Below are 144179 nucleotides of genomic sequence, written 5' to 3' on the forward strand. Positions count from 1 at the left end.
ATATGGATGCCGTTTTTTTTGAAAAATTTTACAACTGAAAATGAAAAATGTCTTTTTTTTTGCAAAAAAATTCGTTAAATTTCGATTAATAACAAAAAAAGTAAAAATGCCAGCAGCAATGAAATACCACCAAATGAGAAGAAAAGTTAGTGAGAAGAAAAGGAGGTAAAATTCATTTGGGTGATAAGTTGCATGACCGAGCAATAAACGGTGAAAGTAGTGTAGTGCAGAAGTGTAAAAAGTTGTCTGGTCATTAAGGGTGTTTCAGCTAGGGGAGCTGAGGTGGTTAAGCCCTCTGCAGTCGGCCCCTGGGACCTAGAAAGTACAAGATTGTAAGTTCAGTAATCCTGCTGTTAAGGCGCACTAGTGTCACCCTAACCACAGCCTGTGCCATAGAGACACTGAGCATAATTTATTATATAAGTATAAAATCATTTTGTAAGGCAGTAATTTCTTAATAGAATTATAAGAAAATGTAAAATATTAAATGAACAAAAAAACTTGCAAAAATAGTAATAAAAAAGTAATTATTTTACATATAATACATTTTATTTTGCATACTTTATGTAAAAGAAAAAAACACACAAATAAATTACACTTATTAAGTATCCATAGGACTGAAATAGCAGGTTATTCAGAGTAAAGTATATACAGTATAAATAATACAATTAAAAAGCAATGTGTAAGGATGAGCAAAATGTTTCTAAACAAATCAGATTTTCATAAAAATGTGGACTAAATACGTAAAAACAACATGCAGCACAATTTTACTGTTCACGATGGTGAAACATGTGGGGAAGCTCTGGTTGCAATTTCACAGTATGTGTGCAGACTCTACCGACACCTTGTTCTCGCACTTAGATACCCGTTCACTTGAGTGGATTTTGAAGGATATCAATCTTAGCAGATGGCGAGATCGGGGTTTCGAGAGAATCTCTCAGCTTATTGGGCCTAAGGGTGTCCTCTCGTTTAACAAAGCTCAACAGTTGTTCCAACTTTCAGCTGGAGAGGTGTTTAACTACCTTAGGATAAAGCACTTACTGGAGTCTGTCACATCTAAGCCTCCCTCTGTACATGTGGGGATTGTTCAGCTTTATCAATCCCGAAACTTATTAAAGAAGGGGGCAACAGGAAGGATATATGATTGTATGGGAGCTAAATCTGAGTTTGTTAAATCCAGGTCGTTCCTGAACTGGGAGCGTGACTTGGGTTGTACGTTCTCTGGAGTGGATTGGACCTATGCAATAGGTTTCTTGACCTCTAACTTTAAATGTGTTACACATTATGAAGCTGGGGTTAAGACACTTCTAAGTTGGTACTTTACACCCAAGAGGCTACATGTCATTTACCCTACCTCTTCTCCTCTGTGCTGGAGGGGATGTGGAGTTGTGGGCTCATTGCTCCATGTTTTGTGGGCATGCCCAGTTATTACAGGGTTTTGGAAACAGGTGTTCGAGCTGCTGAGGGAATTATCTGACCATGACATTCCCCCTTCTCCGGAGCTCGCTCTTCTATTTTTGGGTATTCAACATGTTCATCCATCATATAGACTAGGGATGAGCGAACTCGAACTGTATAGTTCGGGTTCGTACCGAATTTTGGGGTGTCCGTGACACGGACCCGAACCCGGACATTTTCGTAAAAGTCCGGGTTCGGGTTCGGTGTTCGTCGCTTTCTTGGCGCTTTTGTGACGCTTTCTTGGCGCTTTTTGAAAGGCTGCAAAGCAGCCAATCAACAAGCGTCATACTACTTGCCCCAAGAGGCCGTCACAGCCATGCCTACTATTGGCATGGCTGTGATTGGCCAGAGCACCATGTGACCCAGCCTCTATTTAAGCTGGAGTCACATAGCGCCGCCCGTCACTCTGCTCTGATTAGCGTAGGGAGAGGTTGCGGCTGCGACAGTAGGGCGAGATTAGGCAGATTAACTCCTCCAAAGGACTTGATTAACTGATCGATCTGCAGCTGTGGATCATTGAGCTGCTGAAATTCAAATGCTCACTCACTGTTTTTAGGCTGCCCAGACCGTTTGTCAGTCACTTTTTTCTGGGGTGATCGGCGGCCATTTTGTGTCTTGTGCGGTGCTGCGACCAAGTGCATCCAAGCTGCGACCAAGTGCATTTAACCCTCAATGGTGTGGTTGTTTTTTGGCTAAAGCCTACATCAGGGTGAAGCTGTCACACCAAGTGCATTTAACCAGCAATAGTCTGTTCATTTTTTGGCCATATACTAAATCAGGGGCAAGCTGCGCCTGTCACCAAGTGTATTTAACCCTCAATGGTGTGGTTGTTTTTTGGCTAAAGCCTACATCAGGGTGAAGCTGTCACACCAAGTGCATTTAACCAGCAATAGTCTGTTTATTTTTTGGCCATATACTACATCAGGGGCAAGCTGCAACGTCACCAAGTGCATTTAACCCTCAGTAGTGTGGTTGGTCAAGCTGTGACACCAAGTGCATTTAACCAGCAATAGTCTGTTCATTTTTTGGCCATATACTACATCAGGGGCAAGCTGCGCCCGTCACCAAGTGCATTTAACCCTCAGTAGTGTGGTTGGTCAAGCTCTCACACCAAGTGCATTTAACCAGCAATAGTCTGTTCATTTTTTGGCCATATACTAAATCAGGGGCAAGCTGCGCCCGTCACCAAGTGCATTTAACCAGCAATAGTCTGTTCATTTTTTGGCCATATACTACATCAGGGGCAAGCTGCGCCCGTCACCAAGTGCATTTAACCCTCAGTAGTGTGGTTCGTCAAGCTGTGACACCAAGTGCATTTAACCAGCAATAGTCTGTTCATTTTTTGGCCATATACTACATCAGGGGCAAGCTGCGCCCGTCACCAAGTGCATTTAACCAGCAATAGTGTGGTTATTTTTTGGCCATATCCCAGTCTAATTCTGTCACTAAATCCATACCGGTCACCCAGCGCCTAAATACTAGGCCTCAAATTTATATCCCGCTAAATCTCTCGTTACCGCTGTCCTGTTGTGGCTGGGAAAGTTATTTAGTGTCCGTCAAAGCACATTTTTTGTTCTGGGTTGAAGTACAATTCCCAATTTAGCAATTTCATAATTTAGTGGTTCCTGCTATATCAGAGCTATTTGAAATCTATCCCTAAAAGGGTATATAATATTCAAGGTGCACATTGGGTCATTCAGAATAACTTCACACACACCCGCTACTGTGTATTTCCAAGTCTAATTCTGTCACTAAACCCATACCTGTCACCCAGCGCCTAAATACTAGGCCTCAAATTTATATCCTGCTAAATCTCTCGTTACCGCTGTCCTGTTGTGGCTGGGAAAGTTATTTAGTGTCCGTCAAAGCACATTTTTTGTTCTGGGTTGAAGTACAATTCCCAATTTAGCAATTTCATAATTTAGTGGTTTCTGCTATATCAGAGCTATTTGAAATCTATCCCTAAAAGGGTATATAATATTCAAGGTGCACATTGGGTCATTCAGAATAACTTCACACACACCCGCTACTGTGTATTTCCAAGTCTAATTCTGTCACTAAACCCATACCTGTCACCCAGCGCCTAAATACTAGGCCTCAAATTTATATCCTGCTAAATCTCTCGTTACCGCTGTCCTGTTGTGGCTGGGAAAGTTATTTAGTGTCCGTCAAAGCACATTTTTTGTTCTGGGTTGAAATACAATTCCCAATTTAGCAATTTCATAATTTAGTGGTTTCTGCTATATCAGAGCTATTTGAAATCTATCCCTAAAAGGGTATATAATATTCAAGGTGCACATTGGGTCATTCAGAATAACTTCACACACACCCGCTACTGTGTATTTCCAAGTCTAATTCTGTCACTAAACCCATACCTGTCACCCAGCGCCTAAATACTAGGCCTCAAATTTATATCCTGCTAAATCTCTCGTTACCGCTGTCCTGTTGTGGCTGGGAAAGTTATTTAGTGTCCGTCAAAGCACATTTTTTGTTCTGGGTTGAAATACAATTCCCAATTTAGCAATTTCATAATTTAGTGGTTTCTGCTATATCAGAGCTATTTGAAATCTATCCCTAAAAGGGTATATAATATTCAAGGTGCACATTGGGTCATTCAGAATAACTTCACACACACCCGCTACTGTGTATTTCCAAGTCTAATTCTGTCACTAAACCCATACCTGTCACCCAGCGCCTAAATACTAGGCCTCAAATTTATATCCTGCTAAATCTCTCGTTACCGCTGTCCTGTTGTGGCTGGGAAAGTTATTTAGTGTCCGTCAAAGCACATTTTTTGTTCTGGGTTGAAATACAATTCCCAATTTAGCAATTTCATAATTTAGTGGTTTCTGCTATATCAGAGCTATTTGAAATCTATCCCTAAAAGGGTATATAATATTCAAGGTGCACATTGGGTCATTCAGAATAACTTCACACACACCCGCTACTGTGTATTTCCAAGTCTAATTCTGTCACTAAACCCATACCTGTCACCCAGCGCCTAAATACTAGGCCTCAAATTTATATCCTGCTAAATCTCTCGTTACCGCTGTCCTGTTGTGGCTGGGAAAGTTATTTAGTGTCCGTCAAAGCACATTTTTTGTTCTGGGTTGAAATACAATTCCCAATTTAGCAATTTCATAATTTAGTGGTTTCTGCTATATCAGAGCTATTTGAAATCTATCCCTAAAAGGGTATATAATATTCAAGGTGCACATTGGGTCATTCAGAATAACTTCACACACACCCGCTACTGTGTATTTCCAAGTCTAATTCTGTCACTAAACCCATACCTGTCACCCAGCGCCTAAATACTAGGCCTCAAATTTATATCCTGCTAAATCTCTCGTTACCGCTGTCCTGTTGTGGCTGGGAAAGTTATTTAGTGTCCGTCAAAGCACATTTTTTGTTCTGGGTTGAAATACAATTCCCAATTTAGCAATTTCATAATTTAGTGGTTTCTGCTATATCAGAGCTATTTGAAATCTATCCCTAAAAGGGTATATAATATTCAAGGTGCACATTGGGTCATTCAGAATAACTTCACACACACCCGCTACTGTGTATTTCCAAGTCTAATTCTGTCACTAAACCCATACCTGTCACCCAGCGCCTAAATACTAGGCCTCAAATTTATATCCTGCTAAATCTCTCGTTACCGCTGTCCTGTTGTGGCTGGGAAAGTTATTTAGTGTCCGTCAAAGCACATTTTTTGTTCTGGGTTGAAATACAATTCCCAATTTAGCAATTTCATAATTTAGTGGTTTCTGCTATATCAGAGCTATTTGAAATCTATCCCTAAAAGGGTATATAATATTCAAGGTGCACATAGGGTCATTCAGAATAACTTCACACACACGCTACTGTGCATTTCCAAGTCTAATTCTGTTAGTAAATCCATACCGGTCACCCAGCGCCTAAATACTAGGCCTCAAATTTATATCCCGCTGAATTTGAATACAATACATTGGGCCAAATAATATTTTTGTTGTTGTGGTGAACCATAACAATGAGAAAAACATCTAGTAAGGGACGCGGACGTGGACATGGTCGTGGTGGTGTTAGTGGACCCTCTGGTGCTGGGAGAGGACGTGGCCGTTCTGCCACATCCACACGTCCTAGTGTACCAACTACCTCAGGTCCCAGTAGCCGCCAGAATTTACAGCGATATATGGTGGGGCCCAATGCCGTTCTAAGGATGGTAAGGCCTGAGCAGGTACAGGCATTAGTCAATTGGGTGGCCGACAGTGGATCCAGCACGTTCACATTATCTCCCACCCAGTCTTCTGCAGAAAGCGCACAGATGGCGCCTGAAAACCAACCCCATCAGTCTGTCACATCACCCCCATGCATACCAGGGAAACTGTCTCAGCCTCAAGTTATGCAGCAGTCTCTTATGCTGTTTGAAGACTCCGCTGGCAGGGTTTCCCAAGGGCATCCACCTAGCCCTTCCCCAGCGGTGAAAGATATAGAATGCACTGACGCACAACCACTTATGTTTCCTGATGATGAGGACATGGGAATACCACCTCAGCATGTCTCTGATGATGACGAAACACAGGTGCCAACTGCTGCGTCTTTCTGCAGTGTGCAGACTGAACAGGAGGTCAGGGATCAAGACTGGGTGGAAGACGATGCAGGGGATGATGAGGTCCTAGACCCCACATGGAATGAAGGTCGTGCCACTGACTTTCACAGTTCGGAGGAAGAGGCAGTGGTGAGACCGAGCCAACAGCGTAGCAAAAGAGGGAGCAGTGGGCAAAAGCAGAACACCCGCCGCCAAGAGACTCCGCCTGCTACTGCCCGCCGCCATCTGGGACCGAGCACCCCAAAGGCAGCTTCAAGGAGTTCCCTCGGCATGGCACTTCTTCAAACAATGTGCTGCCGCCTCGGCCTCTTCTGCTGCTGCCGCCTCGGCCTCTTCCTCCGCCTCTGGAGGAACGTTGGCACCTGCCGCCCAGCAAACAGGGGATGTACCACCAACACCACCACCACCACCTCCGTCACCAAGCGTCTCAACCATGTCACACGGCAGCGTTCAGCTCTCCATCTCACAAACATTTGAGAGAAAGCGTAAATTCCCACCTAGCCACCCTCGATCCCTGGCCCTGAATGCCAGCATTTCTAAACTACTGGCCTATGAAATGCTGTCATTTAGGCTGGTGGACACAGACAGCTTCAAACAGCTCATGTCGCTTGCTGTCCCACAGTATGTTGTTCCCAGCCGCCACTACTTCTCCAAGAGAGCCGTGCCTTCCCTGCACAACCAAGTATCCGATAAAATCAAGTGTGCACTGCGCAACGCCATCTGTGGCAAGGTCCACCTAACCACAGATACGTGGACCAGTAAGCACGGCCAGGGACGCTATATCTCCCTAACTGCACACTGGGTAAATGTAGTGGCAGCTGGGCCCCAGGCGGAGAGCTGTTTGGCGCACGTCCTTCCGCCGCCAAGGATCGCAGGGCAACATTCTTTGCCTCCTGTTGCCACCTCCTCCTTCTCGGCTTCCTCCTCCTCTTCTTCCACCTGCTCATCCAGTCAGCCACACACCTTCACCACCAACTTCAGCACAGCCCGGGGTAAACGTCAGCAGGCCATTCTGAAACTCATATGTTTGGGGGACAGGCCCCACACCGCACAGGAGTTGTGGCGGGGTATAGAACAACAGACCGACGAGTGGTTGCTGCCGGTGAGCCTCAAGCCCGGCCTGGTGGTGTGCGATAATGGGCGAAATCTCGTTGCAGCTCTGGGACTAGCCAATTTGACGCACATCCCTTGCTTGGCGCATGTGCTGAATTTGGTGGTGCAGAAGTTCATTCACAACTACCCCGACATGTCAGAGCTGCTGCATAAAGTGCGGGCCGTCTGTTCGCGCTTCCGGCGTTCACATCCTGCTGCTGCTCGCCTGTCTGCGCTACAGCGTAACTTCGGCCTTCCCGCTCACCGCCTCATATGCGACGTGCCCACCAGGTGGAACTCCACCTTGCACATGCTGGACAGACTGTGCGAGCAGCAGCAGGCCATAGTGGAGTTTCAGCTGCAGCACGCACGGGTCAGTCGCACTACAGAACAGCACCACTTCACCACCAATGACTGGGCCTCCATGCGAGACCTGTGTGCCCTGTTGCGCTGTTTCGAGTACTCCACCAACATGGCCAGTGGCGATGACGCCGTTATCAGCGTTACAATACCACTTCTATGTCTCCTTGAGAAAACACTTAGGGCGATGATGCAAGAGGAGGTGGCCCAGGAGGAGGAGGAGGAGGAGGAAGAGGGGTCATTTTTAGCACTTTCAGGCCAGTCTCTTCGAAGTGACTCAGAGGGAGGTTTTTGGCAACAGCAGAGGCCAGGTACAAATGTGGCCAGACAGGGCCCACTACTGGAGGACGAGGAGGACGAGGATGAGGAGGAGGTGGAGGAGGATGAGGATGAAGCATGGTCACAGCGGGGTGGCACCCAACGCAGCTCGGGTCCATCACTGGTGCGTGGCTGGGGGGAAAGGCAGGACGATGACGATACGCCTCCCACAGAGGACAGCTTGTCCTTACCCCTGGGCAGCCTGGCACACATGAGCGACTACATGCTGCAGTGCCTGCGCAACGACAGCAGAGTTGCCCACATTTTAACCTGTGCGGACTACTGGGTTGCCACCCTGCTGGATCCACGCTACAAAGACAATGTGCCCACCTTACTTCCTGCACTGGAGCGTGATAGGAAGATGCGCGAGTACAAGCGCACGTTGGTAGACGCGCTACTGAGAGCATTCCCAAATGTCACAGGGGAACAAGTGGAAGCCCAAGGCCAAGGCAGAGGAGGAGCAAGAGGTCGCCAAGGCAGCTGTGTCAATGCCAGCTCCTTTGAGGGCAGGGTTAGCATGGCAGAGATGTGGAAAACTTTTGTCAACACGCCACAGCTAACTGCACCACCACCTGATACGCAACGTGTTAGCAGGAGGCAACATTTCACTAACATGGTGGAACAGTACGTGTGCACACCCCTCCACGTACTGACTGATGGTTCGGCCCCATTCAACTTCTGGGTCTCTAAATTGTCCACGTGGCCAGAGCTAGCCTTTTATGCCTTGGAGGTGCTGGCCTGCCCGGCGGCCAGCGTTTTGTCTGAACGTGTATTCAGCACGGCAGGGGGCGTCATTACAGACAAACGCAGCCGCCTGTCTACAGCCAATGTGGACAAGCTGACGTTCATAAAAATGAACCAGGCATGGATCCCACAGGATCTGTCCGTCCCTTGTCCAGATTAGACATTAACTACCTCCCCTTAACCATATATTATTGGACTCCAGGGCACTTCCTCATTCAATCCTATTTTTATTTTCATTTTACCATTATATTGCGAGGCTACCCAAAGTTGAATGAACCTCTCCTGTGTCTGGGTGCCGGGGCCTAAATATATGCCAATGGACTGTTCCAATGTTGGGTGACATGAAGCCTGATTCTCTGCTATGACATGCAGAATGATTCTCTGCTGACATGAAGCCAGATTGTCTGTTACGGGACCTCTCTCCTCTGCCTGTGTGCTGGGCCTAAATATATGCCAATGGACTGTTGCAGTGGTGGCTGACGTGAAGCCTCATTCTCTGCTATGACATGCAGACTAATTCTCTGCTGACATGAAGACAGATTCTCTGTTACGGGACCTCCCTCCTCTGCCTGGGTGTGCGCTGGGCCTAAATATATGCCAATGGACTGTTGCAGTGGTGGCTAACGTGAAGCCTCATTCTCTGCTATGACATGAAGACTGATTCTCTGCTGACATGAAGCCAAATTCTCTGTTACGGGACCTCCCTCCTCTGCCTGTGTGTGTGCTGGGCCTAAATATATGCCAATGGACTGTTGCAGTGGTGGCTGACGTGAAGCCTGATTCTCTGCTATGACATGCAGACTAATTCTCTGCTGACATGAAGACAGATTCTCTGTTACGGGACCTCTCTCCTCTGCCTGTTTGTGTGCTGGGCCTAAATATATGCCAATGGACTGTTGCAGTGGTGGCTGACGTGAAGCCTCATTCTCTGCTATGACATGCAGACTGATTCTCTGCTGACATGAAGACAGATTCTCTGTTACGGGACCTCTCTCCTCTGCCTGTGTGTGCTGGGCCTAAATATATGCCAATGGACTGTTGCAGTGGTGGCTGACGTGAAGCCTCATTCTCTGCTATGACATGCAGACTGATTCTCTGCTGACATGAAGACAGATTCTCTGTTACGGGACCTCTCTCCTCTGCCTGTGTGTGTGCTGGGCCTAAATATATGCCAATGGACTGTTGCAGTGGTGGCTGACGTGAAGCCTCATTCTCTGCTATGACATGCAGACTGATTCTCTGCTGACATGAAGCCAGATTGCTCTGTTACGGGACCTCCCTCCTCTGCCTGTGTGTGTGCTGGGCCTAAATATATGCCAATGGACTGTTGCAGTGGTGGCTGACGTGAAGCCTCATTCTCTGCTATGACATGCAGACTGATTCTCTGCTGACATGAAGCCAGATTCTCTGTTACGGGACCTCTCTCCTCTGCCTGTGTGTGCTGGGCCTAAATATATGCCAATGGACTGTTGCAGTGGTGGCTGACGTGAAGCCTCATTCTCTGCTATGACATGCAGACTGATTCTCTGCTGACATGAAGCCAGATTCTCTGTTACGGGACCTCTCTCCTCTGCCTGGGTGCTGGGCCTAAATTTATGAAAATGGACTCTTACAGTGGTGGGTGACGTGAAGCCAGATTCTCTGCTATGGGACCTCTCTCCAATTGATTTTGGTTAATTTTTATTTATTAATTTTTATTTTAATTCATTTCCCTATCCACATTTGTTTGCAGGGGATTTACCTACATGTTGCTGCCTTTTGCAGCCCTCTAGCTCTTTCCTGGGCTGTTTTACAGCCTTTTTAGTGCCGAAAAGTTCGGGTCCCCATTGACTTCAATGGGGTTCGGGTTCGGGACGAAGTTCGGATCGGGTTCGGATCCCGAACCCGAACATTTCCGGGATGTTCGGCCGAACTTCTCGAACCCGAACATCCAGGTGTTCGCTCAACTCTAATATAGACCCATCACGGTGCGGGTCTTACTCGGGGCTAAATTAGTCATAACCCGCCATTGGAAAAAAGCGGTCTCTCCGGATATTTCAGAGGTGATAGTAGAGTTGAATAACAACTGTCGATTTGAAAAAATGGTTCCTTCTTCAATACTCCCTCCTGCTAAACAGAGGTATGTCTGGGGTCCTTGGATTGCGCACTCAAAATTCTCCCACTGAGTGACTTTTACAAGTCGTGTTTCTATAAAAGAGGGTGCTTAGTTCCATTCTTAGATATCTTTCTATTTGGGTCCCTCCTGTAGTTTAGCCTACTGATATGACAGATAAGTTATTATATATATTAGTTATGGCACCTTGGTGTCTACTTAAAAGCATTTAACTGACGTGCCTTTGTCCGTTTGATGATATTATTGCATTATAATATTGTTTTACTTATTTTTGATTGTGGCTCTGTATGTCAGTGTTATACCATGCTGTCCATAATAATGGAAAATTTATGACTGACTTAACCTTTTTGGTGGTTGCATCCACCTTGACATGTCTATGCACAGCTTTGACACGCTGATAATTTTGTTAAAAAGAAAAACATCAATAAAAATGTTGAAATAAAAAAAAATAATAATAATTAAATAAATAAAAATTAACCAAAATCAATTGGAGAGAGGTCCCATAGCAGAGAATCTGGCTTCACGTCACCCACCACTGGAACAGTCCATTCTCAGATATTTAGGCCCCGGCACCCAGGCAGAGGAGAGAGGTCCCGTAACAGAGAATCTGGCTTCATGTCAGCAGAGAATAAGTCTTCATGTCATAGCAGAGAATCAGGCTTCACGTCAGCCACCAATGCAACAGTCCATTGTCAGATATTTAGGCCCAGCACCCAGGCAGAGGAGAGAGGTCCCGTAACAGAGAATCTGGCTTCATGTCAGCAGAGAATCAGTCTTCATGTCATAGCAGAGAATCAGGCTTCACGTCACCCACCACTGCAACAGTCCATTTTCATAAATTTAGGCCCAGCACCCAGGCAGAGGAGAGAGGTCCCGTAACAGACAATCTAGCTTCATGTCAGCAGAGAATCAGTCTTCATATCTGTCACAACCAGACAGCTGAGAAGCTCTGACAGAGGCCTTTCAGAACCTTCTCCTTGAGTTTCTGTGTTGTGGTATTCAGTTCCTCCTCTCGTTAGCCTCTCTCAGCTGTCATGTGTTGGACTAATTGCTTCCCTTTAAATTCCTCCCCAGAATGCTTTTCTGGGCGGCTTATACTACTTCCTGGAGTGTGTGTGCATGCTGACTTTGTTCTCCTGTTTGCTTCAAAGCTAAGTGTTGTACCTTTATCTGTTATTTTCTGTTTGCTGGATCCCTGGTGACCCTGACTCCCTCCGTATCTTGTGTAGGGAGCCGGTGGTCGTGTCCCCTCACTATTGTAGGGTCCTCAGGGCTTTATAGTCAAGGTTCGTGGATATGCAAACCTCCACCATTAGGATCTTTGCATAGGCTGAGCAGCCAGGGAAAGTGCCAGGTCTTCTGCAGGGGTCTCCCTTGGTTCCTTAGCTTTTGGATCCAGCGAGTCATTTATACATGTTGCTTTGCCTTGTTTCCTGTACACCGTCCGTGACATTATAAGCCGCCATAACCGTCTCAAGCATGGATCCGGTTTCACTTTTGGCTGAACGCTTCCAGGGTCTTTCATTGTAGGTAGCTGATCTCCGTAAGACTTTTTACTTAGCTTCAAGTGACCGGTTCAGCTTGCGTTCATGGAGTTTGTTCTGAGCCTAAGATCTCGCTCCCGGATACGTTCTCCGGGGGTAGTGAGAATTTTGTGCGTTTTAGAGAGGCTTGCAAACTCCATTTTCGCCTTCTTCCCCATTCCTCTGGTGATGAGGAACGGAGGGTGGGGAATCATTATATCGCTGCTCAGGGGTGAATTCTTTTTAGCCCTGGGTCAGATATATGATGATCCGGATCGTATTGCTCTGGCTGAGTCTAAACTATGTCTATTATGCCAGGGTAAACAATCCGCAGAAATGTACTGCTCAGAATTTCGGAGATGGGCAGTTGATACTGGTTGGAATAATGCTGCACTCCAAAGTCAATTTTGCCATGGTCTTTCAGAGGGATTGAAAGATGCATTTGCCTTTCATGAGAGGCCTATTTCTTTGGACTCTGCTATGTCTCAGGCCGTTCGTATTGACAGGCGTCTTAGAGAGAGAGGAGAGATGTCCCCTTCCTGTCATACTCAATCCCAGGACAGTGCAGCGGTCCCATTCTGTGCGCAGGGGTCTCAGTCGCCGTCAGCCCCTTCTGAGCAGGAGCCCATGCAGCTGGGGTTGATTGCTTCTTACAATAGAAGATTCAGCTCGCATGGGAGGGTTTGTTTTTGTTGTGGAGGTATAAATCATTTGGCAAATATTTGTCCCTCTAGGAGATTCAGGCAGTTTTCTGGGAGTAATAAAGAAACAAACAGGAAAAAATATTTTAAAAATGTTCCGTCTGTTACTATTGGCAGGGTTGAGGCGGAAATTGAAGGTTTTCCAATTGCTTGTAGTTCCCGTTTTGTCCTGCCGCGCTAGAGAGCAAGAACATTTTTTGTGAGATTTTTGTGGATAGTGGAGCAGCGGTCAATCTCATTGATAATCAATTTGCAATAACTCATGGTTTCCAGGTGCGCACTTTGGGAAAGGATATTCCTGTTTTTGCTATCGATTCCGTTCCACTTTCTCAAAAATCATTAAAGGGCATAGTTCACAATATCCGTTTAATTGTGAGTGATGCTCATGTTGAGGATGTGTCATGTTTCGTTCTTAGCGGTTTACCTACCCCTCTGGTGTTGGGGCTGCCCTGGCTCACTAAGCATAACCCCACCATTGATTGGCAAGCGAGGCAAATAAATGGTTGGAGTGACTTTTGCAGAGAGAATTGCCTCATGACATCTGTTTCTGAGGTTGCTACTAAGACTGTACCATCTTTTCTCTCAGAATTTTCGGATGTCTTCTCTGAGAGTGGAGTTCAGGATTTGCCCCCGCACAGGGAGTACGATTGCCCTATTAATCTCATCCCAGACGCCAAGCTGCCTAAATCTCATTTATACAATCTTTCCCAACCTGAGAGGATCGCTATGCGTGCTTATATCTCTGAGAGTCTGAGAAAGGGACACATACGACCCTCGAAGTCACCTGTTGCCGCTGGTTTTTTCTTTGTTAAGAAAAAAGATGGTTCTTTAAGACCTTGTCTGGATTTCAGGGAGCTGAACAATATCACAATTCGTGACCCTTATCCGCTTCCTCTGATCCCGGACCTGTTTAACGAGGTTGTTGGGGCTAAAGTCTTTTCCAAATTAGATCTTAGAGGGGCATACAACCTGGTCAGGGTCAGAGAAGGGGACGAATGGAAGACGGCCTTCAATACCCCTGAGGGCCATTTTGAAAATTTGGTTATGCCTTTTGGTTTGATGAATGCCCCAGCCGTTTTTCAGCATTTCGTGAACAGCATTTTTTATCATTTGATGGGAAAATTTGTATTGGTGTATTTGGATGACATTTTGATTTTTTCTTCCGATTTCAAAACTCATAAGGAACATTTACGTCAGGTCTTGCTCATCCTGCGGGAGAATAAATTATATGCGAAACTGGAAAAATGTGTGTTTGCGGTTCCAGAAATTCAATTTCTGGGGTTTCTTCTCTCCGCTTCTGGTTTTCGCATGGACCCCGAGAAGGTCCGCGCTGTGCTTGAGTGGGAGCTTCCTGAGAATCAGAAGGCGCTGATGCGTTTTTTGGGCTTTGCCAATTATTACAGGAAGTTCATTTTGAATTATTCTTCTATTGTTAAACCACTCACTGATATGACCAGAAAGGGGGTAGATTTTTCTTCTTGGTCAGTAGAGGCGCGTAAGGCTTTTTCTGATATCAAGGAGAGTTTTGCTTCCGCTCCCATCTTGGTGCAACCTGATGTTTCTTTACCCTTCATAGTTGAGGTTGATGCTTCTGAGGTGGGTGTGGGGGCGGTCTTGTCTCAGGGTTCCTCTCCTGCCAATTGGCGACCGTGTGCCTTTTTCTCAAGAAAACTCTCCTCCGCAGAGAGAAATTACGATGTGGGAGATAGGGAATTGTTGGCCATCAAGTTGGCTTTTGAGGAATGGCGCCATTGGCTAGAGGGAGCCAGACACCCTATTACCGTATTTACTGACCATAAAAATCTGGCCTACTTGGAGTCAGCCAAGCGTCTGAACCCGAGACAGGCCAGATGGTCTTTGTTCTTTTCTAGGTTTAATTTTGTTGTCACGTTCCGCCCTGGAGTTAAGAATGTGAAGGCAGATGCCCTGTCACGTTGTTTTCCGGGAGGCGGGAATTTTGACGACCCGGGTCCCATTTTGGCTGAAGGTGTGGTGGTCTCTGCTCTTTTTCCTGAATTGGAGGCAGAGGTGCAGGCAGCCCAGTCAGAGGCTCCTGATCTTTGTCCTCCTGGGAGGTTGTTTGTGCCTCTCGCTTTAAGACACAAGATTTTTAAAGAACACCACGATACGGTCCTTGCTGGGCACCCGGGGGTAAGAGCCACACTGGATCTCAACGCTCGGAGATTCTGGTGGCCTGCGCTTCGTAAGTCGGTTGAGGGTTTTGTGGCAGCCTGCGAGACTTGCGCTCGTGCCAAAGTCCCTCATTCACGGCCATCAGGTCCTCTCCTTCCCTTACCCATTCCTTCCCGTCCTTGGACACATCTGTCCATGAACTTCATAACGGACCTGCCTCGTTCCTCGGGGAAGACCGTGATTCTGGTGGTGGTGGACCGTTTTAGCAAAATGGTGCATTTCATCCCTTTTCCTGGTTTGCCCAATGCTAAGACGCTGGCGCAGGCATTTATTGATCACATTGTCAAATTGCACGGTATTCCTTCAGACATAGTCTCTGATAGGGGCACGCAGTTTGTTTCCAGATTCTGGAAGGCTTTCTGTTCTCGCTTGGGGGTTCGGTTGTCATTCTCTTCTGCTTTCCACCCGCAGTCGAATGGCCAGACAGAGCGCGTCAATCAGAATCTGGAGACATATCTGCGCTGTTTTGTGGCGGAAAATCAAGAGGATTGGTGTTCTTTTTTGTCCCTTGCTGAGTTTGCTCTAAATAACCGTCGTCAGGAGTCCTCTGATAAGTCACCATTTTTTGGTGCATATGGGTTTCATCCGCAGTTTGGGACTTTCTCTGGAGAGGGGTCTTCTGGTTTACCTGATGAGGACAGATTCTCCTCCTCTTTGTCATCTATTTGGCAAAAGATTCAGGATAATCTAAAGAGCATGAGTGAGAGATATAAGCGTGTGGCAGATAAGAGACGTGTGATTGGTCCGGACCTGAATGTTGGTGATCTGGTGTGGTTGTCTACCAAGAATATCAAATTGAAGGTTCCCTCCTGGAAGTTGGGTCCTAGGTTTATTGGCCCTTACAAAATCCTGTCTGTCTTCAATCCTGTTGCATACCGTCTTGATCTTCCTCAGACTTGGAAGATCCATAATGTTTTTCATAAGTCCTTATTGAAACCTTATGTTCAACCCATTGTACCCTCGCCTTTGCCTCCTCCTCCGATTATGGTTGATGGGAATCTTGAATTTCAGGTCTCTAGGATTGTGGATTCTCGTCTTGTCCGCGGTTCTCTTCAGTACCTTGTTCATTGGGAGGGGTATGGTCCTGAGGAGAGGATGTGGGTCCCAGTGACGGACATTAAGGCCTCTCGTCTCATCAGGGCTTTCCATAGGTCCCATCCTGAGAAGGAGGGTTCTGAGTGTCCGGAGTCCACTCGTAGAGGGAGGGGTACTGTCACAACCAGACAGCTGAGAAGCTCTGACAGAGGCCTTTCAGAACCTTCTCTTTGAGTTTCTGTGTTGTGGTATTCAGTTCCTCCTCTCGTTAGCCTCTCTCAGCTGTCATGTGTTGGACTAATTGCTTCCCTTTAAATTCCTCCCCAGAATGCTTTTCTGGGCGGCTTATACTACTTCCTGGAGTGTGTGTGCATGCTGACTTTGTTCTCCTGTTTGCTTCAAAGCTAAGTGTTGTACCTTTATCTGTTATTTTCTGTTTGCTGGATTCCAGGTGACCCTGACTCCCTCCGTATCTTGTGTAGGGAGCCGGTGGTCGTGTCCCCTCACTATTGTAGGGTCCTCAGGGCTTTATAGTCATGGTTCGTGGATATGCAAACCGCCACCATTAGGATCTTTGCATAGGCTGAGCAGCCAGGGAAAGTGCCAGGTCTTCTGCAGGGGTCTCCCTTGGTTCCTTAGCTTTTGGATTCAGCGAGTCATTTATACATGTTGCTTTGCCTTGTTTCCTGTACACCGTCCGTGACAATATCATAGCAGAGAATCAGGCTTCACGTCAGCAACCAATGCAACAGTCCATTGTCAGATATTTAGGCCCAGCACCCAGGCAGAGGAGAGAGGTCCCGTAACAGACAATCTGGCTTCATGTCAGCAGAGAATCAGTCTTCATGTCATAGCAGAGAATCAGGCTTCACGTCACCCACCACTGCAACAGTCCATTTTCATAAATTTAGGCCCAGCACCCAGGCAGAGGAGAGAGGTCCCGTAACAGAAAATCTGGCTTCATGTCAGCAGAGAATCAGTCTTCATATCATAGCAGAGAATCAGGCTTCACGTCAGCCACCAATGCAACAGTCCATTGTCAGATATTTAGGCCCAGCACCCAGGCAGAGGAGAGAGGTCCCGTAACAGACAATCTGGCTTCATGTCAGCAGAGAATCAGTCTTCATGTCATAGCAGAGAATCAGGCTTCACGTCACCCACCTCTGCATCAGTCCATGTTCATAAATTTAGGCCCAGCACCCAGGCAGAGGAGAGAGGTCCCGTAACAGACAATCTGGCTTCATGTCAGCAGAGAATCAGCCTTCATATCATAGCAGAGAATCAGGCTTCACGTCACCCACCACTGCAACAGTCCATTTTCATATATTTAGGCCCAGGCACCCAGGCAGAGGAGAGAGGTCCCGTAACAGACAATCTGGCTTCATGTCAGCAGAGAATCAGTCTTGCATGTCATAGCAGAGAATCAGGCTTCACGTCAGCCACCACTGCAACAGTCCATTGTCAGATATTTAGGCCCAGCACCCAGGCAGAGGAGAGAGGTCCCGTAACAGAGGAATCTGGCTTCATGTCAGCAGAGAATTAGTCTGCATGTCATAGCAGAGAATCAGGCTTCACGTCACCCAACATTGGAACAGTCCATTGGCATATATTTAGGCCCCGGCACCCAGACAGAGGAGAGGTTCATTCAACTTTGGGTAGCCTCGCAATATAATGGTAAAATGAAAATAAAAATAGGATTGAATGAGGAAGTGCCCTGGAGTACAATAATATATGGTTAAGGGGAGGTAGTTAATGTCTAATCTGGACAAGGGATGGACAGGTCCTGTGGGATCCATGCCTGGTTCATTTTTATGAACGTCAGCTTGTCCACATTGGCTGTAGACAGGCGGCTGCGTTTGTCTGTAATGACGCCCCCTGCCGTGCTGAATACACGTTCAGACAAAACGCTGGCCGCCGGGCAGGCCAGCACCTCCAAGGCATAAAAGGCTAGCTCTGGCCACGTGGACAATTTAGAGACCCAGAAGTTGAATGGGGCCGAACCATCAGTCAGTACGTGGAGGGGTGTGCACACGTACTGTTCCACCATGTTAGTGAAATGTTGCCTCCTGCTAACACGTTGCGTATCAGGTGGTGGTGCAGTTAGCTGTGGCGTGTTGACAAAACTTTTCCACATCTCTGCCATGCTAACCCTGCCCTCAGAGGAGCTGGCCGTGACACAGCTGCCTTGGCGACCTCTTGCTCCTCCTCTGCCTTGGCCTTGGGCTTCCACTTGTTCCCCTGTGACATTTGGGAATGCTCTCAGTAGCGCGTCTACCAACGTGCGCTTGTACTCGCGCATCTTCCTATCACGCTCCAGTGCAGGAAGTAAGGTGGGCACATTGTCTTTGTAGCGTGGATCCAGCAGGGTGGCAACCCAGTAGTCCGCACACGTTAAAATGTGGGCAACTCTGCTGTCGTTGCGCAGGCACTGCAGCATGTAGTCGCTCATGTGTGCCAGGCTGCCCAGGGGTAAGGACAAGCTGTCCTCTGTGGGAGGCGTATCGTCATCGTCCTGCCTTTCCCCCCAGCCACGCACCAGTGATGGGCCCGAGCTGCGTTGGGTGCCACCCCGCTGTGACCATGCTTCATCCTCATCCTCCTCCACCTCCTCCTCATCCTCATCCTCCTCGTCCTCCAGTAGTGGGACCCTGGCTGGCCACATTTGTACCTGGCCTCTGCTGTTGCAAAAAACCTCCCTCTGAGTCACTTCGAAGAGACTGGCCTGAAAGTGCTAAAAATGACCCCTCTTCCTCCTCCTCCTCCTCCTCCTCCTGGGCCACCTCCTCTTCCATCATCGCCCTAAGTGTTTTCTCAAGGAGACATAGAAGTGGTATTGTAACGCTGATAACGGCGTCATCGCCACTGGCCATGTTGGTGGAGTACTCGAAACAGCGCAACAGGGCACACAGGTCTCGCATGGAGGCCCAGTCATTGGTGGTGAAGTGGTGCTGTTCCGTAGTGCGACTGACCCGTGCGTGCTGCAGCTGAAACTCCACTATGGCCTGCTGCTGCTCGCACAGTCTGTCCAGCATGTGCAAGGTGGAGTTCCACCTGGTGGGCACGTCGCATATGAGGCGGTGAGCGGGAAGGCCGAAGTTACGCTGTAGCGCAGACAGGCGAGCAGCGGCAGGATGTGAACGCCGGAAGCGCGAACAGACGGCCCGCACTTTATGCAGCAGCTCTGACATGTCGGGGTAGTTGTGAATGAACTTCTGCACCACCAAATTCAGCACATGCGCCAAGCAAGGGATGTGCGTCAAACCGGCTAGTCCCAGAGCTGCAACAAGATTTCGCCCATTATCACACACCACCAGGCCGGGCTTGAGGCTCACCGGCAGCAACCACTCGTCGGTCTGTTGTTCTATACCCCGCCACAACTCCTGTGCGGTGTGGGGCCTGTCCCCCAAACATATGAGTTTCAGAATGGCCTGCTGACGTTTACCCCGGGCTGTGCTGAAGTTGGTGGTGAAGGTGTGTGGCTGACTGGATGAGCAGGTGGAAGAAGAGGAGGAGGAAGCCGAGAAGGAGGAGGTGGCAACAGGAGGCAAAGAATGTTGCCCTGCGATCCTTGGCGGCGGAAGGACGTGCGCCAAACAGCTCTCCGCCTGGGGCCCAGCTGCCACTACATTTACCCAGTGTGCAGTTAGGGAGATATAGCGTCCCTGGCCGTGCTTACTGGTCCACGTATCTGTGGTTAGGTGGACCTTGCCTACAGATGGCGTTGCGCAGTGCACACTTGATTTTATCGGATACTTGGTTGTGCAGGGAAGGCACGGCTCTCTTGGAGAAGTAGTGCCGGCTAGGGAACAACATACTGTGGGACAGCAAGCGACATGAGCTGTTTGAAGCTGTCTGTGTCCACCAGCCTAAATGACAGCATTTCATAGGCCAGTAGTTTAGAAATGCTGGCATTCAGGGCCAGGGATCGAGGGTGGCTAGGTGGGAATTTACGCTTTCTCTCAAATGTTTGTGAGATGGAGAGCTGAACGCTGCCGTGTGACATGGTTGAGATGCTTGGTGACGGAGGTGGTGGTGGTGTTGGTGGTACATCCCCTGTTTGCTGGGCGGCAGGTGCCAACGTTCCTCCAGAGGCGGAGGAAGAGGCCGAGGCGGCAGCAGCAGAAGAGGTAGCAGGGGGAGCCTGAGCGACTTCCTTGTTTTTAAGGTGTTTACTCCACTGCAGTTCATGCTTCGCATGCAGGTGCCTGGTCATGCAGGTTGTGCTAAGGTTCAGAACGTTAATGCCTCGCTTCAGGCTCTGATGGCACAGCGTGCAAACCACTCGGGTCTTGTCGTCAGCACATTGTTTGAAGAAGTGCCATGCCAGGGAACTCCTTGAAGCTGCCTTTGGGGTGCTCGGTCCAAGATGGCGGCGGTCAGTAGCAGGCGGAGTCTCTTGGCGGCGGGTGTTCTGCTTTTGCCCACTTCTCCCTCTTTTGCTACGCTGTTGGCTCGGTCTCACCACTGCCTCTTCCTCCGAACTGTGAAAGTCAGTGGCACGACCTTCATTCCATGTGGGGTCTAGGACCTCATCGTCCCCTGCATCGTCTTCCACCCAGTCTTGATCCCTGACCTCCTGTTCAGTCTGCACACTGCAGAAAGACGCAGCAGTTGGCACCTGTGTTTCGTCATCATCAGAGACATGCTGAGGTGGTATTCCCATGTCCTCATCATCAGGAAACATAAGTGGTTGTGCGTCAGTGCATTCTATGTCTTTCACCGCTGGGGAAGGGCTAGGTGGATGCCCTTGGGAAACCCTGCCAGCGGAGTCTTCAAACAGCATAAGAGACTGCTGCATAACTTGAGGCTGAGACAGTTTCCCTGGTATGCATGGGGGTGATGTGACAGACTGATGGGGTTGGTTTTCAGGCGCCATCTGTGCACTTTCTGCAGAAGACTGGGTGGGAGATAATGTGAACGTGCTGGATCCACTGTCGGCCACCCAATTGACTAATGCCTGTACCTGCTCAGGCCTTACCATCCTTAGAACGGCATTGGGCCCCACCATATATCGCTGTAAATTCTGGCGGCTACTGGGACCTGAGGTAGTTGGTACACTAGGACGTGTGGATGTGGCAGAACGGCCACGTCCTCTCCCAGCACCAGAGGGTCCACTAACACCACCACGACCATGTCCACGTCCGCGTCCCTTACTAGATGTTTTCCTCATTGTTATCGTTCACCACAACAACAAAAATATTATTTGGCCCTAATGTATTGTATTCAAATTCAGCTGAATATAAATTTGAGGCCTAGTATTTAGGCGCTGGGTGACAGGTATAGATTTACTGACAGAATTAGACTTGGGAATGCACAGTAGCGTGTGTGTGAATTTATTCTGAATGACCCTATGTGCACCTTGAATATTATATACTCTTTTAGGGATAGATTTCAAATAGCTCTGATACAGCAGAAACCACTAAATTAGGAAATTGCTAGATTGGGAATTGTATTTCAACCCAGAACAAAAAATGTGCTGTGACGGACACTGAATAACTTGCCCAGCCACTACAGTACAGCAGTAACGACAGATTTAGCGGGATATAAATTTGAGGCCTAGTATTTAGGCGCTGGGTGACAGGTATAGATTTACTGACAGAATTAGACTTGGAAATGCACAGTAGCGTGTGTGTGAAGTTATTCTGAATGACCCTATGTGCACCTTGAATATTATATACCCTTTTAGGGATAGATTTCAAATAGCTCTGATACAGCAGAAACCACTAAATTAGGAAATTGCTAAATTGGGAATTGTATTTCAACCCAGAACACAAAATGTGCTTTGACGGACACTAAATAACTTGCCCAGCCAGAACAGTACAGCAGTAACGACAGATTTAGCGGGATATAAATTTGAGGCCTAGTTTTTAGGCGCTGGGTGACAGGTATAGATTTACTGACGGAATTAGACTTGGAAATGCACAGTAGCGTGTGTGTGAAGTTATTCTGAATGACCCTATGTGCACCTTGAATATTATATACCCTTTTAGGGATAGATTTCAAATAGCTCTGATACAGCAGAAACCACTAAATTAGGAAATTGATAAATTGGGAATTGTATTTCTACCCAGAACAAAAAATGTACTTTGACGGACACTAAATAACTTGCCCAGCCAGAACAGTACAGCGGTAACGACAGATTTAGCGGGATATAAATTTGAGGCCTAGTATTTAGGCGCTGGGTGACAGGTATAGATTTACTGACGGAATTAGACTTGGAAATGCACAGTAGCGTGTGTGTGAAGTTATTCTGAATGACCCTATGTGCACCTTGAATATTATATACCTTTTTAGGGATAGATTTCAAATAGCTCTGATACAGCAGAAACCACTAAATTAGGAAATTGCTAAATTGGGAATTGTATTTCAACCCAGAACAAAAAATGTGCTTTGACGGACACACAAAATAACTTGCCCAGTCAGAACAGTACACCAGTAACGATAGATTTAGCGGAATAAATATATCATTGAGGGTTAAATGCACTTGGTGACAGGCGCAGCTTGCCCCTGATGTAGTATATGGCCAAAAAATAAACAGACTATTGCTGGTTAAATGCACTTGGTGTGACAGCTTCACCCTGATGTAGGCTTTAGCCAAAAAACAACCACACCATTGAGGGTTAAATGCACTTGGTGACGGGCGCAGCTTGCCCCTGATGTAGTATATGGCCCAAAAATAAACAGATTATTGCTGGTTAAATGCACTTGGTGTGACAGCTTCACCCTGATGTAGGCTTTAGCCAAAAAACAACCACACCATTGAGGGTTAAATGCACTTGGTCGCAGCTTGTGCTGGCGCACCACAAGACACAAAATGGCCGCCGATCACCCCAGAAAAATGTGACTGACAAACGGTCTGGGCAGCCTAAAAACAGTGAGCAATTGAGTATCAGCAGCTCAATGATCCACAGCTGCAGATCGATCAGTTAATCAAGTCCTTTGGAGGAGTTAATCTGCCTAATCTCGCCCTACTGTCACAGCCGCAACCTCTCCCTACGCTAATCAGAGCAGAGTGACGGGCGGCGCTATGTGACTCCAGCTTAAATAGAGGCTGGGTCACATGGTGCTCTGGCCAATCACAGCCATGCCAATAGTAGGCATGGCTGTGATGGCCTCTTGGGGCAAGTAGTATGACGCTTGTTGATTGGCTGCTTTGCAGCCTTTTAAAAAGCGCCAAGAAAGCGTCACAAAAGCGCCAAGAAAGCGACGAACACCGAACCCGAACCCGGACTTTTACGAAAATGTCCGGGTTCGGGTCCGTGTCACGGACACCCCAAAATTCGGTACGAACCCGAACTATACAGTTCGAGTTCGCTCATCCCTAATGAGGAGCTTAATCAGGGAAAGAGAGTGATGGAGTGAAAACTGATTACAATCAGGTTTATTTACTGCTCAGGCAACTAGTTTTACGTTACAGAATCCTGCAAAAACAGGCTAATTGCCATACAAATTACATTCTTGCAATTACCGTTTATAATTGGACATCTTACTGTATTATTGCCTTGTTACTGAATTTTTTAGGCAGGTGTGCTGGGCAACATTAATGATATGCAGTGAAGACTTCATATTAACCTTGTCCAGGAGTATGTTTGAGTATGTGTCACTTGTGGTGAAACCCACTTCAACAAGACAGACAACACGATGGTGAACACCTATTGTACCTTGTCAAAGACTGGTTATTGTCCCCTGGTGGTATGCCACAATGATTAAGTATAGAACAATTAGCTGTCAGTTCGGTGTAGGACTGTCCACTTTTGTTGTCTAGTGGTCAAAGTTACATTTGCTCTAAAGAACAACCTATTCAAGTGTTTAATTTGTCTGCCAAAAGAGGAACAACTTCAGAAAACCCAAGATTGATTTGCATAATTAAGTTATCCTATGTGTGCAGGTCATAGGTGGATGCCACATTCCCATTATTGCTCCGAGGGATGATCCAGCTTCTTATAACAATTGGAAGGGATGATATTCCATCATACTTAAGGGGTTGTGTGGTCGTGTTTGGTATTGCTTATATAACAGTCATACACAGAAATATTAAAGAAGGTGGTTTACTGGTCTCACTCGAGGAAACAACCATAGTGGTTACAACAGTTTTATGACACACATAAAGTTATTGCTTATAGTCTTATGAGTCATCAAGTTTTGTATAGCTAACTATTAAAAGAAGAAAGTGCTATATTTTGCTCAAGCATTTTTGGTGTTCGGTTTCCCTGATATACATATACAGTATGTTGGGTAGCCTGTTCAAAAACATGATGCAAGAGTGCTCTGCAACGCTCCAATCTTCCAGATGGCAGAAGAAAACAAAGGTTACTTGTTTCCACGTGATGTATGTATCAACTCTCAGGGGAGGTTGACACTGAATATTTAGACAATATTTTGGGGCAGAATTCCCTTCACAGTTTGATACCAATATCAGATGTGGATCCAGCAGGGAGTTTAAATCATTAATTGTTTTCCTATTGCTTTTGAATGCATTTATGGCTTTGGCTTTGTCAGGGAAATCGTTCTCAAAACCTCTTCTATAATGTGTGAACCTACTGCATGGCTGTTCATTTTAACAAACTCTAGACAATGATCTGTATATTCATTTTATGCATAGAAACCTAGGACTCCAAGTGAGTTGGAAGTGGCTTCCTCTTAATATCTTGTTTACCAAGGCCCAGAATTTAGATCTATCCTCTTGGTATAAGCTGGGGATCAGTAAGGTGTCTCATCTGTATGATGGAGAGCGTCTATTGAGTTTCGAGGAGATTAAAGACAAGTTTTCTCTTTCCTATACAGAGTGGTTTATGTACTTAAATGGAACCTGTCATCAACTTTATGCTGCCCATACAAACGGCAGGTGAGTTGATTTCAACGGTCTGTCATTTAAAAGTTAAAAGTAAGTGGTTGCCGAGAACCAACATCACAATTATTGCAGACTGGGCGTTGAAAAGAGTCACGGCCACCTGAGAAGAGTCATGGTTATTCATAATCTCCTGCTCTCCCGCCCACCTGCTGGTGATTGACAGTCGTCTACCTAATTTTCTCCCTATCTCTCTAGGAGAGAACTTCCAATCATCAGCAAATGGGCGGGGAGAGCAGGAGCTCATGAAAAACCATGACTCTTCTCAGGTAGATTTGACTCTTTTCAAGCCCTGTGCTGCGATGATTATGATGCTGGTTCTCAGCAACCACTTAATTTAAGCTCACCGCTGAAGTCACAATTTTTGTCACAATTTTATGCTGCCCTCAGGGAGGTCAGCATAAAGTTGCTGACAGGTTGCCTGTAAGAGTTCAAAATATTTTGTTGAAACATCCAACTTTCGATCTCTGTCTACCAGTTGAGCATCTACATTATTTTATGGACTCGCTTAGGCACTCAAGATGTCTTTCAGTGTTCTATTCTTCAACATTTTCTGCACCAACGTTTAAAAAACTCCCACACTTTCTACGTTGAGAGAGTGACTTTAGGTGTGTGTTTCACACTTTCAACTGGAAGAGGGCTGCACTTTGGGCAAAATTATTTGGGAAGGGAGTGGCGATGTGGGTGCTATCGCTAAAGATTATGCTTTGTTAGTACCTCATCCCTGTGCGACTCACTAAGAGTGAACCTAGCTATCCCTATCTCTGCTGCGAGGGTGTGGCCAACGAGGCACTTTCTTTCATATGTGGTGGGGCTGCCCGTTCACTTATCAACTATGGCTTTTGCTTCCCTAGACTAGCATTGCCATTGCCTTCCTGTTTCCAGTGGCTGTCTGGTTTCTCATATATTGCATGTTGCAAGATCCCTTATAGCTAGATTATAGAAACAGGCTTTTGTCAGTTCAGGACCTGATTCCAAATTTGCAGTACACTTATGCTATGGAACAATTGATGGCCCTTCTCTACCAGAAATTAGCGAGGTTCACAAAAGTTTGGAAACCATTCAAACAATTTCTGGCACAAACTAGCTCTCCACTGGTGACGTCTGTGTCTCCCTGATGCCACTGTATGTGGGAAGGGAATTGAGATGGAATAATCAGTTCAGTCTGGTTTTTTATAGCCTGTAATGCAAGTTGAGGGCACTAATGGGTAGTGTAAGGTTAGGTCTCACCTTCTGTGATTAAGATCATTCTAAGAAATAGTAAGAATTATTCTCAAATATTTAGAAAAGGCTCCACCAGCAAACTACTGGAGCTCAGCCTTTCAGTTACCAGCTGAAAAAAGGGAATAAATCAATAATAATATAGGCTGGCTCACAGTATTTTTGCATAAAATTTTATTAATACATTAACTTAAAACAAACTGATTGTTATCAGCATATCAGCATACATACATAAGAAAAATAGGTATATAAGTGCGGAGCTCACGCACAACCTAAATAGCTGGAGTACTCCTATGAATAGAAACCTAATGGCTAAAGTGAGGTTTGCAAGAGGTATTCGGTTGGACCGCTCACATGTCCATGCTTTGAATGTCAGTTTACCAAGTAGTTAGAACCAAGGTTCAAAGACGTCCTAGTTGTAATTACCCGCACAGAAAACTCTGTGTTCAAATGTCAAATGGTAACCGCACTTCCTCCGATCAGCAGTGTCCCACTTACTTGTTACTTGCAGAGCAATCCTTGAGTTAAGTGGGACACTGCTGATCGGAGGAAGTGCGGTTACCATTTGACATTTGAACACAGAGTTTTCTGTGCGGGCAATTACAACTAGGACGTCTTTGAACCTTGGTTCTAACTACTTGGTAAACTGACATTCAAAGCATGGACATGTGAGCGGTCCAACCGAATACCTCTTGCAAACCTCACTTTAGCCATTAGGTTTCTATTCATAGGAGTACTCCAGCTATTTAGGTTGTGTGTGAGCTCCGCACTTATATACCTATTTTTCTTATGTATGTATGCTGATATGCTGATAACAATCAGTTTGTTTTAAGTTAATGTATTAATAAAATTTTATGCAAAAATACTGTGAGCCAGCCTATATTATTATTAAGAAATAGTAAGGCCTGGTACTATTTATCTGTTTGTTTGATTTACTCTTCAATTTTCATTTATTTATTTATTATAATGCTCATTTACTTTATGTGATTTTCTTCTTTTTTTTTTCATGTGCCTTTTAGAAAGTATATTCTGGAAAAATTAATAAAGAATAATAGAAAAAAAAGAAATCCATGACTGTAGATGGTGTAGAGATCATGGCTGTGGGGTGGAGGCTGTGGGGTCGAAGCTGTGGAGTTGGAGTTAAAGCTTATTTTGGGTGGAGTCGGAGTTGGTAAAAAAAAGTATAGACATTAGCTTTAAAAAATGATCCATTATTATCATGTACCGGTAATACATTTTATAACTTTTATAGGAATTTAGAAAAGTTTTGAAATGTTGATCATAAATGTATTTTATGTGCAATCAGTCTAAAGGTGCACAGAACATTTACATGTGCAGAACGAGAAGGCAGTTATCGGAAAGGAACTGTTGTTTCCTGATAGTTGCCCGCACGTCAGTGAAGGTAACAAGCTACCTTTACACACAGCAGCACTGTATGGGGATGACAATCACTATTGCCATTGCTCATCCTCATACAGATTCATTGTTTCTGGGCAGCAGATAACTGTTCACACAGCACTATCTACTGACCAAAAAATATATTTGTGTTAGGTGCTTACGGTAGTACAGAGAAGAGCCCTGGAATGCAGGGAAAGAAATGCAGTCGGTTGTGGTGTGCCGAAACCGAGGATGAGGTAGGCCTAAGAAAGAAGAGGGCCCACCCAAGGAAAAGACATAAAAGAAATGAGTTGTAAATGAGTGGAGTGGTGGGAGGGACAAAGCTCAGACCTCAGACGGTGCAGGAGCCAGGTAAGGGGGGTGCCCTAAATAGGCTGGAGGCGGACCTCAGCCCCTCCCACAAATCCAGGCAAATGCCTTAATACTTGTGTTAGGTGCTTACGGTAGTACAGAGAAGAGCCCTGGAATGCAGGGAAAGAAATGCAGTCGGTTGTGGTGTGCCGAAACCGAGGATGAGGTAGGCCTAAGAAAGAAGAGGGCAAAAATGGAAATAACCAGTTTATTTGTAACCAATAAAACATGTAAACAGCTCAACCCTGACAAGCTTTGGAAAGCCACTCTTAACTCATGCGCTGGATTGGGAATGTACCGTGCATACGCGGACGACTTCCAGCGTCCCAATTTCTTGATAACATGGGTAGGAATGTTGGCACTGGAGGCCGTGGATGCCGCTCCAATGCGAAAGGAGTGCCCCGAGTAGCTGGCAGCGTTTAGGCCCAGTTGGGTGAGAAAAGACCTGACATGGATCATGAAGGTGGTCGTGGTGAGCACCGATCCATGAAGTTGGAGTAGCGGTTGAGAGGGTAGGAACCTGTGAAGCTGACTGTAGGTGTCCAGCACCTTTACCGGACACCATTTGTTGTGCGTGGGGTAATATGAGATGTTGACGGGTAAATGCTGACTACTCTTGGACTGAGGTAAGGTCAGGATGTAGTGATCCAGGTGTTTGGATAAGTGGGAGACAAGGAGACAAGGTGAGGTTTGGGACGTGGAGGTGGTAGTGAATTCCCCGGGCCTCAGGAACCCGTAGAAGGCTAAGTAAATTGCAGTTTTGATGACAGCGTTGGTATTTGAATCAAAAGGCGTGGCGTCCAGCAGGTCGGATAACGCTTTGAAGACATGACTGTCGATGGGCAGCCTTTGGGCTGGACCTGCGGGTTCCGTCTTCTGAATGCCTCAGAGTATTGTTTTAATTTGGTGGGAGGCCATGAAGCTGGTGTAGTTAGGGTGCAAGATTAGCATGTGATGTTGAATGCCAGTGAGATATAGTTTGATGGTGTTGTATGACATTTTGAGTTTGAGGTGGCAAAAAGAAGCAAATCCCAAAACAGACGACATGATGAAAGGGTGCGTGATGTTGTGTTCTACCAGGAATCTGTTGAAAAGCGTGAACGCTCTGTTGTATGTCCTATGTGTATTGACTGATAGTGAAAAGTGGGCCAAAGACTGGCTATGCCGCATGATGGCCTCTAGTCCAGAATGAGTTGCTGAAATGACGGGGTGCTGGAGGCAGTGGGTGATGCTGATGGGAGATCCTGATGAAATGCCTGGAATTTGAAGCGAGACAAATTGTCAGCAGCCGAATTGCACACCCCCGGGACATGGAAACAATGCAAGAAAAAATTATTGCAGGCGGCCAGCCAAGTAAGTCTTCGCATGAACCTCATGATTGTGAGGGATTTAGAACGACCTTTGTTTATGATCTGGCAGGTTGCTTGGTTGTCCGAGTAGCAGCGAACCGCCAGATTTGCCCATAAATGACCCCACGCTACGGCAGCCGCTACGATGGGATAGATCTCAAAAAGTGCTGAGGTAGTGGAGAATCCTTCCAGACCCTGGACCTCAGGAGGCCAGCCGCCCCACAGCCAGTCGTCCCCGAATATGGCCGCAAAGCCTGTGGTAGATGCCGCATCTGACCAGATAGAGGGGGAAGAGTCCGACAGCTGAGGGAGAAACAAGCTCCTGCCATTCCAGGTGGACAGAAATCTCCTCCACATACCCAGATCCGCCGCAGCGTGGGCATCCAGGGACAATCTGTGCGAGTCGTGTCGGAACAAGGGGAAGAGGTGCAGAAGCCGTGAAATAAACGAGCGACCCTGGGGTATGATGCGCATGGCAAAGTTCAGGGAGCCCAGCAGGGACTGTAGTTCTCTGCGGTTGCAGGTGCCGAGTTGAAGATAGCCGTCTATGTGGGTGAGAATGTCCTGGATCTTCCCGGACGGTAAACTGGCTTGCATCGAAGCTGAATCCAACTGGATACCCAGGAAGGTGATGATCGTGTCCGGCCCCTCTGTCTTCTTGGTGGAGAGGGGGACCCCCAGTTCCTTGAACAGCTTGATGGTGGCTCTGAGGCTGGAAGGAGGGGAAGTGTTTTCTTCCACCAATAGGAAGTCATCAAGGTAATGTAAAACCAGCGGGCATCTCGCTATATTCAATAGCAACCAGCATAATGCATCCGCAAACACGTCGAAGATGGCCGGGCTGCTTTTGGACCCGAAGGTCAATCGGGAGAAAAAATAGTAATTCCCTGACCACTTGATGCCGTGCAGGTGCCACAGGGTAGGGTGAATCGGCAGTAATTTGAAGGCGTTGGCGATGTCGGTTTTGCTGAGCCACGCCCCCACCCCTGCTTGCCTGATGGCCGTGATGGCGTGATCAATGGTGGTGTACTGTAGAGAGAATTCCTCCGAGGGAATGAGGGAGTTGAGACTGGGGTTGCCTGTCCCGTGAGGCGCCTGATAGGTCGATGATGAGCCTCTGTTTCTGGGAAGATTTCCCAGTGACGATGCCAATGGGGTTGGTGCGCCATGTGGCAAATGGGGGAGTCTTGAAAGGACCTAGCACAAAACCCTCTGTTACCTCTTGGGCTATGAGGGCGTCAATGGCGGTGGGGTTGTGCAGAGCGGATAAAAGATTGGGACACTCCAGGGTGCCTGTTGGCATGTACAGGATGCCCGTGTGAAATCCTTCTGTCAACCCTGAGATGAGAAAATCTGAGAGATGCCTGGAGGGGTGCTGCGACATGAGCGCGGTAAAAACTGGCATGTTGATGGTTGTTAGATACGGTTTTGTGAAAATTTTATTCGGACACATGGATTTGGCATGCGCCCGGAAGCATTTGGTGCATATATGTAACAATTTACATCCGTTATAATTACAGGACCCCTCATTGAAATTATTGCAAATCATGGATTTGCCTAGAAATTTGATCGGCCGACCCAGTTTGTCCCGGGCCAGTCTCTCCGGGACCCCGGAGGGCCCAGCTGCCTGGGAGGGGCCCTGTCTGACCGACGTGTTCGGGCAGAAATTGGTGGTGTGGGCCGTGGAGGAGCAGTGCGCACAGGCTGGGGTCCTAAGGCCTGCGAAGTGGCGACAAAATATGACCGTGTCAATCCTTGCCCAGTTGGAGCGGACTCCATACTGGGAGAAGGCCCCCGCCACCTTCGCCGAAAAAGACCTGTGATAGTCATAAAACGCTGATCCTCCGTATTTGTTGCCCAAGTCCACCATTTTGTGTAAGTAGAGGTCGAATTCCTCCCTTCTGTTGGGGTGGACCGCACAGATGACCTCTCTGTAGATTCCGAAGGCCAAAACGAATTCGGGAATGGTCAATTTCCTATTGAGCCGGGCATCCCTGGACTTGACTACAACTGACACCTCGTCATAGGCGTACGTCGTGTTTTCGACCACGTCCTGGGAGGCAATCAGAAGGGAGGCCAGGTTTACATCCTTACCTTCCAGGATATCCCGTTTCAAGTGCTCAGGAATCATAAGCGCCGGGTTGACTTCCTGGTCCTCCACGCTAGTGGATGGAGTGATCACCGGCAAACCGGCCGGTGCTGGTGATGCTGCCGGTGGTGGACCCGCCAAGGAGAGGGTCGTGGTGACCGCTTCTAGCCTTTCCAGCCTGGCGTTGATTGTTGACATAGATGTCATCAGAGAGGCCAGCATGGCGTGGATGTCCCCGGTGCCGGACTGGCTGGGTCCTTCCCCAGCATCCCCAGGATTGGTTGATGCGCGTAGCAGCCGGAACAGCTCCGCTTTTCTTGCCGTGGCGGGGAAGGGAACGTGACGTTTCCTTAACTCCGCCGTGATGCGTGGAACCGTCCAGGACCGGATGGACGCAGGACTGGCTAGATCGTCTCCCGGAGTAGCAGTGACAGATCTAGCCGGGGTGCCAGGTAGGGAGAAGTTTCCTAACCCATCCAGCGACATACTACAATAAAAAAGTTGATTAATTTGAGGCCACGCAGGAACGTGCTGGCTAGCTAGGCCGAACGGCGAAAAAATTACATTTGCATGGTGACAGATGAGGCCCTGCTAGTTGCCAAGCGGCTTTGAGAGGCTCTACCTATGATTTGGCGCGAGGGGATAATGAGGCCACTCGTGGTAGCGGCAGGATCGTTGGCCTCTCGGTGACTGTAAGACAGGACTAGGGGAAGGGAGTGACAGGTGAGGCCCTCTCTATGCAACATGCGAGGCGGCTTACTAACGAGATGGCGCGTTGGGCAGGTGCCTCCGTACGTTTGAGGCGGGGTGTCGGCCTCGCGGGACCACTAACTGCTGGCGAAGCCAAAGAAGGGGGGGTACCTGTGGGATGATGGTGCCCCTAAAGCCAGCACGCTGACCCTAACTGGACCGTCCAAAATGTGAGGAAGATTTTGGTAAATGAGCAGGTGAACGTACCTGGTACCAAGAAAAATTCTCCGGCTACACGGTAGCGTAAACAGTATAGGTTAACCGCCTAAAACAAAAGGGGGGGGGTAGACATGACAAAGTGTGAGCAAAATGTGTAAAGCATGTGGTACATGTGCATGACCGGGAGGACCATGACGGTTATCCATGAAATGACAGCTTGCGCCTGGTGTGAAAGGGGACCGGTGCGTGCCGTGTGGCCATGCCCAGGTGAAAGCGCGTGCCTGCAATTTGATGGCGCATTGGGACCGTGCCCCTGCCATTCCACCTATCCATTTGAGTATGAAGCAGCGATGTGATTTTTTTTATTTTTTTTTTGATCAATCATGTGTCTCATGATTAATCTTGATTATCAAATGGGAAATGAATATTGCATCACACTGCTTTGATTCAACTGATAAAATTTTACATTTAGCTTCTAAATCCATTGAAATCCATGGGACATAATAAAATCCATAATGGAACGCAGATAAGGGAGTATGATTATGAATACACACAAATTATTACTGCTTCATGATATGATATGTAGTAACCCACGATAGAGAAAAATGGGGCTGCTGGGGAGTGTGATTGATGGGGCGTGCTGGGAGGCTCCCCCGCCGCCCGACGGCGGGCCCCCCGCACCAGATGCGGCTCGCACGGCCGCCGGGACACCGCGCACGCGGCGACGGAATCGCCGCGCATGCGCCGAATCCCAGCCGCGCATGCGCAGACCAGGCACCAGGACGCGGCCGGGCGCCACCGGCCGCGCGGCAGGAGGAGTGGTGACCAGGCAGGAGGTAGCGGGGAGGGGATGACAGGGCCGCGGTGAGCCCTGTGGAGGTGAAATGAAGCCGCCGGCCCCCGTGACTGCGCCCGTGAATGACCGGGGGGGGGGGGGTATGAGCGTGGGCGGGTGTGGTGTACGTGCCATGGCACAGCCTGAAGATGGTGGCCGCGGGAGAGCGACACCGGGAGCAGGTGACCACCCCTTTGCCGGCGAACCCATGCGCCCGGAGTCCGCCCGACGGCCGCCGGGACACCGCGCATGCGCCGACGAAATCGCAGCGCATGCGCAGAACCCCTGCCGCGCATGCGCAGACCAGGCCCCAGGACGCGGCCGGGCGCCATCGGCCGCGCTGCAAGAGGAGCGGCAACAGGCAGGAGGCGGCGGGGAGCGCAAGTCCAGTGAAGTTGACATGAACGGGGGAGGAAGGGAGGGGCCTGAATGATGGATGTTGGGGGGTGATCCAACCGGGGAATGGGGCTGGGACCGGCAGGGGCTGACCGGAATCTGCTGGGGAGACGTGAGAATGCCTGAGAAATGAGCTGGCGGTGACTGCTGCGAGAAGCCGTGACCTGGGTGCAGCGTGTGTGAAACCAACAGAAAAAGGGGGGGGACCAAGTCGCATGCCGTCAGAGTGTATGACCGGAAGGTGGTGCAGATTGTGAATGAGAATGCATGCACAGGTGTGACAGAAATGAATGCTTAGTGACTTGTATTGAAACCGTGACATTGGTGCGCCATGATGAAAAGAGCTGAACCGGTACTGGGGCAACCGTGAGGCCCTGCTGACCCGTACGAAATAACTCACAGTTTGACGGGCAAACGCGACCCACAGTGAAACCGAGTGAAGCTGGGAAAGAACAGCAATGCTCCAAAACCAGAACCAGACGGCGACGAAAAAGCTCTCAGAAGATCAGCGGCTCGTAGGTAAATTCCTCAGAACTCCAACAAGCGACTTCCTCTCACAAAGCTCAGACCTCAGACGGTGCAGGAGCCAGGTAAGGGGGGTGCCCTAAATAGGCTGGAGGCGGACCTCAGCCCCTCCCACAAATCCAGGCAAATGCCTTAATACATATCGAATGTCATGCATGAAAGATTAACAAGTGTTTTGCTCGTTCATCAATTAATCACCAGCATATTTACATGAGTCTATTATCATGACTGAGCATTCAGAGTTGTAGGAGCATTATTTGTTCCTGATAATTGATCCCATATTGTGCAGAAAAAAATCCAGCATAAAGGTACACTTAGACACACCAATTATCGAGATTATAGAGAGTGACCGTACCTGCAAACGGTTGTTCCCGACAATCTGCCCGTTTGAATGTGCCGCCGATCACCTCAGCAAAACTGAGCAAAACTCAAGGAGAACGCTGCATGTAAATGCTTGGTCTCCATCACTGAACGAGCAGCCAACTGTCGAGAAGGAACGCTTCCATCCCGACAATCGGCCGCTGCTTTACCCCATGTAAACCCAGCTTATGGCTCCTATTTCTTAAAAACAGTGATAAGCAGGGTGTTCTTGTGGTGATAGAGAATCAGTTCTCAATTCTGTGTTCTCCTGTGTCCCTCATACTTGGTATCTTCAAGTTACTCCAAGGTCTAGTATTGAAGACCATGGGAGGAAGTTCAGTACTAGGCATGTATGCAGTCATCTCAGAACTGCTTGACAGAACAGGAAGACAGCGTTATAAGGGTTGTCTGTGAATAAGAAACTTTTCACAGGAGCCCACAGCTTTCATCTACTATGGAAAGATTCATATTTACCTGCTGCCCGCAGCTCCAGATTGCACGCTGGCTCTCATGTGTCTGTCTTCCGGTGAATGTTATTTGCATCTTTCCCAGCATGGACATGGTCACCTGCTCTGCTGCTGCCCATGACTAGCTTCAGTGGCGATGTGTCTCTTGCAGACACATTAGCACAGAATCCAGTCATTGCCTGCAGAGGAGTTGATGATCTTACCCATTCCAGATAGGAATTAAACCACAGCCCGGAAGATGGACACATGGGAGCCAGAACTCCAGGTAGCAGTTATGTGGGGGCAGGCTGTGGGCACCTGTGAAAATGTATTCATTCCTAGACAACCCCTTTGTGGCAAGCAATAACAATGCAGCTACACTTTTTAGATGTTTCTTTTATTCCAAGGAGTTTAGAATTTCAGAAACTGCATTCCAATAAATATGGCTTATGTTTAGGGATGAGCGAACTCGAACTGTATAGTTCGGGTTCGTACCGAATTTTGGGGTGTCCGTGACACGGACCCGAACCCGGACATTTTCGTAAAAGTCCGGGTTCGGGTTCGGTGTTCGTCGCTTTCTTGGCGCTTTTTGAAAGGCTGCAAAGCAGCCAATCAACAAGCGTCATACTACTTGCCCCAAGAGGCCATCACAGCCATGCCTACTATTGGCATGGCTGTGATTGGCCAGAGCACCATGTGACCCAGCCTCTATTTAAGCTGGAGTCACATAGCGCCGCCCGTCACTCTGCTCTGATTAGCGTAGGGAGAGGTTGCGGCTGCGACAGTAGGGCGAGATTAGGCAGATTAACTCCTCCAAAGTACTTGATTATTGATCGATCTGCAGCTGTGGATCATTGAGCTGCTGATCCTCAATTGCTCACTGTTTTTAGGCTGCCCAGACCGTTTGTCAGTCACTTTTTTCTGGGGTGATCGGCGGCCATTTTGTGTCTTGTGGTGCGCCAGCACAAGCTGCGACCAAGTGCATTTAACCCTCAATGGTGTGGTTGTTTTTTGGCTAAAGCCTACATCAGGGTGAAGCTGTCACACCAAGTGCATTTAACCAGCAATAGTCTGTTTATTTTTTGGCCATATACTACATCAGGGGCAAGCTGCGCCCGTCACCAAGTGCATTTAACCCTCAATGGTGTGGTTGTTTTTGGGCTAAATCCTACATCAGGGTGAAGCTGTCACACCAAGTGCATTTAACCAGCAATAGTCTGTTTATTTTTTGGCCATATACTACATCAGGGGCAAGCTGTCACCAAGTGCATTTAACCCTCAATGGTGTGGTTGTTTTTGGGCTAAATCCTACATCAGGGTGAAGCTGTCACACCAAGTGCATTTAACCAGCAATAGTCTGTTTATTTTTTGGCCATATACTACATCAGGGCCAAGCTGCGCCTGTCACCAAGTGCATTTAACCCTCAGTAGTGTGGTTGGTCAAGCTGTCACACCAAGTGCATTTAACCAGCAATAGTCTGTTTATTTTTTGGCCATATACTACATCAGGGGCAAGCTGCGCCTGTCACCAAGTGCATTTAACCCTCAGTAGTGTGGTTGGTCAAGCTGTCACACCAAGTGCATTTAACCATCAATAGTGTGGTTATTTTTTGGCCATATCCCAGTCTAATTCTGTCAGTAAACGTATACCTGTCACCCAGCGCCTAAATACTAGGCCTCAAGTTTATATCCAGCTAAATCTGTCGTTACTGGTGTGGCTGGTCAAGTTATTTAGTGTCCGTCAAAGCACATTTTTTGTTCTGGGTTGAAATACAATTCCCAATTTAGCAATTTCATAATTTAGTGGTTCCTGCTATATCAGAGCTATTTGAAATCTATCCCTAAAAGGGTATATCATATTCAAGGTGCACATAGGGTCATTCTGAATAACTTCACACACACCCGCTACTGTGCATTTCCAAGTCAAATTCTGTCAGTAAATCTATACCTGTCACCCAGCGACTAACTACTAGGCCTCAAATTTATATCCTGCTAAATCTGTCGTTACTACTGTACTTTTGTGGCTGGTCAAGTTATTTAGTGTCCGTCAAAGCACATTTTTTGTTCTGGGTTGAAATACAATTCCCAATTTAGCAATTTCCTAATTTAGTGGTTTCTGCTGTATCAGAGCTATTTGAAATCTATCCCTAAAAGGGTATATAATATTCAAGGTGCACATAGGGTCATTCTGAATAACTTCACACACACGCTACTGTGCATTTCCAAGTCTAATTCTGTCAGTAAACCTAAACCTGTCACTCAGCGCCAAAATAATAGGCCTCAAATTTATAGTCAGCTAAATCTGTCATTACTGCTGTGCCTGTATTAGTGTAATACGGTACCTAAATAGATAGCCAGATAGTGTTAGTTGTCTTTAAAAAAAGGCCTGAATTTGAATTCAATACATTGGGTCAAATAATATTTTTGTTGTTGTGGTGAACGATAACAATGAGGAAAACATCTAGTAAAGGACGCGGACGCGGACATGGTCGTGGTGGTGTTAGTGGACCCTCTGGTGCTGGGAGAGGACGTGGCCGTTCTGCCACAGCCACACGTCCTAGTGTACCAACTACCTCAGGTCCCAGTAGCCGCCATAATTTACAGCGATATTTGGTGGGGCCCAATGCCGTTCTAAGGATGGTAAGGCCTGAGCAGGTACAGGCATTAGTCAATTGGGTGGCCGACAGTGGATCCAGCACGTTCACATTATCTCCCACCCAGTCTTCTGCAGAAAGCGCACAGATGGCGCCTGAAAACCAAGCCCATCAGTCTGTCACATCACCCCCATGCATACCAGGGAAACTGTCTGAGCCTCAAGTTATGCAGCAGTCTCTTATGCTGTTTGAAGACTCCGCTGGCAGGGTTTCCCAAGGGCATCCACCCTAGCCCTTCCCCAGCGGTGGAAGACATAGAATGCACTGACGCACAACCACTTATGTTTCCTGATGATGAGGACATGGGAATACCACCTCAGCATGTCTCTGATGATGACGAAACACAGGTGCCAACTGCTGCGTCTTTCTGCAGTGTGCAGACTGAACAGGAGGTCAGGGATCAAGACTGGGTGGAAGACGATGCAGGGGACGATGAGGTCCTAGACCCCACATGGAATGAAGGTCGTGCCACTGACTTTCACAGTTCGGAGGAAGAGGCAGTGGTGAGACCGAGCCAACAGCGTAGCAAAAGAGGGAGCAGTGGGCAAAAGCAGAACACCCGCCGCCAAGAGACTCCGCCTGCTACTGACCGCCGCCATCTGGGACCGAGCACCCCAAAGGCAGCTTCAAGGAGTTCCCTGGCATGGCACTTCTTCAAACAATGTGCTGACGACAAGACCCGAGTGGTTTGCACGCTGTGCCATCAGAGCCTGAAGCGAGGCATTAACGTTCTGAACCTTAGCACAACCTGCATGACCAGGCACCTGCATGCAAAGCATGAACTGCAGTGGAGTAAACACCTTAAAACAAGGAAGTCACTCAGGCTCCCCCTGCTACCTCTTCTGCTGCTGCCGCCTCGGCCTCTTCTGCTGCTGCCGCCGCCTCGGCCTCTTCCTCCGCCTCTGGAGGAACGTTGGCACCTGCCGCCCAGCAAACAGGGGATGTACCACCAACACCACCACCACCTCCGTCACCAAGCATCTCAACCATGTCACACGGCAGCGTTCAGCTCTCCATCTCACAAACATTTGAGAGAAAGCGTAAATTCCCACCTAGCCACCCTCGATCCCTGGCCCTGAATGCCAGCATTTCTAAACTACTGGCCTATGAAATGCTGTCATTTAGGCTGGTGGACACAGACAGCTTCAAACAGCTCATGTCGCTTGCTGTCCCACAGTATGTTGTTCCTAGCCGGCACTACTTCTCCAAGAGAGCCGTGCCTTCCCTGCACAACCAAGTATCCGATAAAATCAAGTGTGCACTGCGCAACGCCATCTGTGGCAAGGTCCACCTAACCACAGATACGTGGACCAGTAAGCACGGCCAGGGACGCTATATCTCCCTAACTGCACACTGGGTAAATGTAGTGGCAGCTGGGCCCCAGGCGGAGAGCTGTTTGGCGCACGTCCTTCCGCCGCCAAGGATCGCAGGGCAACATTCTTTGCCTCCTGTTGCCACCTCCTCCTTCTCGGCTTCCTCCTCCTCTTCTTCCACCTGCTCATCCAGTCAGCCACACACCTTCACCACCAACTTCAGCACAGCCCGGGGTAAACGTCAGCAGGCCATTCTGAAACTCATATGTTTGGGGGACAGGCCCCACACCGCACAGGAGTTGTGGCGGGGTATAGAACAACAGACCGACGAGTGGTTGCTGCCGGTGAGCCTCAAGCCCGGCCTGGTGGTGTGCGATAATGGGCGAAATCTCGTTGCAGCTCTGGGACTAGCCGGTTTGACGCACATCCCTTGCTTGGCGCATGTGCTGAATTTGGTGGTGCAGAAGTTCATTCACAACTACCCCGACATGTCAGAGCTGCTGCATAAAGTGCGGGCCGTCTGTTCGCGCTTCCGGCGTTCACATCCTGCCGCTGCTCGCCTGTCTGCGCTACAGCGTAACTTCGGCCTTCCCGCTCACCGCCTCATATGCGACGTGCCCACCAGGTGGAACTCCACCTTGCACATGCTGGACAGACTGTGCGAGCAGCAGCAGGCCATAGTGGAGTTTCAGCTGCAGCACGCACGGGTCAGTCGCACTACAGGAACAGCACCACTTCACCACCAATGACTGGGCCTCCATGCGAGACCTGTGTGCCCTGTTGCGCTGTTTCGAGTACTCCACCAACATGGCCAGTGGCGATGACGCCGTTATCAGCGTTACAATACCACTTCTATGTCTCCTTGAGAAAACACTTAGGGCGATGATGGAAGAGGAGGTGGCCCAGGAGGAGGAGGAGGAGGAAGAGGGGTCATTTTTAGCACTTTCAGGCCAGTCTCTTCGAAGTGACTCAGAGGGAGGTTTTTTGCAACAGCAGAGGCCAGGTACAAATGTGGCCAGCCAGGGCCCACTACTGGAGGACGAGGAGGACGAGGATGAGGAGGAGGTGGAGGAGGATGAGGATGAAGCATGGTCACAGCGGGGTGGCACCCAACGCAGCTCGGGCCCATCACTGGTGCGTGGCTGGGGGGAAAGGCAGGACGATGACGATACGCCTCCCACAGAGGACAGCTTGTCCTTACCCCTGGGCAGCCTGGCACACATGAGCGACTACATGCTGCAGTGCCTGCGCAACGACAGCAGAGTTGCCCACATTTTAACGTGTGCGGACTACTGGGTTGCCACCCTGCTGGATCCACGCTACAAAGACAATGTGCCCACCTTACTTCCTGCACTGGAGCGTGATAGGAAGATGCGCGAGTACAAGCGCACGTTGGTAGACGCGCTACTGAGAGCATTCCCAAATGTCACAGGGGAACAAGTGGAAGCCCAAGGCCAAGGCAGAGGAGGAGCAAGAGGTCGCCAAGGCAGCTGTGTCACGGCCAGCTCCTCTGAGGGCAGGGTTAGCATGGCAGAGATGTGGAAAAGTTTTGTCAACACGCCACAGCTAACTGCACCACCACCTGATACGCAACGTGTTAGCAGGAGGCAACATTTCACTAACATGGTGGAACAGTACGTGTGCACACCCCTCCACGTACTGACTGATGGTTCGGCCCCATTCAACTTCTGGGTCTCTAAATTGTCCACGTGGCCAGAGCTAGCCTTTTATGCCTTGGAGGTGCTGGCCTGCCCGGCGGCCAGCGTTTTGTCTGAACGTGTATTCAGCACGGCAGGGGGCGTCATTACTGACAAACGCAGCCGCCTGTCTACAGCCAATGTGGACAAGCTGACGTTCATAAAAATGAACCAGGCATGGATCCCACAGGACCTGTCCATCCCTTGTGCAGATTAGACATTAACTACCTCCCCTTAACCATATATTATTGGACTCCAGGGCACTTCCTCATTCAATCCTATTTTTATTTTCATTTACCATTATATTGCGAGGCTACCCAAAGTTGAATGAACCTCTCCTCTGTCTGGGTGCCGGGGCCTAAATATATGCCAATGGACTGTTCCAATGTTGGGTGACGTGAAGCCTGATTCTCTGCTATGACATGCAGACTAATTCTCTGCTGACATGAAGCCAGATTCTCTGTTACGGGACCTCTCTCCTCTGCCTGGGTGCTGGGCCTAAATATCTGACAATGGACTGTTGCAGTGGTGGCTGACGTGAAGCCTGATTTCTGCTATGACATGCAGACTGATTCTCTGCTGACATGAAGACAGATTCTCTGTTACGGGACCTCTCTCCTCTGCCTGTGTGCTGGACCTAAATATATGCCAATGGACTGTTGCAGTGGTGGCTGACGTGAAGCCTGATTCTCTGCTATGACATGCAGACTGATTCTCTGCTGACATGAAGCCAGATTCTCTGTTACAGGCTCTCTATCCTCTGCCTGGGTGCTGGGCCTAAATATCTGACAATGGACTGTTGCAGTGGTGGCTGACGTGAAGCCTGATTCTCTGCTATAACATGCAGACTAATTCTCTGCTGAGATGAAGACAGATTCTCTGTTACGGGACCTCTCTCCTCTGCCTGGGTGCCTGGGCCTAAATATATGACAATGGACTGTTACAGTGGTGGGTGACGTGAAGCCTGATTCTCTGCTATGACATGCAGACTGATTCTCTGCTGACATGAAGCCAGATCCTCTGTTACGGGACCTCTCTCCTCTGCCTGGGTGCTGGGCCTAAATATATGCCAATGGACTGTTGCAGTGGTGGCTGACGTGAAGCCTGATTCTCTGCTATGACATGCAGACTGAATCTCTGCTGACATGAAGACAGATTCTCTGTTACGGGACCTCTCTCCTCTGCCTGTGTGCTGGGACTAAATATATGCCAATGGAATGTTGCAGTGGTGGCTGACGTGAAGCCTGATTCTCTGCTATGACATGCAGACTGATTCTCTGCTGACATGAAGCCAGAGTCTCTGTTACGGGACCTCTCTCCTCTGCCTGGGTGCCGGGGCCTAAATAACTGAGAATGGACTATTGCAGTGGTGGCTGACGTGAAGCCTGATTCTCTGCTATGACATGCAGACTGATTCTCTGCTGACATGAAGCCAGATCCTCTGTTACGGGACCTCTTTCCTCTACCTGGGTGCTGTGCCTAAATATCTGACAATGGACTGTTGCAGTGGTGGCTGACGTGAAGCCTGATACTCTGCTATGACATGCAGACTGATTCTCTGCTGACATGAAGACAGATTCTCTGTTACGGGACCTCTCTCCTCTGCCTGTGTGCTGGGCCTAAATATATGCCAATGGACTGTTCCAGTGGTGGGTGACGTGAAGCCAGATTCTCTGTTACGGGACCTCTCTCCTCTGCCTGTGTGTGTGCTGGGCCTAAATATATGCCAATGGACTGTTGCAGTGGTGGCTGACGTGAAGCCTGATTCTCTGCTATGACATGCAGAGACTGATTCTCTGCTGACATGAAGCCAGAGTCTCTTTTACGGGACCTCTTTCCTCTGCCTGGGTGCCGGGGCCTAAATATCTGAGAATGGACTGTTGCAGTGTTGGCTGACGTGAAGCCTGATTCTCTGCTATGACATGCAGACTGATTCTCTGCTGACATGAAGCCAGATCCTCTGTTACGGGACCTCTCTCCTCTGCCTGGGTGCTGGGCCTAAATATCTGACAATGGACTGTTGCAGTGGTGGCTGACGTGAAGCCTGATTCTCTGCTATGACATGCAGACTGATTCTCTGCTGACATGAAGCCAGAGTCTCTGTTACGGGACCTCTCTCCTCTGCCTGGGTGCTGGGCCTAAATATCTGACAATGGACTGTTGCAGTGGTGGCTGACGTGAAGCCTGATTCTCTGCTATGACATGCAGACTGATTCTCTGCTGACATGAAGCCAGATCCTCTTTTACGGGACCTCTCTCCTCTGCCTGGGTGCTGGGCCTAAATATCTGACAATGGACTGTTACAGTGTTGGGTGACGTGAAGCCAGATTCTCTGCTATGGGACCTCTCTCCAATTGATATTGGTTAATTTTAATTTATTTTATTTTAATTTTTATTCATTTCCCTATCCACATTTGTTTGCAAGGGATTTACCTACATGTTGCTGCCTTTTGCAGCCCTCTAGCTCTTTCCTGGGCTTTTTTACAGCCTTTTTAGTGCCGAAAAGTTCGGGTCCCCATTGACTTCAATGGGGTTCGGGTTCGGGACGAAGTTCGGATCGGGTTCGGATCCCGAACCCGAACATTTCCGGGAAGTTCGGCCGAACTTCTCGAACCCGAACATCCAGGTGTTCGCTCAACTCTACTTATGTTCTATCTACAGTAAGTAGGCTGATTAATTACATTATGGTGAACTACAGTAAATTCTTATTACTAAATTACTGTTATATATCAACAGAAGAGAGCTGGTACTGTTTAATACCCAATAAAATAAATCATTATTTTGACATAAAAACATAGACAAAAATACATAGATGTAGAGACCATGCAGAGTGCCTGCAGAGAACAGTCCACAACAAACACTGTGGTCACAGATGGCAGATCATTTAGTATTCTACAATTATCGTGTGAGATTCTGCATGTAAAGTATATCTAGGTCAGCATATACTTATATAAGCTGTCTCTAGCTGTAAATGCAGCTATCTCTCACTATAAGTGCATCTAGCATAACTGTGACAGGGGTATGAATGACATCTATATTCAGTGGTTTGTGCCGTATATATATCACAGCATATCGCATAGAGCCTATTGTATTAGCACCAAACCGATCTAAGTTCCTCTCTTACCCGATATCCAGTGATTTCAATGTGGGCTGTCTCTGACTGGCGTGATCCTCGACGCACGTTTCGCTAATGCTTAATCATGCTTCCTGATTGGCTGATTTATTAGGTACTGTATTACCGAAGTTCTGAGCTCATTCACATGTCTGCCCTATTAGGTACACAAGAATACTGCCACTTTAGGGTCTTAGAAGACAGTGTCAGGGATAGGGAAGATATTTTGTTTAGCTAGATTGAAATATGTATACAGGTTCAGATTGTATCATTAGGGACAGGATAGAGACAATAAGTGTATTGTCTGTCCGTTAAAGCCAGGGATGGAGCTCTTCATCACTTCATAATAGAGAAAAGATGAGTGAACCAGTTGCGTAATGAATCGTGCTCGTTACAAACTTCAGAAATTTTTGACCAGCAGACAAACCCGATCCTTTTAATGTTTGTTTTGGATGAATCCTATAAAAAGGTGCACAGTGCCATTTTAGCCCACATGTAGGCTACAGAAAGCACTAGAGTGGAAGAAGAAGGGTACTCACATCACCCTCAGAAGAAGTGTGGGGAGGGCTTGTCCTGATTGGCTTCCAGGTAGGTGCCCTTGCACAACAAGCAGACCATCATTCTGTATTGGACTGTCAATGAGGGTGGATGGGAGTAGCACTTTCTGCCAGAAAAATGATCTTAGAGAAAGTTACCATCAAAGGCTGAAGTTACAAAGAAAAATAATAGTGTGTGTAGAATAGGGACAGGCAGGGAGAGCTGCCAGCTAGGGAGTGAGAAGTGAGGAGCTGAGGCTGGCTGTGCCTCCTAGCCGAACTGCAGCTGCTGCAAACCTCAAAAACAGCTACCTGCAAGGACACTGCTTTCATTGTTTCCCATTTTAGCAAAAATACATGGGGGGGGGGGGTGGAATAAGTGCAAAACTCTACATGTGTTTTACCATGGAGAAGATATATGTAGCATTTGAAATCTCAGTGAAAACACCTGAAATAATATTCTGTCTGGGTATATCCACATAGATAATTTAATGTATTATTTATGTATTAAGTTTTGAAAACCAGTATCGTAAGGAGGCTGCCACGGCCATCTTGCTTGAATATCTGGCGTGAAATCTCGCGCAGCGCGTGATGACATCATATGTCACCGCACATAAGATTTTGCACAGGATCTTCAAGCAATATTACCACAGCTGCCTCTTCTTGCTCAAATGGATAAGGTAAGTAGAATTCTTTTTACCACCATTTTAGGGAAAACTGATTCTTTACCACGAAATCAGAGGAAATTCGACTTAGCAGCAAATCTAATTTTTCGCTCAACATTATTCATCACCTTCTTCTTTTCCTGCTAAGACCCTGAGTCCTCCTTGTCCTCGGCTCCATCACGAGACATCTACTGTATAACTGAAGGTTTAGGCATGTAAAAACTTTTCTCCACCAGCAATTAGCTTGTCTACAAGCTGAACCCCAACCTGGCCACATTGCTGTCGAAGCAGTCACTGCAGTGCCATAGTAGTAGCACCATGTACTCTCAAGTGACGGACAACGTGGGCCGCTCCCTGTGATTCTCACTGTACACCAAGGTTCACGCCACAGTGGACACCTGGAGCAGCTCTTACGGTCAGAAACAGTACATGTCTTTCACAGCCCACTGAGTCAATGTTTTTTTTTTTGTGGCAGTGGAGAGGCAGCAACTCAGCACCATGGCCAGGTCCTTTTGACCCTTCCCATTATATCATCGGGCTGGCTCCTACAGGAGGCACTTATCTGCCTCCTCCTCCTTCATGGACATGCTCCCGTCCCCAACTACAACAGGGCACAGTGTCACTCACACAACCCCTCCTTCCTATCACCTGTGTCAAGGCACTTTTTGCTATGCAGTGTTGGAGCTAATGAGCCTGGGGTAGAGTAGTCACACCGACGAGCAATTGCTGAAGTGCATCAAGCAGCAAACATCCTGCGCCCCCAACTCCAACTGGGCAAGGTGGTCAGCGACAATCGCCACAACATTGTGGCCTTCCTAAGATTGGGGGGAAATAACACATGCTCCCTGCATGGCCGTTTTAAAAAAACTGCACTGGCTTGTGTGAAGAGCTGGCAATGTCCTCTTTTCAACCATTCTCACTTGGTGAGGATTGCTCTCTTGGACTTGCAGTGTCAGAATGGTCTGCAGCTCCACTTCTTAATCCGCAATGTCCAACTTGCTGGAACTAAACATTACTAATGCAAGAGCATCTGTAAGAGCACCGGAAAGCCATGATCGATTTTGTCATGCACCAAACCGCCTCAGCAGGGATCATGTGTTGTTCCCATGTCGGGCTGCTCATGCCGTTCATGCTGCAGATCCCCCTCATATGTATCTTAGAAGAGATACTGACGCTCATGCAACAGTTAGCGATGGAGGAGGACGGAAAACAGCAACACATCTTGCTGTCCGCCCTGCAGCTGTTGGGGACACACAATGAGAAACTCTCATGGAAGAGGAGTTTTTGTGGACAAGAATACGCATTGCTACATTGGGTCCTCAGAAAAAAAAAATGGATGCAGCACGGACTTCCCGCGGTCATCATCTGTATATTTTTCGTACTGCAAAATACATTCATTTGTGTGAATGCCCCCTCGCTCTGACATTACTTAGTAATGCTGTCTTTGAGTTAAAAGGAAGAAAAAGCAAAAATAAAAAGAAAGGGGAGAACTAAAGCGCAGGGTTAACTGGTGAAAACAGGTTATTGTAGGAGTAGAAATCTGTGCCCAGATGCAGCACCCACCGCGGCTGGTGACGGCTCCTGCAGCTTCATATCTATCTTACTAAGATGGTCGGACCATTGTACAAGACAAGCAGTTGTAACTATTGTGTCACCCTTATCTTCTCATAGATTGTAAGCTCTTGAGGTCTTGTTGTAATTATTGACTGGTCTGTTGCTATGTTATTTATGACTGTTTGCAGGGCCGGCCTTAGGTGTTCAGGCGCCCTGTGCGAGCTAACCTTGTGGCGCCCCCCCCCCCCCCCAAAAAAAAAAAAAAAAACAGCTTGTTGCTGGCATCATGGCATAGGCTGGCTGACTATCCAACCAAGTAGTTACCAGCCCTCACACCCCAAAGGCCGGTGTAATGTTATACTTCCCTAGTTCGTGAGATTTCCCTACCCTCGTCACTTCCGGTCGCACCGGACATGACGTGAGGAGGTGTGCAGCGCCGCGCAGGTGCACAACGACAGGTTAGGGAAATTTCACAGCAGAATGCGCATGCGCCAGGAGCCTCGCCGGCGGTTAGGGTAGGGAAAAACTATGGGCCAATGCGCAGGCGCAGTGATCGGATGGATGTTTTCAGCTGAACACCGGCCGACACTGCGCATGCACCGGGAGCCTCACCAGCGGTTAGGGAAGGGAAAAATTTACGTACGGGCCAGTGCTTTTTCCCTACCCTAACCGCTGGTGAGGCTCCCAGCGCATGCGCAGTGTCGGCCGGTGTCCAGCTGAGAAAATTAGTTTCCAATGTAGTATTAATAACTAAACAATTAAATAATAAACATATTGCATTGTCTACTTACCACCAGGACAATAAGATGATCTGGACTCTGGCTGCAGTCTGGCTCTGGGGACTCCATTGTCACTCTCTCCCCCCCCCCCCTTCCCTCGTCACTCTCATTATCCCCCCCCCCCATCACTCTCATTATCCCCCCCCATCACTCTCATTATTCCCCCCCCCCCATCACTCTCATTATTCTCCCCCCCCATCACTCTCATTATTCCCCCCATCACTCTCATTATTCTCCCCCCCCATCACTCTCATTATTCTCCCCCCCATCACTCTCATTATTCTCCCCCCCATCACTCTCATTATTCCCCCCCCCATCACTCTCATTATTCTCCCCCCCATCACTCTCATTATTCTCCCCCCCATCACTCTCATTATTCTCCCCCCATCACTCTCATTATTTCCCCCCCCATCACTCTCATTATTCCCCCCCCATCACTCTCATTATTCCCCCCCCCATCACTCTCATTATTCCCCCCCCATCACTCTCATTATTTCCCCCCCCCATCACTCTCATTATTTCCCCCCCCCATCACTCTCATTATTTCCCCCCCCCATCACTCTCATTATTTCCCCCCCCATCACTTTCATTATTTCCCCCCCCCCATCACTTTCATTATTTCCCCCCCATCACTTTCATTATTTCCCCCCCCATCACTTTCATTATTTCCCCCCCATCACTTTCATTATTCCCCCCCCCCCATCACTTTCATTATTTCCCCCCCATCACTTTCATTATTTCCACCCCCCCATCACTTTCATTATTTCCCCCCCCCCTCCCCCTTTTCACTCTCAGACTCATTCTACTCCCACCTCCACCTCTAGTGTAGCGTGGCCGAGCTCTGTTCGATCCGCGGTACAGGAGCATTTGTTTCCTGTACCCGGCCGGACTGACAGGAAGTGCACACTAAGTGAGCACTTCCTGTCAGTCCGGCCGGGTACAGGAAACAAAAGCTCCTGTACCGCGGATCGAACAGAGCTCGGCCACGCTACATTAACAGCACACAGCAGGCGCAGGCAGGATTCTTTAGAGCGGCAAGCGCTCAGCCTCAGCCACTCAGGCGGCGCAGCCGCCCGAACTTATATAAGCAAGTTTTTTTTTTTTTTTAAACCGCAACGGGCGCCGGGCGCCCCCTGCTGAATACAGGGGAGGGGGAGATGGAGGGGGCGGGGGGCCCGCCCCGTGGGAAAACATAAGTGCCGCCTCGCCTGCCCATATTACATTGCGAGCTGTCGGCCGCCCGGCGCCCCTGTTGCTATGGCGCCCTGTGCGGCCGCACAGCCCGCACACCCCAAAGGCCGGCCCTGACTGTTTGTACATGAACCCCTGAACTGTAAAGCGCTGTGGAATATGTTGGCGCTATTGAAATAAAGATTACTATTATTATTACATCTGTATTAGCAGGAATAACACCCCTGGTCCTTCCTGCGACTGCCGCTAAAGGATGGACACCTTAGCGATGCCACAGGGTCCAATAATAAAAACCCTTTCTGATGGTGGGGAAAGAGAGAGAGAGAAATAAAAAATAAAGACATGAAAGAGAGAGAGATGTGTGTCCTCCGAAACCTCATGTTGTCATTTACCAATTTTCAGATCAATTTGAGCACTATCAATTCAAGTCCAATTTATTTGCACCTGGATCAAATTTTCTGACCCAAAATGAATAATTCTCACCTCTAGCTTATAGTGATCTGGCAACCCTGGAAGGAGTTGAGGAGCTCTCCGTAACGGCCCACCCATTGTACCCCTCTTCCTCTTTACATTAAATCTAGTTGCAATGAAATTTTAAGGCCCGTACTGGACTCTGATTCTGACTCTGGTTTTGTTCACAAAGCCACAACAATTTAACGATTCTACTTAAATAGGTTTGTCATTTGCATTCTACATGTCTCTCAATGTTCTTCAACTTTGTTTAAATGGACGGATAGAGAAAAGGCGAACTAGTTAGCGCTCAGCGTGTTAGACTCATGCATTATCTTTTTTGTTTATTTATTGTACGTTTTTTCTCGGCCGCACTGCAATTAAACATGGGTGAATACATGGGCAATGGTATTGTGACTGCAGTGACTGAAAGTACCAAAATAAAATAATTTTGAAAAAAATAGCAGCCTGTAACCTCATTGCACAAGAGAACACAAGGGAAATGAAGCAAGAGCAAACCGAAAAGCAGATGTATTTAATCAAGCTTTATGTAACCACAGACTTACAGCTGATAAAACTCAAGTAAGTGTGTGCTCCATTCTTCTATAGCACTGTGTCTATCTATCTGCCCAAATGTTATCTATCTATATATCTGTATCTATCTATCTATCTATCTATCTATCTATATGTATCTATCTGCCCAAATGTTATCTATCTATATATCACATATCTATCTATCTTCTATCTATTATCTATTATCTATCTATTATCTATCTATCTATCTATCTATCTATCTATCTATCTATCTATATCTGTATCTATCTATCTATTTGTATCTATCTGCTCAAATGTTATCTATCTATATATCTGTATCTATCTATCTATCTATCTATCTAATCATCTATCTAATCATCTATCTATCTATCTACAAATGATGTCATCACTACTCATCCTTTGTCTTTGCATCGACTTGTAGAATTTTGCCTATACTCCCAGAGGGATTGCACCCAACAGAACAACTGACTGTGCTGGTGTTATTTTTTCTTTTGATTATCTATCTATCTATCTCATATCTATCTATCTATCTATCTATCTATCATCTATCTATCTATTATCTATCTATCATCTATCTATCTATCTATCTATCTATCTGCTATCTATCTATATAATATCTATCTATCTATCTATCTATCTATCTATCTATCTATCTATCTATCTATTATCTATCTATCTATGTATCTCATATCTATTCTCTATCTTGCTAATTATCTATCTATCTCATATCTATCTATCATCTTTATATGTTGTATTCTTGCTTTTTATTATATTTATGTATTTCTTGTAACATTTGAATCACTTGTTATGATGCCTCCTGTGACTTGTCTGTATTGTTTTTCCCCTATTTTAGATAACTGGTTTCATCACTTGATCATTCTAGCAGCTGACCCTCAGAGTTCCCCATAAGTCTGGTATCATGAGAGAGAACTGCGCACTTCTAGTTTCTCTTATTTTGCAAGGTAATGGGATTTTTTTTTATCTGTCTCAATGTCAAATTCAAGTAAGTTGATTGCATCAAGATTCAATGAATTAATTGATTAACAAGTATATATCAGTGGTGACCAAAATACATGCACGGACTATTAAATTACTAGAGCACAGTCCAGAAAATAGTTTTGCTCAGTGTCTGTATGTTCACTTATTAAGGGGGATGTCAGCTTCCCTTTTTGTTATGGGGGTCCCCTAATGGTAGTCTGATTAATGAGTATCCCGCTGCTGTAATCCCTTGAGGAACCTAGCAGCGAATGTTCAATTCCACCACAGAGGAAATGCAGCTTTATATTATGGCCATTGAAATTAACGGACTGTCACTTTTTTTTTTTATTGTAGATTTTAAATTTATGTCTCAAGCACAACTCCGGACACTTAAGTGCATGTTAACCCCTTAGTGACGTAACTAGCATTTTCTTACCCCTCTGTGTTACATCTACTTTTCTAGTTTTGCTGAACGAGACCTTGAATTTTTCTGGACACGGGATGGGTGGGGGGGGGGGGAAGACTGTTGGGAAATTCAAAAAAAATAATGTAAATCTATTTTAGTACTGCATTCAAACTTTACTGCCCTTTACAGGAGCCTAGTTTGCCCCGGTTTGTCTTGTCAATCATTTACAAAGACAGTCAGTGAGAGAAAATGTCTGTTCTGGTCGGACGAAAACCTTTCCCATCTGTAATAAATATATTAGATTATTCCTTTCTACTGATAGTAGATAAAGGTTTTACTGCATAGTGTAATGGGTATCGTTAGTAATGGGTACCGCTTGTGTTATGCTAAAGATCCAGTATGGGCAGAATGTTTGATGCAACGTATTAGATAATGCGGTCCGGACGCTGCTGACTCTGTCCAAGCAATGTCTCTTAGTCCACAACCTTCTGCTTCTCTCCCTCAGAAATTAGTTCCTGCTGAAGTTGCTTTTCTGGAAGCTTTCACTCACACGGAGGTGGTGTTTCCCTGAGAAGAAGTCTCTTCCTCTATCCTGCTTTAACACAAATGTCTCTTGGCTTGCTTGCTAGCAACGCTCAACTAGTCAGGGGAGTAGAGGGCCACCCTACAACAGCCAACTATTACTATTTGTTACCCATACTTAGCCTTTTAGAATACATAGTTCATAGATCATAAATGGCATCATAGTAAACATTTAACAGCTTTAGAATTTAACCATAATATTATAGCATTAAAGGGGTTGTCCAAGTTATGGAAAGAAAAAGATATAGCACTGTAAATCTGATGGGTAGCAATATATAACCGAGCTAAGCAAGTTTTAGGCAAAAAAAAAAAAATCTATTTCCTCATTTCCCTGGTTCTCTTCTGGCCCTTTGTTTACATGCAATAAAAACAATATCTGCCCCTCCCCCTGCTCTGCTAAGGGAGTGAATACAAGAGCTGCCCTGAGTGACATGTCTGCCTGCTGGGAGAATTAACACCATGTTGTATGTGTAGAACTACAAGTCCCAGCTGTATAATGACACTGCTAAGGGAGTGGATACAAGTGCTGCCCTGAGTGACAGGTCTGCCTGGTGGGAGACTCAGCAGCATGTTGTGTGTGTAGAACTACAAGTCCCAGCTGTATAATGACACTGCTAAGGGAGTGAATACAAGAGCTGCCCTGAGTGACATGTCTGCCTGCTGGGAGAATCAACAACATGTTGTATGTGTAGAACTACAAGTCCCAGCTGTATAATAACACTGCTAAGGGAGTGAATACAAGTGCTGCCCTGAGTGACAGGTCTGCCTGCTGGGAGACTCTGCAGCATGTTGTGTGTGTAGAACTACAAGTCCCAGCTGTATAATGACACTGCTAAGGGAGTGAATACAAGAGCTGCCCTGAGTGACATGTCTGCCTGCTGGGAGACTCTGCAGCATGTTATGTGTGTAGAACTACAAGTCCCAGCTGTATAATGACACTGCTAAGGGAGTGAATACAAGTGCTGCCCTGAGTGACATGTCTGCCTGCTGGGAGACTCAGCAGCATGTTGTATGTGTAAAACTACAAGTCCCATCTGTATAATGACACTGCTAAGGGAGTGAATACAAGTGCTGCCCTGAGTGACATGTCTGCTTGCTAAGAGACTCAGCAGCATGTTGTGTGTGTAGAACTACAAGTCCTATCTGTACAATGACACTGCTGATACAAACAGGATCTTCCCCTACCTGTTGTGCAATGCTCTGCAGAACTTCTCTTTCAGCTCCTGTGCCTAGCATTTGTCTTCTCATTGCCTGTAGCTGCACAGTAAACACTTCAGCCCTGAGTCTGTGCAGCTGAAGGGGTTAAGAATCCTGGGAGAGAGCAATAAGCAGCAGCCAGCAGTGCAGGGGGGCGTGGCCAGCACAGTGATGTCTGGTGTACAGCTCTCTCAGGCTTGTGCACAAACATTATCAGAGCAGGGAGAGAAGCTGACATCACAGGTCATGTGACCCTCAGTGAAATCTGAGATACCAGCCACTGGAGATAAAGCGAGTTAATTGGAAAGCTGTTACATTTGCCTTGTTAGAAACATAGAAACGTAACACATCGATCTTCTGCAACCTGAAAGACAAACAGAAAGCATGTGCACCCAGGACAGTTTTATGCTGTCTTTTCTTCTTTTTTTTTTTCTACCTACAAGACACAATACCAAAGCAAATGCATATCAAAAGTGCAAATAAAAATGGCAGGAGTAACTGAGGCTGATGGTCTCTCATGCATGATGACATGGGGGTGGAGATCTAACAGTAAAGATACATTCCATGACTGTACAAAATAAAAAACTGGAACACATGGGCATAGTTCTTAAAGGGGTTTTCCGAGTAACTAGGCAAATGTAACAGCTTTCTAATTAACTCACTTTATCTCCAGTGGCTGGTTTCTCAGATTTCACTGAGGGTCACATGACCTGTGATGTCAGCTTCTCTCCCTGCTCTGATAAAGTTAGTTTACAAGCCTGTAAACTGATGTCACTGTGCTTGCCACTCCCCCCTTCACTGCCGGGCTGTCTGCTCTCTCTTAGGATTCTTAACCCTTTCAGCTGCACAGACTGGGTAGCTGCAGCAGTGATGGTAGGGGGAAGATCCTGTGTGTATTAGCAGTGTCATTATACAGGTGGGACTTGTAGTTCTACACTTACAACATGCTGCTGATTCTCCCAGCAGGCAGACATGTCACTCAGGGCAGCTCTTGTATCCACTCCCTTAGCAGTGTCATTGTATAGCTGGGACTTGTAGTTCTACACATACAACATTCTGCTGATTCTCCCAGCAGGCAGACATGTCACTCAGGGCAGCTCTTGTATCCACTCCCTTAGCAGAGCATGAGGAGGGGCAGAGATTGTTTTTATTGCATGTAAACAAAGGGCCAGAAGAGAACCAGGGAAATTAGGAAATATATATTTTTTTTTTGCATAAAACTTGCTTAGCTTATATATTGCTGCCCATCAGATTTTCAGTGCTATATTTTTTTTTTTCATAACTCGGACAACCCCTTTAAGAAGTATTCTTGGCTAAGGAACAGGGAACTTAAGTCAATGAAGAATTGCTGTAAATTTTGCAGCAAACATCTCAGAGGGCTTTAATACATGAACGACTTTATCTGGGCACAAAGAGGGTCATTTATTAACCCCTTAAGGACATAGGACGTACCGGTACGCCCTATTTCCCGAGTCCTTAAGGACCAAGGACGTACCGGTACGTCCTGACTTTAAAATCGGCATTCCGGCGCCGCAGGGGTTAATTTGAACAGGATGCCGGCTGAAATCATTCAACCGGCATCCTGTTAAAACGCCAGGAGGGGTCATGTGACCCCCCCGTGTCGGCGATCGCAGCAAACCGCAGGTCAATTCAGACCTGCGGTTTGCTGCGCTTTTTGCAGTTTCTGATCCCCGCGGTCCCTGACCGCGGGGATCAGAAACTTTAGAGTGCCTAAAATCAATATAGTACACCCCCCCCTGCACCCATGCATGATTTGATGGCGGCGGGTGGTGCAGGGGGGGTGTCGCAGGCGGTGGGGGCGTTGCGGGAGGCGGGCGGTGCGGCAGGCGGGATCGCGATCCCCCGCCCGCCTCCTATTGCGTAATCGTTGGTGTACAGTGGGTATACCAGGGTGCCAGCGATGTCAGCCGTTTAACCCTTTCCATACAGCGGTCCGTACGGACCGCTGTATGGAAAAGGTTAACAGTAAGAGGGAGCTCCCTCCCTCTCCGATCGGGGGGCTGCTGTGCCTTTGCAGCCCCCCGATGGAGAGGGAGAGAGCCCCCAGAGAGCCCCCCGAAGCCCCGTCCTCACCCTCCCCCGTCTGCGAAGTTCTGACCATAACTGAGCAGACGGGGAAGGTTCCCATGGCAACAGGACGCCTGCTCAGGCGTCCTGCTGTCCATGGTGCTGAACAGATCTGTGCTGAAAGCATAGATCTGTTCAGTGTAAGTAAAATACAGTACAGAAACCTATATAGAGTACAGTACTGTATTTTACAGACATCAGACCCACTGGATCTTCAAGAACCAAGTGGGTCTGGGTCAAAAAATAAAAAGAATAAGTGAAAAAAGTTAAGATAAAAAAAAAAAACATTTATCACTGAATAAAAATTAAAAAAATAAAATAAACTACACATATTAGGTATCGCCGCGTCCGTAACGACCTGATCTATAAAACGGCCATGTTACTTTCCCCGCACAGTGAACGCCATAAAAATAAAAAAATAAAAACTATGAGAAAATTGAAATTTTGCCCACCTTACTTCCCAAAAAAGGTAATAAAAGTGATCAAAAAAGTCGCATGTACGCCAAAATAGTACCAATCAAACCGTCATCTCATCCCGCAAAAAATGAGACCCTACTCAAGATAATCGCCCAAAAACTGAAAAAACTATGGCTCTTAGACTATGGAAACACTAAAACATCATTTTTTTTGTTTCAAAAATAAAATCATTGTGTAAAACCTACATAAATAAAAATAAAGTATACATATTAGGTATTGCCGCGTCCGTATCGACCGGCTCTATATAAATATCACATGACCTAACCCCTCAGGTGACCACCGTAAAAAAAAAAAAAAAAAACGGTGTAAAAAAAGCTATTTTTTGCCATCTTACGTCACAAAAAGTGTAATAGCAAGCGATCAAAAAGTCATATGCACCCCAAAATAGTGCCAATCAAACTGTCATCTCATCCCGCCAAAAATTTGACCCTACTCAAGATAATCGCCCAAAAACTGAAAAAACTATGGCTCTCAGACTATGGAGACACTAAACAATTTTTTGGTTTTAAAAATGAAGTTATTGTATAAAACTTACATAAATAAAAAAAAATTGTATACATATCAGGTATCGCTGCGTCCGTGACAACCTGCTCTATAAAATTACCACGTGATCTAACCTGTCAGATGAATGTTGTAAATAACAAACAAAAAAAACGTGCCAAAAAAGCTATTTCTTGTTACCTTGCCGCACAAAAACTGTAATATAGAGCAACCAAAAATCATATCTACCCTGAACTAGTACCAACAATACTGCCATCCTATCCCGTACTTTCTAAAATGGGGTCACTTTTTTGGAGTTTCTACTCTAGGGGTGCATCAGGGGGGCTTCAAATGGGACATGGTGTCAAAAAACCAGTCCAGCAAAATCTGCCTTCCAAAAACCATGTGGCATTCCTTTCCTTCTGCACCCTGCCGTTTGCCCGTACAGCGGTTTACGACCACATATGAGGTGTTTCTGTAAACTACAGAATCAGGGCCATAAATAATGAGTTTTGTTTGGCTGTTAACCCTTGCTTTGTAACTGGAAAAAAAATATTAAAATGGAAAATCTGCCAAAAAAGTGAAATTTTGAAATTGTATCTCTATTTTCCATTAAATCTTGTGCAACACCTAAAGGGTTAACAAAGTTTGTAAAATCAGTTTTGAATACCTTGAGGGGTGTAGTTTCTTAGATGGGGTCACTTTTATAAAGTTTCTACTCTAGGGGTGCATCAGGGGGGCTTCAAATGGGACATGGTGTCAAAAAACCAGTCCAGCAAAATCTGCCTTCCAAAAACCATGTGGCATTCCTTTCCTTCTGCACCCTGCCGTTTGCCCGTACAGCAGTCTACAACCACATATGAGGTGTTTCTGTAAACTACAGAATCAGGGCCATAAATAATGAGTTTTGTTTGGCTGTTAACCCTTGCTTTGTAACTGGAAAAAAAAATATTAAAATGGAAAATCTGCCAAAAAAGTGAAATTTTGAAATTGTATCTCTATTTTCCATTAAATCTTGTGCAACACCTAAAGGGTTAACAAAGTTTGTAAAATCAGTTTTGAATACCTTGAGGGGTGTAGTTTCTTAGATGGGGTCACTTTTATGGAGTTTCTACTCTAGGGGTGCATCAGGGGGGCTTCAAATGGGACATGGTGTCAAAAAAACTGTCCAGCAAAATCTGGCTTCCAAAAACCATACGGCGCACCTTTCACTCTACGCCCCGCTGTGTGGCCGTACAGTAGTTTACGGCCACATATGGGGTGTTTCTGTAAACGGCAGAGTCAGGGCAATAAAGATACAGTCTTGTTTGGCTGTTAACCCTTGCTTTGTTAGTGGAAAAAAATGGGTTAAAATTGAAAATTAGGCAAAAAAATGAAATTCTCAAATTTCATCCCCATTTGCCAATAACTCTTGTGCAACACCTAAAGAGTTAACGAAGTTTGTAAAATCAGTTTTGAATACCTTGAGGGGTGTAGTTTCTTAGATGGGGTCACTTTTATGGAGTTTCTACTCTAGGGGTGCATCAGGGAGCTTCAAATGGGACATGGTGTCAAAAAAACTGTCCAGCAAAATCTGGCTTCCAAAAACCATAAGGCGTACCTTTCACTCTACGCCCCGCTGTGTGGCCGTACAGTAGTTTACGGCCACATATGGGGTGTTTCTGTAAACGGCAGAGTCAGGGCAATAAAGATACAGTCTTGTTTGGCTGTTAACCCTTGCTTTGTTAGTGGGAAAAAATGGGTTAAAATGGAAAATTAGGCAAAAAAATGAAATTCTCAAATTTCATCCCCATTTGCCAATAACTCTTGTGCAACACCTAAAGGGTTAACGGAGTTTGTAAAATCAGTTTTGAATACCTTGAGGGGTGTAGTTTATAGAATGGGGTCATTTTTGGGCGGTTTCTATTATGTAAGCCTCGCAAAGTGACTTCAGAGCTGTAGTGGTCACTAAAAATTGGGTTTTTGTAAATTTCGGAAAAATTTCAAGATTTGCTTCTAAACTTCTAAGCCTTGTAACATCCCCAAAAAATAAAATATCATTCCCAAAATAATTCAAACATGAAGTAGACATATGGGGAATGTTAATTCATCACAATTTTTGGGGGTATTACTATGTATTACAGAAGTAGAGAAACTGAAACTTTGAAATTTGCAAATTTTTCCAAATTTTTGGTAAATTAGGTATTTTATTATGCAAAAAAATTAATTTTTTTGACTTTATTTTACCAGTGTCATGAAGTACAATATGTGACGAAAAAACAATCTCAGAATGGCCTGTATAAGTAAAAGCGTTTTAAAGTTATCAGCACTTAAAGTGACACTGGTCAGATTTGCAAAAAATGGCCTGGTCCTTAAGGTGAAAATGAGCCTGGTCCTTAAGGGGTTAAAAGAGGCGTTTTACACGCCAGTCTTAATATCCACTATAGCTGGCGGTGGACCTGCCAGAGTTATGAAGAGGCGCTGGCCTCTACATAATTTCAGCGGATCCACCGCCACTTCTAAGTGTAAGAATGCTTTCCAGCTGTCTTACATTTAGACCAGTTTCTAAGCCTAAACCAGGCATAGAAAATGGTAAATGAGGCGGTGCATTCCCTTTCCCGACCACACCACGTCCACTTTTTTAGCCTGATGTTGTCACAGATTGTGGCGCAAAGAAACTTTGCACCATAATCTGCGCCAGAAATATGCCTGGTTAGTAAAATACCCCCAAAGTTCTTAAATGTTGTAAAAAGACAGTCCCAGAGGGCTCTAGGATATAGAAAAAATCTCTCAGGGTCCAGGTGGTTAAATGTTGAAAAATTAAGGTGGCAGTTTTAAGGAAGGTAATGTGCAATGGACACAACTTGGATAGGAAAACATGAGGTAGAGTCCTTTAGGGAGTCCATAGAGGGGAGGATTTTAGTGTTCAACATACAACAAAACAGGGCAAATCCCCCTCACCCTTAAGCTACAGGTTCCAATTTTTTTTTTCCTTTTAAATGTTTAGGGCTTAGTGATGTCTCCAGCCTCTAGATCCTCGAGAAACTCCTCAGATACAGGGTCTGCAATGGTGGATTCAGTGGTGACAGCTGTTCTGGATGGCGACAAGTCAGCTGCATAGAGTTGGCGCTCCATAGTGGTTAAAATGGGCAGTAGCTTAAGCTAGACAGGATCAAACTTGTCCTTATCGCTAGTGTTGAGTAAATCAAAGTATCCGAAGTGGACTTCAATCCAAATATCAGAGAAAATTCGAATCGCCTCAAAGCTTCTTGCTTGTGGGCCAATGAGTCATAGCACTATATTGAATATATAAGTTTTTTCAAATATTCGTAATATTCTAAAACAAGAATATATAGCAATACAGCGAATATTCGAAAAAAACAAATGTAGTGCAATTTAGCTAATATAGTGCTAGAATCTTGTTTGTCTAATAGTTGTAATTTTTTTCTGAAGTACAGATTGGAAAACAAATTCAACTATTGAAAAAACAAAAGATTATGGCACTATATTAGCTAAATTGCTCTATATTCATTTTTTTTTTCGAATATTCGCTGTATTGCTATATAGTCTTGTTTTAGAATATTACAAATATTCAAAACAATGAATATATTAGTTTTTTCGAATATTCATAATATTCTAAAGCAAGATTATATACCAATTTAGCTCATATAGTGCTATAATCTTTATTTTCAATAGTTGAAATTTTTTTCCAATCTGAACTTCAGATGAGAAAAAAATTACAACTATTAGACAAAGAAGATTATAGCACTATATTAGCTATTTTGCTCTATATTAGTTTTTTTTTCGAATATTTGCTATATTGCTATATATTCTTGTTTTAGAATATTATGAATATTCAAAAAAAACTAATATATTCGATATAGTGCTATATATTAGTTTTTTAGAATATTCATAATTTATCCCATTTAAAGTCATGATTCCTCCTTGCTTCTTGCTTGTGGGCCAATGAGTCATTGGCCCACATGCAAGAAGCAGGGAGGAATCATGTTTTTACTTGGCAATTGAAAAATCGCATTACAAAAATGTGCATTATGAAAATTAGCATAATGAAAAATCGCAGTAATATTTTTTTTTATATTTGAAATTACAAATATATATCACTATATTCTTAATATTTGCGAATTTTCGAAGTACCTATATTCGCGATAAAAATTAGCAATTCGAATATTCGTGATCAACACTAATGATCAGGGGTTCAGGGGGGATGTACAATTCTGCCTGTATAAAACTACTTGTGTGGTCTCTTTATTGGAGTGTATTCCACCTCTGTCACCCGGTGAAGGTTGTGCATATGCTCCGTCAGGTAGCTCCTCTTGATGGAGTGATGGCAGACCTAGAGTTTCACAGCAGTATGGTCATCACAAAAGAACCTATAACCTCTCTCTACGGAGAAGCACAGCACTGTGCCCCTGCGGAGCTCCAATTTTGGGTCTCTGGCCCAAATGTACTCTTGCAAGTCGAGCACCCTCTGCTGCATTCTAGATTTCTCCTTCACTGCGTCATCAATCCAAACATTCACCAGGGCTTCAAGTCAGCAGCCCTGGCCTCTAGGAATGAAATCACAAAACATTGATGTTAGGTGAATAGCTGGTGGGGTGCAAGGCAGGAGAGCAGGGGGGCTTGATCAGATGTGGAGACCAATGACCAGGTCGGCATGGTTATAGTCAAATAAAGTATCTGTTTTACTGAATAGATGATGGGTGTTACAGTGCAAATACAAGCAGTAGAAACTATTTTAAACTATGTCACAGACTATGCTTATCCCAAACGCTATGTATAGGGAATGGCTATGACGGTCCTCCCTGATTCTCTTTCTATAGGTACATGCAATCTTTCTAAATGACCAAAAGCAAGCAATCACTCTTAATATTTCTCTGCAATGCCCAACTACGAAGTGCAGTCCTAGCTCGGATGGCCAGTTTGTCTAAGTAGTGTGGTAGGACAGAAGCAATTAACCCTAACCATGTGCATTAAACTCTAAAGCCATAAGTGTTTACCTTTACTGACTATGTCCAAGTACTGCCCCTTGGACGGTCATCAGCCTTCTGCAAAAATGTAATTCTTCTTTCCCTCAGAGGTTATCCAGGGATAGTGACTTCCTGAGAAGAATTCCTTTCCTCTTTCCTGCTTTATCATACATGTCTTGTCTCTTAGGCTCACTTGCAGGCAACTCTCAACTAATCAGGGGAGAATGGGGCCAGTCCATTACCCTGGTAACTATTACAAATGGCTGCAACTGTTTCTCACCCATGGATAGCCTTTTGGAATACAGACTGCAAAGAGCATAGTTCTTGCATCACAGTAAACATTTTAACAGCTTTAGAAGTAAACCACAATATGATAGGGATTAACCCTTTAGCAGTGAACCAATAAGTCAAAGCAATTGCAACAGCAAACAAGTAGAGACTCCTTCAAGATGTAGAAGCCTGTCCTTAAATTGTATGTAACACACTGAGCAGATTTGGCAGATTTATGTACCAATTGAATAAGAAGAAACTAAGGGTAGGCCAAAGTTTCATCCAAATCTCTATTAAATTGAATAGTTTTGCATTCTGTATACAATATTTGTGACATTTCAAGAAATAGCAAAGAGTTCCCCTTTACATCTTGGTTATTAGATTTTTAGTTGCTTTTTAAGGTCTCATAAATTAAAACCGTCAGCTCTATCATATTCTGTAGTGCTGAGGGGTGAACAGAAGCAATACATGTGATGTCCTACATGTTCAGTAGATATGGACTATAATGTATTTTTACGTGTTTCAAACAGTGTGTTCCGGTCAACAACAGGAATTTAATTTCCCTGACAATATCCAGGCATTACTTGGCTCTTGTGTCGAGATCCCTTGCTCCAGGACATCGTCTCCTACAGAAGCCCAGAATATCAAAGTGGTCTGGCATGTGAAACCAGCTCCACTGGGAGAGAGGATCATTTATAGTACCGATGTGTCACAGATATCCCCAAATTACAGAAAACGTGCTGAACTCGTTAGACGCACAACAGTGAAATTGTACCCTTCGAATTCACAATGTGGAAAGGCAGGACCAACGCTCTTATTATCCCCAAGAAAGGAAATTATCCTTTCTTAAATCTGTTTCTAAGTATGTTCAACTAGAAGTCACAGGTAACTTACCTTCCAACTTCCTTCCTCTATTTGCCCTCCCTCCAATGCTCTTAAACCTTTTCACTTTGTCATTGATTCTTTTTGTACACTCTTTAGTGAGATATTCCAGACTAAAATATTAATGGCCAGATGGGAGGGGTTCCCACTTCCGACAACACAATCAATCAGCCGTTTGAAAAGGCCACAGCCCTCTGATTTGCACCATGGTATACCGAGCACAGTGCTGTACATTGTATAGTGGCCGTCCTTGGTATTGGGGCTCGATTCCTATCACTTTAATGGGAGCGACCCCTTTCAAAGAGCTGATCAGTGGGGATGCTGAGAGTAGGAACCCCACCAATCTGAGAATGTTAGCAGCAGTGTAATGGTAGCAATGTAACAATAGTAAATGTTAAATATTAGGCTAGTTTTGTACTTTTATTTATCGGATCTGGCAGGCTATTCCGGCTAAGAATAGCCTGATGGAGTTCACCACATCCAGTTCGATTCTCCACCAGACTCCATTGACTATAATGCAATCCGGGAGGTATCCGTCCAGTTTTTAGCATGAGTGCCATGTTTCTACCAGACAAAAAACTACACAAATTTTTCAGTCTGTCAGGCTGCAACCCGGCACTCATGCAAACAACTGGATAAATCACTGCCGAATCCTATTATAGTCAATGGGGTCCAGCAGTAAATGATTGTATCTGGCTAGGTAGCATCCAGTGAACTCCTCCAACAGCCTGCCGGATCCGATAAACACAAGAGAGAAACTAGCCTAAGTAGCACATATGACATTCGTAGGTGTGTATCTGGGTCTTTGCAGATTTACTTCTATCATTATAACACAGACTTTGAATCTTCTCCACAGAACGCCCACCAGATCCAATATTAAACATCCCCGGAGAAATGACCCTTGGTGAAACTACAACGATCACGTGTATGGCAAATCATACCTGTGCTTCCAGCCCACCTACCTTCAACTGGAACCTCATTGGTCCTTATGCCACAGAAAATTCCGACCTTGGAGATGGGAAGTGGAAAGCTACATCTAAACTGACCTACACACCTTCTGAAGCAGAAAAAGATTTAATTATTGTGTGCACAGTGACTTATTTTGGAGGGAAAATAGTAATAGCTTTGGACAAAATTACGATTCAAGGTAAGTATTATACTATATATGGATCATGTAATCTGTTGTTGTGGTACCGTGCCCCAGATACAAAAAGTGGCAAAGTAAATATCAAAGTTGGTGGAACCTAAAAATTCTAATTCATTAATCTCCACTAATATCTAGTTCTATAGCCTAGCTGGATTAAAGCAAACAGGGCAATTACCCGAGGGTTTCTATTGCCTTGGGGTTAGATCTCATCATGAAGCAGCCTACTAGCAGAGAGCCCTTAAGAGCACTAGTGGTGTAGCCTAAGGCCTCATGCACACGACATTATTTTTTCACAGGTCCGCAAAAACGGGGTCCGTAGGTCCGTGATCCGTGACCGTTTTTCCTTCCGTGGGTCTTCCTTGATTTTTGGAGGATCCACGGACATGAAAAAAAAGTCATTTTGGTGTCCGCCTGGCCGTGCGGAGCCAAACGGATCCGTCCTGAATTACAATGCAAGTCAATGGGGACGGATCCGTTTGACGTTGACACAATATGGTGCAATTGCAAACGGATCCGTCCCCATTGACTTTCGATGTAAAGTCAGGAGTCCATTTTATACCATCGGATCGGAGTTTTCTCCAATCCGATGGTATATTTTAACTTGAAGCGTCACCATCACCATGGGAACGCCTCTATGTTAGAATATACTGTCGGATATGAGTTAGATCGTGAAACTCAGATCCGACAGTATATTCTAACACAGAGGCGTTCCCATGGTGATGGGGACGCTTCAGGTTAGAATATACTACAAGAACTGTGTACATGACTGCCCCCTGCTGCCTGGCAGGTGCTGTCAGGCAGCAGGGGGCAGACCCCCCCTGTTTTTAACTCATTGGTGGCCAGTGCGGCCGCCCCCCCCCCCTCTGTAGTTAACTCATTGGTGGCCAGTGGGCCCCCCCTCCCTCCCCTGTAGTTAACTCGTTGGTGACCAGCCCCCCCTCCCTCCCCTGTAGTTAACTCGTTGGTGACCAGGCCCCCCTCCCTCCCCTGTAGTTAACTCGTTGGTGACCAGCCCCCCCTCCCTCCCCTGTAGTTAACTCGTTCGTGACCAGCCCCCCCTCCCTCCCCTGTAGTTAACTCGTTGGTGACCAGCCCCCCCTCCCTCCCCTGTAGTAAACTCGTTGGTGGCCAGTGAGCCCTCCCCCCTCCCTCCCCCTCCTAATTAAAATCTCCCCCCCTATCATTGGTGGCAGTGGAGAGTACCGATCGGAGTCCCAATTTAACCACTGGGGCTCCGATCGGTAACCATGGCAACCAGGACGCTACTGCAGTCCTGGTTGTCATGCTTACTTAGCAATTTGTAGACGCATTATACTTACCTGCGAGCTGCGATGTCTGTGACCGGCTGGGAGCTCCTCCTACTGGTAAGTGACAGGTCTGTGCGGAGCATTGCTTAATGATCTGTCACTTACCAGTAGGAGGAGCTCCCGGCCGGACACAGACATTGCAGCTGGCAGGTAAGTATAATGCTTCTACAAATTGCTAAGTAACCATGGCAACCGGGACTGCAGTAGCGTCCTGTTTGCCATGGTTACCGATTGGAGCCCCAGCTATTAAACTGGGACTCTGATCGGTACTCTCCACTGCCACCAATGATAGGGGGGGGGATTTTAATTAGGAGGGGGAGGGAGGGGGGACGGCCAACTGGCCACCAACGAGTTAACTACAGGGGAGGGAGGGGGGGCTGGTCACCAACGAGTTAACTACAGGGGAGGGAGGGGGGGCTGGTCACCAACGAGTTAACTACAGGGGAGGGAGGGGGGCTGGTCACCAACAAGTTAACTACAGGGGAGGGAGGGGGGGCCCACTGGCCACCAATGAGTTAACTACAGGGGGGAGGGGGGCCGGCCGCACTGGCCACCAATGAGTTAAAAACAGGGGGGGGGGGTCTGCCCCCTGCTGCCTGGCAGCACCTGCCAGGCAGCAGGGGGCAGTCATGTACACAGTTCTTTTAGTATATTCTAACCTGAAGCGTCCCCATCACCATGGGAACGCCTCTGTGTTAGAATATACAGTCGGATCAGAGTTTTCACAAAGTGAAAACTCAGCTCTGAAAAAGCTTTTATGCAGACGGATCTGCGGATCCGTCTGTGTAAAATTAGCCTACGGCCACGGACCACAGACGCGGATGCCAATCTTGTGTGCATCCGTGTTCTTTCACGGACCCATTGACTTGAATGGGTCCGTGAACCGTTGTCCGTCAAAAAAATAGGACAGTTTTTTGACGGACAGGATACACGGATCACGGTCTCGGCTGCAAAACGGTGCATTTTCCGATTTTTCCACGACCATTGAGAGTCAATGGGTCCGCGAGAAAAAAAAAAAGGAAAACGGCACAACGGCCACGGATGCACACAACAGTCGTGTGCATGAGGCCTAAAACTGAGAGTAAGGTGGAACTTTTTTCCAGCTTTCCCTAAAGGTTTCCTCATATTTGGGGCACGTATCTCTAGGAGTCTGTTCGGCAGAGGAACAGACTATCGGAGTGACTGTATCCATCACCCCTGCAATCTAGTATATTGGAGGTTATCTGGTGATAAGTTATGTGAAGGTTCCATTGTATTGAAAAATTATAGACAGATATTGTCCATTATCAGAGGACATTTACTGTTAGTTTTTTGGCTAATGGGTGATATTCAAATTGCCATGGAGTGACATATACTGTATCCTATTTCTTGGATATTTTTTGTTCCCTGTCAGGGCATTCCTAAGGATGAACAGGAGTTTCCTACCACCAGTTGGCTCTTAGCAGGGTTGACGTCCGTTTTGAGGTCAGGGTCTGTACATGTGACTAGGGAGAGGTTTTCCCACCCTATAGCTGCCTTCACAATATGATCTCCATGGTTGTATGGTGATGACTAAATATGATAAAGGTTACGTTTTATGGCGGCCATTCTGTCAATATAATTGATCCTTAACTGTCAACAGCTTGGATTCACTGACATCCGATAGGTCAGACCTGTGATTGATTATCAAAACCTCAAAGATGATAATAATGAAGATGGTGAATGTGACAAGATGTTGGTGACAATAAGATCATTTTTTTAATTTTTATTTATATTTTTACAGCAGGCCAAAATGTAGCAGACCAGAAAGCAGACGAGACAGCAAATCAGTATATTGGACCAGTTATTGGAGTCATTTGTGTAATTATACTTTTGGCAATAGTTTTCGTCCTTTGGAGGTATGGTATAATCAGACAAGCAATTATTAATTTTATAAAATATAATATCAGAACGTTCTATTCTTTTTTTATGTCATGATGTTACAAAGCAGATCGAAATTTTTTGAAAACTGAGTACTTAATATGGTATGAAAGTTTCCAGACCACTTTCCTCTTCTCTGCTGACTGCACCAATTTAGCTTGGATATGACCGTCTGAGTCACGTCTGACGGTGCGGTTACTAAGGGCACACTACCTAACAACAGCAGTCAGCAAGTAAAAGTAGTTGGAATTTTTTGTAAGAAAAAAACAATACATATTACACTAAAATAATAACAAAAATACTATACAGAAATTAATTTTGACCTTTATGTACAGTATGTACCGGTAGATTTTTTGAATGAAGAATCTCAATCCAGTCAGCACAATTGCCCAAGATTTCCCCTACTGGAAACAATGTTGCAAGAAGCCACAGCAGAAAAACAAAAAAATCATGTAATACCGTCATGCAATACCGTCTTGTTTTGTTTTGGCCTAATTTGAAGTGCCTCAGTCAGCATGATCAACTCTATTGTAGGGTTGATCATGCTGATAAAAACAATACGTAAATATCTGTTGCCCCATGGTTGAGAAACACATTATTATATTTTTTTTAAAAGATCTCTTTATTGGAGTGAGAGGTCACATACAATAAATAAGCAAATGTAAGTCACACTTGACAAAAATTGCAACAGAAATTATTGTACAGGCAGATGGTATTGCTTGACTCTCAAATCACATTTTCACAGCTTATTATCCCAACTCCCAACCCACCCCTCAGCCCTTGTTCCAAGCTCACCCCCCCCCCCCCCCAATACAACCCACCCCTGAACACCAATCTGAGACCATGGTAATTAAAGTGATTTTGGCTCGTAGCAGTGCCCTTCACGCCTAGAGTTTGACTATCCCGCGTGTCAAGATATGTTCCCAGTTTCCCTAGTCTATTCGCAAGCTGCGCTTCCAAGTACCATTTAGCCAGTCTAAATGGGGCCATAAGATCCTGAATTTTGCCACTTGACAATTGCTTCTCTACGAATCCCCTCCATTTTTTGATGAATTTCTCAATCAATGGTTCCTTATCCTGCTCTACCTCCAATCTTTCCAGATAGAGAACATTCTTCATTGTCCAAATTACCTCCTCTCATGGTGGTGCTTCCCCTCCTAACCAGCGCCATAAGAGAGACTTCTTTACTGACATCAGCAGAAGGTGTACGTCTGTCTTGGCGACCACCACCCCTAATTCCTCGTCCTGGTTTTTGAGTATATAATGAAATATACATTGCTGTGGCCTAGGTCCCACCCTTTCCCCCCAAATTTCATCTATTGTCTCTACTGTCCGCTTCCACAACGGCTGTACTTTCGGGCATTCCCATAAGGCATGCAGCAATCCAGCTTTCGGGAGGTCACACTTAGGGCATTCACGTAGGTAATGGGCAGGGGCATCACGATAAGATAAATTAAAGGCGTACGTCGCTCTATGCATAAGCCTTAACTGTAACTCTCTCCACTGTTCGTTGTACGTCGCCCGCCGAACCAGCTCGAAACCTACTCTGATTTTCTTAGCTATGTTTTGGTCAGACAGTTCTCTTTCCCAGAGTTTGTAGGCCCCCTTTACCAAGCCTATCGTCTGGATGCTATGGAGTTTCCGATGTAATTCTGAGAGGGACATGTGGGAACCATCCCTGCCCAGCAAAGCCGCAAACCATGCCAGCCTCTCTGAATCACCAACAGAGTTCGCCTGAGCTTTACAATAACTTCTAATTTGCTGATAGGGAAGATAGTAAGCGTCATATAAATCATACTGTATTTTCACCTGGTCCCAGGACAGCCAGTGGAGATTAGAAGTATGTAGTAGGTCTTCAAGTCTCGTTATGTTTTTGTCCTTCCATGTCTTGAACAAAATGTTCTCCCTGCCCTGAGGGAACGCCGGTAGCGACCATAATGGCAATCTGGGTGATAGATAGTAGGGGAGCCAATAAGTCTTTCTGATTGATTTCCATGCCATTATGGTGTCTTTTAATAGGATAGACTGCCTAATTGACGCTGGGATATCTCTTAACTTGGAATGTAATAGAGCCTTCAGATTCTCCCGGCCGGCTAGTTCTTTTACGATCGTAATCGCCGAATAGTGACCAGTACCCCACACCCAGTCTCTCACATGTCTGAACAGCAATGCCAAGTTATAGTGGCGAATATTTGGTAGCTGTAACCCCCCTTCATCCTTCAGCATCGTCAATTTAGCATAGGCAATACGGGGCCTCTTAGTTTTCCAAAGGAAACAATTAAACTCTCTCTGCATCCTCGTAACGTCTGTGTGTTTTAGTAGTAGTGGAATTGTCTGAAGTGGATAAAGTAACTTCGGGAAGCTTACCATTTTAACTAAGTGTGCCCTACCGCACGAGGACAAGGGTAGTTCCTGCCATTTCTCTAGTTCATTTTCTATTTTTAGGAAGAGAGGGGGTAATTCAAAGTATATATTGACTTTGGGGGACGTCCTACCTTAATACCCAGGTAAGTCAGATAATCCTTCCGGACTTCAACCCTGGTTTGCAGATGACTCACTGCATGGAACCTCTGACCTAGGGGCAGTAGCTGGCTTTTTTCCACGTTGATTTTATAGCCTGTGACCTTCCCATAAATGTTCAGTGCTTCTAAAGTCTTATCTAACTGGAGCTCAGGGGACCCAAGATATAGTAGAATATCGTCTGCGAAGCAACTTACTTTCAACTCTCTATTACCTATTTTGATTCCCTCGAAGATGTCAGATTTTATCAACCATCTCGCCAGGGGTTCCATTGCCAGATTAAAGAGTAACGGGGACAAGGGGCAGCCCTGTCGCGTACCCTTGCTAAGTGTAATTAGTTTGGATAAAAAGCCCGGTACATTCACTCTCGCCTGGGGATTTTCATAGAGTGCCTTCAGGAAACTCCTAAAGTGTCCTGTAATATTGACCACATCCAGCCATTGCCAACTAACATTGTCGAACGCCTTCTCGGCATCAACTGCCAACAATGCTGGACAGGGCTCGTTTTTAAGATCCCTATCTGTGCTTAGGATGGCTAAGACTTTGCGTATATTGGTCACTGCCGATCTGCCCTTCATTAATCCTACCTGGTGTGCACCAATTAGGTCAGGCACACAATTGGCTAACCTGTTAGCTAAGATTTTGGACAGAATCTTGACGTCTTGATTAATTAGGGAGATCGGTCTATATGCACTGGGCGGGGTAAATCTCTTTCCGGTTTCGGAAGGACCTTGATATAAGCCATCTTGCCCGAGTCAGGTAAGCTTCCCCCGGTCATAATGTTGTTAAACAGTCCGGTCAAAGCCGGGGACTATTCTGGGATCATTGCTTTATAGAATTCCGCCGGGAATCCATTGGGCCCCGAAGCTTTACAGTTTGATAGGGATTTGATTGTCGTCCCTAACTTCTTCTTCACTTACTGCCCGATTCAGCGTTTCCAACGCATCCATGGGCAGTCGTGGTAGGTTCACCTTGTCTAAGAGATCCTTTGCTTCCTGAGGCTGGAAGGGATCACTAGAATACAGTGTCTGAAAGTATTCACCGAGTATCTCCACAATATCCTTCGGTTGGGCGCATAGCTTTCCCGACTTGTCCTTTAGGGGGTGCAAAACCGACTGTTTGACGAATGGGCGTGTTAAATTAACCAGCAAATGACCCGCTTTATTACCCAAACGAAAGAACTTTGCCCTTTGGTAATCCCCAAACCATTTTTCCTGCCTTTCCTGACAGTAATCGAAACTATGTTTGGCAGTAACCCAGAGAACTTTATTGGGGTCTGTGGCATTTTGTAGGAATTCGGTGTACGCCTCCCGCACCCTCTTGGTGGCTTCCTCAAACTTTTTCCTTGCTTCCCTCTTTTTCCTTATCGAATATGACATTATTCGGCCTCTCAGCACTGCCTTGGCCGCATCCCAGAATAGACCCTGATTTGTTGCATGTTCCACATTGTCCTGTGAGTATTCCCACCACCAACCTTTTAGCTTGTCTATAAATTCCTTGTCCCTAGACAAGTGCTGAGGCATTCTCCAAGTAAAATCTTGTCCTTTGGGGACGGTATCCATGATTTCCATAACCACTGGGGCATGATCTGAGATTAACAGATCGGAAATTTCTACCAATTTGACTCTAGCCAGCAATCTCGGTGATGTCAGGAGGTAGTCAATCCAGAACCATGACCCCTGGGCATGAGAAAAATGGGTGTACTCGCGGTCCACTGGGTGGTGGTAACGCCATGTATCACACAGTCTCGTATTTTGTATTAGAGGGAGTAACGTCTGGGCCCGATTTTGCTGAGTAGTGATTCCAGAAATCCCTCACCTCCTATCTTCCTGTTCACTATGTACCCTATTGAAATCACCCGCCACCAAGAGCATTTGTGAATCCTCTGTCAGGATGTCCCTCTCTAAGGACTTGTAAAAGTCTGTCTGGGAAGTGTTGGGGGCATAGACATTATGCATAACTATCCGACCTGCCGGTGAGTCTACACATAGTCGCATCCATCTCCCCTGCTTGTCCGCTGACATAGATGAGACCTCATATCGCATACGTTTGTGAAACAGGATCATGATTCCCGCCTTCTTACCCACTGAGGGTGAACCCACTACCTCCAAAAATCTGCCTCTTCCAAATGGGTCTCCTGCAGAAACGCCACATCAACCCTGAGTTTTTTAAGATGGCGTAAAACCGCCATACGTTTGGCGGGGGACTGAAGGCCCTTAACATTCCACGTGACTACTCGCATAGTTATTTCTCTTTTTAGTGCTCCCTGCAGGAGAAGCCATTCGGAACAGACAACCACGGTATCTCACATAATGGCACAAAGGCATCAGCACTCCAACCAAACCCAGATTAGTGTTCACACCCTTCCCTCCCCCTCCCCCCAACCCATACCTCCCAACCCAAATCCACAACATAAACATATTGTCGACTTCACTTTTTTTGCACATCTCATGATGTAGCAGTTGTCACTACAAACATCTAACTGGTTCATTTACTTCCTCCTATTATGCTTCACCCACCAGCCCATATTATTAGATTAAACAAAGAACTATACACTCTAATATGAATGAACCATGAGTCCATTGTTATCTCACGTGTCCCTTCAGGGCTTCCCGGTCAGACACTGACAGCGCTCTGCATTTTCCACTCTCATTTTGGGTCAGCTTCCTGCTGTTCTGGCTCCATAGATCTGGGCGCCGATCTCCCCGACTTCTGACTGGCTCCTCTTCCTCTGAACGAAGCTGTTGATCGTTGGGAAGATGGCGGGACAATATCGGAAAACAACGGATCCGACTCAAGCGCCTCCGTAGCTTCTCTAGGTGAGAGAAAGATATCAATCGTCCCGTCTTGGCGAAAAATCCTCAGGGTTGCAGGATACAGTAGAGCAAACTTGACCTTATTCTGTGCTAGCGAGGAACAAACTGGAGTAAATTCCCTCCTGCTCTTCGCCACTTCCGCAGAGTAGTCACTGAATAGTAATATCTTGTTGCCCCGAATCATTAAGGGCCGCACATTGCGCCCAAATTTTGCCAGTATGGCCTCTTTAGCGGCATAGTTCAGATACTTTACTATCGCGGCTCTAGGCCGTGCATTATTGGATTGCGTACCTGCCGATACTGGCGGTCCTAAACTGTGTGCTCTCTCCACTGTGCATGTGCCCCTTAGCCCCAGAGCTTGCGAAATCTCCACCTCACAAATGTCCGCCAGCTGCTTCGGCGGGATCGATTCTGGGAGACCGATGATCCGTAAATTGTTTCTCCTGGAACGGTTCTCTAAATCATCGATCTTCTCCCTCAGGTACTGATTATTGCGCAGGAGGTCGCTGATATTGTTTTGAGCCTTCTCCAGCTCTTCCTCGACCAGTGCCACCCTCTGCTGCACATCGGTGATCTGGGAGGTTTGGTGCGCCACTTCGGATTGCAGCTGTTGTAAGGCCATCGAGACTGTGGCTTCTAAGGAAGCTTTTAGCCACTTCTATGGCCATAGTTTTGTATGAGGCCGTTAACTCATCTTTCGGGGTGAGCCCACAGTCCCCCTCTTCATCTTCTGAACCAGAGGCCTCAGTGCTTCTCTTTGTCGATTGCGAGGTCGAGCGGGTAAGCCTGTGGCATTTCTCTGCTACCGGCGCCATCTTGCCCCTGACTTTCAGGTCGTCACCTGGCGGGAGTGTTGTCTGAAACTCCTTCTGCGAACCGCCTCTGACCACAAATTTTTCCATGGGTGGCCCCCTACCCTGTTAGGGGGGTCTGAGGGTACTTTTCAGTCCCGGTAGGCGGCGGTTCTATGGAATTCGGGCCGGTCGAGGGGAGAGCCTCTCACTAGTGGCTATCCATGTGCGCGCCGGAACCAGAAGTCGAGAAACACATTTTTTTTTACATGCTAGTGACCTAACTGGAGCAATGAGAGGCTGGCCAAAGCCCTCGGAGCACCTGTTTGTCACTCCCCTACACTTAAGTTTTTCCCTACTTCCCATGGATTGACAGCGCCAGATATGTCTTCTTGTGTCTGCTCTCCTGGTCTCAGTGCTTGTTTTATGTTCTCCTGCTGCTGTCCAAGCCCTGAGACCTGTCATATGTGCTGTGCTATATCTCCTGATTTTGGCACTTGCTCAGTGCAGCAGGAGATACACTGATCAAGCACTGAGACCAGGAGATACAACACAGGTCAAGACCGGGAGATACAGAGTAAACACAGATGACAGGTCTCAGCACTTATAGAGCAGAAGGAGAACACAGAAGAATTTCTGAGACCTGTCATCTGTGTTTGCACTGTATCTCCCAGTCTTGGCACTTGAGCAATGTATCTCCTGCTGCATTGAGCAAGCGTCAAGACCAAAAAGATATAGAGAAGCACAAATGACAGGTCTCAGCACTTGGAGAGTAGCAGAAGAACACCAAACAAGTGCTGAGACTGGTAGAGTAGGCACAAGAAGATATGGCTTTACCTGATGTCTACAATCAAGAGGAAGGGGGGAAGGACTACAGCTAAAAGGGGGTCTAACAAACTGGTAATCCGAGGGCTTTGGCTGGCCACTCTATGCTCCAGTTAAGTCATTAGAAAATAAATAAAAATGTGCTTTTTTCAGCAATGGGGCCACAGGTAAAGGTCATAATAAAGGTATAGCTTTTAATACTATGATCAACCCTACCAAGCTGTATGTTGTGGGTTGATCATGCTGACAAAGACTCTTTAAGTAAAATAAGTATTCCTATCTCCATCTGTCATAACCCTACCCTTTCCTAACCTTGTCTCACATTGACTCGGCAGACAAAGATGTTCAGAGTTATGGATAGAGGTGAGCAGGCTCTGCTATGTTATTTTCATTGCCCCAATTCAAGTATCCAATACCAGCAAGATACAATGTTTCCTCATCTAACAAGTTACAGAAACCCCTTAATATCAGACACAGGTCATATATAGGGATGACACTTTATTTGAAAAGGAAACAGAACTTTTTTTTAACAACCACTTTAGCCTTTTTTGGCCCATCAGGTTCTCCTTTAGAATGTACGTGTCATCACTATAGTGTACATATTATATTTATGGTTACAGGAGGATAGATGAAAACATTGTGCAACATGTAACCAGCAAACAAAGGCCAAGTTTTCATAATTTCCTCCTTTAGTAAGAATTATGATGAACAAGTGATTGCAAATGAACTTCTGCTTTGACTTCTGCATTACCTGATCATAGTTTGCCCCCTTATGTAACTCTCTCTAACAATCCACTAGTTATGACCCTTGAAACTCATCAATTCAGTTCCTTAAATGCAATCCAATGGACAGTAGGACGATGCTTAAAGGGGTATTCCCATCTTGCTACTTCATTCTCAATTGCTGCCAGCTAGCTGGTAACTTCCTGCTTTTCTGCAGATAAGGCTGGGCGGGCTTAGGCAGCTAGAGTGAAGGACGGCCACGCCTCCTTATGACATCACACTGAGAGCTGAGTCCTGCGTGCTCGTTCATGTGAAGAGTATGACTCATCAGTCTGCAGTGTCTGAGGGGAACGGTCACTCAGAGCCATGTGAAGGGAGCTCAGTGCACAGTTTTACACATAAAATATCTGTCTGATCTTTTACAAACCCATTCTGTGCATTAAAAACTATAATTCCATATTATACATTAGCCCAAAAGCTTGACCAACCCCCACCCACCAGCACTGATGCAGATTTGTTTCCATTACAGCTGTGCTCCAGTTGTGTATAAACCTCACACTATGTATCTGTATAGATGCATATACAGCTCAGCTACATGTGTCTTCTCCAGTGTCTGAAAAGCTTCATATACAGCTCTGCTACATCTGTCTGTTTATTTCTTCAACCAGCACTGTATCAGAACAGCCGCATATTCAGCTCTACTACATCTGTTTCTCTCTTCAAACAGCACTGTATCAGAACAGCCGCATATTCAGCTCTACTACATCTGTTTCTCTCTTCAAACAGCACTGTATCAGAACAGCCGCATATTCAGCTCTACTACATCTGTTTCTCTCTTCAAACAGCACTGTATCAGAACAGCCGCATATTCAGCTCTACTACATCTGTTTCTCTCTTCAAACAGCACTGTATCAGAACAGCCGCATATTCAGCTCTACTACATCTGTTTCTCTCTTCAAACAGCACTGTATCAGAACAGCCGCATATTCAGCTCTACTACATCTGTTTCTCTCTTCAAACAGCACTGTATCAGAACAGCCGAATATTCAGCTCTACTACATCTGTTTCTCTCTTCAAACAGCACTGTATCAGAACAGCCGAATATTCAGCTCTACTACATCTGTTTCTCTCTTCAAACAGCACTGTATCAGAACAGCCGCATATTCAGCTCTACTACATCTGTTTCTCTTTCACCAGCATTGATGCTGACCTGCCACATATACAGCTCTGCTACATCTGTTTTTCTATTCAACCAGCACTGCGTCAGAACAGCCGCATATTCAGCTCTACTACATCTGTTTCTCTCTTCAAACAGCACTGTGTCAGAACACCCGCATATTCAGCTCTGCTACATCTGTTTCTCTTTCACCAGCATTGATGCTGACCTGCGACATATACAGCTCTGCTTCATCTGTGTCTCTTTCACCAGCATTGATTCTAAACCGCCACATACACATCTCTGCTAATTCCGTCTATTTCCTTCACCATTAGTACTGTGGCTGAACAGCAGCTCATTCAGCTCTGCTACATCTGATTCTATCTTTCACATGCATTGATTCTAAACCGCCACATACACATCTCTGCTAATTCCGTCCATTTCCTTCACCATTAGTACTGTGGCTGAACAGCAGCTTATTGTTGCCGCAGTTTTTGTTCACATTTTTTTTTATACTTTTCTTTTAGTCATTTTATTCTAGTAGGAAAGTTTATGGGAAAAGGCTTGAAAAAAATGGCATGGACTCAAAAAAACGCACCAAGAGTTATAAAAAAGCCTCCCCCCCAACCCAAATAAAAAAAAAAACCTGTTTCTGAGTAGTTGCCTCATAGAACATTATTATCAGAGTGGCCCCTTTACACGCAGGAATAATACCAGCACAGAACCGGGTGGCATTGTGCCCTTCACCGTCTAGCGAGTGCTGTTTAGGGCAGCCTGTATTCTGTAAATGGCGGCAGGATGGCTCTGCCAGCTGCTCTGCTATTACTCCTCCACCCTTATTATACAAGGAAATTGCTTAGAATGCAATCCCCTAATCTGTAGTTGGATCCCATGGCGAGGATCCTGCGGCCTCCCCTATACACAGCGTTCAGCCTATAGCCGCACTGTTTGGCCCGATTAATTATTACTGGTTCTAGTCTTCACTGGCGTGTCGGTGGTTAAAGGGTTTCTACCACCTCATTTGGACCTATGTCTGCTCTACCTAAGGCCCCATGCACACGGCCGTTGTTCACAGCCGTGCGCGGGCCGTGGAACCGCGGCCTGGATCCCTCCTGAGAGCAGGAGCGCACGGCGTCACTGGTTGCTATGACGCCGTGCGCTCCCTGCTGCCGCCGCAATACAGTGATATACTGGTATGATCTATACCAGTGTATTACTGTACTGTGCCGGCAGCAGGGAGCGCACGGCGTCATAGCAACCAGTGACGCCGTGCGCTCCTGCTCTCAGGAGGGATCCAGGCCGCGGTTCCACGGCCCGCGCGCGGCTGTGAACAACGGCCGTGTGCATGGGGCCTAACCATGCTATTCTAAGACCTTTGTGTGCAGCCGTTACACAAAAAAAAAAACTACTTTTATTGCTATGCAATTGAGCCTCTGGGTGCTATGGGGGCGTCTTTTCAGCACCTAGAGGCTCTGTCTGTGTGCGTCTGTATTCAGCGCAGGCGCAGTGACTGTCTGAATGCTCCCTGCGCCGGCATCTCCACTGCGTCTGCGCCGTCTGTTCCTCGGAGCACTCGGACGTAATCGGCGCAGTGGAGATGTCGGCGCAGGGAGCGTTCAGACAGTCACTGCGCCTGCGCTGAATACAGACGCAGGCGCGAGAATTCGGCGAACGAATGAGATGGAGGCTGGCAATCTAAAGGAGATGGACGGGCTTGACGGACGAGCGGGGCGGAATACAGAGGTCTTAGAATAGCATGGTTAGGTAGAGCAGACACTAGCAGGTCCAAATGAGGTGGTAGAAACCCTTTAAGGGGTTAAACTGCACTTTTATAATCCTTATGGGGGGGGGGGGGTTCTTGCTGCATTGACTGAGCTCGCTATCTGTACGGAGACCTCATAAATATAAACAGTCCATTACTCACAGCCTCTCCTGCCCATTATCATGATTATTTGTCACTGACACCTGTGTTTCAGGGTCAAAATCCTGGACTGTGGCAGCAGCGAGACTTCTCTCCCCGGGATCTCCTCTCTGCACTACCCTCCCCCGCCTCTCCGGCTCAGCTGGCAGCTGCCCTCACCCGATACAAAGTTCCTAGTTATAAACAGGAGCGCACCCCGATCTCTTCACCACTCACAGAGGACATCAGGGCTGCGCTGGGAGCTGCCAATAGATCACAAAGCCCCTGCTCCTCCGCTAATGTTTCTCAATTCTCTCCCCTGAAGAAAGATGGGGAGCGCATGCGTGGCTCTGTAGCAGACGTGCGCTCTCTCGTGGGAATGATCGGCTGCCTGGGTGAAAAGTAAGTGCGGTCTGCGCAAGCGCGGCACATAGATGCGGCCCTGGAGCGGTGGCCGTATCTATGGGTTGCCAAGTGTAAACAATGGATCGGTGGGAAGGCAATTTAGCTAAATGGGTGCATTATAAATAATAGAAGCAATTTAGAAAAATGAAGTATGGGATCAGTGTAAACATTTGAAACCTGATCATGAAGATGGGAATACCCCTTTAACAGGTTGATGGCAGGAGGCCCGCTTTCTTATTGGGCCGCTGTGCAGTTGCACAGATGATAGGTTCACCCCTGGTAGCACCTCTTGCCCTGTCTGCAGGATCCATGCAAATGTTTAGAAATCTCTTTAGCCTGCAAAAACCCTTCTGTTGGTGAATAAAAAAATGTTTAAAAATACATTTTTATGAAGAAAATTCTGCAGAAATTTCTGTCTCACAACTGTCCCAATAGTCCGACTGAGGTGTACAGAAATCCAAGTACTTCCTACCAGAACAACCCTGTTCAGATAAATGGAACTGATTTTCTGTTGCGGAAATGCAGAATATCCCCTATTGAAAAACTTTACATTCTAGCCAAGGAGGGGGCAGAGGGGGATGCAGCTGCAGTATCTTTCTCTGTGGCTGTAAAATGAGGAGGGGGAAATGTCAGAGGAATAACATCTGATTTGGCTCAGAGTAGTCTCTGCCTATCCTGCAGCCAATCAAGGTCCCCAATAGTCACTTGCCACCACGGAGATCAGGGATTGTCAGCATGTGTCAGTGGAATAAAATTTATAAGAGATGAGCAAAGTTTTAGAAAGTTTGATTTGTCTGCTTCGCCAAATTTTACAAAAAATTAGCTTTGTGCCGAATTACTTCCTCACAAAGCGCATTTTTTTGTAAGTAGCGGGTACAATGACAGGGAGCTGCGATAGCGCGGCCCCCGTCATTGTACCCCTCAGATGCCCGTCATTGCACCCCTCAGATGCTGCGTTCATACATGATTGCGGCATCTGTTTGTAAAAACTGTAAAACTAATATAAATAAAAAAAATATTAATCAAACTCACCGCCTTCATTTGCCCGTGACGGGCCGGCCACCGCAATCTAGCTTGAAGATCTCACACGGCCCAAGATGACATCATCACGCCAGCCAATGTAGTGATATCATGAGTCACCGTGCACAGGATTTCAGCCGAGATCTTCAATCAAGATGACGGCGGCCGGCCCGTTGAAAGCAAATGGAGGAGGTACAGATGTAGTAGAGTTAACACACATGCTTTATGAGACGTGTTATCTAAACTAAATGCATTAAGCAAACATTATGAAACGTTAAGAAATTTGAGTTAAGAGTTTGTGTGTTAACCCTTCTACATCTGTAAGTATGTTTTTTTATTCAAAGTAAAATCGATTCGCTACCACAAAGCACGAGGAAATTCGTCTTTGCGGCAAATCAAATTTATCCTGAAATTCGGATTGAATTCCACCTTGGTGGATTTGATTCACTCATCTACAATTCAAATCTTATTTATCACATTGCTTAATCAGCCACATTTTAGAAAATTCCAGACAACCCCTTTTACTCTATTTGTGCAGAATTATAAAATAAAAAAAATTGACAAAAAAAAAGAAAATTCCCTTATCATTTTCAATCTGTGCCATTCACTCTGCAGCATAAATAACACATTCCTGTTAAGCCAGGGTAACACAGGGCACACGACAGCCGTCACAGCCTGGAGCAGAGTAGCGGTGATCCCAAAGACATGAATGGGATTGCAGGGCAAGTATTAAAAAATCCAACACTCCTGGATTTTTCAACTTGCGCTCCAAACCTATTTATTTCCATGGGATCACCGCTATTCTGCAATCCTAGCTGCGACAGTTGTCGCTCATGTAGCCCTAGCCTCATTCTGTGGTTTGGTATGATTACTGTGATAGCAAATGTGCTGTAAGGTTTTACTGCTAATTTTTTATTTTTATTTTTTACACATTAATAGCACATCTTGTGGGATTAGAATAGTTTTCATGTATTTGCATTTTAAGACATTTTACGTTTTTTTTTTGTCAATGTGGTTTATTCATTTATTTTCAGGGACAGATTATATAGTATTTTTGCATAAAAATAAAATACTGATTACCTTTTATTATCTTCTTTTCTTTTTGAGTAGAGAGTGTATAAAAAGCAATTCTGCCATTGTATATGCACTAAATACATAATGCCTGCACTATACATGTAGGTTATACACTGCCTGTCCCAAAAATAAGTCGCCACTAAAAAAAAGGTAACACACTAATATTTCATTGGACCGCCTTTAGCTTTAAATATGGCAGGCATTCGCTGCGGCATTGTTTCGATAAGCTTCTGCAATGTCACAAGATTTATTTCCATCCAGTGCTGCATTCATTTTTCACCAAGATCTTGCATTGATGATGGTAGAGTCTGACTGCTGCGCAAAGCCTTCTCCAGCACATCCCAAATATTCTCAATGGGGTTAAGGTCTGGACTCTGTGGTTGCCAATCCATGTGTGACAATGATGTCTCATGCTCCCTGAACCACTCTCTTTCACAATTTGAGCCCGATGAATCCTAGCATTGTCATCTTGGAATATGCCCGTGCCATCAGGGAAGAACAAATCTATTGATGGAATAACCTGGTCATTCAGTATGTTCAGGTAGTCGCTGACCTCATTCTTGGAGCACATACTAGACCTGACCAACTGCAGCAACCCCAGATCATAGCACTGCCTCCACAGGCTGGTACAGGAGGCACTAGGCATGATGGGTGCATCACTTCATCTGCCTCTCTTCAAACCCTGATGCGCCCATCACTCTGGAACAGGGTAAATGTGGACTCATCAGACCACATGACCTTCTTCCATTGCTCCAGAGTCCAATTTTTATGCTCCCTAGCAAAATGAAGCCTTTTTTTTCTGGTTTTCCTCACTGATTTCTTACGGCTACACAACTGTTCAGTCCCAATCCCTTGAGTTCCCTTTGCATTGTGCTTGTGGAAATGCTCTTACTTTCACTATTAAACATAGCCCTGAGTTCTACTGTTGTTTTTCTTTGATTTAACCAAACGTTTAAGTGATCGCCGATCATGATCATTCAGAATTTTATTCCCACCACATTTCTTTCTCGAATACAATGGGTCCCCACTATCCTTCCAGTTTTTAATAATGCGTTGGACAGTTCTTAACCCAATTTTAGTAGTTTCTGCAATATCCTTATATGTTTTCTCTGCTTAATGCATGCCAATGATTTAACCCTTCTCAAACAGACTAACATCTTTTCCATGACCACGAGATGTCTCTTTCGACCGGGTTGTTTAAGAAATGAGAAACAACTCATTGCACGAGTTGGGGTTAAATAACTTATTGCCAGCTGAAAGATAATCGCCCATGCAGTAATTATCCAATAGAAGGCTCATAACTATTTGCTTAGTTAAATCCAGGTGGTGAATATTTTTTGGACAGGCAGTGTATATCACAGGATACACAGAAGATTCTGCACACAGCACTCACTGAAAGTACAGACAAGCATTCAGGAGAAATTATAAATCAGCAGCTAATAACTCTGGGGACTCACCCAGCATATCAATGCAGACTTGCTCCCTTTTAACAGATGTACCCTCTTTTACTTTTTCTTAAAATTGGTTAATGATTCCAATTCCCCCAAAATCTTATTCAATGCAATATCATGATATGCTAGCAAAACCCTTGACAGGTTGGACTTCACATCTCATCCATAAGTGAGTAATCCATAGACTTACATAAGATAGGCATCTCTTGACATAGTGTAGCAAAATTATATTTATATATATATATATATATATATATATATATATAAATATATATATATATATATATATATATAATGTATAGGTTAATAAAAAAAGTAAGGTATCTGAGATAATGAAGGCACACATTTTTATGGAGGGACATACTGAGTAACAAAGAGATGCTAGAAGAGATTTGGCAGAGAATTATTAATAGTTTACAGGCTTTGGTAAATTATCATTATATATACAGCGTAGGTTAGAACTGTAAGGGAGGTTATAATATGTATGGATTTTATTGGATACGTTTTATAATGTGATTTTGTACAGGTTAGTAATTGAGAAAGAAATATGTTATGGAAGAAGCTTATGTTGAAAGGGTTAAAAAAAAATGTTGAAAGGGTTAAAAAAAATACAGTCTTAGGCTAGTTTCACACTAGCGGCAGGGGAGTCCGGCAGGCTGTTCCGGCGGGTGAACAGCCTGTTGGATCCGTCCTGCCGCTAGTTCACGTGTGCCCCTGGACTGCCGCTCCGTCCCTTTTGACTATAATGGGGGGGCAGGGGCGGAGTTCCGGCAGGAGCACGGCAGCGCACGGCGAAAGGCAGCCGGACTAAAAGTACTGCATGTCGTACTTTTAGTCCGACTGCCTCTTGCCGTGCTGCCGCCAGAACTCCGCCCCCGCCCCCCATTATAGTCAATAGCGACGGAGCAGCAGTCACGGGGCACATGTGAACTAGCGGCAGGACGGATCCGACAGGCTGTTCACACACCGGAACAGCCTGCCGGACTCCCCTGCCGCTCATGTGAAAGTACACTTAAACTGTACTGAGGGTTGATTGATTTGCTTAATATAGCATAACCAATGGTATTACAAAAAGAATGAGCATTGATTGATAAGTTAATTGATGCAATAGATACAAAGTAACTCTTTCCTGTTGTTTTAGTAAACAGAGGTGCGTCTTATAAGCAGAAAAATATGGTGTGTGTATATATATATATATATAAAATGTTACTAAAAGGGATAAATTGGCTTAGTTGCCCATAGCAATCAATCAGATTCCACCTTTAATTTTGGACAGCTCCTTTAGAAAATGTAAGGTGGAATCTGACTAATTGCCATGGACAACTAAGCCATTTCCACTTCACACCAGTTTGATAAATCTCCCCCAATGGAATTACATGACTGTTCTAATAATCCACGGATAAAAGCATATCACGGTGTACAAGTGCTCTGGAAGGATGTCACAATTTAATACTACTGTACGTAAATCTATCATTTTTAACACAGGAAACGCAAGTCTTTGCTCCCGAGAAAGAAAACAGAGGTAAGAATTCATATATTTGTATTTCATGTAATGTAACAAGTAGATTTATTCTTGGGAGAAAAATCAATACATTTATAGAGATGTTCCCCTGTCGCTAGGATAGGCCATCAATGTCAGAAAGTCCTCTTTCTGGGACCTGCTCCTATTTCATAATGAAGCCCCAAGGTGAAGGGAAAACAAGCTTGCACGTCCTCCTTTCACCACTATGGAACCTCTGAAAATAGTCTAACATGTTATTATCAGAAGTCCTACAGTGGTAACTGGAGAGGTGGCCGAGCTAATGTGACTTGTTATCCACACAACGCTATAGGTCTTCAGAAGGTGCTCAAGCCTGCTCACTAGGCTACTTTTGAGAGTCCAATAGCAGTGGTTGTATAGGATGCTGTACATGCACAGCGTGCCCTCTGCTCACTTCATTTTAAAGATAGGAGCGGGTCCCAAATGTATAATGTCTGGTAAGAGGAGATCCTCTGAGTATTTCATCATAATCCCTGCGCTGCCCCTTCAGGGATAATGTAGCATTGCAGAGCACACATATAACTATTAAAGCTTTGTTTTAGATTAAAATGAAAAACTAATAGTGTTGATCGAGCACCAAAGTGCTCAGGTGCTCGGGTGCTCTGGACGAACACATCGGGATGCTCGAGTATAATAGAAGTCAATGGAGTAACCCGAGCATTAAATCAGAGGGGAAGGTGCCTGGTTCATATGAAAAGTTTAGAAATTGATGGCAACACCACCGAAAGGGTTCAAGAACAGCATAGGGAGGATGTCTGCATGCATCTTGGACTCCCAAGTCGCTTCTAGGAATGATGTTGTCCGAGTAGTACGCCACTTTTACAGACTGACAATAATACACACAAAACCAAAGATAAAATCGATTTTAGAGGAAAAATTGTTAGAAAACATTCTTTCATGTATATTTACTTGTATATAAAGTGCAAGTGCTTTCAAAAATTTAGTTGGTTTTCTGAACTGGAGCCATGATTAAGAGGGATGGCCGGGGGCTTCCGTATTGCGCCGCTAGCGGTGAAATTCTTGGACCGGCGCAATACGAACCACAGCAAAAGCATTTGCCAAGAATGTTTTCATTAATCAAGAACAAAAGTCGGAGGTTCAAAGACGATCAGATACCGTCGTAGTTCCGACCATAAACGATGCCGAAAGGTGATCCAACTTAAAGAAATTGACTGACCAGGAGTGGAGCCTGCAGCTTAATTTGACTCAACACGGGAAACCTCACCCGGCCCGGACACGGAAAGGATTGACAGATTGATAGCTCTTTCTCGATTCTGTGGGTGTTGGTGCATGGACGCTCTTAGTTGCTGGAGCGATTTGTCTGGTTAATTAGGATAACAAACGAGACTCCTCTGTGCTAACTAGTTACGTTACCCCCGGCGGTGAGGATTGTGTTGACCAGACTTGTATAGTCTGGTCAACTCTTGGATAGTGAGACTGGACTTGTAGGTGAGGGCCTGCAGGTGAGCTGACCCTCTAAAAAATTATATGCGAGGGCCTGCAGGTGAGCTGACCCTGTAAAACATTATATGCGAGGACCTGCAGGTGATCTGACCATCCAAAACATTATGGGCGAGGGCCTGCTGGCGCTTTGTTGACTCTAGATAGCTTCTGGCTGATCGCACGTCCCCGTGACATCAACGATCCATTTGGATGTCTGCCCTATCAACTTTAAATGGTACTTTCTTCTCCTACCATGGTGACCACAGGTAATGGGGAATCGGGGTTTGATTCCAGAGAGGGAGCCTGAGAAACGGCTACCACATTCAAGGAAGGCAGCAGGATCGCCAATTACCCACTCCCGACTCGGGGAGGTAGTGACGATAAATAACAATACAGGACTCTTAAGAGGCCCTGTTATTGGAATAAGTACCCTATCCTTTAATTGCATTGGTCAGGGCACATGTGATGTCACGGGACAGATGTTGGTGTAAGGAGGGCACACGTTACACTGGAGAAATGGCATTGGTAATGTCACTGTCAGAAGTGGACACCGTCTATTGACAAAGTACACTGTATGTCATAGATACATTTCTTTAGGGCACACGTTACAGTGCAGATGTGGCACAGCTAATATGTCTGTCTGCAGCAGACACCGTCTACGGAAAAAGTTCACTGGATGTCACTGATATTTTAAGGATGCGCACACTTTATACAGGAGATTTGGTGCAGCCAATGTCACTGTCTGCAGCGAACACAGTCTACGGAAAAAGTACATTGGATGTCAGATATTTTCTAGATGCGTACAATTTACACAGGAGATTTGGCGCAGCAAACACCGTCTCTGGAAAAAGTACACTGGCTGTCACTGATATTTTTTAGATGCGCCCAATTTACACAGGAGATTTGGCGTGGATAATTTAACTTTCAGCAGCGGCCTATTACACGTTATTTAGCGCAGGATGCGGTAAAAAATATATATTGCTGCTGTCACACACAATAGTCGTTAAAAGGACTTTTGGGTCTCTGAAAAGTTTTTTGTATCTTACACTTCCTACACTGTATGTCCCTTCCTTTGGACGCATTCAAGTATAAGAATCTCCTCCCCCCCCCTGTGCATTGGACTACAGGGTCCTGATGTTTACTAACGGTAAGATCTACCTCTTTTCTCTTGCCTATTGGCATATTAATAAACCTATGGTACACCGCCGTAGTCTTTATACAGTGTCTGTTTGTTGGTCAGCTCCACCACCGCACCATATTCAAGCGTAGTAGTGGATGGGACCTGCAGGTGACCTATCAAAGTAGGTCTTTTGTCGATGTTTGTACAGTTTGTCTGGTAGGGGCTTTCTCTTCCCAATTTTGGGATCTTAGTTGTCCTAATACACTATAGTTTTTTTTTTTTTTATAAATTCTTTATTTTCAGAATTTTCAATAAAGATACAAACAGAAGATATCCTGGAGGCAATAGTTTACATCTGTAGAAAGGGGGTTACAGGTTTTCCAGGTATGACAATATTGGATAACATACGGCAATGTCAAAGTCACTCAAATATTGTCAGCCAACCAAGCTGTGGAAGGTACACAGTTATATGCTACATTCAATTAAACAATCGTAAATCCAAAGTACCATAAGTCTGGCTATTTAGGGTCATCCTGGCTATATGACGAAATGTAAGTCATATGCTACATATATGCAATAAAAGACATAGACATTGATGTAAAGAAAATACTATGGAAAGAGAAGTTGAGACGAGAAAGAAAGAAGAGATTAGGGGGGGGGGGAAAGGAAGGGGGAGGGGGAAATGTATACGCCCATTTGTAAGACTATTACGTCTATCAATTACACCTATTCGTAAGACTTATTTAAGTCTATCAATATCCTAAGAGATCATGCGACTGTATGCCCTGCTGGTTACGTGATGTTCTTTGTCTCTGAACATATACTCGGCCCAACCCTAGTTCAGACCACCTCGCCCACCCTCTTTCAGTGTCCTCCACGGTTGCCAGGTTTTTAAGAATTTCTCGTGGTTTCTATTAATCCAACTCGTCATTTCTTCGATATTTGATTGACTTTGGCTTCCCATTCCTGTATGGAAGGGGTATCAGTGTTTCTCCAGTGGAGAGGGATAATGGCCTTAGCTGCCGAAATGAGATGGGTCACTAAATTGCGTTTAGATGGCCTGTAAAGATCAGTTGGTAGGGAAAAGAAAACCATTTCTGCTGTGATCTTGAATTCAGGGATGGTAACTTTTTTAATTATCTTGGAGATATTTTCCCAGAAGGGTATGATCAGTGGGCACGACCACCATATGTGAGATAGTGAACCTGTACCTCTGCCACATCTCTAGCACAGTCGATCAGGGGACACACCCCATCTATGTAAGAACTCCGGAGTTCTATACCATCTGGTAAGAAGCTTGAAGTGGTTTTCCTGTAGGCGTGTGCACGGCGACGTACCATGTGAGAATGCTAGAATCTTTTTGAGATCCTGATCAGAGAAGACAGTATCAAGTTCTCGCTCCCATTCCCTCCTGACGTAGTGGTTTTTTTGCCTCAGCTCCCACCAGAGCATAGAGTGATTGGATTCTCCTCTGCTTAGGGAGTGGAGAGAGTATTATCTTTTCAAAGTCAGTTAACGATTAGTGATGAGCGGCAGGGATCATATTCGAATTCGCGATATTTCACGAATATTTTTTTAGAATATTCGAAAATTCGCGATTTTTTATTTTTTTTCTTTAAAAAAATCGGCAAGGTAATGATTGTGTAACATGCGAATTTTCGTAATTCGAATTTTCGGATTCGAATTTTTATTGCGAATTTTTCAACTTACAACTATTAGACAAAGAAGATTATAGCACTATATTAGCTAAATTGCTCTATAATAAATTTTTTGAATATTCGCTATATTGCTATAACAGTTTTTTCGAATATTCGTAATATATAGCAATATAGCGAATATTCGAAAAAAACGAATATAGAGCAATTTAGCTAATATAGTGCTATAATCTTTTTTTTATAGTTGTAATTTTTTTCCAATCTGAACTTCAGATGAGAAAAAAATTACAACTATTAGACAAAGAAGATTATAGCACTATATTAGCTAAATTGCTATATATTCGTTTTTTTTCGAATATTCGCTATATTGCTATAACTTCGTTTTTTATGAATATTTGTAATATTCTAAAACAAGAATATATAGCAATATAGCGAATATTCGAAAAAAAACGAATATAGAGCAATTTAGCTAATATAGTGCTATAATCTTTGTCTAAAAGTTGAAAAATTCGCAATAAAAATGTGAATCCGAAAATTCGAATTACGAAAATTCGCATATTACACAATCATTACCTTGCCGATTTTTTCAAGAAAAAAAAATTGTGCATTTTCGAATATGACCCCTGCCGCTCATCACTACTCCTAAAGTCAAGTATATTGCAGCCTTCTTATTGGCCCACAAGCTAGAAGCAGGAAGGGATCATGTGTACTGATTAAAAAATAAATAAAAATCGGAAAAAAAATCGAATATTCGAAATTGCGAATATATAACTATATTCGAAATATTTGCGATAAAAATTCGAATATTCGTGATCAACACTATTAACGATCTACCTGGTGTTTACCTCTTTCCCAGTCCACCGCACACAGCACCTAAGTATGCTTTTGTTAGGAAAAAGCCTGGTGAGTCCTTGATTCGTTCCGGGAGTCTGCTTAATATGGCTGCTTCTGTGTCCGGGAATAAGTCGCCTATTCTAGTTTGGGTTAAAGAAGACCAGATTTCCGGGTGAATATCGCTGCCTTTACCTAGTAGGTCAGAAATGAGGTTTGCTGACAACAGTGGAGATGGGCTAGGAGCTAGTGTATTGTTAAGCTCTTTCAAGGTCTCTCTGATCCCTTTCAATAGGGGGTCGAGATCCTTGCTCCTATCGTGGCTTGTGTCAGGTAACCAGAGGAGTCTCTGGAGCATGGGTCCTACATTTTGTTGCATTAAATCATGAACATCCGGTTGTCTCTTTGGATCTACTGACTCTAGCCATCTGTTTAGCTGAAAAGCCTGGTAATATTTTGAGACGTCCGGTAGGCCCAAACCTCCTCTAACTTTCTGTCTGACTAAGGCCTCATGCACACGACCGTTGTGTGCATCCGTGGCCGTTGTGCCGTTTTCCGTTTTTTTTCACGGACCCATTGACTTTCAATGGGTCCGTGGAAAAATCGGAAAATGCACCGTTTGGCAGCCGCATCCGTGAGCCGTGTTTCCTGGCCGTGAAAAAAATATGACCTGTCCTATTTTTTTCACGGCCAACGGTTCACGGGCCCATTCAAGTCAATGGGTCCGTGAAAGAACACGGATGCACACAAGATTGGCATCCGTGTCCGTGATCCGTGGCCGTAGGTTGCTTTCATACAGACGGATCCGAAGATCCGTCTGCATAAAAGCTTTTTCTGATCTAAGTTTTCACTTCGTGAAAACTCATTTCCGACAGTATATTCTAACACAGAAGCGTTCCCATGGTGATGGGGACGCTTCTAGTTAGAATACACTGCAAACTTTGTACAAGACTGCCCCCTGCTGCCTGGCAGCACCCGATCTCTTACAGGGGGATATGATAGTACAATTAACCCCATCATATCCCCCTGTAAGAGATCAGGGCTGCCAGGCAGCAGGGGGCAGACCCCCCCCCCTCCCCAGTTTGAATATCATTGTGCGGCCCCCCCCCCCCCTGTTGTTAACTCGTTGGTGGCCAGTGTGCGCACCCCCCTCCCTCCCTCCCTCTATTGTTTTAATACATTGGGGCCAGTGTGCGCACCCCCCCAACCCCCCCCCCCCTCCCTCCCTCTATTGTAATCATCATCGGTGGCAGCGGAGTAGAAGATTTTCATACTTACCTGGCTGCTGGCTGCTGCGATGTCTGCGTCCGGCCGGGAGCTCCTCCTACTGGTAAGTGACAGCAATGCGCCGCACAGACCTGTCACTTACCAGTAGGAGGAGCTCCCGGCCGGACACAGAGATCGCAGCAGCCAGCAGCCAGGTAAGTATGAAAATCTTCTACTCCGCTGCCACCGATGATGATTACAATAGAGGGAGGGAGGGGGGGTTGGGGTTGGGGGGGTGCGCACACTGGCCCCAATGTATTAAAACAATAGAGGGAGGGAGGGGGGGTTGGGGGGGCCGCGCACACTGGCCCCAATGTATTAAAACAATAGAGGGAGGGAGGGGGGGTTGGGGGGGCGCGCGCACACTGGCCCCAATGTATTAAAACAATAGAGGGAGGGAGGGAGGGGGGTGCGCACACTGGCCACCAACGAGTTAACAACAGGGAAGGGGGGGCCCACTGGCCACCAATGAGTTAAAAACAGGGGGGGGGGGGGTCTGCCCCCTGCTGCCTGGCAGCAGGGGACAGTCATGTACACAGTTTTTTTGTATATTCTAACCTGAAGCGTCTCCATCACCATGGGAACGCCTCTGTGTTAGAATATACTGTCGGAAATGAGTTTCACGATGTAGCTCATATCCGACAGTATATTCTAACATAGAGGCGTTCCCATGGTGATGGGGACGCTACAAGTTAAAATATACCATCGGATTGGAGAAAACTCCAATCCGATGGTATAACAGAACTCCAGACTTTACATTGAAAGTCAATGGGGACGGATCCGTTTGAAATGGCACCATATTGTGTCAATATCAAACGGATCCGTCCCCATTGACTTGCATTGTAATTCAGGACGGATCCGTTTGGCTCCGCACGGCCAGGCGGACACCAAAATGACTTTTTTTTCATGTCCGTGGATCCTCCAAAAATCAAGGAAGACCCACGGACGGAAAAACGGTCACGGATCACGGACCAACGGAACCCCGTTTTGCGGACCGTGAAAAAAAACGTCCGTGTGCATGAGGCCTAAGAGATTGTGTGAGAGTCTAGATCTCTTTCCGTTCCATAAGAACTGAGAAAAGATTCTTCTTATCTCCTGGAAGAATGTTTTTGGCAAGTGGATCGGTACCATTTGCATTACATACAGGATCTTGGGAAAAACATAGGCTTTAATCACATTTTTCCGGCCCATCCAGGATAGATATGGTAAATTGTACTTTTGTAACAATCGTGAAATGTCACTTTTGAGGGGAGTGAAGTTGCATCTGAATAAATCCTCCAGGTTTCTGGGTATCAGTATCCCAAGATATTTTAAAGGGCTCTTGGTCCACTGAAATGGAAGGTGGGACTGAAGGGAAATTGCTCGTGATTCAGAGAATGAGATGTTTAATATTTCGGACTTAGAATGGTTGACCTTAAAGTCTGAAATTTGGCTAAAGGTCTCAATCTTTTCTGTTAAGAGATTTAGTCCTGTCTCAGGGTTAGTCACCAGAAATAAGAGATCATATGTGAAAGCAGTGCATTTCAAGTCCGTCTGACCATGACTAACTCCTCTGATCCCAGGGGTCTGTCTGACAAACTGAATGAGCGTTTCTACAACCAAGATGAATAGGGAGGGGGACAATGGGCACCCCTGCCTAGTGCCGTTTGAGATCTCAAAGGTTGGAGACAGCGTGCCATTGACCTTCAGCCTAGCATGAGGTTGCTGATAGAGAGTGAATATTGAGTGTATAAAAGGTTCTGGTATGGCGAATTTTCCTAGTGTCATTTCCATGAAGCTCCAGGTGACTCTGTCAAACGCCTTCTCCGCATCTATGCTTAACAGAGTCAACGGGAACCTTTTTGTTTTAGCTGCATGAATTGCATGGAAGATTCTGTGGGCGTTGTCTTTCCCCTCTCTACCCTGGATGAATCCCGACTGTTCTGGGCCTATTAGGTAGAGAAGAAGCTTGCCTAATCTGGTTGCTAGGATTTTGGCCCAAATCTTCAGGTCCAGATTCAAGAGGGAGATCGGCCTGTAGCTTCCGCAGTTCTGGGGGTCTTTGCCATCTTTATGTATGAGGGTATGAGGGTGACATAAGATTCTTGTGTCTGCCTGGGCAACTGGCCTCCTTGTAAAAGCGTGTTACATACGTCAGTAAGTCTGGGTGATAAAATGTCTTGAAAAGTCTTATAGTAGAGAAGAGGTAGACTGTCCGGTCCTGGGCTCTTTCCCGGTGGGAAACTGCTCACAATGGAATTCACTTCCTCTAGTGTGATTGGGGTGGTCAGGGAGTCTAAGTCCGCTTTGCGTACTACCGGGAGCTTTAGTGAGTCTAGAAAGTTTCAGATATGCGTACGCCTAGTTTCGTTATGGTGTGGGGGTTTGTCTTTATTTAGGTTATAAAGGTCTTCATAGAATTTTTGAAAAGCCTCAGCTATTTCAGGGGTTTCTTGAGTTACGGTTCCGTCTGCCTTCCTTATTTTGGGAATGTGTGACAAATTTTTAGTCTTTTTTAAGATCGCTGACATCATTTTGCCCCCTTTGTCCCCATGTGCATACACTTTGTGCTGAAAGTGTAGCCACTGCTTCCTCACTTTCTGGGCTAACAGTTTCTTAAGCTGGGTTCTGAGCTCCACAAGTTCATCCTGTTTTTTTTTTACATGCAGACAATTTGTTTAGTTTTTCAATCTTAGAAATCTGGTCTAGTATGGAATCTAGGACCTTCTGCTGCTCTTTTTTGACCCTCGTCCCAATAGAGATGAAGCAGCCTCTAATGTATGCCTTATGGGCTTCCCATTCTATAGGAGATGTGATGTGTGCGGTGAAATTGGTCTCGAAATACAACTCCAGATGAGATCTAACCTGTTCAATGTGTAGTCTGTTGTTCAACAGGGATTCGTTGAGTTTCCAGTTCCATTCTCTTCTTGGTAGGGAGGCGAGGGTCACGTGGAAGGGAGCATGGTCAGAGATGGTAATGTTCCCAATCTCGGCTGCGCTGGAGACAGGCAAACGAGAGGCAGAAATTAAGATGTGGTCAAGTCTCTGATAGGAACCGTGTGGATTAGAGAAAAAAGAATAGTCTTTAACATAGGGATTGCTAGTTCTCCATATATCAATCAGTTGCAAGTTCTGTAGTTTTTTATGTAGCCTGCTAATGTGTTTCTGAGCAATGTGTGACTTGGCGGTGGAGGAATCAAGTTCCGGGTTCAGAACCAGATTAAGGTCAGCGCCCAGTATCACCTGACCCTCTGCAAAATGCTTAATGGTATCCAAAGCTTTGAGAAGCCATTGGACCGTGGCCTTGTTGGAGGCGTATAGGTTAGCTAAAGTGTATTTTCGCGAGGCAATCTTCCCTTTCAGGATAAGAAGTCTACCCTCTTCATCTGTAAGTTGCTGGTGTAGTATAAAAGGTATAGAATGATGAATGGCAATGGATACTCCCTTGAAGTCTGAAGTAGGGTGGGCGCTGTGAAACCATTGGCCATATACCCGAGTTGGAAGCTTTGGCATTTTTTTCTGTCGTAGGTGTGTCTCTTGCAGGAAGACTATGTGAGCTCCCATTTTCTTTATAGCTAGCATTACCTGACCTCTCTTTTGAGGGGAGTTGAGGCCCTTGACATTAAATGTTGTTATTTTCACTTCCGCCATACTCTCTTAGGCGACAGGCTACTAGTTATCTTTTCTAGTGCAGTTAATTTGCGGGCGTTAACGATGTGGGGAGTGGGGGGGGGGAATGAGTAGGACTAAGCAGATAAGAGGAAAAGAAAAAAGAAAAATGAGTTATATAAAAATGCAAGTAGTAAACAGTACAACTGAATCTAGTGAGTGGGAGTCGGGAGAAGGTAAGAGAATGACTTACCTCTCGCACTCCAAGCCCGCAAACCAGGCTATATTTTACTAACTGGTTAGTGATCCCACTAAACTGAGCAAGTTCTCCCTGCTAGAGGTGTGGAAAACATTTTTTTCTTTTTTTAATTATTTTAAATCTATAACTTGCTGATGGATCCAAAATTTACATGAGGCAGGTGGAGATGTATATCGCCGTGTATTCATTTCGTCATCAGCATGTTGAGGTTATATTAGCCAATTTCTTTTTTTTTTTTTTTGGCCTTAGTACAAAAGAGAGGGATATGGGGAAGAGAGGTAGGAGAGAAGGAGGGGGGGGAAGGAGGAGGGGGGGAAGGAGGAGGGGGGAGGGGGAAAAAGGAAATGTAATAGTGGTTCGACTTCTGGGAAGCATTAGGGCACCTCACTATAAGGGGGTGATGACAATATGAATATTTTGGCATTTATCTAATCGAATACAAATAACTGAGTGAAACTAATAGTTGTAGAAGTATCACCGATATTTCAAGATACAAAATTTACCAAGGACCCACAGAAGAAATTGTGGGGAAATATCCTTTTCTAAAATTTAACTTTTATAAGATATGCAATAAAAAATACACCAGAGGATGCATCAACATAACAGACGTACATACAAATAGGGGGTTCAATGATAGATACCCCGATGCTGGTAAGGCAAAAGGTAATTAATGGAACTGCTGCACCTGGATAGACGCCAGCAGTCTTACCTGACCAACCAAGTAGCTAGGATCAGATCAGCAGACGTGATGCCTGGGTAAGACGGAGTCCTGTGTAGGCGTGCAGTCAGGGAAAATGTACTGTGCCCTATCTCACCCTAAACTTGGGGGAAGGGGTCTGCTCCCATACTGCCTGTCTACACTGAGCACTCGCCCTAGAAAGGGCGACCCCGTCAGGATACCTGTCCCTAGTTATGGACCTGATCACTGGCACTAAAATTACTTAATTACTACAGACCTCCCGACGTGGCACGTTTCTGTCATGTCGACTCCTCAGGGGAAAGCAAGTACATGTGGGAAAAAACTCAATATATACCATATGTACCCGCAGGTAAAAAGATGCAAACACTGCAGTCAAATGGTAGTAGAAAAAATGGGCTCAGGTGGTTAAAATGAGAGCCTAGAAGAAATGACATCCGTGGTGCAGGACTGCCATGCTGCGGAGGGAGTGATATTCCTCTGCTCTTTGGTGTGTGAGGATATGGTGGTCCTCGCTAAAGGTAATGTCCCTATGGTTTAGGGGGTTCCTCAACCAATACCAGCCACAATGATACATACCTTCATGGAGTTTTAAATAGAGCCCATTCGCGCCTCTTCCTGAGGGCCCGCCCCGTCAGCATCTGCGCCGGCGTCCGACGTCACGCGCATGCGCCGGCGCATGACGTCACGCTCACGCGCCGCGTAGTGACGTGCCAGACGCCGACGCCGATACCACATGACAGCGGCGGCCAATGGTATGGGGAGGCGGAGGGAACGATCGGTTGCCTAGGAGACGTATCAACAGTAAGGAAACTGCACGGTACGTCTATTGATAAAGACGTCCATGATAGAGCTATGACACAGAATCATAGCGAGATTAAACTGACATTTTTTGCAGGGATTTTTGAAAACAGGGATAAGTGAAAGAGTATACTGAACCTGGTGCCAAATTTGTATGACACCATGAGATATCTCATATAGACTCCTCCCATCACTGTGAATGGGGTAACACCGTTAATATGAGAAACAAGGATCACCGCAATTTATACAAAGCACCCAAAGTCTAGCCTTTCATTCAGGCCCAGGGGTGCAGACGTTTTGAGACAAAAGATCCAACGAGTTTCACGTTGCAGGAGACATTTGTCCCAATCACCCCCTCTAGTGGGAGGCTTGACGAGATCGATGCCCAGGAATTTCAAGGAGGCATTGCCATTATGGGCAGTGTGTACATGCTTTGATAGTGGGGTATCCCGTTTGTGTGCGATATCCCCCAGATGTTCCCCTATCCGCCTCCTGAATTCTCGTATCGTCTTGCCTACATATTCAACCCCACATTCACATTGGATCCGGTATATAACCCCTCTCGATTTACAATTAATGAAATATGGGATTGAATATGTTTTACCTGTCACGTGGCTTACAAATGACTTAGTCGTTTGTATGCGCTTGCATGCCACGCAATTTCCACATTTGTGACAGCCCACAATCTTGGACCGCAACCAGGTGGACTTGGTGCGGTCTGGTGCATAGTGACTATGCACCAGTTTATCACGTAGATTGGGTCCCCTACGATAGGTGATTTGAGGTTGATCACCCAGAACATCTTTCAGGTCAGGGTCCATTTTGAGGACCTCCCAATGACGTTTTATGATGTTCTTAACTTGTTTGGACCCCCTGTCAAAATTAGTGATAATTCTAAAGATTTTGGTTTGTGGGATGGATGGTTGGTTCGAAGTAAGCAAGGAGGATCTCGGTCGGGACAAGACTGTCTGGTAGGCCGATCTCAAGACATGATCAGGATAGCCCCTAGATAAAAATCTCATCCTCAAGTCGGCTGCCTGATTGATGAAGTCATGCTTGTCTGAACAATTATGTCTGAGTCGCAGATATTGGCCCCTATGAATTCCTTTCCTGAGTGGGAGAGGATGGTTACTCTCCCATCTCAGGAGCGAATTCGTGGAGCTAGCCTTCCTATATATGGATGTGTCCAGTTCCCCTTTATCATTCTTGGAGATCTTGATATCCAGGAATGGTAGAGTAGTGGGATGCGATTCGCAGGTAAAATGCATACCTATCTGGTTCCGGTTAAGTTGCTGGACGAAGGCTTCAAAGCCTCCTTGATCTCCATTCCAGAGAATAAAGATGTCGTCAATGTATCGCGCCCACAGGCCAATTTCGTAGGTGTCCAGGGCTTCATCTTCCCTAAAGACGAGGATCTCCTCCCACCAGCCCAGGAATAGATTTGCGTACGATGGGGCACAGGGACTCCCCATCGCCGTACCCCTGAGCTGGTGGTAGGTCCTCCCGTCAAAGGTGAAGAAATTGCGCGTTAGCGTAAATTCAAAGAGACTCAGGACAAATTGGCTGTGGGCGCGATACTGACATCCCCGTGAACGGAGAAAATGTTCTACCGCAATGAGGCCCAAATTATGTGGTATAGATGAGTAGAGGGCCTCAACATCAATACTAGAGAGAAGACATGTCTCCTCCAATGTCAGACCCTCCAGTCGTTTGAGGAGGTCAGTGGTGTCTTTGACATGGGAGGGGAGAGCCAGAACAAAAGGTGCCAATATCCGATCAATGTAGATGCCTAAATTCTGGTTGAGGTTATCCACCCCCGAAACGATAGGTCTTCCCTTAAGAGGGGATGTCCCCTTGTGCACTTTGGGGAGACTGTAAAACGTTGATTTACGGGGATGCATAGGGAAGAGGAAAGCAAATTCCTCCGCTGTAATGATGTTGGAGGCCTTAGCCCCATCCAATATAGTTTTCAATTCTCGCCTATAACCCTCAGTGGGGTCACAATACAAGATCTCATACGTCCCAGTGTCTGACAATATATTCCTACACATATTCTTATATTGCACTGAGTCCATGACCACAATATTACCCCCCTTATCTGCAGGTTTTATAATAACCTGGGGGTCATCTGCTAGTGAAGAGATGGCAGTGGTCACAGACTCGGCGCAGTTAGAATGATGTGTGGATACTCTAAGGTCCTCCAGATCCCTGGTGACCATATTCAAAAATACATCGATACAGGATAGTTCATTCGCAGTGGGTGGCATTTTAGTACTTTTTACTTTTAGATTAGTGAATGGGCCATTGCCCTGCGTAATATCTTCTTCAGTGTTGAGTGAATGTAAGAGTTGTACATCCTGCAGTAAATCAGTAGGGATCCCCAACTCTAGGCACTGGCGACGGTCCATTTGTTTAAAGTGTTTATGCCTATTTACTGCCTAAATAAAGTACGCTAAAAACAGTTTTATTATATTATATATTAAAATTCTCTGCAACAAATTAGGCTTGGTGGGGTAGAAGGGGATGTCTCAGACTGATGATGCTGATCCCTACAATCACCCCTACCACTAGAACTCCAAAATACACGGAGTCAATAGTGTGTAGCGTGTTCCTCTACCAGCATGGGGCGAAAAAGCGACATCCAAACACATGTACCTGATTGAAACAATGTGTAATGTGACAGGTCTCCTGATGAAAGGAGACACTGCACACCACCCAATGTCAGGTAACACTAGTAGGATAGTCCAACCCTCAGCCGGTGATTTATACACAGGAACCAGCCACTAGGCTCCTATAGTCAGCAATTCAGTCAGTAGCTGTATTAACAGAAATAAATTGCTCGACGCGTTTCTCTTGTCCAACTTATTTGTTGGTTCATCAGGAGCAGGTTAATAAGTCCACTGCTGTCACTGCATACCACCCCCTCACACCGGGTGTATCACAGAGCAACAGGGAACTTAACAAAATCTGACTGTAAATATGCTGCATGCAACTGATGTCATGCATGCAGCACTATTCAATCACCAAGCACACTGTCACCGTTTAGATGTTCTCCCCTCACACTGGGTATAGCGGTTGACAGGGAACTCAGGATCGTTTTAACAGAAAGTATGCTGCACGCTACTGATGACGTGCGTGCAGCAGAGAGCCTTCGGCAATGTGGCCGTCTCACGCTATACCCAGTGTGAGGGGAGAACATCTAAACGGTGACAGTGTGCTTGGTGATTGAATAGTGCTGCATGCATGACATCAGTTGCATGCAGCATATTTACAGTCAGATTTTGTTAAGTTCCCTGTTGCTCTGTGATACACCCGGTGTGAGGGGGTGGTACGCAGTGACAGCAGTGGACTTATTAACCTGCTCCTGATGAACCAACAAATAAGTTGGACAAGAGAAACGCGTAGAGCAATTTATTTCTGTTAATACAGCTACTGACTGAATTGCTGACTATAGGAGCCTAGTGGCTGGTTCCTGTGTATAAATCACCGGCTGAGGGTTGGACTATCCTACTAGTGTTACCTGACATTGGGTGGTGTGCAGTGTCTCCTTTCATCAGGAGACCTGTCACATTACACATTGTTTCAATCAGGTACATGTGTTTGGATGTCGCTTTTTCGCCCCATGCTGGTAGAGGAACACGCTACACACTATTGACTCCTTGTATTTTGGAGTTCTAGTGGTAGGGGTGATTGTAGGGATCAGCATCATCAGTCTGAGACATCCCCTTCTACCCCACCAAGCCTAACTTGTTGCAGAGAATTTTAATATATAATATAATACAACTGTTTTTAGCGTACTTTATTTAGGCAGTAAATAGATATATACTTTAGTTAGTACGTAAACGATACCTTTAACATTTAGTTAAAGTGTTTATGCCACCTAAGTTTGCGAATTAATAAATTGATATCCTTGACAGATGAGAATCTGTCAAATTTAGGGGTGGGTACAAAAGTCAGGCCTAGTTCGAGGGCCTTAATCTCATCCACACTTAGAACGCGTGAAGAGAGATTAATAACTTGCGGTCCCAGGACTAGGTCGGAGGTTTCTGCAAACGGTTGCGCAGTGGATATTCTTGGGTTTGATTGAACTGTCCTAAAAAACGGTTGTCCTGTCCTCTATAGGAGCCCCGCCCTCTGCTCTTCCTATAATTACCTCTATTGGGATATTTGCTCACTTTTGGAGCCGTCTCTCTCTCAGAGTCGGATAGGTCAGTTTCAGTAGAGGATCTCTCTGAATTACTCGGTATAGCCTCTCTTCTTGTGTTACCAAGAGAGGAATATATACGGTTTTCTTTAAAATCAGAGAGATTCCTAATGAACTGGCGGTGTTTCCTTTCTTTTAGATGATATTGATATTTTTCTAGGGTGAGTTGGAGCTGTTTTTCTTTATTCTGAAATTCCGTTTCCTGCGAGAATGTCTGCACTACCTCACTGCAAAAAATGTCAGTTTAATCTCGCTATGATTCTGTGTCATAGCTCTATGATTCTGTATCGCGCCCACAGCCAATTTGTCCTGAGTCTCCTTGAATTTACGCTAACGCGCAATTTCTTCACCTTTGACGGGAGGACCTACCACCAGCTCAGGGGTACGGCGATGGGGAGTCCCTGTGCCCCATCGTACGCAAATCTATTCCTGGGCTGGTGGGAGGAGATCCTCGTCTTTAGGGAAGATGAAGCCCTGGACACCTACGAAATTGGCCTGTGGGCGCGATACATTGACGACATCTTTATTCTCTGGAATGGAGATCAAGGAGGCTTCGAAGCCTTCGTCCAGCAACTTAACCGGAACCAGATAGGTATGCATTTTACCTGCGAATCGCATCCCACTACTCTACCATTCCTGGATATCAAAATCTCCAAGAATGATAAAGGGGAACTGGACACATCCATATATAGGAAGGCTAGCTCCACGAATTCGGTCCTGAGATAGGAGAGTAACCATCCTCTCCCACTCAGGAAAGGAATTCCTAGGGGCCAATATCTGCGACTCAGACGTAATTGTTCAGACAAGCATGACTTCATCAATCAGGCAGCCGACTTGAGGATGAGATTTTTATCTAGGGGCTATCCTGATTATGTCTTGAGATCGGCCTACCAGACAGCCTTGTCCCGACCGAGATCCTCCTTGCTTACTTCGAACCAACCATCCATCCCACAAACCAAAATCTTTAGAATTATCACTAATTTTGACAGGGGGTCCAAACAAGTTAAGAACATCATAAAACGTCATTGGGAGGTCCTCAAAATGGACCCTGACCTGAAAGATGTTCTGGGTGATCAACCTCAAATCACCTATCGTAGGGGACCCAATCTACGTGATAAACTGGTGCATAGTCACTATGCACCAGACTGCACCAAGTCCACCTGGTTGCGGTCCAAGATTGTGGGCTGTCACAAATGTGGAAATTGCGTGGCATGCAAGCGCATACAAACGACTAAGTCATTTGTAAGCCACGTGACAGGTAAAACATATTCAATCCCATATTTCATTAATTGTAAATCGAGAGGGGTTATATACCGGATCCAATGTGAATGTGGGGTTGAATATGTAGGCAAGACGATACGAGAATTCAGGAGGCGGATAGGGGAACATCTGGGGGATATCGCACACAAACGGGATACCCCACTATCAAAGCATGTACACACTGCCCATAATGGCAATGCCTCCTTGAAATTCCTGGGCATCGATCTCGTCAAGCCTCCCACTAGAGGGCGTGATTGGGACAAATGTCTCCTGCAACGTGAAACTCGTTGGATCTTCTGTCTCAAAACGTCTGCACCCCTGGGCCTGAACGAAAGGTTAGACTTTGGGTGCTTTGTATAAATTGCGGTGATCCTTGTTTCTCATATTAACGGCGTTACCCCATTCACAGTGATGGGAGGAGTCTATATGAGATATCTCCTGGTGTCATACAAATTTGGCACCAGGTTCAGTATACTCTTTCACTTATCCCTGTTTTCAAAAATCCCTGCAAAAAATGTCAGTTTAATCTCGCTATGATTCTGTGTCATAGCTCTATCATGGACGTCTTTATCAATAGACGTACCGTGCAGTTTCCTTACTGTTGATACGTCTCCTAGGCAACCGATCGTTCCCTCCGCCTCCCCATACCATTGGCCGCCGCTGTCATGTGGTATCGGCGTCGGCGTCTGGCACGTCACTACGCGGCGCGTGAGCGTGACGTCATGCGCCGGCGCATGCGCGTGACGTCGGACGCCGGCGCAGATGCTGACGGGGCGGGCCTTCAGGAAGAGGCGCGAATGGGCTCTATTTAAAACTCCATGAAGGTATGTATCATTGTGGCTGGTATTGGTTGAGGAACCCCCTAAACCATAGGGACATTACCTTTAGCGAGGACCACCATATCCTCACACACCAAAGAGCAGAGGAATATCACTCCCTCCGCAGCATGGCAGTCCTGCACCACGGATGTCATTTCTTCTAGGCTCTCATTTTAACCACCTGAGCCCATTTTTTCTACTACCATTTGACTGCAGTGTTTGCATCTTTTTACCTGCGGGTACATATGGTATATATTGAGTTTTTTCCTACATGTACTTGCTTTCCCCTGAGGAGTCGACACGACAGAAACGTGCCACGTCGGGAGGTCTGTAGTAATTAAGTAATTTTAGTGCCAGTGATCAGGTCCATAACTAGGGACAGGTATCCTGACGGGGTCGCTCTTTCTAGGGCGAGTGCTCTGTGTAGACAGGCAGTATGGGAGCAGACCCCTTCCCCCAAGTTTCGGGTGAGATAGGGCACAGTACATCTTCCCTAACTGCACGCCTACACAGGACTCCGTCTTACCCAGGCATTACGTCTGCTGATCTGATCCTAGCTACTTGGTTGGTCAGGTAAGACTGCTGGCGTCTATCCAGGCGCAGCAGTTCCATTAATTACCTTTTGCCTTACCAGCATCGGGGTATCTATCATTGAACCCCCTATTTGTATGTACGTCTGTTATGTTGATGCATCCTCTGGTGTATTTTTTATTGCATATCTAATCGAATACAGCATAGATATACATTGGGATCTAGAATAAGCGCACAAGCCCCATTTTTTTTTTTTTAACATACATCAGAGTCCTAATGACTCATACACTGACATGTTATGTTAAGTAACAAGTAATTAAAACAGAGGAATAAAGAAAGAACTCGGAGATCAAACCCTGCAAGAGGTAGTAGCTCTCAGAAGGCCTGCGATCAGACATTTCTCTCCGACCGCCCTTCATAGGTTGTGTTCTGCGATCTCGAGTGAGTTCCTCTTCAGGTCGGTGGGGAACGCATTTCGGCCGCCGCTCTATTCATCTTGGACTTCTGCTTCTCTATCTTCCTCCAAGGTTCCATCTGCGGGAGGTTCGGTAAGTCAGTAGATGGTGCTATCGGCATCCATGAGGCGACTTCCACTGGGCTAATACCAATGGCATCCCAAGCTCTTTCCAGGTCATCTAAAGGGGGTTAATCGCGATGCGTTTTCCATTCTTTATAATCGCAATCCCGAAAGGGTACAGCCAAACGTATGGAATCTTATGCGCTCTCAGTTCATCCAGAAGTGGCTTCATTGTGCGCCTCTTTGCGAGCGTGGTAGGCGCAATGTCTTGGTATAAAGCTATGTCGGATCCACCATAAACTATTTGCAGTTTTTCTCTGGCGGCCGCCATTATGCGAGCGGTGTCGACAAATGATAGCAGGCCACAGATGACATCTCTGGGCCTTTCAGTCGGCTTCGGGGCAGGTCTCAGTGCCCTATGAATCCGCTCGATTATTATCGCGCCTACAGATTCCTAGCCCAAAAGATCGGCAAATATTTCCAGGGCAACTTTGCGGAGGGATTCGGCGGCCCAAGATTCGGGTAGCCCCTTTATGCGAATATTTCGCCTCCTGCTTCTATTCTCTTGGTCTTCGAGCATTAACATTGCTCTGTTAAGCTCTGCAGTATGGAAGTCCAGATATTCTGCTACTCCTGTGGAGTGTGACACTATCTCCTGTGTTGCGGTTTCAAGTGATTCCACTCTGTGCCCCATTTGTGTTATCTACGATTTGATATTGGATAGTTCATTAAGCACTGGCTTTATTGCTTTTTCCAGTGCCTGCCCCAGTACCTTTGTAAGGAAGGACTTTGAGACTGGTGAGGGGTCGCGGGATTCCACAGCTTCTCCTTCTTCGGCGCATGCTGCTGCCGCCTCCATCTTAGGTCCCGCGCCTGGCGAGATGAGGGCTTTCTTTTTGAGAAATCTCTGCATGGCTTGTTGACTCTTTTGGGTTCTCGGGGTGTCAGGTGTGTCAGCACCCCTGTCTCTCCCATATTTGACCATTTTGAAGTGGGTCACTGCTGTATAAAATGGTGAATCGCTTGAGTGTGGAGGAGCCGAGGTCTCGCGCAGCCATCTGCAGTCACGGCTAGGCTCCGCCCCCCATACACTATAGTTTTTAACACGTTACTGCCCCTTATTTTTCACATATCACACTGTCCCTTCTTATGCACAGCTTTCCCTAACACAATAATTTAGCGCAGGTTGCGCTACAAACATACATATATTGCTGCTGTCACACAATAGTCCTTACAAGGACTTTTGGGTCTCTGAAATGTTTTTTACAAAAAAAAATTCTATTACACTCCCTACACTCTCTGTCCCTTCCTATGCTCAGCTCTCCCTGACTATGAATGACCCGAACATGCGTCATCAGGTGCTATACAGCACCCGATGACGCGTTCTAGCCAGCCAATCACTGTAATGCCAGTAGCCAACATGGTTACTGGCATTACAGTGAGGGCAGTACTTACTTGCATAGCAGCCAAGAAACGTGCTGGGAGGAGACTCGAGCATGGCACTCGAGCACATACGAGGAAGGAAGGCAACAAATGTTGTACCTGCTGGTTACAGTGCATTTCTCTCTGGAATTCTGAAGAAAATGGGTCGTTCCAGACATTGTTCAGAAGAACAGCGTACCTTGATTAAAAAGTTGATTGGAGAGGGGAAAAAATATAAAGAAGTGCAGAAAATGAAAGGCTGTTTAGCTAAAATGATCGCAAATGCTTTAAAAGAAAGACATGGAAGAAAGCCAAAAACTACCATTCGAATGGATAGAAGAATAGCCAAAATGGCAAGGCCAACAATCAGCTCCAGGAAGATCAAAGAAGGTGTAAAGTTACCTGTGAGTACTGTTACAATTAGAAGACGCCTATGTGAAGCCAAGCTATCTGCAAGAAGCCCCCGTAAAGTCCCACTGTTGAAAAAAAGACATGTGCTGAAGAGGTTACAATTTGCCAAAGAGCACATTGACCGGCCTAAAGAGACATTTTGTGGACTGATGAAAGTAAGTGTTCTTTTTGGGTCTAGTGGCCGGAGACAGTTTGTCAGACGACCCCCAAACCCTGAATTCAAGCCCCAGTACACTGTGAAGACAGTGAAGCATGGTGGACAAGCATCATGATATGGGGATGTGTCTCATACTACGGTGTTGGGCTTATTTATCGCAGACCAGGGATCATGGATCAGTCTGAATACATCAGAATACTGGAGGAGGTCAGGCTGCCTTATGCTGAAGAGTAAATGCCCTTGAAATAGGTGTTCCAACAAGACAACGACCCCAAACACACCAGTAAACGTACAACATCTCGGTTCCAGACCAACAAGATTGATGTTATGGAGCGGCCGGCCCAATCCTTGTATCTTAATCCAATAGAAAACTTGTGGGGTGACATCAAAAATGCAGTTTCTGAGGAAAAACCAAGAAATAGAGAACTGTGGAATGTAGTCCAATCACCCTGGGCTGGAATACCTGTTCACAGGGGCCAGAAGGTGGTTGACTCCATGCAACACAGATGTCCAGCAGTTCTCAGAAACAGCAGTATTAGTGAATATTAGTGAAGTGATTCAGAGGAAAGCAAAATCTTCAGACATTTCTCAGTTTATATAGTGAATGTTTGAGTTTGTAAAGAAGAATACAAACACTGCTATTTTTTTGAACAGTCTAATATTTACTTTTCTTAAAAAAAAATAGAGGAACAACACAAATTTGATATAATTTTCTTGATGTTTTGATTTGGAATAGAATGTATAGTGTTCCCAATGCATTTGTGTGTATTGGGCCCCCATGTCCAGCACTACCGTGATTTTCATTTTTGTCCTTCTACCATAGAGCAGAACAGTGAACGTCACTAGCACAGAACAAAGCCTAATATGCACCTCAGCTGCTGCAGAACATCATAATAGAGATAAGAGAACTACAAGTCTCATCATCATGAACAGTTTAGGCCTGTTTCACACTGCCGGCAGTAATTCCAGTAAGCTATTACTGCAGAGTTCGGCCTGCCGGAGCTCTCTGGGCACAATGGGGCCAGCGGGCACTCCAATAAGCAATCCCAGATCCAGACAGCTCCGGCGGGCTGTTCTCTGCCAAAACAGTTTGCTGCAACTACTGCCGGCAGTGTAAAACATTTGAAAATTAGTGGGCAATACATGGAAGGGTAAAATAGGACTACAACTTCCAGCATGTCCAGGCTGTAATTATGGAACACAAGTTGACATTACAGGGAGAGGGTATTAAAGGAGGGGATGACAACCCCCAGCATTACCAGACTGGTATTATACAGCATCAGTGAATATTATTAGAGGAGAGAATTACAACTCCCAGCATGCCCATATTGTTATTGTAGGGCATCAGTGAACATTGCATGAAGGGGGATACAGTAGGACAAAACTACAACTCCCAGTATTAGTATGTTATGGGCAATCCCAGGATACCACTGAGCTCTTCTCAAGGCACACAAAAAAGCTACTTCCTAGGTAATTTCACTACATTTTTCTCTCCACCTATGAGCTTCATCTTCCTGCCCTGGTCACATGACAATTACATTATCACAGGTCCATCAGCTGTAAAACTACTGACACCGTACTCTGTATGGCTGCCCTGACCACATGATGATGACATCATCACAGGTCCTTCAGCTGTAAAACTACAGGCACCGTTCTCTGTATGGATGCCCTGACCACATGATGATGACATCATCACAGGTCCTTCAGCTGTAAAACTACTGACACCGTACTCTGTATGGCTGCCCTGACCACATGATGATGACATCATCACAGGTCCTTCAACTGTAAAACTACTGACACCGTACTCTGTATGGCCGCCCTGATGACATGACAATGACATCACAGGTCCCTCTGCACAGCTAGGGGGCGGGGCTTTCCTGCAGGGCCAGGCCCCCTTACTCCTCATAGCAGCTGCGTGGTCTGCCTCTATTAGAAGTGCGCCACTGTCCTGAGGCCATTGTATCCTGATGGAGCTCTGTATATATTTATAAACTTTTCAGTGTAACAGCTTTTACTTCCTGTTACTTGTTCTTACGGGACCCTTTTCTACATGATGGAATTAAAGAGGTATCTCACAACAGGCCGATCAGTATGTGATCAGTGGGAAGCGGGAACCCCACTGATTACTATATTTGTGGTCCCAAATCCCCTATTCATAGTCCTTCTCACTACATGACTTCAATGAGGAGAACATTGAATTAAGTGGGGGTATGTGCGGCGCTCGGATATTTGAGTTAACCCCATAGACATTGAATGGAGAAGTACAGAGCATGCTCACCTGGGACTTCAGTAAAAAAAAATTCTAGTCACTTTTGAGGGTCAGTGGTCAGGCATTTATTACCTATGGGCCATTTTCACATGGTCAGTATTTGGTGAGTATTTTGCATTAGTATTTGGTCAGTATTCACAAGCCAAAACCACAGAGAAAGGGTGTAAAATAAATATTTGTGCCTCTTTTTTTTTTGTTTTGGGCCCACTCCTGGTTTTGACTTACAAATACTGATGCATAAATACTGGCCGTGTGATACAGGCCATCTTGTGAATATGGGAAACAATATCTATTGTGGAAAAAAAAACTTTAAGTGTGTGCGGAGGGGGATAGGGGTGGTGCTATCTCCATGGCACATACTTTTCCATTCCAAACATATGTCCAATGTACAGTACTGTATAGGTTACTTAGCTTGCCAAACACTGATATATAGTCAAAAGTTTACAAATCTATGTTCTTTCTTGACTGTTAAAATGTAAAACAGAGCATGGGACCAAATAAAAAAACAACAAATAAAAAAATCAAAAAAACATTCTACATAATAAAGGATCTTATAAGGAATGTTTCATCAAAAATGGTTTATGTCAGTTAAAACCAGACAGCAATGCGTATCCTTTTTTCTAATCTGTTTTTATTTTTTGTCTTCAGGTTTTTTTTTTTATTCTATTACTGAACATGATTATAGGGGCGGCCATCTTGACAAGCTGTTCTTAACAGCATTTAGAGACCAGAGTGGGTTCTCATTTGCGTTATGGAATTCCATTATAGGGTTCCGTTATACAGAGTTCTAATGGAATATAGAAGAATTTTAGGATAGAATGCAAAACGGAAGCCTTTAGGAAAGCATTTTGTTTTGCTCCATCCTTATACACGTCTATGGGCAGAAATAATGGTTCCATCGTGTGTAATGGAAAAAAAAAACTGAACCGTTATTTGTGGCCATAGACATGGATTAGAGAGATGTTTTACAGCAGCCACATGGGCCATAGACACAATGGACAGGAGTGGACCCTTTTGACTTCTATGGGAGAGTTTTCTAGGTTTGATCTGTGACCTGCGCAGAGGTCAGAAAGGAATAGATAGGCTTTCACAATCACCTACTGTAAACAGTGGATCTAGTGTTATCTATACACAGAGGTGATATCTGTCAGTAATGATAAGCAGACAACTGCAGTAAAGTGATCTGTACAGATCAAGAAATGGTGCCTATTATGAGGCTTAGGATTTTATGAATTTTGTTTTTGGACTGCTCTAGACTTTTATACCGTTACCGTTGGCTATGACTAAGGACTAGAGAGGTCAGCCTTTTCAATCTATGTACTTCTGAACCTGTGACATGCTGGATGACTTCTGTGATTCTCAATTTCATCTTCCAACATTTATGAGTCGAAGAAGAACAGTGCATTTTGTGTATTAAAGGAAAATCCAATTTTCTTGTATTTTCTTAAAGGGTCACTAACTTAAAAAAAATAAAATTGCCGTAATTTTCTATTAGTTTTTTTTTTTTTTCAATGTCATAGAAGCATATCAAAAGATTAGATTGGTGGGTGTCTCAGTGCTGAGACCACCACTAATCTGTAGAATGAGGGGAGAGAAGCGTGTGCATAACATGCTCTCTTTCCTTACCGCAGAGGATGAATCGAGACTGGACCATAGACTTCAATGGAGCCCATCTTGTGCAGCGAGGAAAGAGAACACTATGTGCACGTGCTTCTCTCCTCTCATTATTAGAGATAATGAGGATCTCCGTGCTCAAGCCTCCACCTATCTAAATTTTTATGTCTCTGTGGCATAAAATAAAAAACTATAATAGAATGTACACAAAGTTTTTTGAGTATTCATCTTGTGACTGAGACTAATATGTTAGGCTAATAATGTAAAGTTAAAATGCTTCCAAAGATCTTGTATGACCTTATGGAGGGCACCATATGTCGAATAAAAAAAGACAAAAACATGAATTTAAATTAATTTGTAAAAAAGTAGGCCATGTATCACAGAAATAAAAATGACACAAAAATATTTGAATAACCAAACAAAAAAAATTATACTACTTTCAAAATTCAAACCCATATGTATGACAAAAAATGTCTGGTCATGAAGGGTCTTTAGCTAGTTAAATGGAAGTACATACTTTATACAGGTGCAGCAATTCAATTCAAAAAGTAAATCTCATATATTTTATAGATTCATTACACACAGAGTGATCTATTTCAAGTGTTCATTACTTCTTATGTTGATTATTATGGCTTATAGCTAATGAAAACCCAAAAGTCACAATCTCCGAAAATTCTAATATTGTGAAAAGGTAAAATCTTGTAGACTCATAGGGTCATACTCTAATCAGCTAACCAACGCTAAACACCTGCAAAGGTGTCCTAAGCTTTTAAATGGTCCCTCAGTTTGGTTCAGTAGGCTACACAACCATGGGGAAGACTACTAACTTGACAGTTGTCCAGAAGACAGTCAATGACTCCCTTCACAAGGAGAGTAGGCCATAAAAGATCATAGTTAAAGAAGCTGGATGTTCACAGAGTGATGTATCCAAGCATATTAATGGGAAGTTTAGTGGAAGGAAAAGGTGTGGTCAAAAAGGTGCACAAACAAAAGGAATAATCGCTAGTGATGAGCGGCAGGGGTCATATTCGAATTCAAATATTTTGTAAAATATTTGTCGAATATTCGCAAATTCAAAAATTCACTTTTTTTTCTCTCGAAAAATCGGCAAGGCAATGATTGTGTAATATGCAAATTTTCGTAATTCGAATTTTCGAATTCAAATTTTTTATTGCCAATTTTTAAAATTCCAACTATTAGACCAAAAAGATTATAGCACTATATTAGCTAAATTGCTCTATATTCGATTTTTTTTGAATATTCGCTATATTGCTATATATTCTTGTTTTAGAATATTACGAATATTCAAAAACACTAATATATAGCAATATATAGTGAATATTCAAAAAAACAAATATAGAGCAATTTAGCTAATATAGTGCTATAATCTTCTTTGTCTAATAGTTGTAATATTTTTCTCATCTGAAGTTCAGATTGGAAAAAAATTACAACTATAAAAAAAAGATTATAGCACTATATTAGCTAAATTGCTCAATATTCGTTATTTTTTTGAATATTCGCTATATTGCTATAACTTTTTTGAATATTCGTGATATTCTAAAACAAGAATATATAGCAATATAGCGAATATTGCCAAAAAAGAATATAGAGCAAAATTCTCAAACACTACTACTCCTAAATGCAAGTATACTGCAGCCTTCTTATTGGCCCACAAGCTAGAAGCAGGGAGGGATCATGTGTACTGATAAAAAAATTGAATATTCGAAATTACGAATATATATATATATAACTATATTCCAAATATTCGCGTATTTTCGAAGTACCTATATTCGTGATAAAAATTATAAATTTGAATAGTCGTGATCAACACTAATAATCGCAGCCTAGAAAGGATTGTCAAGAAAAGGCCATTAAAGAATTTGGGGAGATTCTCCAGGAGTGGACTGTGGCTGCAGTCTGTGCTTCAGAAGCCACCGCACACAGGAGTATCCAGAACATGGGCTACACGGTTTATATTCTTGGTCAGTGTATGTAATACATAATGTGTGTCACTTTTTAAATTAAATTGCAGCAATAAATGACCTTTTCAATGACATTTCAATGAACCTGTAACCTTCTGTATTGAGGTAGCAATGCAAATAAGGGCTCACTGGGCACTCATAGGATGTGTATTAGAAAATAGTTTATCATATAGATTTTAAAATTATGCTATTTACTCTTTTTTAATTTTTTATACAGAACAGTGGAAAAGTAAACCCGTTGCAAAATACATTATCTAAAAATGTAAGTAATATTTCTTGCCTATCAATGCTTTTGATGAAAGAGACACTTACTGTACATTGCCAGTTTACTGCTGTAAGACAATATCTGTTAGTAAAATAGTAAGGTGTTAGACTTAGGATAACGTTATGAAGGCTCAATTGTTAACAGTCTTGATAGGCCTAGAGAGAAAGAGGTCCACAGAAGACCGTTGCATTGATCAGTGTAATGTGTTATGCTCTAATTGAGTCACTACAGGGCAGTGTAGTTGTCTGGTCACAGCGATGGTCTGACTGAGAGAGTTAAGCATAACTGTTTGCTCTGCTAAAAGAGGAAGTTAAAGAGACATGGCAGGAAGTGGAATACAAGGAGTAATGTAAAAAAATGATATCAAGAAAACCATCCACCTGCTCTTTGTAAAGACTCTCTTCCGGGTGTAGGGCTGAAGTCATTGGCGCAGGCGCACTGAGGAAAGAGCAGCCAAGCGAGCGTCCTTCTCTCAGAGCACCTGCGCTGAATGAGGACCGGTACGGCGCAGGCGTGGGATTTGAGCTGCAGGCAGGGCCAGCTGGAGGATGAAAGCGCTCGCTGGCCCTTGCCAATCAAGTGGAGGAGGGGGCGTTTTTTCAGAGAGAGGATGCTGCGGCTACCAGCAAGTCCGCCAACTTGCTGGTAGTGAAGAAATTTACATATCACAACCAGAGGAAAGAGGGGTATATATGAAATCTGCGTACATTAGCAAATATATTAAGTCAAAAACTCAAAATTGGTGTTTGGGGGGTGACAGAAGCCCTTTAAAGATAAGCTGATAATACAAAGTATGTGATAACGAAAATGAATGTAGTGTCCCTTTCAAGGTCAAACTTATGGCTAATGTGAGTTTTCGTATTGATGATGTTGTTTATCATTACTGTCACAGCTTTACTTTAGGAGGTCAAATAAAATATGTTTTAGCATATAACCATGCTGATGAAAGACCTTGGTAGTTTAAAAAGCTTGATATTTTCAGTAAACCACTAAAAGGCATCAGCTACTGAGGATCTGGGCAGTGTTGCAGATCAGGGGTGCACAACCTCCAGCCCTGGGGCCACATGATTCTTGTGTCCCTTAATCATCTAGTCAGTCTAGCCTCTCTGTTTGGTGGCTGCTCACATGGTGGACTGCGTTGCAATCTCTGGTATGGAAATTCAGTGTGGCAATCCAGAAAGGAGTAGATGCAGAGAGGTGGCTAGTTTGTGGATGTAGTCTAATGCACTTTTCTCACAGGGACTCAAAGTGCAGGGATAGTTGTGCAGGGATAGCGGCTGCTCTAAAAGCATTCGACCTGAACACACAACACACACTAGGGTCAATTTCGTAGAAGGCCGTTTTGTCTACATGTATCTTTTTGGAGTGTGGAAGAAAAGTGCATTACTTGGAGGAAACTCATGCAAACATGGAAAGAACATACAAACTCAATGCATATGTTGTCCCTGGTCCAATTCAAACCCAGAACCCAAGGCCGGCGTCAGCACCCAGCATACCCGGGCAAGTGTCGGGGCCCACAGCTCAACTGCCAGAAGCAATGAGCGCTCCCATCAATACAGATGGAAGCGCTCATTGCTGGAGTGCAGGGAGCTGGGTCCTGTCACTCGCCGCTCAGCTCCCAGCGCTCCTCACCTCCTTCAGGCCGGGGGCACTCTGAATGGTGAAGCAGGAGGACTTCTCCCTGCTCCACCATTCAGCCTGCAGGCACGGATTGCGCTGCCCGTCTGTGTGGGTGGAGCCTGGAGCCCTGTAATCTACATAGGCTCCGCCCATACAGTGCTGCAGAGCGATCTGTGCCTGCAGAGAAGAGAGGACTGTGAGCATCAGGAACGGGACAAGGTGAGTAGGTAATGTGTTTTTTGGTTTTTAATACAGAGGGGTCACAGAGGACTTTTTTACTATGGAGGGGGCACAGAGGTCTTTATTGCTATGGAGGGGGCACAAATGACTTTATTTCTATGGAGGGGGAACAGAGGACTTTATCACTATGGAGACGGCACAAAGGGCATTACTACTCTGGAGGGGCCACAGAGGGCATTACTAATGTGAAGGGGGCACAACGGGCATTTCTACTATAGAGGGGGCACAGAGCCAGAGGGCATTACAAAAATAAAGGGGGCACAGTGGGCATTATTACTGTGAAGGGGCACAGTGGGCATTATTACTGTGAAGGGGGCACAATGGGCATTATTACTGTAAAGGGGGCACAATGGGGATTATTACTGTGAAGGGGCACAAAGGTCTATATTATTATGGAGGGGGCATAGAGGTCTTTATTACTAAGGAGAGTGAACAGAGGGCATTACTAATGTGAAGGGGGCACATTGGGCATTACTACTATAAAGGGGCACAATGGGGATTATTACTGCGAAGGGGCACAGATAGGGCATTACAACTGTGAAAGGGGTACAGAGAGGGCATAACTACCGTGAGAGAGCACAATGTGAGCATAACTACTGTGAGGGGGCACACATCTGTACAAAACTACGGTGAATGTTGCACAATGAGGGCAATACTACTGTAAAAAAAAATTTAGTATTGGCGGGTGCCAGAGAAAGGACCTGCCCCGGGTGCCAAACACCATAGACACGCCACTGAAGTGGGAAACTATTTGCTCCCCGCTCCACCATTGAACCGTCAGCACTCCACAGCAGCAGCAGCACAATGTCCTCACAGATCATCCTGCTGATCTGTGTAGGAGAAGGAGCGGGGCATGGTTGGAAATCAGCCTCTGCTCCTCATACACAGCAGCGCCATGTTTCTGTCACGGCTGGGGATGGGGAAAACCCTCAGCCGTGTGATGATGGAAGATGGTCGCTGCTTGACCAGGACGACAGGATTAGGGAGCAGGTCACCTCCTATCGCGTCCCTAACCTGACCCTAACTCCTAGCTGCATGGTCCGACCTGTAAGGTAGGAGGACCCATGCTCAGGAACCTCGGAGCCCTAACTCACCCTCCGACCGGTCCCTGGACTAGGAGTCAGGGTAAGACAACCTGTTCCTTCTGGATACGGAGGAACAGGAGTCTCACTGGCCAAGCTGCAAGGAAGGGAGCACAAATACAACCTATGGCAATGGCAGGTACTTGCCACAAGCATAACACTCACCTGCCACAGACACAAAGCCTGGAACCCATGTGGAAGTACTGCTATCCACCAACAAAAGGACCCAGCACACAACACACATCACACGGGAACCCAGGACCATAGGTGCAATAAACAAGCATAAAACCAAACACATCTTCTAGACACCAAACGACATTATATTTGCTATGACCAGAAGGATGGCCCCCACTGGCAGTTGGTAAGTAACCAGGAGGATGTCTCCAGCCAGCATGGCTGAAGCACCCTCTCTGGCTACTGCCTACAACTGAGGCTTTATAGGGCCAAGAGGCCACACCCAACAATCAGACACACCCCGTGACTCACACACACAGAAAGGGAGTTAACCCTTCCAAAACCACAGAAGGGAAAACACATCTTAAAGGGGAAGTGTCCAAACAACGAACACACTGTGGCTGTTGCCGCAGGCAACGACATGGGTGGCAACCGTGTCCTGGGAGTCAGCCCGAAGGCCGGGACACTGCCACCACATGTACACTACGACCAAACGTTGCCACGGGCAACCACAGTGAGGGGAAGATGTAAGTGCACACCACACATAACACAGAGTGCACACAGACATACCAAAGTGCATACAAACGCGCACACAACTCCAAGGGAACCGCACACAAAGCTGTTGTCCGCGGCAACCGCACTTGAGGCCAACAACATTATGCCTCCAGCTGCGGTTGACACTACAACCCAAACCGCGGGCAACTGTATGCGGCTCCCAAGGAGTCACGGCCATAAACATGGTCGTGACAGTTTCCTCCTGCTGCTAATGGGGAGCGCAGATCACGGGAGGAGCCAGGTGACTGAGGCGAGGAGGATTTATTGTTTTGTTTTGTTCCTGTGAATGGGGCACATCTGGGCATAACCACTGTAAAGGGGGCACTGGGCACATATCTTGGCATATCCAATGTAAGAGGACGCATATCTACTGTGAAGGGGCACATGTATTGGCATATCAACTGTGAGGGGGAACATATTTTGAGATATCTACTGTGAAAGGGGCACATATCTTGGCATATGTACTGTGAGGGGCACACATCTTGGCATATCTACTGTTAGGGAGCACCTATCTTGGCATATCTACTGCAAGGGGGCCCATATCTTGGCATATCTACTATGAAGGGGGCATATCTTGGCATAACAATTGTGAGGTGGCACATATCTTGGCATATCAACTGTGAGGAGACACATATCTTGGCATATCTACTGTGGGGGGGGGGGGTCATATCTTGGCATATCTACTATGAATGGGGCATTTCTTGGCATATCTACTGTGAGGGGGCACATATCTGTGAGTAGACCTGAGGGACTGAAACACTGGGTAGAAAATAAAAGTAGGCACATAAGGACTGATTCACATATATCTGCTCTGTAGCATGCTCTGTGTATATTTAATCTATAATATATGCAGTTTCATTGCTGTAAGCGCCATGCAAAACGCCACAAGGGGGCCCACTGAGACTTTATCGCCCAAGGGCCTCTTATGAACCTGGAGCTGGCCCTGTCAGAACCCCAAGGCACAATGCTGCCACACATTGAACATTTTCTACAACTCACATAAAATATGATAGAGATGCACTTCCTAGAGAGAAAATTGGGTAGAAGGGCATCCCGTTCTGCCCAAAGGTGGGAGTTCTGGAGGTGAAACCAGCACATATCACCTACTTCTGATCTACCGTAAATGTCTCAGAGCTGATTCTTTAGAATCAACATTTTTTTTTTGTTTGTTTTGTTTTAATATAATTTGATTTGTTAGAATCAGAATTTCTTGAGATCCGGGTAAATATTTTTGAGAGAGAGAATATTTTAAGATCAGTGCTCATCTCTAGTCTCAGATGGTTATATCCCTTTGCAGGGGTTCTCCACTTTCTTAGGCCTCTTTCACACGACCGTTTTTTTTTTTCCGTTTTGCGGGCCGTTTTTTGCGGTCCGTATACGGTCCGTATACGGAACCATTCATTTCAATGGTTCCGCAAAAAAAACGGAATGTACTCCGTGTGCATTCCGTTTCCGTATTTCCGTTTTTCCGTTCCGTTTAAAGATAGAACATGTCCTATATTTGGCTGCAAATCACGTTCCGTGGCTCCATTAAAGTCTATGGGTCCGCAAAAAAAACGGAATGCATACGGAAATGCATCCGTATGTCTTCCGTATCCGTTCCGTTTTTTGCGGAACCATCTATTGAAAATGTTATGCCCAGCCCAATTTTTAATATGAAATTACTGTATACTGTATTTGCCATACGGAAAAACGGAACGGAACAACAGAACGGAAACGGAAGCACAACGGAAACAAAAAACGGAACAACGGATCCGTGAAAAACGGACCGCAAAACACTGAAATGGACATACTGTCGTGTGAAAGAGGCCTTAATATTGATAAACTATGCTCAGGAGAGGTCATCAATATCAGATTGGTGGGGTCCGACACCTGGCGCTCCCACCGATCAGCCGTTTTAGGGGAAGGCAGCTCTACCATGAGCTTGCATTGTTTACCTGTTTGCCAGTCGACATCACAGCGGTGAGCAGGTGTAATTACAACTAAGCCATCCCATTCACTTCAATTAGACGGTTTCTTTCTAAACACCTGAATGGAAGGTGCTGTCCCATAAAAGTGAATAGGACGGCTTAGATGCAATTTCACCTGAAGAGACAGTGAATTACACAATGAAGGAAAAGTGGTGCTCACAAAAGCGCTGCCTTCTCTTCAAACACCTGATCGGTGGGGTTGCCGGGTGTCAGACCGCCTCCTATCTGATATTGATGAATTTTCTTGAGGATAGGTCATCAATTATAAAAAAAAAGAGAGCCCCTTTAAATTTTCTTGTCGCCCTCAGACCAGAAAAGGTTGGCACTCCTGCTCTAGATAGTAATGAGTTTTTGAGATTTTGACATCCATGCCCCCATAGAATCACTTCACACAATTAATTTCTTGATTTACTTTATATTTTAGAAATACACAGATCTACTAGACAGACAGATGCAGTCCTACTACACATTAGAGGTAAGATTATCAATAAAAGTTTAGGATTTCCTCTATGAGAACTGAGTTGCCTTGAGGTATGTAGTCACAGGTAGCAGAGTTGTGTACGTGAACAACTGCATTAACCCCTCAAGGACCAGACCCATATTCGGGGGTTTTTTGCATTTTCATTCACTTTTTAAATGTTCTGTTCACATAGCAATATGGAGGACTTAATTTTTTTTACAGGATAAGTTGTATTTAATGGCACAATTTAATTTAACATATGTCGTATTGGAAAACAGGAAAAAAAAAATAATTCCAACAACATTTTTGGGGTTTTGATACTATGGAATTCACTGTGCATTAAAAATGACTTGACGTCCTTATTCTGCAGTCAGTACAATTACAGCAATACCAAATGTGTACAGTTATTATAGCAGTTATAGTAGTTATAGTATTACACTTAAAACATCAAAAATAATAAACCTTTGAAAAAAAATCCTAATTTTCTTTGCATCGCCATTCTGTGATGCCATAACTTTTTTACATATCTCTCTACAGAGCAGCATGAGGGCTTGGTTTATGCAGAGGCAAACTGTAGGTTGTACCATTCATGCAACTTTTTTATGGAGGGGGACAAGAAGACCAAAAAAATGAGGATTACATTTTTTTTCTTCAGATTTTTCGATTTTAATAGTCCAGACATGACAATACCTGTTATGTTTACTTTTATGTAAAATTGGGAAAGGGGGTGATTTGATATTTGTTTACTTAGTAACGTTTAGCCCCCTTGGGGGGATGGAACCTGCAATTTTCTGATCACTTGTCCCATAGACCATAATAGAGTACTATTACGTTTTATGGGATTCTGACAATCTGCTGTTTTGTGGCACTAAAAGAGTCATCTGAAATTGTCTTTTTTTAATTTTTTATTCCAGAGATAGTTTCCACAGGCTGTGTCTGGTTTTGTGATGATCAAATCGATTCTAAATAAGTCAAATTTGTTACAAATTACCCCAAAAAAGAGACCACCCGCTACCATCCATTTACCCATAGCCATATATGTCACTGTCAGGCCTAGTTCACACTTCATTGTTTGGTCAGTGATTTCCATCAGTGATTTTTAAACCAAAACCAGGAATGGAGCCTACATTGATAAGGTAGAATGGAAAGATCTGCACTCGTTCTGTGTTTCTGACCTGCACCTTGTTTTGGCTAAAAATCACTGATGGAATTCACTGACCAAACACTGAAGTGTGAACTAGGCCTCACTCTGACATTACTAATGCTGTCCTGGCATTAAAGAGCTTAAAAGGGGTTGGGAACAGTTCTAGGAGATATCTGAGTAGAGTGTCATACATGACTTTTCAGGGCACTTTTGATTTCAGCCAAAATAATTCAGAACCAAACAAATCTGGTCGGATTTAATAGAATCAAACCCAAACCAAATTTTGGGAAATCTCTAATCTGGTATTGCAATTTAGCCAGAGTCACTTGCACAAGGTCCATACTTTCTTTCTGTCTCTCTCTCCTCAGAAAAATTCTCTCAAATTAAATTAAAAAAAAATAATCTGAATCTAATGAATTTTTTCAAAATTCTGACCAAATTTGGATTCCAAAGAATTGATTTGCTTATCTTGAGATCCAATATCATGCAGAACCATCGTGAACAACAGTGACACTGTATATGGGGAAAATGTAGAACAATTTGCCCAACCCTTTAAATGATGTTTATTTCAGAAATGGTTGCATAAAATCTAGGGAAGGGACTGAAATGGTTTATCTCTGAGGTGGTATTTTTATGGACAATCACTGAATCCACCAATCATTGTCCATGCATAAACCTTGTGGCACCAAATAAGCGTTCAATATCTAATGTAACTGTAGGATCGATTCACCTAGTTGAACCGTGTACTATAACTATTCTATACTCACATCCATACATTTTTATATACTTTTATAAACAATTTTATTTTATAGCCAACAGCTCTAAGCCACATGCCTAGACCAGGACGACCTATGTTGCAGACAAGTCAAAATGAACCAATATATGAAGACATGACTTTAAAACAAGTGAAATAACTGGGGAGATGAAGAGGAGCGATGGACAAAAAGTTATCTGGAATCAGACAATGTCTCCACTCATATACCAAACTGTATTTTATCTCCAGCTTTTAAAACATTTTCAATTAAAATTCTCATCTAATTAAAATGTAAAAAATGAATTACAGTTTAGGGCAATGAGCCCAAGAACATCACCAGATGGAGGTCAAAAGAGTTTCCAGTATATGTCCACATAACTTTTTTATAGTATGAAATAGCAAGGTGGGCACAGTCCCATTATATCTTTTATGGAAATAAAGGTTTACAATGCTAAGTTTAAACCTGTCAGATCCTATAATCACACAGAGAATATGGTCATCAGAGGTCTCTTTCTGGCACTTTCCCCCACCTGTATTAAAGAGATGCATCAGCAGAAGCTACAGTAGATTATGAAAATAAATGTATGTCCTTTCTTTAAATATCTTCACATTACTCACCAGAATATTCATACTGTAAAGAGTTGTGATTATATGTTTAGCTTTGCTGTGTAGACGGGGGCAATTAAGCAGAGCTATCTCATTATTGGTAAAGGTTGGGTCATTGAAGTCATCTCTTTATTATTGGATGGTGGGAGGATTAATATCAGCTCTCTTCTTTTGCTAAATCCTTGGATCAGGGGTAGCCATTGGTAGACTGTGATTTCCAGCTGCCCAGACCCCGGCATATCACGCAGATACAGTTGAACACAATGATATCTGTCATGGATCAGCGGGTGTGAACCCACTGTGCCACTGACTGGCTATACTCTGGAGGGGCGCGTATATGCAACTACCTGGTTTTCACTAGAGCCTCAGAAGGTGAGGATAGACTTGAGCCGTTAGGGTAGTTGCGAGGGGGTACTCCAGAGCAATCCCTGAGCCAGTGGCAGCTGGTCCAGATGGACCAGGATGTACCTGAATAGGTACTAGAAGTACAAGCGTAGTCAGGCAGGTGTGGTCTTTACCAGGAGCAACAGTGCAAGTCCAAAGGATGGGGCAGAGGCATAGTCAGACAGACAAAAGGTCAGAGCAGGCGGCACAGCCACAGGTCAGGCATCCTGAATCGGCAACAGGAGAGTCCAGGAAAGCAGGCAGGGATCAGATGGGTAGCAGAATCCAGGAACAAAGTAAAAGTCAGGAGCACACATGAGTATCAGGAACTTAGCAACTCAAGAACCTTGGCACTGAGGCATCTGGGAAGGGGGCTGAGCCACTTAGATACCTGCAGGAGAGCAAGAGTTGGTCGCCGAGGTCACCTTACCTAACCTACACAGCCCAGGGAGTGATGCGCTCCACCCTTAGAGCAGTGTAACATGAAACCAGCCGGACTCATGCTGTATTCAGAGCTGAGTGGAAGCCATGGAGCGGAATACTGAAAAGCAATCACACCTACCAGAAAAAAAAAAACAGAACTGCAGCGTTGAAATTGGAAGCACCAGCCACAGGTCACCACTGAGTTTACTTGAAAGGAAAAAATCCAGCACCTCGATTTTTCGTGCTTAACAATGATTTATTCCACAAAACCAAATATACAGCGGTGAAAAATCCTCAAAGTGCAAGCCCCAATACGGTCTACGCGTTTCGAACCAGATGGTTCTTAATCTTGACCTTCATAATAAATTTCGAAGGAAGTATATATAGGAGTGAACATAGAAAATCCCTCCCCCCCTAGACTAGCTGGGCGGTGCAAGCCATCCCAGGTGTTACAATCAAAAGTGCTAGCAGAAATTTCAATATACTAAACAAGTTTAATATCTAACACGAGCCCCTATGAACAGACATTTCATGACATTAAACCCAGCAAAAATTGAGGAGTAACATAGCATTGATAATAAATACATAAATAAGTAAATAATTTAGTCAAAAATCGGAGGGACAATTGCGAACATGTTGGCTGCGATTTACAGGTTTTACACGATGCAGCAATTCCCCATGTAAAGCTTGCAGTTATGTAACCCCAAAGAAATATTTTCAAGATTCTGATGGTATTAATAAATATCCGGTTAAAACTTACATTAATTGCAACACATCGGGAATTGTCTACATCATTGAATGCAAAACATGTCAGTTAATGTATGTAGGATGCTCAACCAGAAGGTTCAAAGTAGGGTCACTGGAGCACATTAATTATATAATAAATCCTGCATATGTAAACATATGAAGTTCAGCAAAACACTTTATCATGGCCCATAATAGAAGTTTGTCATCATTCACAGCTTATGCCATAGAACGAGTGTTTCTGCCTGCAAGAAGTGGAGACCTAAAAAAACTTGTAAACCAAAGAGAAGCCTTCTGGATTCTAAAATTGAAGTCCAGAAGTCCTGCAGGACTAAATTTGAGAAAAGAACTCATGTATATTTATTAGTAGCTATTAATAATCACATCATGTTACAACTTTAAGAAAATAAAAAATTTATTGTATAGCCCGAATGGTCAGAGTTAGGCCCCTTTCACACGGGCGAGTTTTCCGTGCGGGTGCGATCCGTGCGGCGAACGTATGGCACCCGCACTAAATCCTGACCCATTCATTTCTATAGGGCTGTGCACATGAGCGATGTTTTTAACGCATCACTTGTGCGTTCAGTTGAAATCGCAGCATGCTCTATATTGTCCGATTTTGACGTGACGCAGGCCCCATAGAAGTGAATGGGGTGTGTGAAAATCGGATGGCATCCGCAAGCAAGTACGGATGCCGTGCGATTTGCACGCACGGTTGCTAGGAGACGATCGGGATGGAGACCCGATCATTATTATTTTCCCTTATAACATGGTTATAAGGGAAAATAATAGCATTCTGAATACAGACTGCATAGTAAAATAGCGCTGGAGGGGTTAAAAAAAAATAAAAAAAATGTAACTCACCTTAGTCCACTTGATCGCGAAGCTGGCATCTCCTTGTGTCTCCTCTGCTGATGAACAGGACCTGGGGTGAGCTGCTCCATTAAATACAGGTTAAGGACCTTCGATGACGTCACTCCGGTCATCACATGGTCTTTTACCATGGTGAATCACCCGGCTCTTATCCGGGAAAAAAAAACTGACGCCCGTGTGAAAGAGGCCTTAGATTGCAGCCAGCAAGTATTGAGGAGTGTTCACATAAAGCGGTGTTTTTTTTTGTTTTTTTTTTTACTGCTCACTTATAGTTATTAGGGATGAGCGAACTCGAACTGTATAGTTCGGGTTCGTACCGAATTTTGGGGTGTCCGTGACACGGACCCGAACCCGGACATTTTCGTAAAAGTCCGGGTTCGGGTTCGGTGTTCGTCGCTTTTGTGACGCTTTCTTGGCGCTTTTTGAAAGGCTGCAAAGCAGCCAATCAACAAGCGTCATACTACTTGCCCCAAGAGGCCGTCACAGCCATGCCTACTATTGGCATGGCTGTGATTGGCCAGAGCACCATGTGACCCAGCCTCTATTTAAGCTGGAGTCACATAGCGCCGCCCGTCACTCTGCTCTGATTAGCGTAGGGAGAGGTTGCGGATGCGACAGTAGGGCGAGATTAGGCAGATTAACTCCTCCAAAGGACTTCACTTGATTAATCGATCGATCTGCAGCTGTGCATCATTGAGCTGCTGAAATTCAAATGCTCACTCACTGTTTTTAGGCTGCCCAGACCGTTTGTCAGTCACTTTTTTCTGGGGTGATCGGCGGCCATTTTGTGTCTTGTGCGGTGCTGCGACCAAGTGCATCCAAGCTGCGACCAAGTGCATTTAACCCTCAATGGTGTGGTTGTTTTTTGGCTAAAGCCTACATCAGGGTGAAGCTGTCACACCAAGTGCATTTAACCAGCAATAGTCTGTTCATTTTTTTGGCCATATACTACATCAGGGGCAAGCTGCGCCCGTCACCAAGTGCATTTAACCCTCAGTAGTGTGGTTGGTCAAGCTGTGACACCAAGTGCATTTAACCAGCAATAGTCTGTTCATTTTTTGGCCATATACTAAATCAGGGGCAAGCTGCGCCCGTCACCAAGTGCATTTAACCAGCAATAGTGTGGTTATTTTTTGGCCATATCCCAGTCTAATTCTGTCACTAAACCCATACCTGTCACCCAGCGCCTAAATACTAGGCCTCAAATTTATATCCTGCTAAATCTCTCGTTAACGCTGTCCTGTTGTGGCTGGGAAAGTTATTTAGTGTCCGTCAAAGCACATTTTTTGTTCTGGGTTGAAATACAATTCCCAATTTAGCAATTTCATAATTTAGTGGTTTCTGCTATATCAGAGCTATTTGAAATCTATCCCTAAAAGGGTATATAATATTCAAGGTGCACATTGGGTCATTCAGAATAACTTCACACACACCCGCTACTGTGCATTTCCAAGTCTAATTCTGTCACTAAACCCATACCTGTCACCCAGCGCCTAAATACTAGGCCTCAAATTTATATCCCGCTAAATCTCTCGTTAACGCTGTCCTGTTGTGGCTCGGAAAGTTATTTAGTGTCCGTCAAAGCACATTTTTTGTTCTGGGTTTAAATACAATTCCCAATTTAACAATTTCATAATTTAGTGGTTTCTGCTATATCAGAGCTATTTGAAATCTATCCCTAAAAGGGTATATAATATTCAAGGTGCACATTGGGTCATTCAGAATAACTTCACACACCCGCTACTGTGTATTTCCAAGTCTAATTCTGTCACTAAACCCATACCTGTCACCCAGCGCCTAAATACTAGGCCTCAAATTTATATCCTGCTAAATCTCTCGTTACCGCTGTCCTGTTGTGGCTGGGCAAGTTATTTAGTGTCCGTCAAAGCACATTTTTTGTTCTGGGTTGAAATACAATTCCCAATTTAGCAATTTCATAATTTAGTGGTTTCTGCTATATCAGAGCTATTTGAAATCTATCCCTAAAAGGGTATATAATATTCAAGGTGCACATTGGGTCATTCAGAATAACTTCACACACACCCGCTACTGTGTATTTCTAAGTCTAATTCTGTCACTAAACCCATACCTGTCACCCAGCGCCTAAATACTAGGCCTCAAATTTATATCCTGCTAAATCTCTCGTTAACGCTGTCCTGTTGTGGCTGGGAAAGTTATTTAGTGTCCGTCAAAGCACATTTTTTGTTCTGGGTTTAAATACAATTCCCAATTTAACAATTTCATAATTTAGTGGTTTCTGCTATATCAGAGCTATTTGAAATCTATCCCTAAAAGGGTATATAATATTCAAGGTGCACATTGGGTCATTCAGAATAACTTCACACACACCCGCTACTGTGTATTTCCAAGTCTAATTCTGTCACTAAACCCATACCTGTCACCCAGCGCCTAAATACTAGGCCTCAAATTTATATCCTGCTAAATCTCTCGTTAACGCTGTCCTGTTGTGGCTGGGAAAGTTATTTAGTGTCCGTCAAAGCACATTTTTTGTTCTGGGTTGAAATACAATTCCCAATTTAGCAATTTCATAATTTAGTGGTTTCTGCTATATCAGAGCTATTTGAAATCTATCCCTAAAAGGGTATATAATATTCAAGGTGCACATTGGGTCATTCAGAATAACTTCACACACACACGCTTCTGTGCATTTCCAAGTCTAATTCTGTCACTAAATCCATACCGGTCACCCAGCGCCTAAATACTAGGCCTCAAATTTATATCCCGCTGAATTTGAATACAATACATTGGGCCAAATAATATATTTGTTGTTGTGGTGAACCATAACAATGAGAAAAACATCTAGTAAGGGACGCGGACGTGGACATGGTCGTGGTGGTGTTAGTGGACCCTCTGGTGCTGGGAGAGGACGTGGCCGTTCTGCCACATCCACACGTCCTAGTGTACCAACTACCTCAGGTCCCAGTAGCCGCCAGAATTTACAGCGATATATGGTGGGGCCCAATGCCGTTCTAAGGATGGTAAGGCCTGAGCAGGTACAGGCATTAGTCAATTGGGTGGCCGACAGTGGATCCAGCACGTTCACATTATCTCCCACCCAGTCTTCTGCAGAAAGCGCACAGATGGCGCCTGAAAACCAACCCCATCAGTCTGTCACATCACCCCCATGCATACCAGGGAAACTGTCTCAGCCTCAAGTTATGCAGCAGTCTCTTATGCTGTTTGAAGACTCCGCTGGCAGGGTTTCCCAAGGGCATCCACCTAGCCCTTCCCCAGCGGTGAAAGACATAGAATGCACTGACGCACAACCACTTATGTTTCCTGATGATGAGGACATGGGAATACCACCTCAGCATGTCTCTGATGATGACGAAACACAGGTGCCAACTGCTGCGTCTTTCTGCAGTGTGCAGACTGAACAGGAGGTCAGGGATCAAGACTGGGTGGAAGACGATGCAGGGGACGATGAGGTCCTAGACCCCACATGGAATGAAGGTCGTGCCACTGACTTTCACAGTTCGGAGGAAGAGGCAGTGGTGAGACCGAGCCAACAGCGTAGCAAAAGAGGGAGCAGTGGGCAAAAGCAGAACACCCGCCGCCAAGAGACTCCGCCTGCTACTGACCGCCGCCATCTGGGACCGAGCACCCCAAAGGCAGCTTCAAGGAGTTCCCTGGCATGGCACTTCTTCAAACAATGTGCTGACGACAAGACCCGAGTGGTTTGCACGCTGTGCCATCAGAGCCTGAAGCGAGGCATTAACGTTCTGAACCTGAGCACAACCTGCATGACCAGGCACCTGCATGCAAAGCATGAACTGCAGTGGAGTAAACACCTTAAAACCAAGGAAGTCACTCAGGCTCCCCCTGCTACCTCTTCTGCTGCTGCCGCCTCGGCCTATTCTGCTGCTGCCGCCTCGGCCTCTTCCTCCGCCTCTGGAGGAACGTTGGCACCTGCCGCCCAGCAAACAGGGGATGTACCACCAACACCACCACCACCACCTCCGTCACCAAGCGTCTCAACCATGTCACACGCCAGCGTTCAGCTCTCCATCTCACAAACATTTGATAGAAAGCGTAAATTCCCACCTAGCCACCCTCGATCCCTGGCCCTGAATGCCAGCATTTCTAAACTACTGGCCTATGAAATGCTGTCATTTAGGCTGGTGGACACAGACAGCTTCAAACAGCTCATGTCGCTTGCTGTCCCACAGTATGTTGTTCCCAGCCGGCACTACTTCTCCAAGAGAGCCGTGCCTTCCCTGCACAACCAAGTATCCGATAAAATCAAGTGTGCACTGCGCAACGCCATCTGTAGCAAGGTCCACCTAACCACAGATACGTGGACCAGTAAGCACGGCCAGGGACGCTATATCTCCCTAACTGCACACTGGGTAAATGTAGTGGCAGCTGGGCCCCAGGCGGAGAGCTGTTTGGCGCACGTCCTTCCGCCGCCAAGGATCGCAGGGCAACATTCTTTGCCTCCTGTTGCCACCTCCTCCTTCTCGGCTTCCTCCTCCTCTTCTTCCACCTGCTCATCCAGTCAGCCACACACCTTCACCACCAACTTCAGCACAGCCCGGGGTAAACGTCAGCAGGCCATTCTGAAACTCATATGTTTGGGGGACAGGCCCCACACCGCACAGGAGTTGTGGCGGGGTATTGAACAACAGACCGACGAGTGGTTGCTGCCGGTGAGCCTCAAGCCCGGCCTGGTGGTGTGTGATAATGGGCGAAATCTCGTTGCAGCTCTGGGACTAGCCAATTTGACGCACATCCCTTGCTTGGCGCATGTGCTGAATTTGGTGGTGCAGAAGTTCATTCACAACTACCCCGACATGTCAGAGCTGCTGCATAAAGTGCGGGCCGTCTGTTCGCGCTTCCGGCGTTCACATCCTGCTGCTGCTCGCCTGTCTGCGCTACAGCGTAACTTCGGCCTTCCCGCTCACCGCCTCATATGCGACGTGCCCACCAGGTGGAACTCCACCTTGCACATGCTGGACAGACTGTGCGAGCAGCAGCAGGCCATAGTGGAGTTTCAGCTGCAGCACGCACGGGTCAGTCGCACTACAGAACAGCACCACTTCACCACCAATGACTGGGCCTCCATGCGAGACCTGTGTGCCCTGTTGCGCTGTTTCGAGTACTCCACCAACATGGCCAGTGGCGATGACACCGTTATCAGCGTTACAATACCACTTCTATGTCTCCTTGAGAAAACACTTAGGGCGATGATGGAAGAGGAGGTGGCCCAGGAGGAGGAGGAGGAGGAGGAGGAAGAGGGGTCATTTTTAGCACTTTCAGGCCAGTCTCTTCGAAGTGACTCAGAGGGAGGTTTTTGGCAACAGCAGAGGCCAGGTACAAATGTGGCCAGCCAGGGCCCACTACTGGAGGACGAGGAGGACGAGGATGAGGAGGAGGTGGAGGAGGATGAGGATGAAGCATGGTCACAGCGGGGTGGCACCCAACGCAGCTCGGGTCCATCACTGGTGCGTGGCTGGGGGGAAAGGCAGGACGATGACGATACGCCTCCCACAGAGGACAGCTTGTCCTTACCCCTGGGCAGCCTGGCACACATGAGCGACTACATGCTGCAGTGCCTGCGCAACGACAGCAGAGTTGCCCACATTTTAACCTGTGCGGACTACTGGGTTGCCACCCTGCTGGATCCACGCTACAAAGACAATGTGCCCACCTTACTTCCTGCACTGGAGCGTGATAGGAAGATGCGCGAGTACAAGCGCACGTTGGTAGACGCGCTACTGAGAGCATTCCCAAATGTCACAGGGGAACAAGTGGAAGCCCAAGGCCAAGGCAGAGGAGGAGCAAGAGGTCGCCAAGGCAGCTGTGTCACGGCCAGCTCCATCTGAGGGCAGGGTTAGCATGGCAGAGATGTGGAAAACTTTTGTCAACACGCCACAGCTAACTGCACCACCACCTGATACGCAACGTGTTAGCAGGAGGCAACATTTCACTAACATGGTGGAACAGTACGTGTGCACACCCCTCCACGTACTGACTGATGGTTCGGCCCCATTCAACTTCTGGGTCTCTAAATTGTCCACGTGGCCAGAGCTAGCCTTTTATGCCTTGGAGGTGCTGGCCTGCCCGGCAGCCAGCGTTTTGTCTGAACGTGTATTCAGCACGGCAGGGGGCGTCATTACAGACAAACGCAGCCGCCTGTCTACAGCCAATGTGGACAAGCTGACGTTCATAAAAATGAACCAGGCATGGATCCCACAGGACCTGTCCGTCCCTTGTCCAGATTAGACATTAACTACCTCCCCATAACCATATATTATTGGACTCCAGGGCACTTCCTCATTCAATCCTATTTTTATTTTCATTTTACCATTATATTGCGAGGCTACCCAAAGTTGAATGAACCTCTCCTCTGCCTGTGTGCTAGGCCTAAATATATGCCAATGGACTGTTGCAGTGGTGGCTGACATGAAGCCTGATTCTCTGCTATGACATGCAGACTAATTCTCTGCTGACATGAAGCCAGATTGTCTGTTACGGGACCTCTCTCCTCTGCCTGTGTGCTAGGCCTAAATATATGCCAATGGACTGTTGCAGTGGTGGGTGACGTGAAGCCTCATTCTCTGCTATGACATGCAGACTGATTCTCTGCTGACATGAAGCCAGATCGTCTGTTACGGGACCTCTCTGCTCTGCCTGTGTGCTAGGCCTAAATATATGCCAATGGACTGTTGCAGTGGTGGGTGACGTGAAGCCTCATTCTCTGCTATGACATGCAGACTGATTCTCTGCTGACATGAAGCCAGATCGTCTGTTACGGGACCTCTCTGCTCTGCCTGTGTGCTAGGCCTAAATATATGCCAATGGACTGTTGCAGTGGTGGGTGACGTGAAGCCTCATTCTCTGCTATGACATGCAGACTGATTCTCTGCTGACATGAAGCCAGATTGTCTGTTACGGGACCTCTCTGCTCTGCCTGTGTGCTAGGCCTAAATATATGCCAATGGACTGTTGCAGTGGTGGGTGACGTGAAGCCTCATTCTCTGCTATGACATGCAGACTGATTCTCTGCTGACATGAAGCCAGATTGTCTGTTACGGGACCTCTCTGCTCTGCCTGTGTGCTAGGCCTAAATATATGCCAATGGACTGTTGCAGTGGTGGGTGACGTGAAGCCTCATTCTCTGCTATGACATGCAGACTGATTCTCTGCTGTCATGAAGCCAGATTGTCTGTTACGGGACCTCTCTGCTCTGCCTGTGTGCTAGGCCTAAATATATGCCAATGGACTGTTGCAGTGGTGGGTGACGTGAAGCCTCATTCTCTGCTATGACATGCAGACTGATTCTCTGCTGACATGAAGCCAGATCGTCTGTTACGGGACCTCTCTCCTCTGCCTGTGTGCTAGGCCTAAATATATGCCAATGGACTGTTGCAGTGGTGGCTGACGTGAAGCCTCATTCTCTGCTATGACATGCAGACTAATTCTCTGCTGACATGAAGCCAGATTGTCTGTTACGGGACCTCTCTCCTCTGCCTGGGTGCTGGGCCTAAATTTATGACAATGGACTGTTGCAGTGGTGGCTGACGTGAAGCCTGATTCTCTGCTATGACATGCAGACTGATTCTCTGCTGACATGAAGCCAGATCCTCTGTTACGGGACCTCTCTCCTCTGCCTGGGTGCTGGGCCTAAATTCATGACAATGGACTGTTGCAGTGGTGGCTGACGTGAAGCCTGATTCTCTGCTATGACATGCAGACTGATTCTCTGCTGACATGAAGCCAGATCCTCTGTTACGGGACCTCTCTCCTCTGCCTGGGTGCTGGGCCTAAATTTATGAAAATGGACTCTTACAGTGGTGGGTGACGTGAAGCCTGATTCTCTGCTATGACATGAAGACTGATTCTCTGCTGACATGAAGCCAGATTGTCTGTTACGGGACCTCTCTCCTCTGCCTGGGTGCCGGGGCCTAAATATCTGAGAATGGACTGTTCCAGTGGTGGGTGACGGGAAGCCAGATTCTCTGCTATGGAACCTCTCTCCAATTGATTTTGGTTAATTTTTATTTATTTAATTTTTATTTTAATTAATTTCCCTATCCACATTTGTTTGCAGGGGATTTACCTACATGTTGCTGCCTTTTGCAGCCCTCTAGCCCTTTCCTGGGCTGTTTTACAGCCGTTTTAGTGCCGAAAAGTTCGGGTCCCCATTGACTTCAATGGGGTTCGGGTTCGGGACGAAGTTCGGATCGGGTTCGGATCCCGAACCCGAACATTTCCGGGATGTTCGGCCGAACTTCTCGAACCCGAACATCCAGGTGTTCGCTCAACTCTAATAGTTATGTTTATTCACTTATTTATATATTTATTATCTATGCTATGTTACTCCTCAATTTTTGCTGGGTTTAATGTCATGAAATGTTTGTTCACAGGGGCTCATGTCAGATTTTAAACTTGTTTGGTACATTTAAATTTCTGCTAGCACTTTTGATTGCAACACCTGGGAGGGCTTTCCTGCAAGAGATGGAGACCTCAAAAAAACTTGTAAACCAAAGAGAAGCCTTCTGGATTCTAAAAATTGAAGTCCAGAATCCCTGCAGGATCAAATTTGAGAAAATAACTCATGTATATTTATTAGTAGCTATTAACGATCACATCATGTTGCAACTTCAAGAAAATAAAAAATGTATTGCATAGCCTGAATGGTCAGAGTTAGATTGCAGCCAGCAAGTATTGAGGAGTGTTCACATGGAGCGTTTTTATTGCTGCTCACTTATAATCCTGTTTATTCACTTATTTATGTATTTATTATCAATGCTATGTTACTCCTCAATTTTTGCTGGGTTTAATGTCATGAAATGTCTGTTCATAGGGGCTCATGTTAGATTTTAAACTTGTTTGGTATATTTACATTTCTGCTAGCACTTTTGATTGTAACACCTGGGATGGCTTGCACCGCCCAGCTAGTCTAGGGGGGAGGGATTTTCTATGTTCACTCCTATATATACTTCCTTAGAAATTTATTATGAAGGTCATGATTAAGAACCATCTGGTTCGAAACGCGTAGACCGTATTGGGGCTTGCACTTTGAGAATTTTCACCGCTGTATATTTGGTTTTGTGGAATAAAACATTGTTAAGCACGAAAAATCGTGGTGCTGGATTTTTTCCTTTCAAGTATATGAGTCTGGGTCTCTTCCCATCCGTGCACCTTCCAAACTACTGATGCAGGTGAGCTGGACTGTTACTATTGTTCACCACTGAGTTTACCGTTGTGTGGTGAAGTGAAAAAAATTACAGCCCTTTTTGGCGTGTATTGGTGGCAAAAAAATATACATTTGCCGTTCAACAGTGCAGTTATATCTTCTAAAGCCCTTTTTGGCGTGTATTAGTGGGGGGAAAAAGGCTTTTTAGCATTTGTGTGGTGAAGTGAAAAAATTACAGACTTTTTTGGGGTGTTTTAATTTCTTTTTTATTTATTTATTTGATCTAACAGTGTGTCAGACTGAGAAGTGCCAGGCCCTGCACAGATGAGTGTTTCTGGTGCAGGCACAGGTCGCAGCAGAATAAAGGAGGCATGGCAGCAGGAGTCGCACCGAGAGGCCTGAGCTACCAGTGTCATTTAGCGGTCGTGTCTTGACCAGCAACCCAGCCAGTGGGGTACCGCCAATATAGGTAGACCACGCCGTTACTATGGGGCCCGCGGCACAGGGGGGCCTAGAGCGCATGGAAGGCCCCTCCCCCTACAGCTACTCTGCACAGACAGTTTATTCATCATAGTTAATATGGACCGGCATTGAGGCCCGCCCACTTGTATTCCTTCCCACTGCGATCACCCACTCACTTTTAACTTACTGTCTGCTGTGGCCAAGACATCTAAGGCAAAATTGGGATGCTGCTTGCTTGCAGCCAGGATGCACTGCCACCCCGCCCTGTTATCTACGCGGGACTGGCGGGTAACATGACAAACACACTTACCTGCACATCGCTAGTGCCGCCATGAGGGAGACTTCGTGGGAGAGTGCAGAGAGCCAGAGAGCATCTGAGCAAGTTTTGGAGGTAAATAATAATGGGCTGCTGCTTGGAAATAACATAAGATGAATAATAAATGATTCGGTGGAGTGGGCATTTAAAAAAAATATATAATACAGTGCCATATAATTAAAGGGGTTGTATCATCTCAGACAATGGGGGCATAACGCTAGGATATGCTCTAATTGTCTGATTGGTGCCGGTCCCACCTCTGGGACCTTTACCTACACAGAGAACAGAGGCTTGAAAGTCACTGAGGGCACTGGGCGCTTGCGCGGCCACTGGGTGCCAGCGCTCAGCTATTTTCAGCAGCACAATAGGAATTAATGGAGGGCAAAAAAAATCCAAATGGGGTGGAATTTGAAAAAAAATACTGGCAAATGGGGGGATGGCAGGGAGGAGCCAGGACAGGAGGTGAGATGGGCCAGGTGTGGGTAGTGGGTGGGGTTAGGGGGCCCAATTTCTTGCTATGGTGCCCAGTGATTTCTATGTATGCCCCTAAACTCAGCGGTTCTTGAATGGTTGACTCGGTCATCCACTTCGTCCCAAGTGACATCAGACACCCCCAGCTAAGAGTCGGTGGGTTCATCAGACACAACCCTTAGTTGGCGTGGCCCGGGAGCAGGCCCTGTGCCCTCAGCTGTCCTCAACCTGCCTCTGTCCTTTTCTGTTCTCTCAGCCAGAGAAGTATTTTATGCTGTGGACAACTCCACTGTACAGCAAGGATGAGCTACTAGAGGACAGTCAGCAGCTACTGGCCAGCCAAGATGTGGAGGAGACATCCGCCGCTTCCTCCGGTAGGTGGGCAAGTAGTGATAAGGAGAGTGGCGTGGGAGCTGATGTTGCGAGCGCTCCGGCTCCTGACCCAGAGACGGTTGAGGAGGACATCAGTGACGTGCAGACAGTACTCAATGATAATGATGTAGCTGATCCCACGTGGGAACAAGGTGAATTTAGGAGCTTCATCATCATCGGCAGAAGAGGGTGTCAGCTTGCCAATGAGGCAGCGGCAGAGACAGCAAGTTGCTAGCATGGCCGGGAGACAGCAGGGTGGCAGCAGTAGAGGTCGGGAGCCAAAAGTGCCCGGGGTAGACCACCCACTTCGCAGGAGCCTACCTGCCCGGAATGTAGTGGTGCAGGAGTTCACGGACGCAGTGGCACAACAGCCCTGCGTCAGCATATGCAGCATCAAAATAAAGTGACCTGGGAGAACCGTGTCTCTGATGTGGTGTACACGAACAAAGGATAAACTGAGACTAGACGGGTATAGTAGAAAAAATATATACATATACTTTATTAAGCAATACATAAAAAAATCATTATTTAATCGGTGATATATCACATCAGATAAAAAGGTGGACTACACCTGAGGGGACATAGATTACATACAAAGAAGGGGACAAGGAGGTCAACGCTCAGCTATACCTCAGCTAAGATTCACAAATAGCTAGAGAAAGTGCAAATGCATATTTCAAAGCTTGTAACATATATATGTATATATATATATATAGGACCTGTTTCACATGCAAAAAAGTTCTCCACATATATCACAAATATTCACAATTTATGCTGATATATATACACCTGTATCTCCACTGCCAGTGCATCAAATTAGGACATACATGTGTATAGCGCACAGACCCAGACCCACATGGGAAAAGGGGACTAGTGCCTTCAACTCAGCAAAGAAACGCATGTGTGCATGTTATCATCTATTATAAAAAGTAGAAACAGAGTCCTATAAGGATGCATGAACGTGCATGTTGCCTCAGGGGCAGATGAAAATACCTACTGGTGCCCAAGTGGAGCATGTGGTGTGGTGGTCAAGCCTGCTGCAGCAACCGCTGCATCACTCAGTGGAACGCACCCAATATCAGGCAGTCAAGGCTCCACCACCTCAGCCGAAGGGAGCTGTCTGTTCTTCCTATCATCTGCTGGTCCTGATGCTCCTGCTGCTCCTCTTACTCCTCATCAATCATTCCGTCAGCAATCGATTACCGGAGCGATTGCCAAGAGACAACAGTATGCGAGCACTCATCCAATGGCGCTGAAGCTGATTGTGCTCCTGGCCAAATTGCTGGTGCTGCAGTCCCTCCCTTTCCAAGTGGTAGACTCTGCACCTTTCAGAGAACTGATGGCTTGTGTTGAGCCGAAGTGGTGAGGCCCAAGACGTAATTTCTTTGCCAAAAAGGCAGTACCAGCCCTGCACACGTATGTAGAGCAGAAGGTGGGCCAGTCGGTGTCTGCCAAAGTGCACCACAGCGCCGATGTGTGGAACTGTAACTACGGTCAGGGACAATACATGTTCTTTACGGCCCACTGGGTTAATGTGGTTCCTGCACAACTTGGCCAGATGACACCTCTTCCGCCTCCACGTTCTCACGCCGTTGGTCCTGCGACATTGCAGCCTCTGCCTCCTTATCCTCCACCATGTCCACAGCCTCCACTGCAGAGACAATTCACAGTGCCCCTCCAGCAGGGCACGGTGGTGTCACGCTGTTCTGCAACTCATTTTCCTGGGCGAACTGCTCCATGTCCTTCCTCAAGAAATCGAATACTGGATTTCTCTGCGACAACTCAAAATCGGAACCATGGTGACCGACAACGGGAAGAACATGGTGTCGGCGCTGTGTCAAGGAAGGCTGAGCCATCCACCCTGCATTCAATCTGGTTTTCATGCGGTTCCTGAAGTCTTCAACCCATCTGCAAGACATCCTAAAAATGGCCAGGAAACTTTGCATGCACTTTAGCCACTTGTACACCGCAAAGCACACTTTCCTTCAGCTGCAGCGGCAGAATGGCATCCCCCAACATAGGCTGTTGGACCAACTATACGAACAGAGAAAGTCCATAAACGATTTCTTAATAATCCAAACGGTGTCACAACCAGACAGCTGAGAAGCTCTGACAGAGGCCTTTCAGAACCTCCTCCTTGAGTTTCTGTGTTGTGGTATTCAGCTCCTCCTCTCGTTAGCCTATCTCAGCTGTCATGTGTTGGACTAATTGCTTCCCTTTAAATTCTTCCCCAGAAGGCTTTTCTGGGCGGCTTATACTACTTCCTGGAGTGTGTGTGCACGCTGACTCTGTCCTCCTGTTTGCTTCAAAGCTAAGTGTTGTACCTTTATCTGTTATTTTCTGTTTGCTGGATCCCAGGTGACCCTGACTCCCTCCGTATCTTGTGTAGGGAGCCGGTGGTCGTGTCCCCTCACTATTGTAGGGTGCTCAGGGCTTTATAGTCAAGGTTTGTGGATATGCAAACCTCTACCATTCGGATCTTTGCATAGGCTGAGCAGCCAGGGAAAGTGCCAGGTCTTCTGCAGGGGTCTCCCTTGGTTCCTTAGTTTTTGGATCCAGCGAGTCGTTTATACATGTTGCTTTGCCTTGTTTCCTGTACACCGTCCGTGACAAACGGACATAAGTACTCCCCAGTGTAATTTTGATGTCAGCCAGTGGCAGCTCATGCGATACACCTACCATTTGCTTAGGCCATTTGAGGAGGCCATGTTATTTGTCAGTCGCCAAGACTACGGGATGAATAACATCATTCCACTGATTCATGTCCTGGAACAAATGGTGGTAACAATAGCTGGTCAGGGGACTTGAGACGTGGCGCCTAGATCTCACAGCCACATAAGCCCTGTGGCGAATGAATTGGAGGAGGACATTGGAGCACAAGCAATGTGTAGCAAAATGGGTGGTTTTTCTACACAGGTGACAGAAGAGGAGGAACAGGGGCAGCCAGATGAGCTACAGAGCAATGATTAAGACGAGGCAAAGGACCCAAACACACCGTGACAGTATGCAGCTGGGATGGATGCAGGGAGTCCATCTGAGACACTTGCACAAATGGTCTGATGCATGCTCACTTGCTTGCGTATTGACAGCTGAATTGTCACCATTCGGTAGAGGGATGACTTCTGGCTCTCCACCTTGTTGGACCCTCGTTACTGGTCCAAAATGGGGGCCTTTTTTACTCCCACTGAGAGGGAGGACAAACTGATCTACTATAGAGACCTTCTATGTAGTCAGTTGGCTGCTGCCTATCTGTGCCACCGTCCAGCCTCTCGCAGGTCTGACTGGGGGGCTCACGTGCCACCTCCACACTCTGTAATTGTGCCACTCTGTGGTCTCATCATGCTGCTGCCACCTCCACACTGTCATTGTGCCACCCGGTGGCCTCCTCCTGATTCTTCTGCCGCCACCTCCGCACTCAGTCATTGTGCCACTCTGTGGTCTCCTCATGCTGCTGCTGCCATCTTCACACTGTCATTGTGCCACTCTGTGGCCTCTTGATGATGCTGCTGCTACCTCCACACTCTATCATTGTGCCACTCTGTGTCCTCCTGATGGTGCCGCCACCTCAACATTCTGTCATTGTGCCACTTTGTGGCCTCCTTCTGATGCTGCTGCTGCCGCCACCTACGCACTCTTTTATTGTGCCACTTTGCGGCCTTCTGATGCTGCTGACACCTCCACACTTTCATTGTGCCACTCTGTGGCCTCCTCCTGATGCTGATGCTACCGCCACCTCCACACTCTGTCATTGTGCCACTCTGTGGGCTCTTGATGCTGCCGCCACAGCAACACTCTGTCATTGTGCCACTCTGTGGCCTCTTCCTGATGCTGCAGCTGCCACCACCTACACACTGTCATTGTGCCACTCTGTGGCCTCCTGATGCTGCTGCTGCCATTTCCACACTGTCATTGTGCTGCTCTGTGGCCTCCTCCTGATGCTGCTGCCACCTCCAGACTCTGTCATTGGGCCACTCTTTGGTCTCCTCATGCTGGGCCACTTCATGACTGGGCCGCTATTTAGCCTTTTGGCCTGGCTGACATCATCATTTATTTGACCTTTCTTCTGATCTGTCAGAAGAAAGGAAAAATGAGACACACAACGGATCCTATCTATGTAACAGCTGTAAGGCCTGCATGACATGGTGCCCTATTTTGCTTATGATTTGGTAGCCAAAAGCAGGAGTGGGTACAAAACACAGAATACATGCAAATATTCTATTCACGTGTCATCTGTTTTGGATCTACTCCTGTTTTTTTGGCTTTAGCAATACTGATGGATTACTGACCAAATGCTGACCGAGTGAAGGCAGATGCTTAACAGACAGGATCTGTTTTTTGGGGGTTATTGTTCTGATGGATCAAAGGAAGGGCAAAATAATCAGTGACGTCAACACAAACTTACTGCTGAAACACCCTCTCCACTCTGTCGGGGGGCTCTATTTGTATAAGCGTTTAATAGAACAGGTTCTGTAGACATCTATGTGGAATCAGCTGACGATGGTGTAAAATGAGTGCGCTTCTTCTTGACGCCAACATTGACCTGTAAGGCTGAGTTTACTCTTGAGTTATTTGGTCAGTTTTGGCCCCGTAACTGCCCAAATAAGTGAAGTGTGCAGCGATTCTAAGAGTGACTCCTGTCATCTGCATGTCATACGGACTCACAGTATTGTTTCACTACCACAGCAGACTCCCTATGCGTGTTACTGCAAGGCACAGTGTTCTACACCGCTATAAAGGTTCTCTGAAGCCAGGAAATAGCTGTTTTTTATCGCGATTTGCCACAAATAAATTTGGATCGAACTAAAGTTTTTCGTAAAATTCGGCGAACTGGCCAAATCAAATTTTTTTGAAATTCGCTCATCTCTAATATCAGCTCCCTGCTTCGCCATTCCCCTGCTGCTTATACTGTAGCTACGTCATCACACCTATTGAGCTAAACCACACATAGTGCAGTATATGTTCTCTGCTCTGTTTGACAGTGCAATTTGGGGTAGGTAACAATTAAAACTGGAAACAAAACTCTGTGTGGAGGGCCACCTAATGGACATAGCTGTGAGGAGGCCATCTAAGAAGCATAACTATGTAGGGCCATATAAGGGTCATAACTATGAGGAGGGGCACTAAAGAGGCATAACTATGAGTTGGAATAAATGTGTGGGGCCACCTAAGGGGCATCCTGTGAGAGGGCCACTAAAAAGTCATAACTATGAGGCGGGCATAACTGTGGGGGCCATATAAGGAGCATAACTCTTTGGGGGGCCATTAAATGAAGCTTAAATGTGAGGGATCCGCTAAAGGAGGCATGACTGTGTGGGGACCATATGAGGAGGTATAACTTGGTGAGGGGCCTATGTAGGGGAGTATAACTCCTGTATGTGGGGGAGGGTGGTTAAAAGGGGCATAATTATGAAGTGAGCTATATAAGGGAGCATCATCTATAAGGGGGCATCACAGGGAACATGTACAGGGACATCATGTTGTGAGGAGGCCGTTAAAGGGAGCATCATACTATTTGATGAACACTTAAGGGAGTATAATTCTGTGCGGGGAGCATTTAAGGAGACATTACACTGTCTGATGGGGCACTTAAAGAACACCACTTTGGTCTGGGGGCTTAATTCTGTGTCTGATGCACTTAGTGGGTCATACTACTTTTAGTGGCTGCCTAGGCTCATCATACTGTTTGGGGAGGCATCACACTGTGTCAGGGGCACTAAAGGAGCATCATATTGTGTGGGGGCAAAACAAAAGGGTCATGGTGTTGTAAGGGGGGCATCATACTCTGTGGAGGTACTAAAGGAATATCATATTGCCAAAGGACACTAAGGGGCATTATTATTATTATTATTATTAGGTGGCACTAAGAGGACCTTCTTACTGTGTGGGGAGGAACTAGTTTAGACACGATTACTGTGTGGTCATCAGAAAGGGGAATAGGTGGTATTAGAGAGGTGACATATTGTAAAAATAAAATTGCTGAAGTGCTATGCGCCACTGGTGTTGTCCGTCTTTACATTTTTTTGTGGCACAGACCTTCACGGCAGACCCTGGTATATGAACATTTACAATAAGTATGTCAGTGTCCCTGGCCTAGATAATGCAGGATAGTAACATTATACATATAATTAAGGCTCTGTATACTGCTCACTGCTCTCTGGGGCAAGAACCTGTATTTACCTTTACTGACTGCGACTGCCATAAAGCAAACACCTGCTGTACTGTCAATCCAGATAATGCAAGAAGGAAACATTTGCCTCCAATATGGTCACCCCTTTGGTTTCAAAAGCAAATGATGAATGTAGAGCTGCTTCACTTATATAAAATAATACAATAGGCGCATCATTTCTATTTTACAGAGTTAAATATCAGACATTTCTTTAAAAATGTTGCCAAATGGAATGGATATTAACGCCTTTGGGACCTGGCCAAATTTCATTATTGCATTTTCATTTTTTCTCCCCACCTTCAAAAAGCCGTAACTTTTCAACTTTTCTTTTCTTTTTCTTTTTTTCTGGGACAAATTGCATTATTTTAGGTCACCACTTAATTTACTATATCATGTATTGAAAAACAAAACAAACAAAAAAAACATTGTAGAGTGAAAGTGAAAAAAAAAATCTGTTTTTCTTTTTAGTTTTTGGTTTTACAGTAATCATTGGGAAATTATTTTTTTTCTGTTATAGTTTTCACCAAACAGTATAAATATATTGATTAGACATTTTCAGACACAATAATATATTAATTTTGTATTGCTTATTTATTTTAATATTTATAATTCAGAAAGATGGTGATTAGAATTTTTATTTTATTTTGTTTCTATATCTTTAGCAAAAATGTATATTACATTTTTATTTAGTCCCCATATGCGACTTGAACATGTAGTGGTTGAGTTGCTAATATCGTATAGTAGTATTGTAGGCGTTTATGGAGATTCTCTGTACTTCCTATTAAACAGGCAATTTTCAAGGGCGAATCTGTGAGCCAGGAGGCCAACAACTCATGAACCGTGCAGCTATGTCATGGGGCCGCTGTTCAGAGGTGAAAAGAAGCTCTCTCTCTCTGATTAAACTCTTAGATGCCGCATTAACTATTGCTTATGTAATCAGATGGTTTATATGACTGAGATTGGAGTTATCTCCGATCCCAGTCATTGCAGATACATAAGTGTCACCTGCATTATGCACCTGATACCCACCATGCATGGAGTGACCTTAGCTTTGTCACAAATTTCACAAAACATTCTTCTGTTAAATGAATCCAGATGATACTCTCACATGGTGAACAACGTGGGCTGCTCCTATGACTGCAATGGTCCTATTGACACCTTTGTGTTGTGCCAGTCTGGTTTCTACACCAGGCTCCTATCCACCTTCTTCCTCCACATCCATCAAAATGGGCTTTTTAGTCCAGAAACCCAGGCACAGCCTGATTCCACTCTCATTCCCTCCTTTCATACATGTAACCTGAAGCATTTCCTTGTTGTCTTAGAATTTATGAGCCGGGTCGAGAAAAGCCACACAGTAGATCACTTGCTAATTTGCATTAACCCCTTCAACCACTGTACGTCATAGGAGATTGAGGTAATGTATGGAGTGGACTGCTGCGGCTCCATACACGGCGGGTGCTGGTTGTATCATACAGCAAGCACCCAGATACAATGATAGGGAATGGTGAGCCCTTCGAACCCAGTCATTTAACCCCTCAAGTGCCTAACCCCTCTGCCTTGCCTCATGGATGATCACAGCACCTGTGAGGCAAGGCAGTGGGATGTGGCTTTCTCCACCTTCCGTTTGGAGCCCCCACAGTTAAATTGAGGGGCTCTGATCGGTTACCAAGGCAGCCTGGACAATTGTGAAGCCTTCCAGGCCTGCCATGGTAAATTCCCTGATGCAGTGTGCGCAAAGCACAGCACAGCAGGGAGAATGTGAATATCCTATTCCCCCTAAAAGATCTCAATTAGGGTAAATAGTACAAGGGATCAATGGAGCCGATTCTAGCCCCCTAAGAGGGCTAATAGTTAATAGATAAAAAGTTTAAAAATTAAAATATATATACATATAAAAGTATATATTAACAATATCTAAACTATGGGGTGGGGGTGAAAGCTGTAACGAAAAAAAAAACAATTAAAAACACGATTCACCATTTTTTTGTCACCTTTCACCTCCACAAACAATGATTAAAAAGTCGTACATACCACAAAAATCTTACCAATAAAAACCACAGTTCGTCCCACAAGATGAAGCCCTCATATAGTGTTTTTGGCAGTAAGAAAATGGCAATGCAAAGACAATTTCGATTTTTTTCAAAGGTTTTTATTCTTTTTTGAAGCAGTAAAACAAAAAACAAAAAAAATACAAAAGTTCAGTATTGCTGTATTCATATTGAGCAGCAGAATATGAACGTCATGTCATTTTTGGCACACAGTGAACGGCGTGATGTCAAAACTGCAAAATAACTTGGGGAATTTTTGTTTTTTTGTTTTTTTTATTTAAACCCACAAATAATTTATTTAACAGACACAGTAAATTAAATGGTGCCCTTAAAATATACAACTTATCATGCAAAAATAAGCCGTCACGTGGCTATATGAATGAATATTTTTTTAAAAAGTTATGGCTATTGGAACGTGGGTAGGGATGAGCGAACTCGAACTGTATAGTTCGGGTTCGTACCGAATTTTGGGGTGTCCGTGACACGGACCCGAACCCGGACATTTTCGTAAAAGTCCGGGTTCGGGTTCGGTGTTCGTCGCTGGCGCTTTTGTGACGCTTTCTTGGCGCTTTTTGAAAGGCTGCAAAGCAGCCAATCAACAAGCGTCATACTACTTGCCCCAAGAGGCCGTCACAGCCATGCCTACTATTGGCATGGCTGTGATTGGCCAGAGCACCATGTGACCCAGCCTCTATTTAAGCTGGAGTCACATAGCGCCGCCCGTCACTCTGCTCTGATTAGCAGTAGGGAGAGGTTGCGGATGCGACAGTAGGGCGAGATTAGGCAGATTAACTCCTCCAAAGGACTTCACTTGATTAATCGATCGATCTGCAGCTGTGGCATCATTGAGCTGCTGAAATTCAAATGCTCACTCACTGTTTTTAGGCTGCCCAGACCGTTTGTCAGTCACTTTTTTCTGGGGTGATCGGCGGCCATTTTGTGTCTTGTGCGGTGCTGCGACCAAGTGCATCCAAGCTGCGACCAAGTGCATTTAACCCTCAATGGTGTGGTTGTTTTTTGGCTAAAGCCTACATCAGGGTGAAGCTGTCACACCAAGTGCATTTAACCAGCAATAGTCTGTTCATTTTTTGGCCATATACTAAATCAGGGGCAAGCTGCGCCCGTCACCAAGTGCATTTAACCCTCAATGGTGTGGTTGTTTTTTGACTAAAGCCTACATCAGGGTGAAGCTGTCACACCAAGTGCATTTAACCAGCAATAGTCTGTTTATTTTTTGGCCATATACTACATCAGGGGCAAGCTGCGCCTGTCACCAAGTGCATTTAACCCTCAGTAGTGTGGTTGGTCAAGCTGTGACACCAAGTGCATTTAACCAGCAATAGTCTGTTCATTTTTTGGCCATATACTACATCAGGGGCAAGCTGCGCCCGTCACCAAGTGCATTTAACCCTCAGTAGTGTGGTTGGTCAAGCTATCACACCAAGTGCCTTTAACCAGCAATAGTCTGTTCATTTTTTGGCCATATACTAAATCAGGGGCAAGCTGCGCCCGTCACCAAGTGCATTTAACCAGCAATAGTCTGTTCATTTTTTGGCCATATACTACATCAGGGGCAAGCTGCGCCCGTCACCAAGTGCATTTAACCAGCAATAGTGTGGTTATTTTTTGGCCATATCCCAGTCTAATTCTGTCACTAAATCCATACCGGTCACCCAGCGCCTAAATACTAGGCCTCAAATTTATATCCTGCTAAATCTCTCGTTACCGCTGTCCTGTTGTGGCTGGGAAAGTTATTTAGTGTCCGTCAAAGCACATTTTTTGTTCTGGGTTGAAATACAATTCCCAATTTAGCAATTTCATAATTTAGTGGTTTCTGCTATATCAGAGCTATTTGAAATCTATCCCTAAAAGGGTAGATCATATTGAAGGTGCACATAGGGTCATTAAGAATAACTTCACACACACCCGCTACTGTGCATTTCCAAGTCTAATTCTGTCACTAAACCCATACCTGTCACCCAGCGCCTAAATACTAGGCCTCAAATTGATATCCCGCTAAATCTCTCGTTACCGCTGTCCTGTTGTGGCTGGAAAAGTTATTTAGTGTCCGTCAAAGCACATTTTTTGTTCTGGGTTGAAATACAATTCCCAATTTAGCAATTTAAAAATTTAGTGGTTTCCGCTGTATCAGAGCTATTTGAAATCTAGCCCTAAAAGGGTAGATCATATTGAAGGTGCACATAGGGTCATTCAGAATAACTTCACACACCCGCTACTGTGCATTTCCAAGTCTAATTCTGTCACTAAACCCATACCTGTCACCCAGCGCCTAAATACTAGGCCTCAAATTTATATCCAGCTGAATTTGAATACAATACATTGGGCCAAATAATATTTTTGTTGTTGTGGTGAACGATAACAATGAGGAAAACATCTAGTAAGGGACGCGGACATGGTCGTGGTGGTGTTAGTGGATCCTCTGGTGCTGGGAGAGGACGTGGCCGTTCTGCCACATCCACACGTCCTAGTGTACCAACTACCTCAGGTCCCAGTAGCCGCCAGAATTTACAGCGAATATGGTGGGGCCCAATGCCGTTCTAAGGATGGTAAGGCCTGAGCAGGTACAGGCATTAGTCAATTGGGTGGCCGACAGTGGATCCAGCACGTTCACATTATCTCCCACCCAGTCTTCTGCAGAAAGCGCACAGATGGCGCCTGAAAACCAACCCCATCAGTCTGTCACATCACCCCCATGCATACCAGGGAAACTGTCTCAGCCTCAAGTTATGCAGCAGTCTCTTATGCTGTTTGAAGACTCCGCTGGCAGGGTTTCCCAAGGGCATCCACCTAGCCCTTCCCCAGCGGTGAAAGATATAGAATGCACTGACGCACAACCACTTATGTTTCCTGATGATGAGGACATGGGAATACCACCTCAGCACGTCTCTGATGATGACGAAACATAGGTGCCAACTGCTGCGTCTTTCTGCAGTGTGCAGACTGAACAAGGAGGTCAGGGATCAAGACTGGGTGGAAGACGATGCAGGGGATGATGAGGTCCTAGACCCCACATGGAATGAAGGTCGTGCCACTGACTTTCACAGTTCGGAGGAAGAGGCAGTGGTGAGACCGAGCCAACAGCGTAGCAAAAGAGGGAGCAGTGGGCAAAAGCAGAACACCCGCCGCCAAGAGACTCCGCCTGCTACTGCCCGCCGCCATCTGGGACCGAGCACCCCAAAGGCAGCTTCAAGGAGTTCCCTGGCATGGCACTTCTTCAAACAATGTGCTGACGACAAGACCCGAGTGGTTTGCACGCTGTGCCATCAGAGCCTTAAGCGAGGCATTAACGTTCTGAACCTGAGCACAACCTGCATGACCAGGCACCTGCATGCAAAGCATGAACTGCAGTGGAGTAAACACCTTAAAACCAAGGAAGTCACTCAGGCTCCCCCTGCTACCTCTTCTGCTGCTGCCGCCTCTTCTGCTGCTGCCGCCTCGGCCTCTTCCTCCGCCTCTGGAGGAACGTTGGCACCTGCCGCCCAGCAAACAGGGGATGTACCACCAACACCACCACCACCACCTCCGTCACCAAGCATCTCAACCATGTCACACGGCAGCGTTCAGCTCTCCATCTCACAAACATTTGAGAGAAAGCGTAAATTCCCACCTAGCCACCCTCGATCCCTGGCCCTGAATGCCAGCATTTCTAAACTACTGGCCTATGAAATGCTGTCATTTAGGCTGGTGGACACAGACAGCTTCAAACAGCTCATGTCGCTTGCTGTCCCACAGTATGTTGTTCCCAGCCGCCACTACTTCTCCAAGAGAGCCGTGCCTTCCCTGCACAACCAAGTATCCGATAAAATCAAGTGTGCACTGCGCAACGCCATCTGTGGCAAGGTCCACCTAACCACAGATACGTGGACCAGTAAGCACGGCCAGGGACGCTATATCTCCCTAACTGCACACTGGGTAAATGTAGTGGCAGCTGGGCCCCAGGCGGAGAGCTGTTTGGCGCACGTCCTTCCGCCGCCAAGGATCGCAGGGCAACATTCTTTGCCTCCTGTTGCCACCTCCTCCTTCTCGGCTTCCTCCTCCTCTTCTTCCACCTGCTCATCCAGTCAGCCACACACCTTCACCACCAACTTCAGCACAGCCCGGGGTAAACGTCAGCAGGCCATTCTGAAACTCATATGTTTGGGGGACAGGCCCCACACCGCACAGGAGTTGTGGCGGGGTATAGAACAACAGACCGACGAGTGGTTGCTGCCGGTGAGCCTCAAGCCCGGCCTGGTGGTGTGCGATAATGGGCGAAATCTCGTTGCAGCTCTGGGACTAGCCGGTTTGACGCACATCCCTTGCTTGGCGCATGTGCTGAATTTGGTGGTGCAGAAGTTCATTCACAACTACCACAACATGTCAGAGCTGCTGCATAAAGTGCGGGCCGTCTGTTCGCGCTTCCGGCGTTCACATCCTGCTGCTGCTCGCCTGTCTGCGCTACAGCGTAACTTCGGCCTTCCCGCTCACCGCCTCATATGCGACGTGCCCACCAGGTGGAACTCCACCTTGCACATGCTGGACAGACTGTGCGAGCAGCAGCAGGCCATAGTGGAGTTTCAGCTGCAGCACGCACGGGTCAGTCGCACTACAGAACAGCACCACTTCACCACCAATGACTGGGCCTCCATGCGAGACCTGTGTGCCCTGTTGCGCTGTTTCGAGTACTCCACCAACATGGCCAGTGGCGATGACGCCGTTATCAGCGTTACAATACCACTTCTATGTCTCCTTGAGAAAACACTTAGGGCGATGATGCAAGAGG

General features: G+C 45.6%; 1 protein-coding gene across 2 annotated transcripts; it reads left to right on the plus strand.

The window, feature by feature from the left end:
• The first annotated feature begins 49272 nt into the window (after window positions 1-49272).
• Window positions 49273-117830, plus strand: LOC122929130. 2 transcript variants are annotated; one of them, XM_044282621.1, is made up of 9 exons: window positions 49357-49385; window positions 50212-50320; window positions 61334-61688; window positions 62542-62832; window positions 65902-66016; window positions 82205-82241; window positions 109322-109366; window positions 115435-115485; window positions 117427-117830. In XM_044282621.1, the coding sequence occupies exons 4-9, from the start codon at window positions 62580-62582 to the stop codon at window positions 117526-117528; spliced, it is 603 nt and encodes a 200-aa protein (XP_044138556.1). In that variant the 5' UTR covers window positions 49357-49385; window positions 50212-50320; window positions 61334-61688; window positions 62542-62579; the 3' UTR covers window positions 117529-117830. The 2 variants fall into 2 exon arrangements, with proteins under 2 accessions (XP_044138555.1, XP_044138556.1); XM_044282620.1 differs by lacking the exon at window positions 61334-61688 and having other exon boundaries at window positions 49273-49385.
• The last annotated feature ends 26349 nt before the right edge of the window (window positions 117831-144179 follow it).

This window comes from Bufo gargarizans, chromosome 2 (assembly GCF_014858855.1).
Source record: "Bufo gargarizans isolate SCDJY-AF-19 chromosome 2, ASM1485885v1, whole genome shotgun sequence".
NCBI lineage: Eukaryota > Metazoa > Chordata > Amphibia > Anura > Bufonidae > Bufo > Bufo gargarizans.

Coding starts and splice junctions, on each gene's coding strand:
- LOC122929130 (XM_044282620.1), top strand. CDS start 50,278: ATGAGAGAGAACTGCGCACTTCTAGTTTCTCTTATTTTGCAAG. Junction 50,321..62,541: donor AGTTTCTCTTATTTTGCAAG/GTAATGGGATTT, acceptor TCTTCTCCACAG/AACGCCCACCAGATCCAATA. Junction 115,486..117,426: donor AGTCCTACTACACATTAGAG/GTAAGATTATCA, acceptor TTTATTTTATAG/CCAACAGCTCTAAGCCACAT.